This window comes from Meles meles, chromosome 3 (genome assembly GCF_922984935.1).
Source record: "Meles meles chromosome 3, mMelMel3.1 paternal haplotype, whole genome shotgun sequence".
In the NCBI taxonomy this organism is placed as follows: domain Eukaryota; kingdom Metazoa; phylum Chordata; class Mammalia; order Carnivora; family Mustelidae; genus Meles; species Meles meles.
This window is the reverse complement of record NC_060068.1, coordinates 47,957,555-48,100,618: the sequence shown is the minus strand read 5'-3', so window position 1 is coordinate 48,100,618 and position 143,064 is coordinate 47,957,555. Positions and strand designations below refer to the sequence as shown.

The 143,064-nt window shown below is 45.4% G+C and overlaps 4 protein-coding genes and 2 long non-coding RNA genes across 21 annotated transcripts in view; 2 read left to right on the top strand and 4 right to left on the bottom strand.

Moving 5' to 3' along the window:
* LOC123938026 overlaps positions 1–2,085 on the bottom strand; it is an 18,873-nt gene extending 16,788 nt beyond the window's left edge. The window contains exon 1 of the long non-coding RNA XR_006817654.1: positions 1,489–2,085. This is a non-coding gene — a long non-coding RNA (uncharacterized LOC123938026). The remainder of the gene's footprint in view (positions 1–1,488) is intronic.
* Positions 2,086–28,518: 26,433 nt separating this feature from the next.
* Positions 28,519–54,711, bottom strand: LOC123938027. Its single transcript, XR_006817655.1, has 3 exons — positions 54,583–54,711; positions 30,989–31,083; positions 28,519–28,573 (listed from the first exon to the last, which is right to left on the bottom strand). It is a non-coding gene; the product is annotated as an uncharacterized LOC123938027 (long non-coding RNA).
* Positions 54,712–54,857: 146 nt separating this feature from the next.
* Positions 54,858–86,754, top strand: FAM193B (family with sequence similarity 193 member B). 16 transcript variants are annotated; one of them, XM_045999213.1, is made up of 13 exons: positions 55,028–55,163; positions 55,781–56,243; positions 56,581–56,680; positions 61,253–61,313; positions 68,770–69,012; positions 69,830–70,058; positions 71,274–71,661; positions 74,956–75,157; positions 76,081–76,320; positions 82,371–83,391; positions 83,548–83,623; positions 84,428–84,525; positions 86,368–86,754. In XM_045999213.1, the coding sequence occupies exons 5-12, from the start codon at positions 68,899–68,901 to the stop codon at positions 84,522–84,524; spliced, it is 2,367 nt and encodes a 788-aa protein (XP_045855169.1). In that variant the 5' UTR covers positions 55,028–55,163; positions 55,781–56,243; positions 56,581–56,680; positions 61,253–61,313; positions 68,770–68,898; the 3' UTR covers position 84,525; positions 86,368–86,754. The 16 variants fall into 16 exon arrangements, 13 of the variants coding, with proteins under 13 accessions (XP_045855163.1, XP_045855162.1, XP_045855170.1 ...); XR_006817676.1 differs by lacking the exons at positions 55,781–56,243; positions 56,581–56,680; positions 61,253–61,313 and adding exons at positions 85,195–85,437; positions 85,977–86,214 and having other exon boundaries at positions 54,858–55,163; XM_045999211.1 differs by lacking the exon at positions 56,581–56,680.
* A 2,510-nt stretch (positions 86,755–89,264) lies between these two features.
* Positions 89,265–94,539, top strand: DDX41 (DEAD-box helicase 41). The gene is made up of 17 exons (XM_046001073.1): positions 89,265–89,406; positions 89,488–89,598; positions 89,874–90,033; positions 90,106–90,180; positions 90,298–90,358; positions 90,488–90,624; positions 90,908–90,980; positions 91,107–91,260; positions 91,338–91,474; positions 92,294–92,456; positions 92,639–92,770; positions 93,054–93,125; positions 93,251–93,347; positions 93,478–93,627; positions 93,713–93,784; positions 93,898–94,008; positions 94,186–94,539. The coding sequence occupies exons 1-17, from the start codon at positions 89,380–89,382 to the stop codon at positions 94,320–94,322; spliced, it is 1,869 nt and encodes a 622-aa protein (XP_045857029.1). The 5' UTR covers positions 89,265–89,379; the 3' UTR covers positions 94,323–94,539.
* A 32,510-nt stretch (positions 94,540–127,049) lies between these two features.
* TEX43 (testis expressed 43) lies at positions 127,050–129,769 on the bottom strand. Its single transcript, XM_046000561.1, has 3 exons — positions 129,450–129,769; positions 128,792–128,900; positions 127,050–127,355 (listed from the first exon to the last, which is right to left on the bottom strand). Exons 1-3 carry the CDS (start codon positions 129,533–129,535, stop codon positions 127,146–127,148), a joined length of 405 nt encoding a protein of 134 aa, XP_045856517.1. The 5' UTR covers positions 129,536–129,769; the 3' UTR covers positions 127,050–127,145.
* Positions 129,770–133,173: 3,404 nt separating this feature from the next.
* PHAX (phosphorylated adaptor for RNA export) overlaps positions 133,174–143,064 on the bottom strand; it is a 15,941-nt gene continuing 6,050 nt past the window's right edge. Inside the window, exons 4-5 of the mRNA XM_046001096.1 lie at positions 139,847–139,930; positions 133,174–134,295 (exon numbers count right to left, since the gene is read on the bottom strand). Coding sequence (XP_045857052.1) covers positions 134,026–134,295; positions 139,847–139,930 — 354 coding nt within the window. The 3' untranslated portion in view covers positions 133,174–134,025. The remainder of the gene's footprint in view (positions 134,296–139,846; positions 139,931–143,064) is intronic.

Sequence of the window (143,064 nt, the reverse complement as noted above, 5' to 3'; positions counted from 1 at the left end):
AACATGGACGGGACTGGAAGAGATTATGCTGAGGGAAATAAGTCAATCAGAGAAAGTCAAGTATCATATGTTCTCACTTATTTGTGGAGCATAACAAATAACATGGAGGACATGGGGAGATGGAGAGGAGAGGGAGTTGAGGGAAACTGGAAGGGGAGATGAACCATGAGAGACTATGGACTCTGAAAAACAACCAGAGGGTTTTGAAGGGGCGGGGGGGGGGGGGGAGGTTGAGGAACCAGGTGGTGAGTAATAGGGAGGGCACGTATTGCATGGAGCACTGGGTGTGATGCCAAAACAATGAACACTGTTATGCTGTAAATAAACAAACAAACAAAAAAAACCTTCTACTAGAAACCTTCTACTCTGTTTCAGTAAGTTTGACCTTTTTGTTTAACATTCCACATCTAAGTAATAGTCTGCAGGATTTGTCTTTCTCTGTCTGGCTTATTTCACTTAGCATGATCCATGTTGTAGCAAAAGACAGGATTTCTTTTTTTTTCTTTTTCTTTTTTTTTTTTTTACAGCTGAATAATATTCCATTACATATAGAGAGAATACATATAACACATTTTGTGGATCTATTCATCCACTGACAGACACTTAGGTTGTTTCCATACCTTGTCTATTGTGAATAATGCTGCAATGAACATGGGGGTGTAGATAGCACTTCCAGATAATGGTTCCATTTCCTTTAGATATATACCCAGATGTAGGAAAGCTGGATCATATGATAGTTCTATTTTTAATTTCTTGAAGAAACTCCATACTATTTTCCCATTAAAAAACTACAAGACTGGAGCGCCTGGGTGGCTCAGTGGGTTAAAGCCTCTGCTTTCGACTCAGGTCATGATCCCAGGGTCCTGGGATCGAGCCCTGCATCGGGCTCTCTGCTCAGCAGGGAGCCTGCTTCCTCCTCTCTCTCTCTGCCTGCTTCTCTGCCTACTTGTGATCTTTGCTTGTCAAATAAATAAATAAAATCTTAAAAAGAAAGAAAGAAAGAAACTACAAGACTGAGCTATAAGACCCCACTCTAGAAAAGTAGCAGGCCTCTCCATAGCGGATCATTATGTTCATATTTGTGAAGGACACTGAGAATAAGGCAAGGCAGGCCTTCACTCCCTGCAGCTCCCAAGCCTTCACCATCAATGCCGAGTCCTCCATTTCTCAAAGGAGGGCCTGTCTCCTCAGGCAAGAAAGCTCAATGAGGGCCATGCTCTTTGCAAACTACAGAATACTGTGTATTGGCAATCCTAGGATCTGAGACTTTCCAGCCCAAACTGATGCCATTTCCCTCACACCCTCTCCTCTGGCCTGGCCTATGGTGTATCCTAGACCCAGGATACCCCCAGATTTCCTCTCCTAGATGCAGGTACATGTGCTCACTGGAAGCTGAATTCCTCTAGAAACTTGTGGGCCATCAGTATTGCCCTCAGGGCGGCTTCACCATCACCTTCCTCCCCATTTCCCCAAGAGTACCAAATCTACCTTCACATCAAGTCCATCCACTTCATCCTCTATATTGGCAAGCTGGTGAGTGTGGCAGGCAAGAGGTCCACAATTTCAGGGGCTCACCATCTTGGTCCTTGGGGTAAGAAGTGTGCAGCAGGTGGTGTCTACTGAGGAGGGCTGGGGCTCCACAGGAATTAAGCATACAGAGATGAGGGTTAGAGGGAACCCCGAGGGGGAATCACTCTGACCTCAAATCATCCCTTCTTTCCCTGACACCCCTAGGGTAAAGACCAAGCTTCGTAATGTGAAACTCCGAGCTGTTCTGCATCTCAGTGCTCCCAGGCTCTCCGTTGTCACCTCCCACCAACACAGAACTTCTAGTAACAGCTTGTCTCAAACACCGAGTTATACCTCTGTTTCTCTGCACATGTTGCCCCAGCCCTTCTATCTTCTGAACACGGAACTCCATGCAGGCAAGGTCCTCATCTGGTGTTCAGCATCCGGAGCAGGGCCAGCTCCAAGTCAGTGAGTGCAAAGAACCATACTGCCAGTTCAGGCCCACACTGGGGCATTGAAGCTGGGTTTCTGGCAGGTTCATGGAGCCAGGGTCCCTCACCCCTACCTTCGGCTTCTCTGTTTCCCAGACTGTTCATTTGGACATGTAGTCCAACAACCAGTGCAGGCAGCAGCTGGTGGAGCCAGTGGGGTAGACAGAGCAGATCCAGAAGGAGCAGGAGTACTGGAGGGTGAGGGGTGTGGCTGCCCCAGTTGGGATGGGGAATGTGTAACCTCCCAGGGAGCGAGTCTTCCAGCTCTTGAAGGAGGAGGATGGGATTCAGTCCTAGCCAGGCACCTTTTCCATTCTCCCCTAGCACGGTGGCAAAAGGAGCACTTCTGGCAGACCAGCAAGAACACCAGTCAGTGGGTGCCATTGTGGTTCATTCTACAACCTGATCCTTGTGGCCACTGGGATCTGACAGATGCAACACCTCGAGAGCCTTGCTTAAAACCAAGAAGCTGGTGTAGACGGGCCGCAGAGACCTAGCATCCACTCACTACCCTTCTGTGAACTGATGGGGAGTGGGCCGGTCTGCTCTAGCTCTTTCCTTTTCCCACCACACCCAACCCCACCCAAGGGCTTCCTTGCTCCTTGCAGGGGGACTGAGGGTCTCTGAACTGGTTTCTCTGCCAGCACTGGGGAGAGGTTGGGTTTCCAGTTGGAGACACTTGGATGGAAGAAGCTGTGGGCTCCTTTGTGACTCCATGATACTAAGCAGGAAAAGGGTAAAGGTCCTCCCAATCCCTGTGTTAAACAGGATGGATGAACTGTCTCAAAATGGAGAAATAAGAGGAAAAATATATTGCTTTCTAACCTAAACGTTTACTGCCTCCCACTCTGCAATTAATTCTGGTGTTTTATGTGTCTAACCAGATATTAACATGAAGCTTTGCATGCATTGGTGGGTGACTGATCTCAGGACAGTTGGGGTAAAGGGATGTGCCCCAAGAAGCCTTGGCAACATGTGGAGAGCCCTTTCCAGAAAAGTCTCCTCTGAGCCCATCTCTTGGATAACCTGAGTGCTTGTCATGATCTTGCACCTGTCTCTGGGTTCCCTTCAGATTCATGTGCTCTTCCACTCCAGTCAGCCCAACACGTGGGTTCTTCCAGGAGAGCAGATGAGCATGTTGGTTTTCCTACTATTTTTCAGTCAATCTGGGTCTCTGTGATGTCTTTGGTTATTTTTTTCCAGGAGATGCTCACTTTCATAGGGTTCTAAATCAGTTTCCATTACATTTAACACGCCCTGTAACTCAATCTTCACATGTGCACATGGTGTCGATGACCAAGCGCCCATATCCCCATTGCTTCTGCCTGATCTTGCCCACATTTTATCAAGACTGTGCTGGTTGCCCTTTTGGAATATAGTCCTCTCATTAGAATTTGACGTTTTCTGTTATAAAGAAATTCACTGGTTGGTACTCTCAACAAAATCAAGTCCAAACTGTCAAGACCAAGGATGTCACTAAAGGGAGATTCCACATGAGGAGAGGGAAACATGACAGCCCCAGCTCTTGGCTCCTGAGACAGACTCACTTTCGGGATATTCTTGAGGGATGCTGCTCATTTGTGAATCTGGCTACAACGTCTCTGAATATTAATGGAACTTACCTGAAGGCTCAGGGAGAAGGGTAGAAACCATTGGAGAGTAAACTCTGATCAGAGAATGTGACCGTAGAGTCCATATCCCTCACCTGAAGCTGAGAGTGGGATGCTCTGCTCTCCACTGCAGGGGAAACACAGTGACCCGGACAGGCACATTCTTGCCCACAGAGCCTATTATCTGACACCAAATGAGGCAGGAGGTTGAACAAGACTTAGATTGAACAAGAGTGATGCATATTTCCAAGAAGGGCACGGGCCAGGGGCGACATGACAGGAGTCCCAGCCTAGTCTAGATCGTCAAAGAAGGTGGCTTCTTAGAACCAAGACTCTAAATAGGAGTTAGGCAAAAGATGACTGTTCTGGCCAGAGGATAGAGCACATAAGGATGCCCTGCAGTAAGATGATTTTTCAGAAGAAACTTTGCAGGCCAGAAGAAAGGTGGCATGATGTATTGAAAGTGTTGAAAGGGGGAAATCTGCAGCCAATAATACTCTCTCCAGCAAGGCTACCATTCAGAATAGGAGAAGAGATAAAGTGTCTCCCAGACAAACAAAAGTTAAAAGAATTCATGACCACTAAACTAGCCCTGTAAGAAATGTAAGGAGGACTCTGTGAGTGGAAAACAAAAACCATAAGTAAGAATAAGAAAAATGGATGACACAAAGTCAGTGAAAATAAGTATATTTGTAAAAATCAGTCAAGAGAAGCATAGAATGAAAGGATATAAAATATGATAATAAATATCTCAAACATGGAGATGAGAGGAGTTAAGAATGAGTTCAAAATTAAGTGACAGCTTAATGTAAACTGCTATATGCAAAAATTTTATATATAAACTCAATGGTAACCACAAATCAGAAAACAGTGATACAGAAAAAGTAAAGAGTAAGAAATCCAGTATATCACTAAAGAAAATCAGCAAACCATAAAAGAGAGAAAGAGAAGGATCAGAAAAAAACTACAAAACAACCACAAAGCAAATCACAAGATAGCAATTAATACATACATATCATCAATTACTTTGAATGTAAATGGACTAAATGCTCCAAACAAAAGACGTAAGTGACAGAATGGATAAAAAAACAAGACACGGGGCACCTGGGTGGCTCAGTGGGTTAAAGCCTCTGCCTTCAGCTCAGGTCATGATCCCAGTGTCCTGGGATCGAGCCCCGCATCGGGCTCTCTGCTTGGCAGGGAGCCTGCTTCCTCCTCTCTCTCTCTCTCTGCCTGCCTCTCTCCCTACTTGTGATCTCAATCTGTCAAATAAATAAATAAAATCTTTAAAATAAATAAAATAAAATTATAAAAAAAAAAAGAATATTTAAAAAAAAAACAAGACACTATACGCTCCCTGCAAAGACTCATTTAAGTCTTGAAAGACACCTGCAGATTGAAAGTGAGGGGATAGAGAAACATTTATAATGCTACTCTAGCTTTCTTTTGACACCCATTTGTAATACCTTTTTTTAAAGATTTTATTTATTTATTTGACAGAGAGAGATCACAAGTAGGGAGAGAGGCAGGCAGAGAGAGAGGGAGAGGGGGAGAGAGAGAGAGAGAGAGAGAGAGAGAGAGAAGCAGGTTCCCTGCACTCGGAGCAGAGAGCCCAATGCAGGACTTGATCCCAGGACCCTGAGATCATGATCTGAGCCGAAGGCAGCAGCTTAACCCACTGAGCCACCCAGGCACTCCCATTTGTGATACTTTTATCAGAAAAATAGAATTTAAAACAAAGTCTGAAAAAAATAAAATTAAAAAACAAATTCTGGGCTTACAGTCAAGATGGCGGAGAAGTAGCAGGCTGAGATTACATTAGGTAGCAGCAGATCAGCTAGATAGCTTATTTAAACATTGCAAACACCTACAAATCCCACAGGAGATCGAAGAGAAGAACAGCAATTCTAGAAACAAAATCAGCCACTTTCTGAAAGGTAGGACTGGCGGAGAAGTGAATCCAAAACGACGGGAAGATAGACCGCGGGGGGAGGGGCCGGCTCCTGGCAAGCGGTGGAGCAATGGAGCACAAAATCAGGACTTTTAAAAGTCTGTTCCACTGAGGGACATTGCTCCAGAGGCTAAACCGGAGTGAAGCCCATGCGGGGTCAGCGTGGCCCCAGGTCCTGCAGGGTCACAGAAGGATCGGGGGTGTCGGAGTGTCACAGAGCTCCCAGGTATTAGAATGGGGAAGCCGGCTACAGAGACAGAGCTGAGGACTGAGCTCTCAGCTCAGGGTTACCTTGAACTGGTCGCAGGCTGGTGAGCTCGGAGCGCGGCTGGAGGCTGGGGATACGAGACTGACTGGGCGCTGTTCTCTGGGGATGCACTGAGGAGTGGGGCCCTGGGCTATCAGCTCCTTCGGGCCGGAGACTAGGAGGCCACCATTTTCATTCCCGTCCTCCGGAACTCTACGGAAAGCGTTCAGGGAACAAAAAAGCTCCCGAAAGCGAACCTGAGCAGATTACTTAGTCTGGCCCCCCATAAGGGCGGTGCAATTCTGCCCCGGGCAAAGACACTTGAGAGTCACTACAACAGGCCCCTCCCCCAGAAGATCAACAAAAAATCCAGCCAGGACGAAGTTCATCTACCAAGGAAAGCAGGTTCAAACCTAGGACAGCAGCGGAATTCCAGAGGAGGAGAAAGCAAAGCACGGAACTCATGGCTTTCTCCCCATGATTCTTTAGTCTTGCGGTTAATTTAATTTTTTTTTCAAATTTTTTTCTTTCTTTTTTCTTCTCCTGCTAAATGTTTTTAAACTTTTACCCTTTTCCTTTCTAATGTTTTTTAACTAGTTTGTCTAATATATATATATATAAATTATAAATTTATATAAATATAAAAAAGAAAGAATATATATATATAAAGAAAAAAATATAAAAAATATAAAAAATATAAAAAAGAAAGAATATATATATATTCTTTCTTTTTTATATTTTTTTCTTTATTTGTTTTCTTTTTTAATTTTTTTCTTTTTTTTTTCTGAACCTCTTTTTATCCCCTTTCTCCCCCCCCCCCCCACGATTTGGGGTCTCTTCTGATTTGGTTAAAGCGCATTTTTCTGGGGTCTTTGTCACGCTTTTAGTATTTTACTTGCTCCTTCATATACTCTTATCTGGATAAAATGACAAGGTGGGAAAATTCACCACAAAAAAAAGAACAAGAGGTGGTACCAAAGGCTAGGGACCTAATCAATACAGATATTGGTAATATGTCAGATCTAGAGTTCAGAATGACAATTCTGAAGGTTCTAGCCGGGCTCGAAAAAGGCATGGAAGATATTAGAGAAACCCTCTCTGGAGATATAAAAGCCCTTTTCGGAGAAATAAAAGAACTAAAATCTAACCAAGTTGAAATCAAAAAAGCTATTAATGAGGTGCAATCAAAAATGGAGGCTCTCACTGCTAGGATAAATGAGGCAGAGGAAAGAATTAGTGATATAGAAGACCAAATGACAGAGAATAAAGAAGCTGAGCAAAAGAGGGACAAACAACTACTGGACCACGAGGGGAGAATTCGAGACATAAGTGACACCATAAGACGAAACAACATTAGAATAATTGGGATTCCAGAAGAAGAAGAAAGAGAGAGGGGAGCAGAAGGTCTATTGGAGAGAATTATTGGAGAGAATTTCCCTAATATGGCAAAGGGAACAAGCATCAAAATCCAGGAGGTGCAGAGAACCCCCCTCAAAATCAACAAGAATAGGTCCACACCCCGTCACCTAATAGTAAAATTTACAAGTCTTAGTGACAAAGAGAAAATCCTGAAAGCAGCCCGGGAAAAGAAGTCTGTAACATACAATTGTAAAAATATTAGATTGGTAGCAGATTTATCCACAGAGACCTGGCAGGCCAGAAAGAGCTGGCATGATATATTCAGAGCACTAAATGAGAAAAACATAGAGCCAAGAATACTATATCCAGCTAGGCTATCATTAAAAATAGAAGGAGAGATAAAAAGCTTCCAGGACAAGCAAAAACTGAAAGAATTTGCAAACACCAAACCAGCTCTACAGGAAATATTGAAAGGGGTCCTCTAAGCAAAGAGAGAGCCTAAAAGTAGTAGATCAGAGGTACAGAGACAATATACAGTAACAGTCACCTTACAGGCAATATAATGGCACTAAATTCATATCTCTCAATAGTTACCCTGAATGTTAATGGGCTAAATGCCCCAATCAAAAGACATAGGGTATCAGAATGGATAAAAAAACAAAACCCATCTATATGTTGCCTACAAGAAACTCATTTTAGACGCGAAGATACCTCCAGATTTAAAGTGAGGGGGTGGAAAACAATTTACCATGCTAATGGGCATCAGAAAAAAGCTGGGGTGGCAATCCTTATATCAGATCAATTAGATTTTAAGCCAAAGACTATAATAAGAGATGAGGAAGGACACTATATCATACTCAAAGGGTCTGTCCAAAAAGAAGATCTAACAATTTTAAATATCTATGCCCCTAACGTGGGAGCAGCCAACTATATCAACCAATTAATAACAAGATCAAAGAAACACATCAATAATAATACAATAATAGTAGGGGACTTTAACACTCCCCTCACTGAAATGGACAGATCATCCAAGCAAAAGATCAACAAGGAAATAAAGGCCTTAAATGACACACTGGACCAGATGGACATCACAGATATATTCAGAACATTTCATCCCAAAGCAACAGAATACACATTCTTCTCAAGTGCACATGGAACATTCTCCAGAATAGATCACATCCTGGGTCACAAATCAGGTCTCAACCGGTATCAAAAGATTAAGATCATTCCCTGCATATTTTCAGACCACAATGCTCTAAAGCTAGAACTCAATCACAAGAGGAAAGCTGGAAAGAACCCAAATACATGGAGACTAAACAGCATCCTTCTAAAGAATGAATGGGTCAACCAGGAAATTAAAGAAGAATTGAAAAAATTCATGGAAACAAATGAAAATGAAAACACAACGGTTCAAAATCTGTGGGACTCAACAAAGGCAGTCCTGAGAGGAAAATATATAGTGGTACAAGCCTTTCTCAAGAAACAAGAAAGGTCTCAAGTACACAACCTAACCCTACACGTAAAGGAGCTGGAGAAAGAACAAGAAAGAAACCCTAAACTCAGCAGGAGAAGAGAAATCATAAAGATCAGAGCAGAAATCAATGAAATAGAAACCAAAAAAACAATAGAACAAATCAACAAAACTAGGAGCTGGTTCTTTGAAAGAATTAATAAGATTGATAAACTCCTGGCCAGACTTATCCAAAAGAAAAGAGAAAGGACCCAAATAAATAAAATCATGAATGAAAGAGGAGGGATCACAACTAACACCAAAGAAATACAGACAATTATAAGAACATACTATGAGCAACTCTACGCCACCAAATTGGACAATCTGGAAGAAATGGATGAATTCCTCGAGACATATAAACTACCACAAGTGAACCAGGAAGAAATAGAAAACCTGAACAGGCCCATAACCAGTAAGGAGATTGAAACAGTCATCAAAAATCTCCAAACAAACAAAAGCCCAGGGCCAGAGGGCTTCCCAGGGGAATTCTACCAAACATTTAAAGAACTAATTCCTATTCTCCTGAAACTGTTCCAAAAAATAGAAATGGAAGGAAAACTTCCAAACTCATTTTATGAGGCCAGCATCACCTTGATCCCCAAACCAGACAAGGATCCCACCAAAAAAGAGAACTACAGACCAATATCCTTGATGAACACAGATGCAAAAATTCTCACCAAAATACTAGCCAATAGGATTCAACAGTACATTAAAAGGATTATTCACCACGACCAAGTGGGATTTATTCCAGGGCTGCAAGGTTGGTTCAACATCCGCAAATCAATCAATGTGATACAACACATTAATAAACGAAAGAACAAGAACCATATGATACTCTCCATAGATGCTGAAAAAGCATTTGACAAAGTACAGCATCCCTTCCTGATCAAAACTCTTCAAAGTGTAGGGATAGAGGGCATATACCTCAATATTATCAAAGCCGTCTATGAAAAACCCACCGCAAATATCTTTCTCAATGGAGAAAAACTGAAAGCTTTTCCGCTAAGGTCAGGAACACGGCAGGGATGTCCATTATCACCACTGCTATTCAACATAGTACTAGAAGTCCTAGCTTCAGCAATCAGACAACAAAAGGAAATTAAAGGCATCCAAATCGGCAAAGAAGAAGTCAAACTATCACTCTTCGCAGATATGATACTATATGTGGAAAACCCAAAAGACTCCACTCCAAAACTGCTAGAACTTGTACAGGAATTCAGTAAAGTGTCAGGATATAAAATCAATGCACAGAAATCAGTTGCACTTCTGTACACCAACAACAAGACAGAAGAAAGAGAAATTAAGGAGTCAATCCCATTTACAATTGCACCCAAAACTATACGATACCTAGGAATAAACCTAACCAAAGAGGCTAAGAATCTATATGCAGAAAACTATAAAGTACTTATGAAAGAAACTGAGGAAGACACAAAGAAATGGAAAAATGTTCCATGCTCCTGGATTGGAAGAAGAAATATTGTGAAAATGTCTATGCTACCTAAAGCAATCTATACATTTAATGCAATCCCTATCAAAATACCATCCATTTTTTTCAAAGAAATGGAACAAATAATCCTAAAATTTATATGGAACCAGAAAAGACCTCGAATAGCCAAAGGAATATTGAAAAAGACCCTCAACTCTATGGTCAACTAATCTTTGACAAAGCAGGAAAGAATGTCCAATGGAAAAAAGACAGCCTCTTCAATAAATGGTGCTGGGAAAATTGGACAGCCACATGCAGAAAAATGAAATTGGACCACTTCCTTACACCACACACGAAAATAGACTCAAAATGGATGAGGGACCTCAATGTGAGAAAGGAATCCATCAAAATCCTTGAGGAGAACGCAGGCAGCAACCTCTTTGACCTCAGCCGCAGCAACATCTTCCTAGGAACATCTCCAAAGGCAAGGGAAGCAAGGGCAAAAATGAACTGTTGGGATTTCATCAAGGTCAAAAGCTTTTGCACAGCAAAGGAAACAGTTAACAAAACCAAAAGACAACTGACAGAAAGGGAGAAGATATTTGCAAGCGACATATCAGATAAAGGGCTAGTGTCCAAAATCTATAAGGAACTTAGCAAACTCAACACCCAAAGAACAAACAATCCAATCAAGAAATGGGCAGAGGACATGAACAGACATTTCTGCAAAGAAGACATCCAGATGGCCAACAGACACATGAAAAAGTGCTCCACGTCACTCGGCATCAGGGAAATACAAATCAAAACCACAATGAGATATCACCTCACACCAGTCAGAATGGCTAAAATTAACAAGTCAGGAAATGACAGATGTGGGCGAGGATGCGGAGAAAGGGGAACCCTCCTACACTGTTGGTGGGAATGCAAGCTGTTGCAACCACTCTGGAAAACAGCATGGAGGTTCCTCAAAATGTTGAAAATAGAACTACCCTATGACCTAGCAATTGCACTACTGGGTATTTACCCTAAAGATACAAGTGTAGTGATCCAAAGGGGCACGTGCACCCGAATGTTTATAGCAGCAATGTCTACGATAGCCAAACTATGGAAAGAACCTAGATGTCCATCAACAGATGAATGGATAAAGAAGAGGTGGTATATATACACAATGGAATACTATGCAGCCATCAAAAGAAATGAAATCTTGCCATTTGCGACGACGTGGATGGAACTAGAGGGTATCATGCTTAGTGAAATAAGTCAATCAGAGAAAGACAACTATCATATGATCTCCCTGATATGAGGATGTAGAGATGCAACGTGGGGGGTTAGGGGGATAGGAGAAGAATAAATGAAAGGAGATGTGATTGGGAGGTAGACAAACCATAAGTGAATCTTAATCTCAGAAAACAAACTGAGGGTTGCTGGGGGGAGGGGGGCTGCGAGAGGGGGAGTGGGGTTATGGACACTGGGGAGGGTATATGCTATGGAGGGTGCTGTGAAGTGTGTAAACCTGGTGATTCACAGACCTGTACCCCTGGGGATAAAAATACATTATATGTTTATAAAAAAATAAGAAATAAATTAAAAAAAAACATTCTGCAAAAAGAGACAAAGACACTATATAATAATAAAGGGAACAATCAAACAAGAAAATATAACAATTGTAGATATATATGCACCCAACATGGGAGCAGCCAATTATGTTAATAAAAAACATAATGGAATTAGTCTTTAGTAATACAATAATAGTAGGGGACTTGGGGCACCTGGGTGGCTCAGTTGGTTAAGTGTCCAACTCCTGATTTCAGCTCAAGTCATAACCTTGGGTTTGTAGGATTAAACTCTGCATTGGCCTCCAGGCTCAGCAGGGAGTCTGCTTGAGATTCTCTCTCTCCCTCTATCCTTCCCTGCCCCACACTCTCTCTCTAAAATAAATAAATATATTTTTTAAATAGTAGGGGACTTTTAAAACCCCACTTATATCGATGGACAGATCATCCAAATAGAAAATTGACCAAAACAAAACAAAACAAAACAGTGGTTTTGAATGACACACTGGAACAGGTGGGTTTAACAGATATTTTCAGAACATTCCATCCAACAACAGCAGAATACACTTTTTTTTTCAAGTGCACGTGGAACATTCTCCACAATTAAGCCACAAAGCAAGCCTCAACAAATGCAAACAGATCGAAGTCATACTATGCATCTTTTCTGACCACAAAGCTATGAAACTAGAAATCAAGCACAAGAAAAAATCTGGAAAGACTACAGATATATGGAGGTTAAATAACATGCTACTATGGCATGTGAATGGGTCAGCCAAGAAATCAAAAAAGAAATTAAAAAGTACATGGAAACAAATAAAAATAAAAACGCAATGGTCCAAAACCTCTGGGATGCAGCAAAAGCAGTTCTTTTTTTTTTTTTTTGAAAGGTTTTATTTATCTATTCGACAGAGAGAGAGATCACAAGCAGGCAGAGAGGCAGTCAGGGAGAGAGGGGCAAGCAGGCTCCCTATTGAGCACAGATCCAAATGCAGGGCTTGATCCAGCACCCTGAGATCATGACCTGGAAGACAGAGACCCCCTGAGCCACCCAGGCATCCCAGCAAAAGCAGTTCTAAGAGGAAAGTTTTAGCAATACAGGCCTACCTCAAGAAGCCAGAAAAATGTAAAAAAAACAACCTAAACTTACACCTAAAGGAGCTAGAAAAAGAACAACAAATGAAACCTCAAACCAGCAGAAGGAATGAAATAATAAAGATTAGAGCAGAAATAAATGATATAGGAACTAAAAAACAATAGACCAATGAAAACAGGAGCTGTTTCACCCCAGATAGCCAGCATCCTGAATAAAACTCATATTCTTTTCCAATCAAAACTATCTCTTCTCAAGGAATCAACCCCATTTACAAATGCACCAAAATAAATAAGATACCTAGTGCTATGGTGAGTGTTGTGAAGTGTGTAAACCTGGTGATTCACAGACCTGTACCTCTGGGGCTAATAATACATTATATGTTAATTTAAAAAAATAAAGTCTTTTAAAAATGCGATAATAATAATAAGAAGAAGATACCTAGAAATAAACCTAACCAAAGAGATAAAAGATCTGCACTCTAAAATTTATAAGACACTGATGAAAGAAACTGAAGACAACACAAAGAAATGGAAAATCATGCCATGTTCATGGATTGGAAGAACAAATATTGTTAAAATGTCTATACTACCCAAAGCAATCTACACATTTAATACAATCTCTATCAAAATACCAACAGCACTTTTCACAAAACTAGAACAAAAAGTCCTAAAATTTGTATGGAACCGCAAAAGACCCTGAATAGCCAAAGTGATTTTGAGAAAGAAAAGCAAAGCTGGAGGCCTCACAATTCCAGACTTACAAAGCTGTAGTAATCAAAACAGTACGATATTGGCACATAGGCACATAGATCAATAGAACAAAATAGAAAACCCAGAAATGAACCCCCTATTATACAGTCAATTAATCTTTGACAAAGCAGGAAAAACCATGCAATGGGGAAAAGACAGTCTCTTCAACAAATGGGGTTGGGAAAAATGGTCAGCTAGAGGCCAAAGAATGAAACTGGACCACTTTCTTATACCATACCCCAAAATAAATTCCAAATGAATTAAAGACCTAAATGTGAGACCTGAAGCCATTAAAATCCTAGAAGAGAACACAGGTGATAATGTCTTTTGACATGAGCCATAGTAACATTTTTTTTAGATGTGTCTCCCAAGATATGGGGAATAAGAGCAAAAATAAACTATTGGGAATATATCAAAATAAAAGAAACAATCAACAATCAATAGACCACCAGGTGCCTGCCTTCTGAATTATAATTTTCTGTCTAGGACTTGCCTCTTCCCCAATGATTAACCCCAGAGAATCAACCTTTTCAAGGGAACTGTGTTCCCTACCCCTAGGGGTGAGACGTTATCCTGATACTTCAATAGGTCAACAAGTTACAAAACAGCAACAGAAGGGCACTGGGAAGCTGCACACACAGAGTCCCACTTGTGTCAGCCTCTGCATTCACCTCCACATGCGCCCTTCATAGGAAAATGCGCATGTCCCAGCTCTGGAGAGGAGAGCCAGTGAGGCGGAGGTGGGCCATTCTGATACCTGGCCAGTTTGACTCAGTTCTTGGTATTCTTCTCTCTGCCACAGCTACTTTTCTACAGATAAAGGAAAGACCCCATACAGGGAGGTAAGAGTCACAGATTTTAAAGAGGAGCCAATATGGATAGGAAATGTATTTGTTTCCTGTGACTGACGTAAGATCCCACAAACCTGGTAAATTAAACAACAGAAATTTATTCTCTCATGGTTCTGAAGGCCAGAAGTGCATTCCCTCCAAAGACTCTGGGAGACAATCCTTTCTTATCTTCCACCTTCTTGTGGCTCCCAATGTTCTTTGGCTGGTGGCTGTGTCACTCCAATCTTCATGAGGAAGGAGTGGGCCTCACCAGGCTGCCCTGCAGCTCTGCTACTAACTTTAATAGTAAAAGAAGTAAAGATTTCTGGCTCTGTTGGGTCTTCATTGCTTCCTGTCCACAACTGGCTGAAATCCTTGGATGGAACCTGCCTTTCTAAATTGCCCGCATCTCCCCTCCTCCCTTTTGTCTGTCTAGGACTTGCCTCTTCCCCAATGATTAGCCCCAGAAGACCACCCCTTTCAGGGGAACCAGCCCCCTTCATGGAAGTGAGACCTTATCCTGACACATTAATAGGGCATCAAGTCACAAATTACCACTATCCCCCGTTCCCCTTTTTGAATGTTTGTACTTTATTGGCATTTGAGTTTGCAAACACTATTTCAATCCATTCTGGTAGTCAAACAAAGAAGAAAACACATTCATCTATTCATCCAACAATATTTATTGCACATGTACTTTGTGCAAGCCAGTATTTCAAGCTCAAGAGATGGACACAGTGTGGTAGATTATATTCTTTGCTCATAATTATTTATTCCCTTCTTGAGCATGGCTTCCTAAGAATAGGAGAACACATTCATGATCCTTTTCTGTGGCTTAGCAGAGCCTCCCAACAGAGTAGTGGGAGTATACTTTGGCCTTGGCCCGTCAGTTTGGCCAGTAGGATGCAGGTGGTTGTGCTTTAAATGTGCCTGCATTGTTTGATTTCTCTCTTGTGTTTCTGTACTTCAGCCCAAATCCAGAAATGAGAGATGTTGAAGCAACTTACTATGTTTGGAGTACAATAGGTGCACACTAACTATTTGTTGAACTGATAGGAATGGGAATGAAATAGTAAAACCTACCCTCATGTATCTTCTATTTAGTTTTAACAATTTGGGTGTGGGGCGCCTGGGTGGCTCAGTTGGTTAAGCAACTGCCTTCGGCTCAGGTCATGATTGCCTGCTGCTCTGCCTACTTGTGATCTCTGTCTGTGCCAAATACATAAATAAAATATTTTTAAAATTAAAAAAAAGATTTAGTTGTGAAAATATTCTATTTCCGGGGCACCTGTGTGGCTCAGTGGGTTAAGCCTCTGCCTTCGGCTCAGATCATGACCTCAGGGTCCTGGGATCGAGCCCCACATCGGGGTCTCTGCTCAGCAGGGAGCCTGCTTCCCCCTCTTTCTCTGCCTGCTGCTCTGCCTACTTGTGATTTCTGTCTGTCAAATAAATAAATGAAATCTTTAAAAAAAAAAGAAAGAAAATATTCTATTTCCATGGTCTAGCACCTCAACTGCAGATTTAGAAGTATAATTAATTGTATTCTCCCCTGGTGGAGGAGAGAGGGTGATCCAAGCACATAATAGTATCTCAGTGAATTTCCTCCTTCTCCTCTCCTAGACTATCCCATACCCCAGTTTGGCCAAAACTCAGCAAACCTCTCAGCCTGGGTGACCTCTGAAACCTTCACAGAGATGGAGAACTCATCTGAATGGGGCATCTTTCCAACTTCATGGTTCTGGAACCTGCAGATTGCCTCCTGGGAGGTCTGATCTCTTAGCTCTATCCTGTCTCAGGAATGGAGCACTGGGGGCTGGATCACAAAGCAGCTGATCAGGGCTTTCCCCATGAGGCAGTGCCTGAATATTCTTTCCTATTGGGAGTTCCTCCTTCCCATATGCAACTTGGGGCTACTGAAGGCTTCTCATTCCTGCCTTCCTTCCTCTGCCACCTTCTCAGATCCAGAAGTTTCTAAACCAAGCTAACCCCTCCTTCCCACCCTCCCTCCTGTGGGATTCTGGGTACCACCATTCCAACCCTGGACAGACAATAGGGCAGAAGGACACTGTAGATTCAGAGCAAAGACCAACATCCCTTCAAGGCTGAGGTTAGCAATTTGGTTGATCCCTTCGCATAATCATTGGCCATTCCCTCTGAAAGCTCTTGGGTTCCAGCAAGCTCTTATGGGGGCTCTGGACTTACATCCTGCCCCTTGCCACTCACTGTGTGGAGCATCTTGACTCTTTTCCTGGAGGCATATGACAGGTCTGGCTGAAACATTACCCAGAGCAACAGTCATATGGGGATAGGGGGTGAGGGGAGGCTTTTCATCCTTGTCGTCCTTATCACAGCCTCAAGATCACTATGGTACCTTCTTCCCTATCCCAGCACAATCCAGCACCTGTCCCCTTCCACCCTGACCCAGCCACCCTCAGCTCTTCTCCCCCATCAACCTCTCCACCATGCTTCTGGATCCCCTGATCCACAGCAGACAAATCTCTGTATTCTCAGCCTCTGAAACGACAGCATGGATCTTCTCTAAGACCTCTCCTTCTCTGTGTCTTCTCAAGCGAACCTTCCCCAATCCCCCACAGCCCTGGATTCCCAGGCCTGGAGAAAGATGTGCATTCTCTCTGATCCCAGAGGTAAAAGGCTCTTTCCATTAAGACTTGTAGCACATGGTTCCACCATTTCCCACACTCCTACTATGGCCCTTTCCTGCCCCACCAACAATGGGCATACCCAGGGTCTGGACTCTGGGTACCCTGCTCTAGCCAGAGTCCCTCCTACAGCTGGGCTGTTAGCTGAATGTAGGTCCTATGCCTACCTTCTCTTGTCATCAGCCACGCAGGTAGCTGCACATACTCCCACTACCCATCCTCCAGGAGTCCCCAGATTCCACTCTGACCGGGGGTGAGATGGGAGTGTATGATTGGCCCAGGACAGAAAAAGGCAGAATTGTGTAGAAGCTGGACCTTTCCCCAGCCCATTCCCATGTCACACCCTGAAGAGCCTTGGCCCTACCCAGAGTAGGGTAGAGAAGGCTTAGATGTGATCAGGTGAGCTGCCCTGTGGGTGAGGTTCTCCTTCTTTCCCTATTACTGGATCTATCTGTCTTTCTAAGTGCCTCCAGTTTCAGCCACAGGGTCTGCTGTAAAGAAATAACTCCATCAGTTTAGGGGCGCCTGGGTGGCTCAGTTGGTTAAGGATCCAACTCTGGATTTCAGCTCAGGTCATGATCTCAGGGTTGTGAGATTTAGCCCCACGTTGAGCTGACATGGAACTGCTTAAGATTCTGTCTCTGCCCCTCTCCCCTATTCTCACACTCGTTCTCTCCCTCTCTTTCTAAGAAAGGAAGAAAAGAAAGAAAGAAAGAACGAACGAACGAACGAACGAACTCCAATTGGGTGCTTGATTACTAGTCTGAGGGTCAGCAATGAATTAAATATTTCTCCTTGCCCCATCCCTTGTTCCTGTAGGAAATCCTAGGGAAAGGACAAAGTACTTGGTGCTAAGGTGGCCTCTAATACTTCTTGGGAAAATGCAGATTATTTTCCCCCTCTTCTGAGGCTGATGTACAATTCTGCCCTCACTTTAACCTCTGGGGCACAGAAGAGAACTTAGAGTGCCATCAGCAACATAGCCTAATATGATGTCCCTCACTGATATCTACTCCTGACCAACAACAATTTGACATCCAACCACAGATGAAAGTGCCTTTATGGGAGCTGTGGGGTCCAGCACTATGCAAGGGACCCAAGAGAAGTCTCACACACCCACATGTCAAGTTATAGACCTCAGTCCCACCTGTGAGACTGCACTGGTCTATGAACCAGCTTTAGCCCCCATCAGCCATGGTCGAGGAGTCCCTGGAGATCACTGTCTTAGACAACCACTCTTATAGAAGAGAGCCTTTGTAAAAGACCAGGTTTCCAGAGAAGTTCCAGCACACAAAGTATATGCGTGTGTATATCCATGTGTGAGTGTGTGTGTGTTTGGACACATCAGAGAAGGTAAGAGGAACTTTGCTCATATTACCTGTCCCTAAGCTGCACATCTCAGTGCCAAGAAATCACCTCTCAGTCTGTGAATTCTCTAGTGGGGTAGGGAGAGGGCGCCAGGAACATGAGAGCATGTGAGTGAGCACTTGGCTTCCCTAGCTGTGCAGGACTCTGCCAAAGAGGCTCCTTTCTCTCTAACCCCATCCAGGGTACTGACTCTAGAGATGCATGACTGGGGCTGGGAGAGCAGCAAATAGGACTCCTGGAGGGCATGGAAAAAACACGGATTCTATTAACTGCATCATAAACTCTAATCAAAAGGCATATAGTGGACTTGTCCCCATGTCTACAGTGACAGCAGGTGAGCTTCCTCAGGACCCTCTGTGGGAAGAGAAGGAAGTGGCTGGGAATCAAATCCACCAGAGTTATCATTCAAAAGAAAATTCTCCTTCAGAAAACATCATCGACAGCCGCTACCAAAATGACCCTGAGCTACCCGGCAGCCATGGAAGCTTGAGATGTTGTCTATCTATATCCCCACTTCATTAACTATGAGCTCCACATGTTTGCATATGTGAGAGGTGCGTATGTTTGAGGCTAGCTGGAGAGCTATATCACCTTCATGAAAAACAGGACCCTGACCCTGGTCATTCTGCGGGTGAAAGCTGATCATCATCACCAATGTCACTCTGTTTGATGCTTTCAGTGGCTGCCCAGCCCTTGTTTCCAAATTCCTTCAGCTTATCAAGGATGTGCTCCAAGGTGCTGGAGAGGCCTGGGGCTGCCTAAGCCAGGGCAGGGCCTTACAAAACCATTGACAGAACCACGACCAGGACTCAGAGAAACAAGATGATCCTCATGGCAGGGCCAGAGGGCCACTCTGGATCAGTAGTAGGACTGCATGGGTGGGCCATACTTTCTATACCTACCCTCTTTTTTTTTTTTAAGATTTTACTTATTTATTTGACAGAGAGAGATCACAAGTAGGCAGAGAGGCAGGCAGAGAGAGAGGAGGAAGCAGGTTCCCTGCTGAGCAGAGAGCCCGATGTGGGGCTCCATCCCAGGACCCTGGGATCATAACCTGAGCCGAAGGCAGAGGCTTTAACCCACTGAGCCACGCAGGCACCCCTATACCTACCCTCTTGACGAGACTCTTCAAGTTAAACATACTTCACCTTTGGGAAGATAAAGGCATTAAATTGCCATTATGCTGTTAGCAGGAGCAAGACTTCACTCACTCTTCTTGTGGTCAGACTCCGTCCCTCCTTCCATTCCAAAGGTGTTTTCCACTGCATCTCCTGGGGTGAGATTTATGGCAATTTACCCACATTCCCTGGGTTGGTTGAAGTTTGGGATATGCTACTTGCCTGGCTTTAGTGATGCTGGGACAAAGACACTTCTGAAACTTGGATGGAAATTAACTTTCTTTTTTTATTGAATTAGGTTTGACATAAAACATTAGGTGGGTTTGAAGTGCACAACATGTTGATTTGATGCATTTACTTATTGCAATATGATTATCATTGTGGTAATAACTGGCACCTCTGTCACATAACGGTCATCTCTTTTTTGTGGTGGCAAAAACCAAGGTCTAGTCTCTTATCAATTTTGATTAATATAATACAATGTTATTGTCCATACATTGGGCATTGGATTTCCAGGACTTCTCCTGCCTACTGGTTGCAGATTTGGACCCTTAACCAAAGTCTCTCCTGTTTTCCCACATACCAGCCCATGGTAACCACTATTCTACTCTTGGTCTTTATGGTTTGGATCTTTTGGATTCCACATGTAGGCAATATCATACAGTGTTTGTCTTTCATGGTCTGACTTACATCACTTGGTGTAATGCCTCTAAGTTCCAACCATGTTGTCAAAGAATGCAGGATTTACTTCTGTCTCATGGCTGTCTCATTCCTATACACACACACACACACACACACACACACACACACACACCACAACTTCTTTGTCCATTTATTTGTTGATGGGCACTTGGGTTGTTCCCATGAGTCCTGGCTTATTGTGAATGGTAAAATAAACATGGGAGTGCATTAAAAAAAAAAAAGGCATAGAATGGCTGGATGGATTTAAGGGGGAAAAAAAACCCAGGGGCCTCTGGGTGGCTCAGTCAGCTAAGCGTCTGCCTTTGCCTCGAGTCATGATTTCAGGGTCCTGGTATCAAGCCCTTCAACAGGCTCCCTGCTCAGTGGGGATCCTGCTTCTCCCTCTGCCTGCCACTCCCCCTGATTGTGCTCTCTCTCTTTCTCTCTCTGTCAAATAAATTAAAAACAAACAAAAACAAAACAAGATCCAACTACATCCTGTCTACAAGAAATTCAGTTCAGCTTCAGGACATAAATAGGTTCAAGGTGAAGGAATAGTAAAAGACATTTCATACAAGTAGAAACCAAAAGAAAACAGGGTACTATATTTATACCAAACAAAATAGACTTAAGCCAAAAACTGTAACAAGAGACGAAGAATGTCATTATACAATGATAAAAGGATCAATTCCTCAGGAACATATAACAATTGCAAATATTTATGTACCCAAACATCAGAGCAGTTAAATATGTTCGGCAAATGTTAACTGCTCTGAAAGGAGAAATAGACAATATTTCTTTCAATAAAAGATAGCTCATTCAGACAGAAAAATCAATAAGGAAACACTAGACTCGAACTACTGAAGAAGTGTATGAATTTCTAGAAACATACAACTTACAAAGACTGAATTATGAAAAAAAAAATAAAAAGTCTGAACAGACCAATAATGAGTAAGGAGATTGGATCAGTAATTAAAAATTTCCAACAAAGAAAGCCCAGGACCAGAATTTTCCCTGGAGAAATCTACCAAACATTTAAAGAATAATTAATGCCAATACTTCTTGAATATCCAAAAAATTAAAGAAGAAGGAATACTCACTTCCAAATTCGTTTTAAGAGGTCAGCCTTACCCTGATACCAAAACCAAATAAGGACACTAAAGAAAAGAAAGCAACAGACCAATATCCCTGATGAATATAAATGCAAAATTCTTATTTTTTTTTTAGATTTTATTTATTTATTTGACAGAGATCACAAGTAGGCAGAGAGGCAGGCAGAGAGAGAGAGAGGGAAGCAGATTTGATTTCAAACTATACTACAAAGCTATTGTAACCAAAACAATATGGTACTGACACAGACACCTAGACCAATAGAACATAATTGAGAAATAAAACTTCACATTTATGGTCAACTAATATTTGACAAGAGCCCCAAGAATATTCAGTAGAAAAAATATAATCTCTTCAAGAAATGGTGTTGGGAAAACTGGATAATCACATGCAGAAGAGTAAAATTAGACCCTATATTACACCACTTGCAAGTTAACTCAAATGGATTAAAGACCAAAAAAAAAAAATGGATTAAAGACATAAACACAAGACCTAAAACTGTAAAACTCCGAGAAGAAAACATAGGGGGAAAGCTCCTTGACATTGGGCTTGGCAACAATTTTTCTGATATGCTTGGCAACAATTTTTCTGATATGACACCAAAAGCACAAGCAACAAAACCAAAACTCATAAGTGGAACTACAGCAAACTAACCTAAAAAGACGAATTCATTGAAACTGAGGAGACTGGTTGTTGCCAGGGACTGGTGGGTCAGGGTGGGAGAAATGAGGAGAGGTACGTCAAAGAGTACAAACTTTCAGTTATAATAAGAATAAGTCCAGCGGGGGCACCTGGGTGGCTCAGTGAGTTAAGCCTCTGCCTTTGACTCAGGTCATGACCTTGCGGTCCTGGTATTGTGCCCCGCATTGGACTCTCTGCTCAGTGGGGATCCTGCTTCCCCCTACTTTTGCCTGCTGCTCTGCCTGCTTGTGATCTCTCTCTGTCAAATTAATAAATAAAATCTCAAAAAAAAAAGTCCAGTGGGTCTAATGTACAGTATGGTGACTAGAGTTAACAGTATCTCATTATATACTACACAAGAAAAAAAATAATTAAGCCAGGCAATGATGACATTACAAATATTCAGGAAATCAAGGTGTAAGTTAAATGACTCTAAGAAGCCAAATAAACTTGAAAGAGTGGAATTTTTTTTTTATTTTTTTAAAAGATTTTATATATTTATTTGACAGAGAGAGATCACAAGTAGGCAGAGAGGCAGGCAGAGAGAGAGAGGAGGAAGCAGGCTCCCGCCGAGCAGAGAGCCTGATGCGGGGCTCGATCCCAGGACCCTGAGATCATGACCTGAGCCGAAGGCAAAGGTTTAACCCACTGAGCCACCCAGGTGCCCCAAGAGTGGAATATTTTTAAAATTTTAATTCTTGTATACTCTTTCTTAGCAAACTGGTATGTTCTGTCATTATGAAGGCATAAAACAAGTATGAGGAAAACATGGCATCCACAAAACAGGAATTCAACACAAAAGACAATTTAATACAAGAGAGGTAAAATAATTCTAAGTATGATAATGAAGGGAGTTCCAAGCAGAACAGCTGTGTAGCTGAGAGGACAATCATTGGCAGATGTTTTCAAAAGGACTTTTTTCCCCTAAAGTTTATGCATTCTGATGATTTGAAGAAATGAGAATTTTTATTTTGAATTATTGGTATCACCCTTAAATCCTTGAAAGTTACATGATCTTTTACATTATTTAACATCTCTATAGTGTTTATTAAATGTTTGCCACTGTTCTAAGCTTTTTTTTTTTTTAATTTACATGTATTGATTCATTAAACTCAACATTAGTCCTCAAAAAAAAAAAAAAAAAAAAGAAGCCAAATAAACTCTCTTTGTTCGGGTCTTCTAAAAAGCACAGTTTTATACCAGGAATCTTATATAAGGACTCTCAAAAGAAACCTGCAAGGAAGTGAAGGAGGCAGAGTAGGACAGGGGAAGAAGCTAAGAATATAAGTGGTTTTGGCTGAAGCCTAGGCTCCCTTTAATAACCCCTACCCCTGCCGAAGCTCGAGAGCATAACGACCACCACAGAATTGCCCTCCACCCCCACAAGCTTCAGTACCCCTATTTCAGTCTCACTGGCTGCTGGCCATGGTGAACAAGGTGAACTCAAGTTGGCCAAGAGCAGTTCTCCAGAAGTGATTCTGGAGAATTCTGAACAGGGGGCAGCCGTGAGCCCTTAGCAGCCAACATTCACTGGATTGCCAGGGACGGGATGTGCCAGGAAGGGGCATTGGGCAGGGCAGCAACACTGTCTACTCTACAGACAGATCGAGAGCCCTTCTACAGGATGGCCAGTCATTGACCCAGGTCACCGACCAGAATAAAAGGGAGATTTCTGTCCATTAAAACAGACTTAAGGAGAGGTGCCTGGGTGGCTCAGTCAGTTAAGCATCTGCCTTTGGCTGGGGTCATGATCTCATGGTCCTGGGGTAGAGCCCCACTCAGCAGAAAGTCCGCATCTCCCTCTCCCTCTGCCTCTGCCTCTACCCCACCACTTGTGCTCTCTTCCTCTCTTTCAAATAAATAAAATCTTAAAACACACACACACACACACACACACACGACTTAAAGAGTTATCATCGATCATCACATCCAAATGTTGGGGCCTCCATGCAAAATAATAGTAAAGAAACATTTAAAAAATCCATCTGTCAACTGACATTACACCAAGAAAGCAATGTTAATTTAAGTGTGATAATGGCATTATGGTTATAAAAGAAAGATTCTTATTTTTTTAAAGATGTATGTACAAAGTATTAAAAGATGAAATGGCAAAATGTCTGCAATTGCCTTAAGACAGAAAGAAAAAGTGACAAATAAAATATGGCACAATCTTGGTAATTATTCAATCTAAAAAATGAGTATAGAGGCACCTGGGGGGCTCAGTCAGTTAAACATCTGCCTTCAGCTCAGGTCGTGATCTCAGGGTCCTGGGATTGAGCCCCTCCTTAGGTTCTGTGCTAAGTGGGGAGTCTGCTTGAGGATTCTCTCTCTACCTCCCCCTCTGCCCCTCCCCCTGCTCACACACACATTCTCTCTAAAAATAAATAAATCTTTAAAATAAAATGAGTATATGTGAGTCCACTGTTAAATTTCTGTACTTGTTTATGTTTGCAGATTTTTATAATAATTTGTGTTTTATTTTTGTTTTTTTAGAGTAAGAGAGATAGAACACAAGCGGGGGTGCAAGGTGAGGGGCAGCGGGAGAGACAGAATCGCAAGTAGGCTCCATGATCACCTCAGAGCCTGTCCTGGGGCTTGATCCCATAACCCTGAATCATGACCTGAGCAGAAACCAAGAATTGGACACATAACTGACTGAGCACCCAGGCACCCACCATAATAATTTAAAAGTAATGAATGAGGGGCACCTGGGTGGCTCAGTCGGTTGAGCATCTGCCTTCAGCTCAGGTAGTGATCTCGGGGTCCTGGATTGAGCCTCACATCAGTCCCCCTGCTCAGCAGGGAGTCTGCTTCTTCCTCTCCCTCTGCGATTTCTCTCACTCTTGCTCTCTCTCAAAGAAATAAAATCTTTTTATTTTCTTAAAGTAATAAATGGGTGGAAGAATCAGATCTGGTCAAACATAACTTTGACCCACCACCCACTCTTATCCAGTTCCAGGAAATGTCCTAGACAGTCTACTCCCTCTGTCTGTGATACTTGAGAAAAGTGGACAGCAGGCTGCAGTGAGCACTTGCACAGAAGAGACCACCAGCCTGGGCCTCCCAACTCTCCCTCTCCAGCCCTTCCCATGCCCCTGCTTGGTCTCCCTCCCCATCAGTCCAGAGTCTCTCACCAATGGAGGGTCAAGTCTCCGCACCATCTCTGGAGCCTCATCCCTTCCTTCCCTGCCCTACCTAAGGCTTCCTCAGGAGAACAGATGCCCATGAGTCAGTGGTCAAATCCTTCCCTGCAGAGGCTGCTGGGCAGAGCACCAGCTGCAGACACCAGCATGCCTGAGGGCTCAGCACCAGCATACCCTTATTTAACCTAACCTGTGCTTCCCTGACCTGCCACAGGCTCTGGGAGAGACAGGCAATTTACGCAAATGAGAAGATGCCTGCCCTCTACTGGCCACAGGCCTCCGGCTACCTCCCCTAACCTACACAGAAGGTAGGTGTGAGAACAGGAAGCAGGGCCAGGAGGACTTTGTTCTAGAGGACAAGGGCTACAGAGAGAAGGAGGAGGAGGAAGGAAGTGTCCTGTGGGGCTGGCAGATGGAGAAAGGCTTCCTGGTAGGGGCAGGAGCAGGATGGACTGACTGCAGAGGAGAGCAGAGACTATTTCTCTGCCTTCCTTCCTTCCAGTCTTTTGCTTATTCTTAAAACAGACCTACCGCTGATCAAGGGCTTGACTCTAACTTTTACAATGGGACACCCATGAGTAAGACTCTCATTTGGTAGGAGAGGAGGTTCCAGTGGACTGGGAGTGACATTAACGTAAACAGAACTATACCCAGGGGTCAGGGCCATATTGGGGGTAGGGGCGTGATAGGCACCCAGGGGAAACATAGTGATAACCCTCCACAGTAGAGTGGGTCCTGGAAGTCTCCCAGGCCCACAGCAGAAGCCAAGAGCCACAGCCCCAGAGCTGCCAGGGTAGCGGCAAGGAATATGGGGTGGGGGTGGGTAATGAGCCCAACAGTGAGGATTTCAAAGGGACAGCAGGACATAATTGTGGGGAGGTGGCAGCTGCAGCATGGGGACACTCCAATCTCAGCTAAGGCACTGTTTTAAAAAATTCAGCTGAGTAAATTGGAAGATCTAATCGGCTTTCTTCAACAATTCATGAATAGGGCAGCATCTCATCCAGCATATAGAAAGGAGCTCCAAGGAGCTCTACAAAGTGGAAGGCTCTTACAGGCAGAAAAGGAAAATGAGTGGATTGTTTTCAGGCAAGGTCACCTTCCTTTAGGATTAATGCACTAGTACTTCCCAATTAAGATGACATTCCTGAGAGGGACTGAAACTGCAATTGGGTTGGATATTAAGTCTTGGTTTGCTAAAGTGGAGCTTAGTGACTCGGTTGAGTCCAGCTGTCTGTTTTTAACAGCACCAAGAGGCTCAGGCGAGGGAGAGTGAGGGGTCAATAAGGGAGGGAGCCGGGTTTCTGTTAAGCCAGGGGAAAGCTGTGAAGTCTGCCATAAGCACAGCAGTATCCTGTAGGGAAAGGGGTGGGGGGGAACACTAGGAATAGTGGAGACAGAGGCCAGATAATCTGGAGAACTGGCTTTAAAGGCTGAGCTGGGGGGCGCCTGGGTGGCTCAGTGGGTTAAAGCCTCTGCCTTCGGCTCATGTCATGATCCCGGGGTCCTGGGATTGAGCCCCACATTGGGCTCTCTGCTCGGCAGGGAGCCTGCTTCCCCTTCTTTCTCTCTGCCTGCCTCTTTGCCTACTTGTTATCTCTCTCTGTGTCAAATAAAGAAATAAAATCTTTTTTAAAATAAGAAATAAAAAATAAAGGCTGAGCTGGAAACCAGCAAGGCTGAGAAAGCTGGGTGATGGTGACCTCAGGGAGTTACGAGCCTCCAGCAGCCTCATAAAGAGCTGTGGGCCCTTCCCCGTCATAATGCTCCGGAAAGAGAGAGGCCCAAACCACAGCCAAGTAGACACAGACCCTGGAAGGGCCACCCGCAGCAGCTGTAAGAGATGCCCAGTTACCATCCTAAGGACTCAGTTCTGATGGAGAGCTCTGTTTCCCCAAAGGGGTCCAACTTGGACAGGTTCCTGATATTATTTGATCTGAGAAAACGAGGCAGAGAGAAAAACCCAATGTTGATTTCAAAGGGGAGCAACAGTTTGCCGAGTGTTTTACACCCATTGCTCCTTTGTATGAAGTCATATTTCTGCCTTCCTACAAGATAACTATTTGCTACCACATTATGGAGATGACTGGACTGTCTCCAAATTCAGAAGCAATGTTTGGCATGGCTTGATTTAAAATATGAACTATATAACACATTTAGAATTTGGTTTTAAAGGCATTGGAGCATTTCATGTATTTTTACTGTCATAAACTAGCATATGTATGAGGCGGGGGAGAGTACCCATGTAAAGATTTTGAGCTAAATTCAGGACTTCACATGTATTCAATTTTGCCTTCATTTTGTAATAAGAAAGGGACTGGTAGCTCCAAATCTTCATTACTTCTTATGCATTTGCTTTTGGTAGTTCTTGTATCAAGAAGTACATATAAGAAATGACTCCTCATGACTTCCTATATGCCTCTTCCCCCAAATCCATGAAAAGCAGCATAAAAAATGAGAAACAGGTCCTTTACCTCTTTGGTTAGGTTTATTCCCAGGTATCTTATGGTTCTTGGTGCTATAGTAAATGGAATCGATTCTCTAATTTCCCTTTCTGCATTTTCATTGTTAGTGTATAAGAAAGCCACTGATTTCTGTACATTGACTTTGTATCCTGCCACGTTACTGAATTGTTGTATGAGTTCTAGTAGTTTGGGGGTGGAGTCTTTGGGGTCTTCCATATAAAGAATCATGTCATCTGCGAAGAGAGAGAGTTTGACTTCTTCCTTGCCAATTTGGATACCTTTTATTTCTCTTTGTTGTCTGATTGCCGTTGCTAGGACTTCTAATACTATGTTGAAGAAGAGTGGTGAGAGTGGGCATCCTTGTCGTGTTCCTGATCTCAACGGGAAGGCTGCAAGCTTTTTCCCACTGAGGATGATACTTGCTGTGGGTCTTTCATAGATAGATTTTATGAAGTTCAGGAATGTTCCCTCCATCCCTATACTTTGAAGCGTTTCATCAGGAACGGATGCTGGATTTTGTCAAATGCTTTTTCTGCATCAATTGAGAGGACCATGTGGTTCTTCTCTCTTCTCTTATTGATGTGTTCTATCACACTGATTGATTTGCGAATGTTGAACCAACCTTGCAACCCAGGGATGAATCCCACCTGGTCATGGTGGATAATCTTTTTAATGTGCTGCTGGATCCTGTTTGCTAGGATCTTGTTGAGAATCTTTGCATCCATATTCATCAGTGATATTGGTCTGAAATTCTCCTTTTTGGTAGGGTCTTTGCCTGGTTTGGGGATCAGGGTAATGCTGGCTTCATAAAAAGAGTCTGGAAGTTTTCCTTCTGCTTCAATTTTTTGGAACAGCTTCAGGAGAATTGGTGTTATTTGTTCTTTCAAAGTTTGGTAGAATTCCCCAGGGAATCCGTCAGGTCCTGGGCTCTTGTTTTTTGGGAGGTTTTTGATCACTGCTTCAATCTCGACAGTACAGACAAAAGGTTGATATCCAGGATCTATAAAGAACTTCTCAAACTCAACACACACAAAACAGATAATCATATCAAAAAATGGGCAGAAGATATGAACAGACACTTCTCCAATGAAGACATACAAATGGCTATCAGACACATGAAAAAATGTTCATCATCACTAGCCATCAGGGAGATTCAAATTAAAACAACATTGAGATACCACCTGACACCAGTTAGAATGGCCAAAATTAGCAAGACAGGAAACAACATGTGTTGGAGAGGATGTGGAGAAAGGGGAACCCTCTTACACTGTTGGTGGGAATGCAAGTTAGTGCAGCCACTTTGGAGAACAGTGTGGAGATTCCTAAAGAAATTAAGAATAGAGCTTCCCTATGACCCTGCAATTGCACTGCTGGGTATTTACCCCAAAGATACAGATGTAGTGAAAAGAAGGGCCATCTGTACCCCAATGTTTATTGCAGCATGGCTACGGTTGCCAAACTGTGGACAGAACCAAGATGCCCTTCAACGGACGAATGGATAAGGAAGATGTGGTCCATATACACGATGGAGTATTATGCCTCCATCAGAAAGGATGAATACCCAACTTTTGTAGCAACATGGACGGGACTGGAAGAGATTATGCTGAGCGAAATAAGTCAAGCAGAGAGAGTCAAGTATCATATGGTCTCACTTATTTGTGGAGCATAACAAATAACATGGAGGACATGGGGAGATGGAGAGGAGAGGGAGTTGAGGGAAACTGGAAGGGGAGATGAACCATGAGAGACTATGGACTCTGAAAAACAACCAGAGGGTTTTGAAGGGGAGAGGGGGTGGGAGGTTGAGGAACCAGGTGGTGGGTAATAGGGAGGGCACGTACTGCATGGAGCACCGGGTGTGATGCCAAAACAATGAACACTGTTATGCTGTAAATAAACAAATTAAAAAAAAAAAACAAAAGCGAAAAACAGCAACTCCCAGTCTTTGACAAAATGAAGGAAAACTTCTAACTCCGAACTGTAAAGTCAGTGAGAAAGACTGCCAAGGGCAGAGAACACCAGGCCATCCAGGCAGACCATCAAGGCAGGGCTGGTCTGGGGTCAACAAAACAAGCACATTTGGTACAGTAGAGTGGAAGGAGACACAGTGCTCAGAGAGGTAAGAGGCTGCATAGGGCACCTGGCAAACCACTACCTTGGCCAACACGGGGAGGGAGCAGAAAGGGATCTTTCTGCTCTTGATCAGCTCAGCAAAGGAGAGGTTAGCAGCCTTAGGCACAAGCACCTTCTAATTAGGAGTCCCCATGAGATAGTGCAAATACCCTGACTTCTCCCCAACACCATAAAAATAGCTAATCCGAGAAGAACTGGACCACAAAATGAATAGGCAAAGAATCTGTAGCGGAGAGAGGGGGCCGGGAGGAAGATCGAGGATAAATAAAGCAGCAAGTGAAGAACATCTCTCAAAAAGATTTTACGGTAAAGATAAGTATCATGAACAAAGATTTCCCCCCAAGAACTCACAGAGTATACTAAGTGTATCACTTCCATTATGCAAGATCCCAAAGCCGAAATATCAGTGCAGGGTGAAGAAATGATAGGAGAGCAAAACCAATGGAAACAAATTTTTCTAGCAGGGCTCAGGAAAAAGAGAAAGAGGAGAATTTGACTGTCATTGAAATAAAGGCTACAGGAAGAGATTGGGGAGGCACTGCAGATAACAAACAGGGACGGAAAGGAGAAGACTGAGAAAATTAAGAAAGATGAACTGAAAAAGATCGAATAAGAAAAAAAGATGTGACAAAAAGGGATCTACTAGACACATAGTTGGGATTCTGAAGAAGAGGAGCAAAGGGAAGAAGAGAGATGCTCAAAAATGATTTTAAAATAGCAGGTAGTCGAGCCCCGCATCGGGCTCTCTGCTCAGCGGGGAGCCTGCATTCCCTTTTTTAAAAAAATAAAATAAAATAAAATAGCGGGTAGTAGAAGCAACTCAGTGTCCATCAGCTAATGAATAGAAAAACAAAATGTGGTCTCTCCATACGAAAGAATATTATTCAGCCATAGGAAGGAATGAAATTCTGGGACATGCTGGGACATGGGTGAACCTTGAAAACAGTATGGCTAGGTGAAAGGAGAGAGACACAAATGTCACATGTTGTATGATCCCAATTCTGTGAGCTGTCCAGAATAGACAAATCCATAGAGGCGGAAGCAGGCTAGTAAACTGTCCTTGATTGGAAGAGGAAAGCAATGGAGAATGTCCCCTAATCGGTATGGGGTTGCCTTTCGGGGCAATGAAAATGTTCCGGAAGTAGATAATAGGAATGGTTGCACAATCTTGCAAATGTACTAAAAACCACTGAATTGTGTATTTTAAAAGGATAAATATACTAATAATAGGACGTGAATTTTGTCTTAGTTTTTAAAAAATGACTCAGATGAAAACAACAGAAAAATCAGGTAACCCTTACCAAACAGAAGAGAATTTGAGTCCACATTCAGAAGGGCACACTATACCACATCCCAGAAAGCAGCTCTCACACATCAGTCAGTGCTGAGACATTGCCTGCAAAGACACCGAATTTCAAAGATAAAGCAAGATTCTCGTGGCATCCAAGCCAAAAAGCATACAAAACTCAAGCCACCTGCAAGCGGTAGGTGAGGCTGCCTTCAGAAACTCCAAGCGACTTTCAATATCAGCAGATAGGGCAGCAATGTCTGCAGAGTCGTGGAGGGAAAAAAAAATGACCCAACGTCATGCCCAAATTTCCCACCAGTATCAAGGCAACAGAGAAATGTTTTCAAAGTTTCAAAAAACTCGTGAAGAAACTGCTAGCATCTCACTACTTGCATTGTCATCAGTGGCATCAGCATCAGCCTTGCCTGCGAGATGCCAGTCAGACTCACAGACCCTTTTTTTTTTAAAGATTTTATTTATTTATTTGACAGACAGAGATCACAAGTAGGCAGAGAGGCAGGCAGAGAGAGGAGGAAGCAGGCTCCCCGTTGCGCAGAGAGACCAATGCGGGGCTCGATCCCAGGACCCTGAGATCATGACCTGAGCCGAAGGCAGAGGCTTAACCCACTGAGCCACCCAGGCGCCCCAGACTTGCAGACTTTTGAGCCCCATCCCAGACCTGCTGAGCCAGAATCAGCAGTTTGACATGATCCCCAGGTGAATCTTACGAACATAAAAGCTGGAGAAGCATGGTCCTAGAAGATGATTTTCAGCCAAAGATGAGCAGAAAAACTAGCGATTACACCAGCAACAAAGTCAGTGGTGTTGCAGTGAATGCGTTTAAGTGTGCAATGGAGGCGAAGATAACTGCTACATTTGTGGCTCCAGAACATAAACTTAGAAATAATTAAAGAAACTGGCTTCAGAAGCGAGCACAAGTATGCTGACTTTCTCATCTTTCCCAGCAGATGTAAACAGATACTAATAAGAGTAAACAGATACTAATCTAAGCTAAGCTAACAGGTAACAGACATACACTTAGGGGAATAAAAAAAGGTGGCACACCAAAAACAGGCAGTTAAGTCACTGGTGGGATTCAAAATGCTGACGCCAAGATGCCCCCTCCTTCCCCAACCCTCCCCTGCCCCCCCCCCCCAACCGGAGCTGCCACACCCCTCCCTCTAGGCAGAAGATAGGAGGGCTCCTTCCTGGAGACTCCCACCCCCAACAAATGGCCCACATCATCACCCACTGTGACGCTCCCACTATGTTTTCTTAGTCCCCAGTTTTAATCACAAAAGGGAATCAGGAATTGCTAGACATCTGAGAAAAATGTCTAACACATTTAAACAAAAGAGAAAAAAACTAACCTGGAGGAAATAGACACTATGCAGGGAAAGAACATTTTATGCATGTGTTAAAACTCTTCAAATTGTGGGGCACCTGGGTGGCTCAGTGGGTTAAGCCGCTGCCTTCGGCTCAGGTCATGATCTCAGGGTCCTGGGATCGAGTCCCGCATGGGGCTCTCTGCTCAGCAGGGAGCCTGCTTCCCTCTCTCTCTGTCTCTCTGCCTGCCTCTCTGCCTACTTGTGATCTCTCTGTCAAATAAATAAATAAAATCTTTAAAAAAAAAAAAAACCTCTTCAAATTGTATATCCAATGAGTGAATACTACTGTATGTAAACTTTAAAATTAAGTAAGATTTTTAAAGCTATCATTGATATTTAAATATATATTTAAGATATATAAATATATTAATAATATATATCTTAAAGATATATATATATATATGTTATGTATTATTTCTAAAAAGAAAGAAACAAAGAAAGGGAAGAAGGATAGAAGGAAGGGCCAAGAGGGAGGGAAACACTGTTGGGAATTTTTATTTTATTTATTTGACACAGAGAGAGAGAGAGAGAGCAAGCACAAACAGAGGGGGTGAAAAGGGAGAGGGAGAAGGCTCCCCACTGACCAGGGAGTCCAATGTGGGGCTCAATCCCAGGATCCTGGGATCATGACCTGAGCCAAACACAGATGCTTAACCAACTGAGCTACCCAGTTTTCCTGAGGGAATTTAAAACCTGAAAGCATAGGGGCGCTTGGGTGGCTCAGTCCATTAAGTGTCTGACTCTTGGTTTTGGCTCAGATTGTTAGGGCCAATTTAATGTTAAAAGCTGTTTAACTATTAGGGCCTGCTTAGCCAGAGCAACTCCATATTGCCTAGGTAGCCCTATTGTCGTTTATATCCACAGACTTCATTCCAGGAATAAACGCCCCAGTAGTTCCTGGTATGGTTCCAGGTATCGATTCCAGGAGTAAATGCCTTAACAATAGAAGCCACGTACCTTGGGTCTGCGGTTATGCCCTATAAAACCAGCCTGTGAGATCGGGACAGGGTCGCTCTCTTCGGAGGCGGCCCTGGCCAGTCAGTCTGACTTCTAATGCTTGGCATAGAATAAAGCTTCACGTAACTTTCACTTTGTCTCAGTCTCGTTGCCCTGGACAGTCAGTCTAACTTCTAATGCTTGGCATAGAATAAGGCTTTGCATAACTTTCACTTTGTCTCACTCTCGTTCCTTTGATAATGGACCCCAACAAGATCATGATCTCAGGGTCCTGGGATTGAGCCCTACATTTGGCTTTGTGCTCACTGGGGAATCTGTTGGAAATTCTCTCCCTCTCCCTCTGCCCCTTCCCCCTCAAATAAATAAATCGTTAATAAATAAGTAAATAAAACCTGAAAGCATAAATGGAAAGATGTAATACATATATGTTAACTAAATTGAATTTAAATAAAAAATTTTTAAGAAGAAAAATGCCATGTAAAAGTTGCAAGATAATTTGAGAAAATCTCCCAGAAAGTAGAGCAAAGGAAAAGGGATAGGGAAAAAAAAGCAGGAAAAAGATGAGAAAAGTTAGAGCAACTCTCCTCAAACATCCAAATGAGAAAATGGAAGGGAGGAAATAATCAAGAATCACATCAAATAATAGTAATTGAAGGAATGTTGCCAGAACTGAAGATCTTGGAAGGTTGGAGGTTTGGAAGAGCCCTTCAAAAATCTACAGGTACACAACAGAGAAAGTTACTATGAGGTTTCAGAACACTGGGGACAAATGGAAAACTCTAAAACCCGAAGAGAGAGTGGAAAAAGCAAGTCACACACACAAAAAGATCAAGAGTCAGAATGGCTTTAAATTTATCAACAATCACAACGGAGATAAGAAGAAAAGAGAGTAATCATTTCAAAATATTGAAAGAAAATAATTTCCATCCTAGAAGTCCATATCCAAGATAAAGTATCCATCGAGTGGGAAGGTTGAATACAGATGTGTTCAGGTACGCAAGGTCTAAAAAATGACCTCCCAAATCCCTTTTCTTGAAAGGTTACTGAGAGATGTTCCTCACCAAAGCACAATATAAGCAAGAAAGAGGAACAAACAGGTCAATGGAACCAAAAGATCCAACACGGAGGGCAGTGAAGGAAAGAAACCCCAGGAGAATGCTGAAGGAGAATCCCTGGGTGCCCACCTTCACTGCATCATCTCGTAACCAGAAGACACATGCCAAACTGAGCCTGATCCTAATTTTCATCTGTACTTTGTTTATATAGAAAAATTTCCTGCTCTCCTCTCCATGCCCTGCTGTTCTGCATCAGCTGGGGATGCTTAGCCCACTGCATAGAAATACCTCTCTACCCATCCTATTGCTGCCAGATGTGCAGCACCTGTGAACTCTGTTAGCCCTGGGGGATATTCCGACTATGGTGAGACCATCCAGGCCTCACTCATGATCTTGCCCAGTGACTTCCTTGGAGGGGCCCTTGAAAACTCAAGGACAGCAAAGCCAAGGCTATGCCCCTGAACCTCTGCTCAGTTTATCTTCTGGAACTTCATCTGACAGTGACCATACTGCCTTTTCCTTGCACAGATGGGTTTAAGTTTGTTTCTGCGGTTTTCAAAACTATACAGTGTGTTATTTAGGAGTACGTTATTTATAGTAAGACTACAAAGAAAAGCAAAGAAGACTAATACTAATTAATAAGTGAGGCTAGTCGTTATCTGGGAGGACGTGGGGAACATGATATATCCCCAAGAACCTTACTTAAGGCTCTGGGACCAGCTTATTTCCCAACCTGAGTGATGGGTATGCAGCTATCCACATTATTTCTCTTCCAGCTGCAAATATTCATTTTATATACTCTTCTCTATGCATGATATGCTTCACAATAAAGTTTGAATTTTTATATACACATATGCGATATTCCTTGCATACTATTTTGCCCAAAAGTTATGATTCAAAAATAGGCACCTAGCAGGTTGTAATTGCTCAGCTTCTTTCATAAAGGGCTATTCTAGTACAAACAAGTATACAAAACAGACAGGGTTCTTAACTTTCAAATATAGGTGCCTGTCATTGTTGATGGAGAGACTGGAGACGCAAAAGGAATTAAGGCTTAAGTCTCTGGTTGTTACATTTATATTCCCCAGTGAAATGGCAGCAAGAAACTTTAGAACTTTATCAATTCCAATTTAGAACCTTATCAATTCCACCACAACATCTCCACTTGTGTATGCATCACCAGGCTAAAGAAGAAAAATTACATGATCATTTTAATAGGTGCAGAAAAGGATTTGACAAAATCTAACATCCATTCATAATAAGAAAAATATATAGAGGGAAACCTTCTCAGCTTGATAAAGTTTTACCAAAAAACCTACAGTTAACATCATTCTTAATGGTGAGAAACTCAAAGCTTTCCTGCTAAAATCAGAAACAAGGCAAAGATGTCCCCTCCCACCACTACTTTTCAACATTGTACTGAAATTCTCACTAATGCAATAAAAAAAGGAATTTTTTTCTTTTCTTTTTTTTTTTTAAAGGATTTTATTTATTTATTTGACAGAGAAAGACAGCAAGAGAGGGAATACAAGCAGGGAGAGCAGGAGAGGTTGAAGCAGGCTCCCTGCCAAGCAAGGAGCCTGATATGGAACTCAGTCCCAGGACTCTGAGATCATGACCAGGGCCAAAGGCAGACACTTAGCTGAGCCACCCAGGTGCCCCAAGAAAAGGAAATTAAAATATACAGACTGAAAAGGAAGAAATAAAACTTTGTTCAATCAAATGAACTTTGATAGAGACTATGTAGAAAATCCAAAAGAATAACACTTGGAACTAATGAATGATTGTGACAAGTCTGTAGGATAAAAGGTGGATATACAAAAGTCAATCATTTTCCTATATACCAGCAGTGAAAAGTGGAATTTGAAATTAAAAATATAACATAATTTACATTAACACCCCCCAAAATGAAATACTTAGGTATAAAACTAACAAAATATATACAGGATTTTTTCAAGATTTTATTTTTAAGTAATCTTTACACCCAACATGTAGCTCAAACTTACAACCCCAAGATCAAGAGTTGCATGCTCTATCGACTGAGCCAGCCAGGTACCCCAATATATACAAGATTTATATAAAGATATCTACAGGGGCACCTGGGTGGCTTAGTTGGTTAAGCGGCTGCCTTCAGCTCAGGTCATGGTCCCAGGGTCCTGGGATCGAGCCCACATTGGGCTCCCTGCTCAGAGGGGAGACTGCTTCTCCCTCTCCCTTTGCCTGCTATTCTGCCTGCTTGTGCTCTAACTCCCTGTCAAATAAATGAAATCTTAAAAAAAAAAAAGATATCTACACAACTTTAATGAAAAAATCAAAGAACTTAAATGGATAGATATTCCATGTTCTTGGGTAAGAAGACTCAAAATTGTCAAGATGTCTGTTCATCCCAAATTGATCTATCGATTCAATGCAATCCCAATCAAAATCTCAGCAAATTATTTGGTGGCTATCAACAAACTCATTCTAAAGTTTCTACGGAAGGGTAAAAGGGCTGGCCAGAATAGCCAACACAATATGAAGGAAAAGAACAAGTTTGGAAGATTGACACCACCCAACTTTCCTATAAAGCTACAGTCATCCAGGGAGGTATTGCTGAAGGAATAGACAAATACATCAATAGAACAGAATAGAGAGCCCAGAAATAGACCCACATAAATATCATCAACTGCTCTTTCACAAAGGAGCAAAGATAATACAATGGAGGAAAGATACTTTTTTCAACAAAGGGTGCTGGAAGAACTGGACATCCATAAGCCAAAAAAAAAAAAAGACTCTAACCCAGGCCTTACACCCTTCACAAAAATTAACTCAAAATGGATCACAGACCTAACGTAAAATGCAAAGCTATAAAAACTTTGTGAAGATAACAGGAGAAAATCTAGATGACCTTGGATATGGCAATGACTTATTAAAGATAATACCAGAGTTATGATCTTTGAAATAAATCATTGATAATAATTTAATTTTCATTAAAATTTAAAATTTCTGCTTTGCAAAAAACACTGTCAAGACAATGGAAAGACAGGGCACAGACTGGGAGAAAATATTTGTAAAAGACATAGTGATAAAGAACTGTTATCCAAAATATACAAAGAACTCTTAAAACTCAGCAATAAGAAAACTAACAATCCAGGGAACACCTGGGTGGCTCAGTTGGTTAAGCTCCTGCCTTCTGCTCAGGTCATGATCCCAGGGTACTGAGATCAAGTCCCACATCCGGCTCCTTGCTCAGTGGGAGTCTGCTTCTCCCTCTGCCTGCCATTCTCCCTGCTTGTTCTCTCTCTCTCTCTGATGAATAATCTTTTTTAAAAAAGAACTATTAAAAAAAAAAAGCTAACACTCCAATTAAAAAATGGGGGTGAAAGACATGAACAGACAACTCATCAAAGATATGCAAATGGTAAATACACATATAGAGAGATGTTCCACATCAAGTCATCAAAGAAATGCAAATTAAAATGACAATGAGATACCACCACACAACTATCAATGGCCAAAATCAAGAACATGAAAACACCAAATGTTTGTGAAGATGTGGAGCAAAAGGAGTTCTCATTCATTGCTGGTGAAACGCAAAATGGTACAGCTACTTTGGAAGACTGCTTGTCAGTTTCTTACAGAACTAAACATACTCTTACCATATGATCCAGCAATCATGCTCTTTGGTATTTACCCAAACAAGTAGAAAACTAGTGTCCAGGGACACCTGCCTGGTTCAGCTCAGGTCATGATCCCAGGGTCCTGGGATCAAGTTCCATGTCAGGCTCCATGCTCAGTGGGGACCCTGCTTCTCCCTCTGCCTGCTGCTCCCTTTGCTTGTGCACGTGAGCTCTCTTTCTCTGTGTCTCTCTGACAAATAAATACATAAAATCTTAAAAAAAAAACAACTTACATCCACACAAAAATAGGCACACTGATGTTTATAGCAGCTTGATTCAAAATTACAATACTTGGAAGCAACCAAGATGTCCTTTACTAGATAAATGGGTCAATAAATGGGTATATCCAGACTATGGAATGTAACTCAGTGCTTAAAAGAAATGAGCTCAAAACCATAGAAAGACATGGAAGAACCTTAAACGCATATTGCTAAGTGAAAGAAGCCAATCTGAAAAAGCTACATATTGTATCATTCCAATTATATGAAGCTCTGGAAATGGCAAAATTATGGAGACAGTAAAAAGATCAGTGGTTGTCAGGTATTGGGAGGGATGAAGGGATGAATAGGCAAAGCATGGAGGATACTTAGGGGAGTGAAACCGTTCTGTGTAATACTATAATGATGGATACATATCATTCTACATTTATCAAAATCCAGAGAAAGTACAATACCAAGAGTGAACCCTAATGTAAACTATAGACTTTGGGCAATAATGATGTGTCAGTGTAGGCTTATTCAGTATAACAAATGTACCACGTTGGTGTAGGATGTTGAAAGTGGGTGAGACTATGCATGTGTGGGGGTGAAAGTTTTATAGTAACTCTGTGCATTTTACACTCAATTTGCTATGACCCTACTCTCTAGTGCATTTTACACTCAATTTGCTATGACCCTACTCTCTAAAAATAAGGTTTTGTTTTTTTTTTTTAAAGAAAAACATTGGGGCAGCTGGGTGTCTCAGTCGGTTAAGCATCTGACTCTTGATTTCAGCTCAGGTCGTGGTCTCGGGGTAATAGGATTGAGCCCCACTTTGGGTTCTGAGTTCAGTATAGAGTCTACTTGGGATTTTCTCTCTCCCTCTGCCCCTCTCCTCTCTCTTTCTCTCTCTCTAAAATAAATAAATAACATCTTTTAAAAAAATGGCCAAAATGGTAAATTTTATGTTACATACATACATATATATATATATATATACTTATCACAATAAAAAAGTCCATTATTATATATTATTTAGTTAAAATTGTATACATATCATCTTTCATTTAAAACAAGCTATGGAAACAGTGGTAACTTACTTAACTCATAAAATCATTCAGGAAATTTAGAAAGTTTAATTCATGAGAAATATACATGAGAAATTCATGTATAAAACCTTGGTCTTATACAAACAAAATATTGTGATAACATTATTTTTATATGATAAACTACTTTTTAAAGACCCGGTTGTGCCAAAAAGCTATTTTAGCTTGGAATTAAAGCTTTTTCTTATCTTGCAACAAAGGTTATTCTGAATATAAATTTTTGAGTGTCTACACACACATCAAAAACTACAATTGATAATTTTTTCTTTCTTTGTTTTAGGTATTTTTTACTGTTTTGGGGGGTTAGATATTTCTAGTGTGCACATAACTTAGAATGTTCTGGGGGTTTGGGTTTTTTTAATAGCTAATCTTTAGAATTTCCCAAAAGAGAGAATCGAGGATAAAGAAACAAAAAGAGTGAGAAGCACTAGGCTTTAGACCAACATGAAATTGTCATTTTAAAAGCCTACTTACATTTCCTCTGCAAGGGGAGAGAAGAAAGTTTAGATGTAGAGAAACAAAAGAAACTTGGGGCATCTGAGTGGTTCAGTCATTTAAGTGTCTGACTCTTGGTTTCAGCTCAGGCAATGGTCCCAGGGTTGTGAGTCAGGGTCGTTGTCTCGGGACTGTGGGATGGAGCCCTATGTCGGGTTCCAATGCTTGGTGTGGAATCTCCTTGAATTTCATTCCCTTCCTCTCTGCCCCCGCACACACACACACACACTCTCTCTCTCTCTCTCTCTCTTCCTCTCAAAATAAATAAAAAAAAATCTTTTTAAAAAGAAAGAAAAACAAAAGGAACCACATTACTGCTGGTTTAGACAGTAACTTGGGGCTTGACTATTTTCTCAAGCCATACCGCTAGAAAGCGAGCCCTCATTAATCTCCGAGGTATGGAGATGGAGTGATGTGCTTCCTACATTAAATAAAACTATCTCTTTGATACACAAGAGGATCTTTTCATGAAGGTTTTTTTGCTTTTTATCCTAAGATATGAACAATCTTTGTTCTAAATCTTTTGTCCTACATGAACAATATTTTCAATGTCTAAATCTCTCCAAGTGGCCCTTGCAATTCCAACTGTCACTGGTGAAATCATACCACTTAGAAAACTAAGGGTACAAGTTCATCATTTAGGGTACTCATTAGGGTTCATCATAAGGGTACTCATCATTTAGAGTGAGAAAATACACAGGAAGGAAGTGTTTGACCTGGAATAGGCATAGTTTCAAATGAGAAAGAAGCTATGGAACTGAATGGTCCAGTGCTCGCTTCGGCAGCACATATACTGAATGGTCCAAAAGGATGTTGCATGTGTAACTCTATTTTTCTGGAACTTGGCCAAAGACCTATCAGTCATTACCTACCAAGGCCAGATGCAATCTTCTAAATCCAGGCAGACTAAACTGAACAAAATAGTTCTCAGTGACATAAGGACAAGGATCAAAGAAGAAATCCTTGCAAGGTTTTTAAATGATGACCTAAAGGACGCCACCCAGGCTTGGGTCATGATCCCAGGGTCCCACAGTAAGCTCCTTTCTCCCCCTGCCTGCAACTCCCTTGCTTGTACTCTCTCTCTGACAAATAAATAAAATCTTTAAATGACCTGGGGCGCCTGGGTGGCTCAGTGGGTTAGGCCGCTGCCTTCGGCTCAGGTCATGATCTCAGGGTCCTGGGATCGAGTCCCGCATCAGGCTCCCTGCTCAGCGGAGAGCCTGCTTCCCTTCCTCTCTCTCTGCCTGCCTCTCTTGTGATTTCTCTCTGCCAAATAAATAAAATCTTTAAAAAAAAATCTTTAAATGACCTAAGACAAAGCATGTCCAGAGGACCATAGGGCCAGCTAGAAAACAGATTTATCTGGTTTTCCCCTATCTTTCCCTATAGAATTTTCATCTTCAAGAAATAACAGGTGCAGGGGCCTGTGTGGCTCAGTCATTGAGCATCTGCCTTCAGCTCAGGATCAAGCCCTGCACTGGGCTCCCTGCTCAGCGGGAAGCCTGCTTCTTCCTCTCCCACTCCCCCTGCTTGTAGTCCCTCTCTTGCTGTGTCTCTCTCTGTCAAACAAATACGTAAAATCTTAATTAAAAAAAAGAAAGAAAGTACAGGTGTTGGTGAGAATGTGGAGAAAAGGGAACCCCTTGCACAGTGTTGGTGGGAAGGCAAGTTAGTGCAGCCAAAATGGAAAACAGCATGGATATTCCTCAAAAAATTAAAACTAGAACTACCATGTGATCCCGCAATTCTACTACTGGACATTTATCTGAAAAAAAATGTGAGCTGAAGGCAGAGGCTTAACCCACTGAGCTGCCCTGGCGCCCCACTCCAGCATTATTTACAATAGTTGAGACATGGAAACAACCTAAGTGTCTATCAATGGATGAATAAAAAAAGAAGATGTGGTATATTCATACAATGGAATATTATTCAGCCATAAAAAGAAAGAAATACTGCTATTTGTGACAATATGGATGGACCTAGAAGGCATTACACTAAGTAAAGAAAGTCAATGATTTGTACACCATATGATCTCACCTGTATGTGGAATTTAAGAAACAAAACAGAGCATCATAGGGGAAAGGGGAGAAAAAATAAACAAGATGAAACCAGAGAGGGAGCCAAACCATAAGGGACTTTTTTTTTTTTTAAGATTTTATTTATTAATTTTGACAGAGTAAGATCACAAGTAGGCAGAGAGGCAGGCAGAGAGAGTGAGAGGGAAGCAGGCTCCCTTCAGTGCAGAGAGCCCGACGCGGGACTCGATCCCAGGACCCTGAGATCATGACCTGAGCCGAAGGCAGCGGCTTAAACCACTGAGCCACCCAGGCGCCCCCCCATAAGGGACTTTTAATCATAGGAAACAAACTGAAGGTTGCTGGAGGGGAAGAGGTGGGTGGATAGGGTAACTGGGTGATGGACATTAAGGAGGGCATGTGATGTAACGAGCACTGGGTGTTATACAAGACTGCTGGATCACTGACCTCTACCTCTGAAACTAACAATACATTGTATGTTACTTAATTGAATTTAAATAAAAAATTAAAAAATAATAAATAAATGTGATCACATATAGAATGACAGAAATGAAATAACTCTCATTCAGTTGGTCTTTAAAAATCATTAGGCTATCATTGTTACTTTGGAATGTTCTGTAGGGGCGCCTGGGTGGCTCAGTTGTCAATCGTCTGTCTTCAGCTCAGGTCCTGATCCCAGGGTTCTGAGGTTGAGCCCCGCATCAGGCTCCCTACTCGGCAGGAAGCCTGCTTCTCCCTCTCCCACCCCTCCTGCTTCTGTTCCCTCTCTCGCTGTATCTCTCTCTGTCAAATAATTAAATAAAATCTTTTAAAAATAAAAAATAAAAATTAATTAAATTAAAAACCAAGAATATATGCTACCACAGGGACTGAAAACACAGACCACTCTTGAATGTAGCTCTTAACAATTTCAAAATATTATAGTATTTCTCTTGCAAAGAAGGCTGATGGGCTTGTGCTTGGAGGGGGACAGGCAGGGAAGGATGGCTGTGATTGTGACTGTATAACTGGGAGTTCTCTCAATTAACTTCCACGTAGAACACAGTGTTTATATTTATTAGAAGATAAGTAATACTGGGGCACCTGAGTGGCTCAGCGGGTTAAGCCTCTGCCTTCGGCTCAGGTCATGATCTCAGGGTCCTGGGATTGAGTCCTGAATCAGGCTCTCTGCTCAGCTGGGAGCCTGCTTCCCCCTCTCTCTCTGCCTAATCTCTCTCTCTCTCTGCCAATAAATAAATAAAATCTTTTTTAAAAAGAATATAAGTAACACAAACATACTGATTTGAAACACGTATGTGTATCATTAAAACTCATCAATAACCACAGCAATTGTTTAAAACTTGGATTATTAAAAGTTATTTTTAGGGGGGCTATATTATGTGACATCATTTAGAGTTGCCAGCATAGCAATGATAAAAGGCAGACTGACTTATAACTGATGTTTTATTTTTAAATTATCTGCAGACACACCCTTCATTGCCTACATTCTGGGTGGAAGCTTCCATTACCCATCCTTCGTCGGCCACCACATTCTTTAGAGAAGGAACAGCACATGCAAAGGCCCTGGGGTGGTGGCACGGAGAGCAAGGGGCCAAGTGGCTGGGACAATGCCAGCAAGGGGGGAGCTCAGAAGTCGAAGAGGATGAGGTAAGGCCTTATAAGACCACACTGATGATTTCAGTTTTCACTCTTGGTGATGTGCAGAGGTCTAGCTGAGGACTGACATGCCCTGGGTGTATCTGAGGAGCTGGGTGAACCAGAGGACTCACCCATGGGAGATAAGGGTATCACCCATATAAGGGAGGCCCAGAAAATGGGCAGTAGTTGCCAGATGAGGCAATGAGAACATGCTTCCTCCACAACCCAGGCTCTGTCAAAAGCCATCTTCGATGCAGAAATCCTCAGACTCGGAGGACAAAGCTAAAGCATAGGGCATTTCTACCCCAGGTGCTCTCTAAGAAAAGATTTCTGAAGGGAGGTTGTCACCCTTGTAACTATCTGCAAAGACTTATCTACAGAAAAGAATGTAGCCAGCTTAGTTTCCTCTCATCCCCCCAAGGGATGTCCCACCTCTGGGCTAGAAGATGAAGGTGGGCTTTGCAATGGAGAAAAACAAATGCAGCAAATTCAAGGCCACCAGGGTGGTCCAGTCCAACATCAGAGTCTCTGGAGGGTCTAATGGAGTAGAATGCTTTTCTCCTCAAGGAGATGACAAGGGTGAACCAGATCCTGCAACTTCCCACTGCTTTCTCCCTCCCATGGCCACTGATGGTATAAAAGTGGAAATGGTCTGAGTGATGGTGGCAGAGCCCCAGCTTCCTAAGGACACTCCAATCACACCAGAACAGACTTCCTCACCCCTGGTGGATTCTGGACACACAGTGGGGCTCGGGCAGCAACAGCAACCAGAGAAATCAGGGAGCTTCTGAAGATTCCTCAAGCTTTCCAGGGTCCTATCTTGTAAATATCTGCACCCAGGGCAACTGAGTTGTGGACCTACAATGCGAAGGAGGACATTCTTGGGATTGTGACTAGGACCCCAAGCCAATTAATAGAAACATTAAAAGACATGAAACTTTGTTTTTATGGGGAGGACCTAAGCTGCTCCTGTCAGCATGACAGTATCCACTTAGTAGATTAGCATAATGCCCCATAAATCAAGGTCGCCATGCACTAAGTTGCTGCCCAGAAACAGATATATCCTATGACAGCATGAGGTCAGGGTGAACTCTAGCCCCTAAAGTTCATTCATTCATTGTTGCTCACAGGCTTTCAAGGCTTACTTGCTACAATGACGTGCCTCCTTCTCCTGGCCCTTCCTTCTTCTCAAGCTGAACAGTTCAGCTTTAATACTTTGTTTGGAGTGGGAGACCTCTTCTCTTCTCCATCTTGGTAATCCAAGGATACATGAGACAGCAGCCCTATAGTGGCCAGCCTCCAAGGTGACCCTGAATGATTCTTCCTTACTGGTATTCATGGTCCTGCATAGTCCCTTATCACACTGAACAGCAAAGACCTGTGTAACCAACAGGATCCTGCAGAAATGAGAACACGTGATTTCCAGGGCTGTGTCATAAAGGCATTACACTTCTGCCTTATTCTCTCTTGGATCACTTACTTGGGGGAAGTCAGCCACCAAGTCAGGAGGACACTCCAGCAGCCCTGTGGAGAGCCCCACATGGTGAGGAATTGCCCCCTGCCAAGAGCCAGATGAGTGAGCCACCTTGAGAGATCCTCCAGCCCCATCAAAGCCTTCAGATGATGTGGCCCTGAGTGATACACTGTGACTGCACCTCATGCTAGATCCTGGGCCAGAACACCCAGCTGAGCTGCTCCAAATTCCTGACCCACAGAGAAATGATGGGAGATAATGCCTTTTATTTTAAGCCACGAAGCTTTGGTGTAATTTCTTACTAAAACAGATTAACTACTCTGGAGGAGCCACTTTTTACAGACCAACTTTTAACTGGTGGTGGTGTTGTTTTTAAAATTCTCTGCAGACACATCCCTTATTGCCTCCATCCTGGGCAGAAACTTCTGCCCACTGTGCGGCTGCATGGAAACTGCCCTGTATTAACTACTCTTCAAGAAGCCAATGTCAAGGGCATTGCGGATGTGAACAATGTAGGATCCCCACTCGCCGCAGACCTGGATCGCTGGGTGTGGGCTCCAAGCCCACTGGAGTTCACATCCCTTGGAGACTACTAGTCCTCTCATCTGCTGACTCCACTTTAAGCCAAGAAAAACAGTGGGACTAGGGAGTGTGAGAGTGGGCTGCCACCTGAAGACTGCCCATCCACACTCTGCCCTAATCAGAATGAGTCCGTACACTACCATATATTCTCAAGAATGTGCATGAGACCCCTTCTCATGTCCAGTTGATGGAGAACTCTTCCTATGACTTCAGTTTGACTATTTCAATAGGAAACCAGCAAGAGACTAAGTCAAGCACACAAACATGTGATGCCACTTTGGAAAAGGAAATTACTAAAACCCTGAGTTATGGAAAGCTTGGGTGCTCAGTCGGTTGTCTACCTTTGGCTCAGCTCATGATCCTGGAGCCCTGGGATCAAGCCCCACATTGGGCTCTCTGTTCAGCAGGGAGCCTGCTTCTCCCTCTCCCTCTGCCTGCCTCTCTGCTTACTTGTGCTCTGTCAAATAAATATATAAAATCTTTTTAAAATAAAACCCTATATATAGAGTTACAACACTAACATACCTATTAAAAAATTATAGGGCAGTGTATGCAGGGGGCTGGAGGGGCAAACTCAGAGTCATAGCATGTTGCAGTGGAGCTATTATTGGCCAACAGAATGGTGATGACCTCATTGGCATGATGACCTCATTGTTGCTTCCATAATAAATCACTGTATTAGCTGACTCCTGACAGGGCAGGCTGTATTAGTTATCACAGCATTTCAAGATGCCCTGGCCTTTAACTCTCTCTTGGTCAAGACCTTGTTAGGACCCTTTTGTTTACAAACACCCTACGGTATGTGCCAGGCTCTGTGTTGAAGGACAGCAGAATACGCCCACCCCCCAAATTTGCCTCTATGACATAAGGATTATTGAGCTAAAGCCACTTGAAAAATAGCAGGTACAAGAAAGGAACTTTGACCTTCCTTTACTTCCTGAAATCAGGAGATAAAAATCCCATGTGAAAGATGGTCTCTTTATCCCAGGAGGAGAGAAATGTTATAATCACCAGAAAGAGAGAGTGGAGGCCAAGAGAAATCTGTACGAATAGATTGCGTTAAAATAATTCTTATCTTGGGGCACCTGAGTGGCTGAGTGGGTTAAGCCTCTGCCTTTGGCTCAGGTCATGATCTCAGGGTCCTGGGATCGAGCTCCTCGTTGGGCTCTCTGCTCAGCGGGGAGCCTGCTTCCCTCCCTCTTTCTGCCTGCCTCTCTGCCTACTTGTGATTTCTGTCAAATAAATAAACTCTTTTAAAAAATTTTAAAAAATAATTCTTTAGTCTCCCCATATATTTATTTTTCCACAATTGACTCTCTTTGTTCAACCTAGTATATAAACACTTAGGCCTGGCCACTTCTCTGGGTCTCCATTTTCCTGTGGGGGCTCCCATGCACACACAAAAATCTCCATGCTTTTCTCCTATTAATCTGTCCTACGTCAATTTAGTTCTCTGGCCCAGCCGGAGACCTTAAGAGGATGGAGGTGAAGTTTTGCCTACCGACAGTGCTACGGTCTCTGTTTGTAGGTCACAATCCCATGGAACACTGCCTTTATCCCCATTCTCTACATAATAAAATTGAGACCCAGAGACATTGAGGGCTTTCCTGAGGTCACATAGCCAGTAAATGGCAAAATCTAAGTCTGTCTGAGTCCTACAACTTTCTGCTACAATGTGCACAGTAGTGAGTTGGGTGACTTCAAAGAAGAGATCCTTGGACTGGCCTTCCAATGATCAGTATAAGTTTATCAGACCCGGGAGAAGTAAAGGAGAGAATACAGTGCTGAGCACCTCAAGTTTGTAAAATGGGGTTGAAACCCAAGGCTCCAGGGAAGCAGGGGTGAGGGAAGAGGCTACTGTAGGCAAAGGCCAGCTCACAAAGGGCCCTAAATACCAGGCCTGGGGTCTTGGAACTTACCTGGGTGAGGGGAAGACTCCTGGGTTGCTCTCAGCTGGGGAGATACAGTCAGACTCAGTGTTTGAAACCTGGGGACAGCATGGAGGCTGATTTGGAACAGCAGTTCCCAGCATGGGTGTGGATCAGAATCATCCAGGCTGCTCATAAAACACACCTGGAACCCACACTCAAAGTGTGTGATTCAGCCAGGCTGGAGAGAGACCCAGGGATCTGCATTTTAACATTTTCCATGGGATTCCGATACGAGTCATCACTGAAGAAACACCAGTACAGTAATCCAGAGGGAAAGAAGCAGCAAGGAGACTAATTATGAGGTTGTCACCTGAGACAAATGATGAGTCCTGAACTCCCAACAGTGGTAAGGAAAATGGAAACAGCCTCACTGCTCTAGCAGGATAATGTTTTTATAATGTTACCCTTTGTTTTTCCTTTTTCTGGTAATCCATCCCCCAGCCCCTTCCAAATAGCTAGGCTCATTGCCCCTGGGGAGTGGGACGTGACAGGACAGAAAACAAGTCTTTCTGGTATAATGTATTGGGCTTGTTTCAATTAATACAGGAGTTGGGGGTAGGGGGAAGTTATAAAATGAATTGTAATTGGCCAGGAGCTGGTAACTGTGGAAGCTCCCCCTCCCCTGGCCTGTGCAAGGGATTTGTTATAGAATTCTGTTTACATTTTTTTTTTAAGATTTATTTGAAAGTTTTTAAGTATTGCTAGATTTGGTTTCATAAAGGTTTCCTTAGGGACAAGGAGAGACATCTCCGAGCTGAAAAGTTCTGAGAATCTTCATGAGCTAAAGGAGATAAGGAGGCTCTACCAGCAGGATACTTCAGTACCTTGGAGAAAGAAATACTCATCTGATCTGTATACCTGGGAAGAATACAGTGCATCCTCTCATCATCTGCTCAGTTCTACTCTTCTTCCTCTTCGGATCTGCCACATTCACAGCCCCACCAGGGCCTCCAGAGGGAGGGCCACCCAGTTGAGCACTGCCATGAATGGGGACAGGGGGCTGTCTACTGAGCTCAGGGGTTCAGTTGCCCACACTGGGTGACTGCTCCGCCCTGACGTTTGTCAGCAATAAGGCAATGCCCTGGCCTTCACCTGCCTCTCCTTTGCATCATTCTCCACTACTTTTAGAACCCTTGTCAGTAAGACAGGGCCAACTATTGGGGGATCCTCCAGAGACCCCAAAATGAGGGCTTCCAAGGTCTGGACAAAAGGGAGTGGAGAAGAGGAAGACGGAGGGGAGTGATGAGAGTTCACAGAGGCTGGGGTACAGGGCAGAAAACCCAGGACAGAGAGGAACCTTGTTCTGGGAATCAGCAACATCCGTCATGGAGATGTCTCTGAGGCACATCCAGCCAAAAAAAGGACCTTAGCTAAGCTGATCAAGATCCTCACAGGTAAGAGTGGCACACAGCCGGAGGAGAGCTGGGGTCTCTGGCAGACGTGCGAGTGAGAACAGCCGGTCTCAGCAGCAACCAGTGGGACCAATGACATCTCCACGAAAATCTATGTAGACAGATGACATCGAGAACTAGATTCTCCCAACACACACACACACACACACACACACACACACAAACACATAGAGTCATGTACACACTCACACCCAAGTACCAGATGAGGCTCCAGAGCCTTAAACACAAACTCCACAGAAGGAATAAAACCCTCAATTAGCTGAGATGAAGTTTCTACCACTCCAGCAGAATGGGAGTTCAAAATAGAAATTACGTTGAGTTATTAAAAAACTTTAATTACATTTCTTGCACAGGTGAATTCATGAACAGAGATTCCTCCTTGCTCCTTGCAAAATAGACATTTTGGAAGCAGAATCAGTAAGACTTGGAGGTCAGATGGATGATAGGGTGGTGAGGAAAAGGAAGTCTCTCCTCCCCTTGAGAGATTTGTTTCCCAAACACCCCAGGCTAATTCAGGTTCTCCAATACTGTCTGCAAAGTGTTCCCACCTTCCTCTGATAGTCTTCTCTCAGGGTCCTGTAACATAGGTTCAATCGTTCTTGCCTACTCAATTAATGATTAGGAACAATAACCAACTGCTCTAATAAAGCCACCTACTCAACTAGCCATTTCCTACTTACTACCTAGAAAGTGCAGTTAGAACTGCACCATGCACACTCTACTATAGGCACTCTGACAGTGAGGCCTGTAGGGCCTAGAAAAGGCCACAGCAACGCACTCCCCCCTCCCCCCCCCCCAGAACACCTCATCTGGACTTCCCTGTTTCATTCCTTCCTCTGTGCCAAGGCTCCACCACCCTTGCAGATGGTCCAAATCTCAACCCAGGATTCAAGACCTTTCACACTGGACCCGATCCCTCATCCTCTCCAACTTTTTTCCTTCTCCTCTAAGCCCCCTCTCCTTCTCAGGGGAAGCGGAGAGAGTCAGTCCCAGACCCTCCTGCCCAAAGGGAAAAACCCATTCTCAGGTTTAGCGGGAGGAGACCCTCCCTCAAAAAGTGCAAAGAAAGTCTTTAGTTAGGGGGTACCTAGGTGGCTCAGTCAGTTAAGCATCTGCCTTCAGCTCAGATCATGATCCCAGGGTCCTGGCATGGAACCGTGAATCAGGCTCCCTGCTCAACAGGGAGTCTGCTTCTCCCTCTCCTTCTGCCTCTCTCCCTCCCCTGGCCTGTGCTTGCTCTCTCCCTCTCTCAAGTAAATAAATAAATAATCTTTAAAATTAAAAAAAAAAATTTTTTTTTTTAAAGAAAGTCCTTAATCAGGCTGAGGTCCAACTCTAAGACTCATCATCTTTCCTCTGGTAGAACCACTTCTTCCCAGAAGTCGGCCAGGACGACAGTGGTGAGTTGGGTGGGACTCAGTAACTGCACTGGGACTGGCTGAAGCCCACATCTGTAGAAGGCCCAACATCACCCACGCAGATGGGAAACAATGCCAAAGATGGTGATCTAGTTTGCACCGCCCTTAGAATTTCTCCTGCCCTCCTCTACACTTAAGCAACTAGTTAGTTCTGCACCCACCACATTGGGTGGAAGGGCAACTAAGTCACAGGGTAGAACTGACAAACCACCCTGGATTTTGGGTTCCACACCCAAGCCCTTAACAGACCTGAGTGATGAGTCAGTGGCCTTCACACTTTTGACTGTATGCCCCCATAAAAGTAGTTTGGAAAAGTATACACTCTCGTGCACAAGACCAGCTAAATAAATTGTAGCACCCAGTCCAAAATGAAAAATGTAGGCCTCTTGCTCAAACCTCATGAAGAATGTCAAGGGGATTAAAGAGTTCACTTATCATGATGAGCACTGAGTAACGGACAGAACTGTGGAATCACTGTATTGTACACCAAAACTACTATAACGCTGTATGTTATCTATACTGGAACGAAAATAAAAATGTTAATAAAACTTAAAGAATTTCCAGAAGACAAAATCAGGACATTTGAGGCTCAGAGCCCTGAATGTGGTGCCCTGAGTGACTGCCCAGGCTGGGCATCCATGAAGCTGGCCCTGCCTTCATATATTTTTAAATTAGCACAGAAAAAAACATATATATAAATAAACAGTTGCAAAAGATATAATTTCAGTATATTGTATACTTGATTTAAAAATATTTTCAGGCGCCTGGGTGGCTCAGTGGGTTAAAGTCTCTGCCTTCGGCTCAGGTCATGATCTCAGGGTACTGTGATTGAGTACCCCATCAGGCTCTCTGCTCAGCAGGGAGCCCGCTTCCCCCCCCCCTTCTCTCTGCCTGCCTCTCTACCTACTCTGTCTGTCAAATAAATAAAAAAAAAATCTTTAAAAAAATTTTCTTCCAGTTCTTAGAGCAGCATAACAAACTTATTTAACGTATGAGAAATGTTTGTCATGTTGGCTCATCAACACTGAATGGATAGTCAAACTATGGTACTTCCACACCACGGACTACTACCCAGCAGTAAGAAAGAATGCGTATGGGTCCACCCTACAACATGCGTGAATCACAAAATAATTACGCTGAGGGAAAGAACTCAGGCAAAGCAGTCATACTACATGAAATGCAAAATATTCATAGAGACAGAAAGCAGATCAGTGGTTTCCTGGGGAGAGGGGATGGAGCGGAAGGATGGATTACAGTCAGGTGGAGCCATGTGGCTAACATCTCACCCACAGAAAGTGAGTGGAAATGATGGATAGTCATTTCTGAGTATTGCTCATAAAAACATCCCATGCAACCCTCACTCTATCTTTTTCCCCATCTTCTAGATGATTGGAGAGAACACAGATGAAAGGACATGTCACAAGAGAGGAGGGGACCAGACAACAACTTGCTCAGGCAGCCTACTGTACTTGTGTCTTCAGGGCTTGCTCGGACCCAAGCCACATACATCACTCCTCTTAACAACGGAGTGCTGCTGACCACCCCCGATTTTATGGCTGGGTAGATGGGATAACATGGTAGCTCGAGTCACATGATAACCTGGTATGCGATGGTCAGGCAACCAATTTCACCAGACCTCTGGAGCAAGCCAGGAGCATCTCAAAAGGAGAATAACTATTTGCCAAAGGAGGGTATAACTTTGTTCCAAAATCTGATGCCTAAGTATAAAGACCAAAGGTAGAACTACTTACTCTGCAAGCTGATCCAATAAGAAAACCTTCCCTCCTCATACGGTCCCCCATAAAGTTGACAGCTTTCAAGTGATGCAGTAATAGGTAAAAATAATTAAATACATCACATTTTACCATTCAAGTCTAAAGAAGCCCACCAAGTATGGTGCCTGCTTATTAGTGATAGCGAGTATAATGTATGGCAACCTGTCCTTCATTTTACGGGGAGGAGCTCAACATATCCCAGACCCCTGGATAGTGTAGATAGTGGAGAGACCGCTGCATATATTTGTTTTTTTTAAATTTATTTATTTGACAGAGAGAGAGAGAGAGAGCATGAGCAGGAGGGGCAAAGAGAGGGAGAGAGCATCCCAAGTGGAATCCACACTGAGCACAGAGCCTGATGCAGGGCTTGATCTCATGACCCTGAGATCACAGCCTGAGTTGAAACCAAGAGTTGAAACACTTAACTGACTATGCCCCACAGGCACCCCTGCAGACAGACCACTGTTTGTGAGATTTATCTGCCTTCTAGCACACACATCATGCTTACCAAGTCATCTAGGGCCTCTCCTACTTCTCAAGGTCCATCAGAATGATGTCATCAGTATCACAGTAGTGTAGCCTGGTAGACCAAGGAATGGTGATTTGGTCAAAACTTCCCACAAAGTAAGTGTGTTCAGAGAGTGACATACCCCTGAAGCAAGACAGTAAAGGTTTACTAGGAGGAATACAAACTCTTTCTAAAATTTGGTATAGAAGGAAAAGCATCTACTAGACCCATAGTCGTCGATTAGAGGCCAATAACTGCACCCATATGTTCCAGGAATGACCACTCTGAAAAAGTGCCCACCCCTGGGGTCCTTACCAGAATAAGTTTGCCAGAATGCTCTGTCATTCTTCAGGACCATCTATCTTCTCCATCAATAAAGAGAATGTGGCATACACACACACATGTATACGTATATATGTGAAAGAAATATATATAAAATACATCTGTATAAGAACATATATTACATACATAGTGTATATGTACAATATACATAAAGGAATATATTCATCCTTAAAAAAGAAGAAAATCCTGCCATTTCTAACAACATGGATGACTCTGGAAGACGCTCTGCAAAGTGAAATAAGCCTGTCACAAAAAGACAAATATTGCATGATCTCACTTATATGTGGAATATGTTAAAAAAAACAAAACAAAACTGAACTCATAGTAACAGAATAGTGGTGTGTATGTGTGAAACTGGGTGTGAAGAAAAAGAGGTTGGGTTTTGTTTAGGTTATTTCATTTTTTGGTTTTTGGTTTTTTTTGTGTGTGTGTTTTTTTTTTAAAGATTTTATTTATTTATTTGACAGAGAGAGATCACAAGTAGACAGAGAGGCAGGCAGAGAGAGAGGGAAGCAGGCTCCCTGCTGAGCAGAGAGCCTGATGCGGGACTCGATCCCATGACCCTGAGATCATGACCTGAGCCGAAGGCAACGGCTCAACCCACTGAGCCACCCAGGCGCCCCTGGTTTTTGTTGTTTTGTTTTTTTAAGTAGAATGGTGGTTGCCAATGGCTGTGGGAAAAGAGAATGAGGCGTTAATCAGTATGGAGTTTCAGTTTTGCGAGATGAAAAGAGTTCTGGAGAGGGGCGGCAGTAATGGTTGCACCCAATGAGAATGTACTTAATACCACTGAACTATATGCTTAAAAATGGTTAAGATCTTTAAGTTTTATGTTAGGCACATTTTAACACAATAAAAATAAATGGGAAAAAATACTATCTTCTATCCTGGCCAAACTAAGAAGTAATGTTCACGTAGTGGGAATCACTCTGAATCCTTTAAAACTTTGATGATGGCACTAATCCCTAGAAAGAGATGAAGTATTTTTCATTTACGTTCTTGCTAGTTAAGGAAAGCTCCAGGGCCATGTAGCCCTTCTTCTCAAAATAGCCCTTGTTCCCATTAATTAGGCTAATGTCATAATTCTGCCCTGTTGATATCAATAGCAACTGTACATATAACAGACATATAGTTTCAGGGTACCACTGGTCCTGGCATGAGAGATTGCGCTCAAAACTTTTTCTAAAATTTGTATCATGTGCATGCCTCCTATATTCAAAAAAAGAGGGGGGGATACTCATTTTAACAATTAAATACGTAATTATCACATTTTTTAAATGTTCCTTTGTGTACCACTCAAAATCCTTTCCTGTACATACAACTTATGCGGAAATACTGACCTAGTATTTGCCCCAGTCATCTCATCTTCATCACACTGGTTGTAACCGTGTATTTAACGGTCCACTTTCTCAACCAGACTGAGGCAGGAGCGGAGTCTGAGCTCTGCTGTCCCAAGCACAGAACGCTAGACTCCCCAGTCGACCATACGTTGCAAATAAAGACCTAGACCATTACTTCATCTCTTTCACCTCCGGCGATGCACGAGACCTTGAGTTCTGGCTGGCTGATGTTGAGCCCCCACTTCGCCTTCTGTAGCCTTGATTTTCTCCCCTGCAAAATGGGAATGACCGTACCTGCCTCGCTGGGTGACTGCAAGGAGTCGGATGGTGGGTGTGAAAGTACTCTAGAAATTCATTCATTCATTCATCCACTTAACAATTACTAAGCGCCCAGCGCCCGGCAGCATGGTTACCACAGCGACCACCCTTCCCCCGCGCAGGTCGTCCCGGGTTCTCACACGCAGAACTCAGGTGACCTTATTCAAAATGGCGCAGGCAGCCTCGGGGGCTAGTGCGGCGGCGCGAACGCCGCGCCCTATGACCTGCTGGCAGCAGCAGAGGGGGGAGCCGGGCGCCGCCATATTGGCTGTTGTCCTGCGAGGGGAGCGGCAGCGGCGGCAGCGGCGGCGGCGCGAGTGGAGCGAGGGAGCGGCGCGAGCAGCAGCATGACTCGGAGGCGGAGCAGGCCGAGCGGCGGCGCGGGCCGGCGCGAGCGGATGCGGGCCGCAGGGCAGCAGAAGCCCCAGGCTCCCGAGCCCCCGCCGCCGCCGAGCCTGGAAGCGGGAGCGGGTGCAGGGCCCTCGGAGGCTCCCGTGGAACCGGACCGCGACGACCCCAGGGAGGAGGACGAGCCTAAGTTGGCGCCCGGACCGCAGGTAGGAGCGAGCTAGGGGAGTCCGGCTGCTCCGGCACTTTCACCTCCCGGGAGCGGGGCCGGGGTGAGCGTGGGGATGGACCATCCTCCACTTGCTGGGACTGAGGCTCTCTCCCCTGAGGCGGGAGTGGAGGCTGGACCCTTCTCTCCAAGCAGAAGCGTAGTCCGTCCTGTCCTGTGACCAGGGCTGCCTGCCCTCTCCCGCCGCCTCCGGGCTGGAGCAGGGCCTTAAACCTTCTGGTCGTATATCCACACTGGGACTGGGCTCTGCTCCTGAGGCCACAGCTCAGCTCTCTGCCCTTCACCTCCCCCTGGGCCCACCTGCTCCCCCACCTAACCACAGACTGGGGCGCTGTGCCCTGGAAGGCTGCAGCCTCTTCCCTCTCCCCACCCCGGGAGCGGCCCCACCCTTTCCCCTCACTGCCTGCAGCCACTGCCCCCTGAGCAGCTGTGTGCCCCCAGCATATGTCTCCAGTGGCCTCCCGCTTCTCCCTGCCCAGCCGAGCAGTTGGAGCAGCCAGCCAGGCCGCCCAGAAGACAATTTGGTGGGGCTCCTGCGCTGAAGCATAAACTAGCAAAGCCTGCCCTTTCTTCCCTCTCTACCTCTGACCCCACAAGGTGGCCTACCCCAACCCTCGGATCCCCGGCTTTGGTGAATCCTGCTAAGAGTGAGCAGTAGCAGGACTCAGCAAAGCTTCCAGCTTGCCACCTGGAAGAAGGTCACTTTCTTTTGAGCAGAGGAGATAATGGGAGGTACCCTGCCAGTGTTCCTGAGAGCCCGGGGTGGCACGAGCCACAGTTGCTCTGGGAGGGTTGTGGCACCTGGGGCTGGGTGGCTCGCCCTAAGCTTGCTCTGACGAAAGAGTTTTGAGTTGGTCTTTTGGCTGAGCCTGCCAAGGAAGGCAGGCTCCTGCAGGAGTCTTGGAGGGTCGGATGCAGCGCCGGATGAGGATGAGGCGTGGCGGAAGATGCGTTTGGCTCTGCAGACACTGCATCGGGCAGCAGGGGACTCTGGGAGGCTGGTGCAGCCAGAAGGCATGGCTCTTGACAGCCTTCTAGTAGAATCTCTGGAATTGTGCATGTGAGTGGGGATGCCATTTGGGGAACCATTCCCAGAAAGCCTTCCCTGTCTTCCCAATTGCGTCAGGTGCCCCCTTTGTGCCCATAGCCCCCTGTGCCTCCTTTGGTAGCACTCCCTATTCTTCATGGAGACATTCTGTTGATGTATCTGTTCCCTGCACTGCACTGTGAACTCCACAGGGGCATGGACTATGTCATCTATCTCTTATCCTCCATGCCTAGCCCTGGGCCTTGCTGACACTGAGTAGAAATAACTAGGTGAATGAGAGAGAATCAATCTGTTGAGGACCTGTGCTTACTGTAACCCACTTTTGATGCTGGTATCCTTTGTGTTTCAGATCACAATAAGATTTTTAATTAATGAAAATGTCACCACTTACTGAGTGTCAGAAGGCCCACCTTCACCCCGAGCCCCTACCCTGGGAATCAGCTCCCCAGGTTGGACCCCACCCTTGCCTGGTCTAACTTTCAGCCCTGAACCTGCTTCCCCCTCTAGCTTTCCTCTTTCTCTTCTCTGGGCCACCCTGGGAATGCTATTATCCAAAAGGGGGGGGGAGCATTAAGATAGGGAGAGCCAGGGGAGCTGTTGTTTTTCTCTCGTTCTCACTCACCGGCAACACTTTAAGGTTCCCTTCCACTTAGCTAGGTTATAGTATTCATGGCCAGAATTTTGGATAATGGCTTAACTATTTAGTTTTTATTTAGGACACAGCTTTCCTAAGAACTCCACTGCTTGACCTGCCAGTTCATTAATTTATTAGTGCCAGATGCTTTATGTACCATACTTCTAATCTTCCCACCACCCCTGTTCTTTCCTCAGTATTTAATAGAGTTGTGATGAGTTAATTATTGGTTTAATTACTGGTCTGCTTTTGCTGCATAAACTCTGAGAGTGCAGGAACCACGTCAGTCACTCTTGTACCCCTATGCCTATGGTTAACAGATGTTTAATGAATGAACTGAAAGATATAAATACTGTTTCCCATTTTTCAGATGAAGAAACAGAAACTCAGAGCAAGAAAACATTTGCTCATACAACTCCCACTATAGGTCTCAGGTGCCTTCTGCTCCTCTAAAAAAGGATACTCTTTTGTGCACTGTGCGGGATTTAACAAGGCCTTTTTTTTTTTTTTTTAAATATACTATAGCCACAAAGAGGTGAAACAAACTGATGAACTCTCTTCTGATTGTACCCCACTTTTTTGCTGGGGAGGGGGTTTCTTAATCCAGAAGCAGGCTTTTGTGCCCTGGTGAAAAGCACCTGCTGAAAGGGTTGGGTCATTGTTCTGCCCACTAGCATGCCTTTGGTGAGGATCTCTGTCTCCCACGGCCACTTAAAATTCTCTGTGTACACAGAGTGGGCACGTAAGGTGAAACTCTGTATTGCATGCCAAACTGAAGCCAAAGACAGCAAATAGGACCACTTGTAGTCCACAGACAGGTTCTGAAGCCCCACATCACACATTGTTTTATTTTTATTTTAATTTAAGCCAATTTTTAAATAATCATAAGATTCCCACAAACTGGATTTGTGCCTTTTCTTAAAACTCTTAAAAATCTGGTGTTGCTGGGCCCACATTTCTGGAAGACAGTAATCTGCAGTCTCTGAATAGTGTCTGCCCCTAATATGAAGGACACATGATCTGTGCCAGGCCCTGGGTTAACTGGGAATGCAGAAGTGAATCAGATGTGGTCCCTGCCCACAAAGGGCTCGTGGTCCAGAGAACATGTATGCAGTAATTGAGAAGGCTGGAAGAGCCAGGATTCCTGAGTTCAGGTTTGAAGGCCACTCTGGTTCCATCCTGTCCCCTTTGCTCATTTGCATAACTTGTTCACATTTAAATACAGAACCTTAAGCTGGCCTATTTGGGATCCCAAAAGTCCTTCCGGTTGTTTGAGGTCACTAAACTATATTGATCTGTTTACTTAAACAATCCAAATCCTCATTTACTAAATAAGACTAAAATAGTTACTACCTTATTAACAAAGGGGAAAAAAAAAAAAAAAAGCTTACAAAGCAGCTGAATAAGGCAGTAGTGAGAAATAGTGTTTAGTATTCCAGACTTGGGGTGAACTCCCAAGCTCAGTCTCTAACTTTGTGACTCTGGGCATGTTTTTTCCTCTTCTAAGCCTCATCAGCAATGTCATAAGAGAACGGAGCAACCCACGTAGCACCAAGTACATCGAGGCTCCTGAGGCAAGAGCAGGAGTCAGAGATAGTGGGAACTGTGCCAGATGGCCATCCAAAGCCTGAGTGTTCTCACCTGCCAGTTCTGCTGTCTGTCTTTTGGCCTCTCTTGGACCACTCAGCCTGCAGTCCAGATGCATACTCAGTAAACCCTCAGGAGACTTGCCAGACTAAACCAGCAGTTGGAGCTGGTTGAGCTCATCTTGCCCTTCCCATCTCTCATCTGTCTATAGCACCTGCTGAGACCTGCCCAGCCCAGTTTAAAGAGAGTTTAGAGACTCTAGAGACCTGGTTCCCCACTGCTCAGAGTTAAACCTGCTCCCTCAAGAGACTAGAGGAGAGGATCAGTTAATATCTTTATTGAAACCATCTCATTGCGTTTAATCCACTCAGCAAGCATTATGACCTTTATTTTGGGCACACGGATGAGTAAGATAGTCCCTCTAACCAGGGACCTCTCTCTCAAAATTACTGCAAACCCAGTCTAGACACTTTCATTGCAAGTAGTAGGTAATGATATGGGCGGTGGGGGGTTGGGAAACCCTGCCACCTCTGGTTCTTCTCTATAAGCCAGTAGAGATTCTCTATGTAGAAATGCTAAAAGGCCTTTGAAGCTGAAGCTTACTTGCTAAGATTGTTTAATTTTTAAATTCCTTAAAAAGTTTTTATTTAAAAAAAATAGTTTTTATTTTTAATTTCCTTAAAATGTCCCAGATCTATAAACTTAATATCAGGTATTAAATAGCCTATTAATATCCTCACACCTTTATATCCCGAACCTAGAAATTTTGAGAGCAAAGGCTATGTTTTAATTTATTTGTGGGGTATTTATTGTGCATGGTCCTTATGTGCTCAATAAGTGACTGTTAAACCAAAGTATAATAAAAGAAGTAAAAGTAAGGTTTCTTCCACTTTGTTCTTACCAGCGTCTACTGCTGGGCCAGGCTGGCCATCATTCATTCATTTGGGCCCATTACACACACACCATACCCAGTCTCCCTCTCACCTGACATGGTGTTAATTTATTCTGCAAACACTAATGGACACCCGATCTGTGCCAGGCCCTGGGCTAGCTGGGGATGCAAAGGTGAATCAGTCCCTGCCCACGTGTATATTAACTATAGTTAGGCTAGAAGAGCATCACTTCCTCTGAGTGAATGTTCAAGTCTTAGATTCTAGTACATGGCATTTGGAAGAGTTTTAGCCTTCTTAGTTTGTTTTCTCGCATGTGTGACAGTGATGCCAGGTTCCCTTTAGGGCAGCAAGTACTGTATGTCAAGCACTTAGCACAACTGACAGTCATGATTATTACAGATACTTGATATGGGAGATGCACAGAAATAATAATCTAGAGAAGGCTTCTCAGAACTAATGTTTCAAGGTTGAGTAACAGTTCCTTTAGAATGGATGGTGGGAGAAAATATCTAAACAAAGAAAGACCCAGAGGCGAGAACTGCCCAACTCAGGCAGAGTAGCATGAGGTCAGGCTGGAGAGGTTAGCAAGGTTCTACAAAACCCCACCAAGAAGTTTGGGCTTTACCCTGCAGGCAGTGAAGGATCAGTGAAAGCTTCTAAATAAGAAAGTGAACATGATGTTCTTGGGTAAATTTGTTGAGAGCATGAGAGGAAGGCATCTCAGTGCAAGAAGCAGCTGTGATTGCTTGATTCTACCTCTCCCTCTCCCCAGCCTAGCTAATCATCAGATCCCCGGTGCTTTGCTGGACCCTGTCCCAGATCTACAGAATCAGAGTCTCTAGGTCTGGAGCCCAGGAATCTGTGGTTGCTAAACCTCCCAAAGTGATTCTATTGTGTGGCTGGGTCTGGGAAATGCTGAGTTGAGGGCGGCATGGGGAAGCTTTGCGGAAGCCTAGGATGTTTCTCAAAGAATGGGGCTTCCCAGAGAGGGGAGCTTTTCCATAAGCAGGAATAGAAACAGCCTTAGTTTTAAAAACAAAACAGACTTTCCCCAGTTTTCCATTTGTTGCCCCATAAAGATATTCTGCAACTGCTAATCTTCCTTTGTGTGTCCAAACACTTACCCATGCCCATTTGGTGCTGCCATCTCTGCTGAACAATTGGGATGCAGTAAGTCATGGGGCACAGGTCCTGCCCTTCAGTGTCTTAGTGTTCTGGAGAAGACAGATTTCAAAAGTTGGGATACATAGGTGATAAGCTTTATTCAAGAGATACGTAAGAAATGTTAGGACATTCCACAGCAAAGCACGGTTTATTCTGCCTATGGACTTAGGAGGAGGTAACACTCAAATTGTGCATGGAAGAGGCAGAGGGAAAAGCATGAGTGAAGGTGTAAGTGCTTTATGTATTTGAGGAGAGAAACAGATATTAGGGAAAGGAATGGTTAATGGTTCTTCCTGGCAGGATGTGCAGAGCAGAAAAGGGCTGAGGAGAGGAGGTCTTACATCTCAGGAAAGGCCCTGTGTTTGCACCCTTTGGTTCTGTCCCCATGGTTCCCCCCTCATCCTTCAACCTGTAGGTAGATGAACATGCTACAGTCCTAGACCATCTCCCTTTAGACCCTCCTCAAAGCTCTCAGCTCTCCAGCTCCCTTTGTGGTTCCCCCTCCATTCTGAAATGAATAGACCTCTTCATCTACTCTGAAAAGTGATAAAGGGAAACTGAGGCAAAAAGAAGGGCCCTAAAATACCGAAGGGTCTTACTAGGAAGTTGTAGCCAGAAATTGTGGATGGGAGGGTACAAAGGGGCCTTGAAGGTCACCTGTCTAGTCCTCTGTCCTGTGCTTCAAGTAATAACTTTGGATTGGGCAAGTCTCACTTAGTAAGTTTCCCTGTCATTTCTTCCAGGACAGAAGAGGAAAGAAACTAACGGGTATTGAGCACCTACTGTGTGCCAGGCCCAGGCCAGGTACTTTACATAATTTATTTCCTTCTGTCCTCACAACTTTGTGAAGTATGGTTTTATTCTCATTTCATAAATGAGGAAATTGAGGCTCAAAGAAATTGAGTAATAATCCAAGATCATACTGAAATGGCAGAACTGGGATTTGAACTCACAACAGTCTGTCTCCAAAGTTCATACTCTTCCACCCATAAGAAATCTGTACTGAGGTGACAGAGTAGGTAATACGGTTTGCCTGAAATTCTAGGTTAATAATAGTAGTTTACACCTTCCGGTGGCTGATTGCACCCAGGAAGCAGGTTCAACAGGTGAGCCAGCCTAAGGGGTTGGGGGGGAGGCCACTGGGGTCAGAGAGACTCGCTGCCCTATCCTTGATTGAGCTTGTACAACCAGAGAGGATTCTCCACAAAACAGCTGGTGTAAAACAGCTGTTCTTTCAGGAAGGAACTGAGCCAACAGCCTGAGTGGGAGTTTGGGTGAAAGCTCCAGGGCATTGTGGTACAGTTATATGACCTCCTTAAGAATTAACTTTAGCACTGATACCCTTTCATCAGTGACCCAGAGTGACAGCTAGGCTGTTAGCATAGCATACCCAGGAAAGGACTAGTTCAGCTGTGTCTTTAGAGTCTATCCTTTGTGTAGAGCAACTGCAGTGGAGCCAGGTGGGCTCTAAGCATTTATTCATTTATTCAGTCAATGTCTGCTGTGTGTCCAGTCCACGCCAAGCCTAGGTTCTTGGGCACACTTAAATGACCAGGATGTATTCCCTGCCCCCAAAGAGTTCTCATTCCTCCAGGGGTTTGAGGCAGACAGAATATGTCTGTGGCACAGTATAATAGATGCTATAGTAAAAGAATTATTTCTCCTTAGCGGTCCAGCAAAAACTGCATTAACCTTTGGCCAAGATCTTAGGGCATAAGTACAAATTTGCTTAGGAGTAGAACTGAGATACTGAGGCTTGCAGGGCAAGGTATATTGGAGGAGCAGTATGAATGGAACCTGAGATTGTCGGGTGTTGCACATGAAAGTGAAACATGCAGAGGTCAGCTGGGGCCAAGACATGAAACGCAGGGGCCAGAAGGTGTCATGGTAGTGAGCGTAACCAGAAAGGAGCCAGGAGATTAAAGAGAGACCAGGGTAGGAAAGAGGAGCTAAAGGAAGGAGATCCTCAAACTGGATAAGTATGTGAGAAGGCACATAATAAGCTTACATAAACTAGAGAAACCTAGTGTCCTGGTTGGATGGTTGTTTTAATTTGTATGTTACTTTGTTACATTAGTTTTAATTGGGTGTCATTGTAATTTGTTTTCCTGCCTGATTCTCCAAAACGAAGCATCTGGGAATTTGGGAGTATTGACAGCCCCATGCAAGAACCTGCCTGGTTTAAGCATGTGTTCTTAGGCAAGGATTCTGTATCATTTAATGTTTCCCCCCACCTAGCACAATATGAGAATGGGCTCTGAGCGTGTTCATGGAATGAAGGAAGGAATGGGTGAATGGAAAAGTAAGTGGCAATGACTGGGCTGATGAGCTTTGCTAGGTTAGGGATTAGTCATTTTTCTCTGCTTCTGGAAGGAAATTTGGCTGCTTCTGTTGTCCTCTGTCTGCCTTGGTGACAGGGAGGCTCTTGGAGTTGGGTGCCTTGAGAATAGAGTGCTCTAATGGGATCATTTCAGAATAGAACTTGGAAGCCATTGCAGGGCCACTGGTTAGATACAGCATACGTCTTGGGGGAATCCTCTACAAATGTACATAAACTCTTGGGGTTAAAAGGAATCCATGAGAGGAATGAGAGCAGGTTTAGTGCTGGATATTAGATCCACCTTCAGAGCAGACCTTGATAGCTGCCTGTTCTGGTGACCTGGATTATTCCCCAGCAGTTCCCAAATTGTGGACAGAAAGGTGAAATGGAAAATTTATTCATGCCCCAAAGAGCTATCCAGATGTGCCAGAAACGCTATCATTGTTCATAGTGACTGTTGCTAAATGTGCACCCGCCAGATGACAGGCACCTTTAGAGGCTTTACATTAGCAGTTCTCAAAGTGTTTGGCCCGTGCTCGCTTCGGCAGCACATATACTAAAATATCAAAGTGTTTGGCCCTTTTACACTCCTAAAAATTACTGAGGACCCAAAAGGGCTTTCTTTTGTTGGTTTTATCTATTGATATTTACCAAATTAAGTATTAAAACTGAGAAAGCTTAAAAATATTTTAATTAATTTTTTAAGAATAACAATATTAAGCCTATTATGTTAACATGAATTTTTTTAATGAAAAATACATTTTTCAAAAAAAATAGAAGAATGGTCTCATTTCCATTTTTGCAAATTTGTCTGGCTTAATAAAAAGAAGCTGATGCTCATATATGTTTCTGCATCCCATCTGTTGCAGTACATTGTTTTGAAGTATATTTTAAAAATCTAGCCCCAAATAGATAATGTAGTTGGAAATGGAAGGAGTATTTTAATAGTCTTTTCAGGTGATTGCTGATCTTTGCAATATGGAATCTGAGACCATATCAATGAAGTCTTTATACTCATTTACACTGAAATCTGTTGGTTTATCTAGCACTTTGAATGGATTTTTTTTTACCAGTGCGTTATTCTAAAACATCATGCTTTGCTCATTTGGAAAATAGGCTCACTGAGTTATGCGGCTCTACCAAATGTTTTTCCATTTCATTTTACAGTGTCAAAAGACTACATTTGTTAATATCACCATCATTTTTACCAGAAAAGTCTTTAAGTATTGGGAAGCTGTTAAGTTCATGATGATGGATACAAAATTCTAATATCCAAATTCCCAAAATTCTGATTTTTGCCTGAAAGCTTGAATTTTGTCATTGGCCACAAATAAAAAGTTTGTTTTCCTTGAAGTGACACGCTCATTTTGTTCATTTTTTTGAGAAAATGACTGGCAGTTTCCAATTCTGAATAACCCACTTGTCAGTCATTCTTTCAAGTAAAAATGATGTTTCGTGAGAAAAATTGGCTTCCTTTTCCTTTGATTTTAACTACTCTTTTCCAGGAAAATCTAGGCTATCACAGCATAATGTTTCTCGGACCAAGACAGAAAAGTTTGGGGCCTGGTCAAGAGAGGGAGCAGAGATAATGATTGTAATGACTGCACACGCCACCCCCGTGGGCTGGGAGTGGCCACAGTCTAGGGTTCACCTGGCTCCTTGACTGCCCTGGGGATGTGCATGCTAAAACATGGATCCCTTGTATGAGTAACCCCATACTCTAAGAGAATTGGTTTTGCCTGGAGTGAAGCAGAATTTAATGTTGGAGATTTTTTGAGCAGATCCCAAATCTAGAAAACCCCTAGAATCTTTCCTTGCTCTTCCCCCCATTTTTTACCTAGAACTAGATGTTTATCTGGAGAGGCTCTGAAATTTAAACTGCAATGAGAAGGAATAATTGCTGCCCAGGGCTATTGGGTTTAAGGATCAGTTCCTAGGCTTGGTGATGAAGAAAAATGGTTGGGTGTTTCATTCATTTGATAACTATTTATTGTTCATGTTCTTGTGTGGGAATACTGTGCCTGATGTAAAAAATGCAGCTTGAGAACAGCCAGTTGAAAGCCTGAGTTGACTTTGAGGCATAAGGGATCATGATTGCCAGGAATTTGAAAAATGGCAGGAGATTGCATTGAAAGGGAATTCTGAACCAAGAGCTTTTCTCTGCCAAAGGAAGAATTTGCAGAAACACTGGTAGTGCGGGCTGCATATAACGTCTCCAGTCTCAGGATTCTCACCATTCTGTGGCAGAAGAAAAGAAAATGTCAGAGAAAAAAGTCCCCAGGCCCCACCAGGCAGTGTATTCAGGGGCAGGCACCAAGGCTTAGGGTTAAAACAGCTTTGGGGGTAGCCCCAAGAATTGCCTGGCCCAGAAGAAAAAACTCAGGTATATCAAACTCAGGACCATGAGTAACTAGATTCCATTATAGCTTTTTATTAAGAACAGAATGGCCAGAGGGCCAAGGTAATAGATTGACTGTCTGTTGCATGGAATCCTTGGGCTAACCTTTGCGTCTCTAATGTCACTTAATTCTCTGGGCAACCTTATGCAGTGTGAGGTGGTATCATCCCTGCTTCAGTTAGGACCTAACTGTCAGTTCCGGTGTTTTTTCCTTTAACTGGAAAGACAGCTTGTCCTGTAAATTTACTTCCATTGATGGCTAACCTCATTTATTATGCGGACCAGTTTGGCTCTAGGAAGAGCCACATTATTTCCATGAATGAGGCCATCTTATTGTAATCCCCAAGGAATGTGATATTCCACGCTTGAGATTGGAACCATTCAGGTGAAGGTCCAGGGTAGGGAGATGGCCTTTCTCTGTGAGAAGCAAAAATTTCAAAATTTCAAGCAGTGTCTTGCTAAGCTGTATTGCCATAGCGATACTTAACAAATCTGATTTAGCCATTATGTGCCTAGCTGAGCCCAGGCCCCGTGCTGCAGTGAGAGATCCAGACAAGAATCAGACCTTATGCTTGCCCTCTAGGAGCGCAACCTAATAGAAGGGACAGGAAATGCAGGTAAAGAAATGAAGTAGAAGGCACAGATTCTGTCGGCAAGGCATAATGTGCTATGCAGATATGGGGAGGGGAGAGGAGTTACAAAAAGGGACTCTCTAGGAAGGCTTCGATGGGGTTAAAGCCCTGCCTAGCTCCTTACTGGTAAAGTTGGGAAGGAAGGAAGGGAGTTTGAAGCACAGGATCCCCTTCAGCATTTGGGGAACTTAAAGAGTGACTATGGGGTAGAGGACAGAGATTAAGTTGTCTAAGTCACCTTAAATTCATTCCACATGAAAGATGCTCACATTCTTATAAAATACTGTGACTGTATTTTCTATATTTTTCAAGCCTGGTCCTGAATTTAAATGTTTCCCATCACTCCCATCATATTCTTAGTTAGTATCCTATGTTGAGGCAGTGTATTAATGGGCCTGGCACTGGACTAGGTGCTTTGTCCATTCAATGTTCACAGCCAGCCCTACAAGTTAGAACTTAATCCCATTTTACAGATGAAGAGACAGAGACTAGAATTTACCCAACATCCTACAGCTGGTAAGTGGTGGAGGCCCAAGACAAGTGCCAAAGCCAGTTTTAATTCCCCTGCGTCCAGTGCCTCCCACAAGTACTTTGGCACTAGGTCCAGTCGCACTGATGACACATTTAACTTGTAAGAATTCTGTATATGCTTTTAAAAGAGGAAAAAAAAAAAACCACTTATTGAACATTGCCATATGTGTTTTACAGTTGTCATCTTGTTTGTGCCCAGACTATATATACTGTACATCATAGGCTATACAAAGAATTTCGGAATAATTTTACTCAGACAAGATTTTCCTCCTATGTAGTCACTTTAGAACCTAATACCCAAATGAAATGAAACTCTGTTGTAGTAAAACTACACATCCTGGTGTTTTCCTTAAGACTATGATCACCATTAGCACAGGGAAAGGGACTTGGGTGTTGGCCTCACCTCCTCCCTCTGGAGTTGCTATGGCATCTTACAGCTATGAAAACTTCCTGGGAACACTTCTCAAAAACGCCCCCTTTCCCTTGACTTCTCCAAGTACCGTCCTTCTCCATCAATCTCCCACCCTTCCATGAGATACCACCAGTGGGTTAGAAGCTATATCCTTTTATAGCTGCAGTTCAACAGCTGTCTTGTCCACTGAAATGTTCCCTTGACAGAAACCTTTTAGGCAGTGTCTCACATAGGTTCCACGTTTAAGATTTCTCTCTCTCTGTTACTCTTTTCCAACATCCTTGTTCTTCCCCAGATGTTTCATTATGCTCCTGGTACTACTATTTGGTTCATTTCTTTTCCTAGAAACCAGAGGCCAAGGTCAGTGTAATTGTAATATTACAGATTTAAGGATATCCTGATGCCAATTTATTGTGAGAAGGTGATTTTATTTGAGAAAGATGATGGCATTTATTTTCTTGGTAGGATGAGGATAATTCCCTTATTCCTTTGCTTAGGCCTCTGCAAACATCTGTTACCTAGTGGTGGGTAAGTTTGGAAGGTATATCAGTTAATATGACTATTGCATATAACAAACCACCCCAAAACTCAATGGCTTAAAACAGCACCATTTATTATTTCTCATGAGTCTCTGGGTTGACTGGGTGTTTCTGTCCATCAGGGCCAGCTTGGCTGATCTCAGCTGGGCTCACTCATGCACCTGATCCGCTGGCCAATCAGCAAGGAAGACTCAGATTTCTCCACACATCTCTCACATCACTCCAGCAGCTAGCCCGGTCATGTTCTCATGGCAGGCAGGGGTGCAAGAGTGAGCAAGCCCAGCCATGCAAAGAACCAAATAGAAATGCATACATACTTTTCAAGCTTATGCTGGGAGCAAATTTGCTAACATCGCATTGGCCAAAGAAAGTGATGTGACCAGCCCCAGTGTCAGAGAAAGAGGGTTCTACAAAGTTGCAGACTAGCCCTGGAAGCAGTGGTGTTGGTGGTATAGCGGGGAGCATAGGGGCTTTCCGAAGTTGCAGAATATAGGAAAGCCACTAATTGGGGTCATTAAATGTAATCAGTCTCCCAATCAGTACCCCTCAATATGACATAAAAACCTATAGACTTATATTTCTATGCCATTTGTCCTAGAAGGAAAGAAAGTCCAAATAATAATTACTGTGTATTGAGGCTATGCTTTGAGCATGCACGGGGCTAGGCACTTTCCCTTTCTCACATCAACTCTGCAAGATAGGTAGGAAGTTGGAGTTCAGAAAGTTAAATAACTTGCTCAAGATCACCCAGCTAATGTGTGCTCAGTCAGGCATTAGAATGCAGGTCAGTCTGACCCCCAAAGCCCAGGTTCTTTTCACCATGCCTCACTGCCTCTCAGAAGCACCAGGGTCTGCTCTACCCTCTCTCGGACTCAGTTTTATGTTGAATTAATGCTTTCTGATTAGCTCTGCAAACTCCTCCTCCAAAATGCTGCTGTGCTCCTAATGGAATTGTGCAGCTTTCAGGAAAGCCACACGTTCTCTCAAACTCAACATTAACTGAAAGGATCTTCCCAACCCCCAGGTGGGGATTAGTCTGTGGACTGCAAAGACAGCCCAAGATTTGTGGCCTCTCCCAGACATGCCAGAGAAGGAAGGGGACTGTCCTTTAACCTTCAAGATTTGGAGATAACAGGGCATTTGAGCATGAGCTTTGAAGTTAACTGGAGTTCAACTCCTAATTCAGCCACTCACTAGCTCTGTATCCTTGGGCAAGTTAATTAACTACTCAAAATGTGTTCTTTCATCTTTAAAGAAAAGAAAAAGGAATAACACCTAGTTTGCAGAGCTATTACAAGGACTAAAATTATGTATAGAAAGTGCCTAACCCAGTGCCTGAAACGTAATTGAAGTTATTAGTATGGTTAATATTATTTCTAAGTAGCGCCTTTCCCCTCCTGGGAAACCCTGTTTCTGTCTGTTGGACAGGTTCCCCCCACCTCCACCCAGTCTGTGCAGACTTGCTGCCTGCTATGTCATCGGGAACGCAAAGGCTGGGAAGAAGGCCCTTCCCAAAACGGACTGGTGTTGCAGGGTGAGAAGCTGCCCCCTGACTTCATGCCAAAGCTTGTCAAGAATCTCCTAGGCGAGATGCCTCTGTGGGTCTGCCAGAGTTGCCGAAAGAGCATGGAGGAAGATGAAAGGCAGACAGGTCGAGAGCATGCAGTGGCGGTAGGTAACGGTTGAGAAGGGGGTCCCTGAATGCAGGAGGGCACCCTGCCCAGAGAGATCAGGCTGTTGAGCTATTCCTTCTCTGCCCTCTCAGGTGGCTCTCTTCCAGCAGCCCCTGCATCCAGGCCCTGAGGGGCTGCTGGGCCGTTTCCAGACAGCAGTAGCAGCTTGGGTTCACAATTGGGGCAAGAACGGAGAGGCTGCAGGCAGCTCCCTTGGCCCTGAGGGGAGCTTTGGTGTGAGGGCCTGCTTGTAGGTACTGTCAATGCAGATTCTGCCCCTTCTGTGTCACCGTGCTGCCTTCAGCCCTGTGACAGCTTGAAAGCCAACCAGTATGACAAGGATGGCAAAGGTTGGTTTGAGGGTCCACCGTGTGCCTCAGTTAGAAAGCCTCTGAGATGCCCACGAGCCATCTAAGTGGCATCTCCTGAATCACAGCAGTCAGAATTTCCTTGTTTCTTCTTCCCCTGCAGTCCCTCTCTTACCCCCCAGGATAGTGTCAGCTTACGACTTTGGATTTAAAGACCCTTCCTCTCCTTGGCAGCTCTTAGGACTCCCTAAAGGCCCACAGTTGACAGGCGGTCTGTGTCTCTACCGTAGTCTCTCTCAGCACTATCCACACACTTCACTTTACTGGGAGCATCACTGCTCCTCCCCCGGCAAAGGCCTTGCCCTTGCATCTGGTGTTGTGGGTATTGTACTTTGGCCATGGCACAGGGCTTGGAGGAGGAGGTGCTCCTGAGTAAGTTAAGGCAGCAGAGGGTCGGCTCTGATATTTGCTGTTTTACCATGAGCCTTTTTCTTCCCCCTTCTCCAGATCTCCTTGTCACACACATCCTGCAAATCACAGTCTTGTGGGGGTGACTCTCATTCCTCTTCGTCCTCCTCTTCATCGTCCTCGTCCTCCTCCTCCTGCCATGGGAACTCAGGGGACTGGGATCCCAGCTCCTTCCTGTCAGCACATAAGCTCTCGGGCCTCTGGAACTCTCCGCACTCCAGTGGGGCCGTGCCGGGTAGCTCACTCGGGAGTCCTTCTACCATCCCTGGTGAGTCTCTGAGCTCGGGAGAGAGCCAGGCCACATAAATGTAGAGAGCTATGTTTTTCTAACCACTTTGTTAGACAAACCAGGTCAGTTATTAAAATAAGTAAAAGAGGATCTGTTCTGATGGAAGCAGGGGGTACCTAGCCCTTGGCTGTCTCCATGACACTCCTTTCCCCAGAACTCTGAAGTTGAAAAATATTGTTATTGGCTCTGATAGCTTTCCCTTCAGATTCAGGAGAGGACATGGAACACTGGCTGAACAGAAAGTGGAGTCTGGGAGTGTCCTTAGGGAGTTTGCATGTCAGCCACCTAACACCTGTCCCCTGCAGCAGCACAGAGGACCCGGGTGCTTTGTCTTCCTAGGCTTCCTTTTCTCACCTAAGGGACACGTATAAAAGCACGAGAAGTTGCTGGTGCAGACTGCCAGAATTATTAGCCAAGGTCATATCTACATAAGCCTTCTTTACACTCTGAGTTAACCTTTACATACCCAAAGAAAAAGTCTTGGGTTATTGAAGTACTATGTAAATATTCATTAGTGTCTATTTCTAAATTGAGGGATTGAGATGACTATAACACTCCATGTTAACTATATTGGAATTAAAATGCAAAAGAAGAATAACAAAATTGAGGACCTGAGTTCTCCAAAGGGGTGCTACTCCCAGAATTGTGGGAGTTGAGTAGAATTCCATTTATTTTGATCCATAAGCCAAAGAAGACTCAGCAAAGCCTTTTCATACTTCTCTGATATTGGGCCCCCCCAGAGTCTGGCATACTCTGGCTGCCTCAGTCCTCATGGCCCAGAGGCAGAGCTTTGGCCTGTGGCTCCACTGGCTTCTGTAGACCCTTTTCTGGGCCTGAGGAATGCTTACAAGCACGCAAGTCCTAGAGAGACCCCAGGAGACAGGACACATATCCCCTACTTGTTTCATAGCAGAGGTGTTGTGGCCTTCCATGGGGCGGGCATTCCTGGGTCCTTCTTTCAGATCTGGGCACCTCAAGCCTGTCAGCCAAGTTGCTCCCTGCAGGGAAGCCTCTCTAGCCCAAGGTACTGCTAGACTTTCCAAAAGTTCACATGGTCCACTGTGCTGAGAGGCTGTCTCCAGACAGGTACCCTCTGGTCACAGTAAGCAGGATGTTGTGACAGTGAGCCCTTGGGCTTTCCTTTCCAGGGTCTTGGCTCTCTCTCTGACCTCCTTCTTCCCCATCCATCCACAGGTGAGGTTTTCTCTATCTCGGAGCACCACCGGCACTCAGACCTCACTGCTCCACCTAACAGCCCCACCGGCCACCACCCCCAGCCAGCATCACTGATCCCATCTCACCCCGGATCCTTCGGCTCACCACCCCACCCACACCTGCTGCCTGCTACCCCGGCAGCGCCTTTCCCTGCCCAGGCTTCAGAATGCCCTGTTGCCGCTGCTGCCGCCCCCCACACCCCAGGGGCATGTCAGACCCCCCACCTGCCCTCCACCAGCATGCCGCTCCTGAAGATGCCTCCACCATTCTCGGGGTGCAGCCACCCCTGTAGCGGGCACTGCAGCGGGCACTGCAGCGGGCCTCTCCTCCCACCTCCCAGCTCTCAGCAGCTCCCTAGCACTCACAGGTAAGTGAGTGGCACGAAGGGCATACTCGCCGCCAATTTCAGCCTTGAGTTGAGAAACTTTACAAAGCTACCTTTGGGGTAGAAATTAAGGGTAGATTCTAGGGACATTGGGGTGGCTTAGTCAGCTGAGCATCCAACTCTTGGTTTCTGCTTGGGTCATGATGTCGGGGTCTGGGATGGAGCCCCACATTGGGCTCCGTGCTCATCACAGAATCTGCTTGAGATTCTCTCTCTCCTTCTCCCCTCTACCACCACCCCACCCCCGCCTCCACCGTGCTCTCTCTAGGATAGAGAAGTAAATCTTAGAAAATAAATAAAGAGTAGACTCTATGTCTTTTATATAGTTTTTACAATCAGAAGTAGGTGTTTATTTTTTTTTTTTAAACTCGGAGGGGTGCCTGGGTGGCTCAGTCATTAAGCATCTACCTTCAGCTTGGGTCATGATCCCAAGGTCCTGGGATCAAGCCCTGCATCAGGCTTCCTGCTCAGCGGGGAAACCTGCTTCTCCCCATTCCACTCCCCCTGCTTGTGTTCCCTCTCTTGCTGTGTCTCTCTGTGTCAAATAATAAATAAAATCTTTTAAAGAATAAAAACTTGGAAAAATTCAGAGATGTCTAATGAAGAAAAAATTGCTTCACAACCTACTAGTAAACTTTTTTTTTTAAGGTTTATTTATTTATTTCGAGAGAGAGAGCACATGTGCATGAGCAGGGTGAGGGGCAGAGGGAGAGAAAGAAATCCATAGGCAAACTCCCCGGTGAGCTCAGAGCCCAACAAAGGGCTCAATTTCATAACCCTGAGCTCATGACCTGAGCTGAAATCAAGAGCCATGTGCCAAGCGCCACCCATGTGCCGCTAATGATCAACTTCTTTTTTTTCTTTTTTTAAGAGTTTATTTATTTGACAGAGAGAGATCACAAGTAGGCAGAGAGGCAGGCAGAGAGTGAGAGGGAAGCAGGCTCCCCACTGAGCAGAGAGCCTGATGCGGGTCTCGATCCCAGGACCCTGAGATCATGACCCAAGCCGAAGGCAGAAGCCCCAACCCACTGGGCCACCCAGGTGCCCCAGTTTCTAATAATGCAGTATATTTTCCTTCTGATGTCTCTGTATATAAATTAGGTCCATGTTTATACATTGTCGTGTACTTATTTTTTAACATTATAGATCATTTCCCCAGTTAAGATTCTTCAAAAAAACTTTCAATTGACCACAAAATGTCTTACTGTATACCTCTAGCATAATTTATCATTCCCCTATTTCTGGACATTGGGGCATTTCTGGTTTTTGTTTTTAAGATTTCATTTATTCATTTGACAGAGAGCGTGAGCACAAGGACACTGAGTGGCAGGCAGAGGGAGAAGGAGGCTCCCCACTGAGCAGGGTACCCCGACATGACACAGGGCTCAATCCCAGGCCCCTGGGGATCATGACCTGAGTCAAAGGCAGGCGCTTAACCGCTGAGCCACCCAAGCACCCCCCAGGCATTTCTAGTTTTTAGCCACTAAAAACAAGGCTATAATAAACATCCTTGCACCCAAATCTGTATTTGAATTTGGAAGTACGGGCTTAAGGATTCCATGAAGTAACTCTGAGTACTGAGGAAGATTATAGTAATGTAGATGTGGAAGATAAAATTCTTTGGAGAAGATAAGTGTATTTTTTATATCATAAATCAGATCTGTGTTTATACGCAATTATTTTCTTACTCTAAAATCCCACCACCCAGTACCACCAGTGCTGGCAGTTTTCCTGCAGGTCTTTCCCACACGGTGGTGTGTCCATAAAGTATGCAGCTTTTTGTTGTCCTGTTTACTCAGCTTTCCTTGTTTGGTTCCTCTGTGGTCTTCTTGGCCTCAGCTGAAGGCTGGAGAATATTCTCCATAGTATACTTCACTGTTTTCCAGTTGCTGATGATTTAAGTCACCAGTATTTTAACATTGTAAATAATCTCTCTAAAGATGGCTTTGCTTAAAGCTTTTTCCTCTTTTGGGTTTTTTTTCTCCTTGGAATAGTTCCCTCAGAAAGAAGTTCTCAGTTTAAAGGATGTCAAAATGTCTTTTTTGAGGATTCTTAATACACATTGAAAAATTGCTTTCCAAAGGGCTCTCCAAATTGATGTAACCACCAATCCTGGGGTGCTAGTTTCTTCATGTTTTCAGCAGCACTGGGTGCTTTGATTTTGCTAATGTGGGTGAGAAATGGTTAGTTTGGATTCAGCTTCTCTGAGTACCACTGATAATGGTTTCTGCCCCTCATTTTCTACTTCTTGCTCAATAGACTGCCCTGAGAGCCAAGCCTCCTCACTGCTCCTCATCCTGCCATTTCTCCTAGCTCCCACCACTTGTCCCCAGCCCCAGGGCACTCCAGCTTCTAATGTCCAGCCGAGGGCTTTTGCTCTTCCGGCTCCAGTTAATGGGACTTTGTGGGCCCAAGTCTTTTCTTACCCTGAAAAAATGGGCTGTATTACATGATGCCCCCAGTGCATCCTAAAGTCCAGAGGCAAAGCAGTACAATGAGAGAGCATGAGCTTTGCAAGGCACAGGCTGAGTCCTATCCGCTCTTTGAGCAAAACTGTTAAGCACTCGGACTCTTAAGTTACTTCCACTGCAGGATTGGGGTAGCAACATCTATTTTGGAGGATTTGGGAGACGCTTAGAAATAATAATGCTAGTTAGAGTACCAGACCCAAACAGTAAAATCACTCTTAGAGTCTGGGCCACATGGGACATTTCCTTTCCTAACTTTAAGGCCCCACACAAAGGCAGCTCTACCCACTGGGGCAGTCTTGATCGAAGAACCTTAGAGGATGAAATCGACCTTGTCAGCCTCCTTCGGATGCTCCAGGATAGCCTTCAGCCCACTAATCTGTTTGGATACCTACTTACTGAGCACGTGCTGTGTACACTGTTGTTAGGCTGCACACTGGGACCCAAATATAGAAGTGGCATAGTTCCTGCCCTTAGGGAATGCAGTCTGCTCTGAGAGACAGCTAGGCAAACAGACCATCAGAGTAAGTGTGATGTACAGTAGCATAGAGAAGTATACCCGCCCACTGTGTGACCCTCCAAGAGGGCCACACAATGGATGCGGGCACAGGGCCTGAGAGACAGTGAGGGTGTTGGCTCTGTTACTGTGAGAGACACTGATAATGACCTGACTGCCTTGGCCTTTATGGGATGAGGCAGATGAAGGGTATTCGGAACAGCAGTGGTGGGGATGCTTCCCTAGGCTTCTGCTGCGGCCTGCTCCTTCCCTGCCCTCCCTTACCTGTGGGCTGTCTTTCTCCCCCATCAGCAGGGACCCTGGGTGCAAGGGACACAAGTTTACACACAGTGGTCTGGCCTGCCAGCTGCCCCAGCCCTGCGAAGCAGATGAGGGTCTGGGTGAGGAAGAGGACAGCAGCTCAGAGCGTAGCTCCTGCACCTCATCCTCCACTCACCAGAGAGATGGAAAGTTCTGTGACTGCTGCTACTGTGAGTTCTTCGGCCACAATGCGGTGAGTGAGCCTGCCCAGGCCAGAGAGGGCTGGGGGCCAGTCAAGGTGAGCCAAAGGAGCTGCTCTCCCCAGAGAGCCCCCCACCCCCCACCCCCCCACTCACGGGGATAATAACCACACTGGGACCCTCTGAGTCCTCGCAGCCTGTGTCCGCTCACTTGATCCTTACATTTGTGAGGTAGGGATTTTTAAACACCTTGCTACCTTTGCTTTTTTCATGGTTTCTCTTAAGATTGACTTTTTTTCCTTAGGCAAAAGGAAAGGAAGTGGCAGAGAGAAAGCTATGATTCTGATGAGCATGCATACGTGTGTAATCACAGAGAAGCGAACGCTTGTGCGTGATGAAGGCAGAATGGAAGCAAAGGCTCTCTGTCCCCCAAGCGTGAGAGCCAGCGAGGGACAGGCCGTGAGCCCAGATGGCACCAGGCAGGAGGCTCAGGGCAGAGTACATGCTGTTTCTGGACAGAGGGTGAAAGCAGCCCAGAAGTCTCCTAAAGTGAAGAGGAAAGGGCCGCCGGGTAGGGTAGAGCAGTTGAGGACGGAAGAAATGAAAGTAATTACATTGTTAGTCACCCTTAAGCTAAAAATAATTATTCTCATTTTAGAGATGACAAAATCGAGGCACACAAAGACTCAGTGACCTGCCCAAGGTCATACAGCTTCCAAGTGACAAAGCCCGGGCTCAAACCTGCTTTCCTGGCTCCCAAGTCAGTGTGCTCACAATGCTGTTACGTACCTCCCACTCCCTCCGCCCACCGCTGCCTCAGCTCTGGGCCTGGCGGAGGCTGAAGCCACTTGGCCTTTGCGGCTGTAGTAGAAAGAACAGTTGTCTCGCTTCTCGCCACATGTTCGGTGCCAGCGGGTGGGAGTGCTCCGGGCTTCCCAGGCCCAGGGTGTAACGTCAGCACCTCCCCCTCCCCCAGCCACCCGCTGCCCCGACGAGTCGGAATTATACAGAGATCCGAGAGAAGCTCCGCTCGAGGCTGACCAGGCGGAAAGAGGAGCTGCCCGTGAAGGGGGGCGCCCTGGGCGGGATCCCTGGGGAGCCCGCCGTGGACCACCGAGATGTGGATGAGCTGCTGGAATTCATCAACAGCACGGAGCCCAAAGCCCCCAACAGCGCCAGGGCCGCCAAGCGGGCCCGGCACAAGCTGAAAAAGAAGGTGGGTGTGGGGGGGGCCGCCTAGTTCTACTGCCTCTCCTCCCTGAGGAATCCCTCGCCCCAACCCCCCAAGACTTTGGGGGCATTAGTGATGCTGGCTGCCAGAAGCCTCGGCACAGCTCACTGCTCTGGGAAGGTCTGAATGCGTTTGGGAGGCATCAGGGTCAGGGAGCCTGGGGCCAGTGATTGGAGGAAAGATGAGTCCTGGCCTCAGAAGCTGCTTGCTGGATTCCTCAAAGCACAGGACTTGCTTCAGTCAGTCAGTCATTTATTCATTCAGCAATCACTTCTGCAAATACTGGGAGCCAAAGCATGACACAGTTAAGTTCCCAGCCTGGAGAAGCTCAGTCCAGTGGAGAGACTGACACAAAACTGGATGAGCACGTTATCATGTGGCAAGCCCTGGGATGAGGGAAGCCCCCATCCTGCTTGGGCACGCTGGAAATGGCTTACCAAGAGGCTGGCTTGAGAGCTGAGTTTCAGGGAGTGAGTTCTCTTTCATCAGGAGAGTCATTTCTGGCAGCAGGCATACAACATTCACAGCAGTTGGGGGTAGTCCAAGCTCAAATAGAGGAGAGGCAGGAGAGTTAGTAGAGGTGAGAAAGGGCCTCATAGGTCCCGCTGAAGAGTTCTGACTTGGTCCTGTCGCTGAGGGGGAGTCACTGCAGGGCTTTTATCAAAGGATGCGCTTGGTCAGATCTGTTTGCCACCATGACCATGTGGCAATGTGGAAGGTGGCCTAGAGGCATGACACTCCCAGAAGGGACACTGAGGCCCAGGGAAAGCTGATTGATGGTGGGTCTGGAGCAAGGGAAGCAGACATGACTGGCTTTGGTGATCTGATTATGGAACAGAGATGAAGTCAGAGATGTCTTCCAGGTGTATGCCTGGGTGACTGGCAGGATGGTGTGCCCTTCACTGAGCAAGGACAGGATTGGTATAAGACAGGGCATTCAGTTGGGGCACATTGACGCAGGGGTTCTCAGGAGACCTCCAAGTGGAGATGGAGGTGTGGGGCTGGGAGTTGTCAGCTTGGAGATGTAATTGAAGCCATGGGAGTGACCCAGCCCATGGGCTGAGGAGAGAATCCAGTAAGCTATTCCGGGCAGCCCTGCTCCCAGGCGAGCCCCGGGGCTTGGCAGCTCATCCCCTGCCACCTCGTTATCTCTTCATCTGCCTGCCCCAGCTGCGTCTGCACAGCGCCACACTTGGGAGCCCAGCAGCTGAAGAGTTGGGTGTGACAACCAGCTAGCTCCAGGTCCTGGGTGGTCAAACAGCCCTAGTGCTCTGGAAAGCAGCAGCAATTCTACATCTTTTTCCAGCCCAAAGGACAAACCAGGATCCTTTCCCTGCAGCCTGAAGTAGTGAGCCAAGGGGTCCCATCACTGCCTTCAGAAAATGGTCAGCACTTACTTTCTCCCATCCAGTGTTGCCTGACCAGAAGTGTCCGGTGGGCAATAGTAGTCTCTCCGCCTTCCCTGGCTTCTTGAGGCAGTAGTTCCCAGTTAGTTCCCAGCAAGCGGGCACACTTTGAAGTTCTCGGGTCTTGTGTGCTTTCCATAAATCTGTGTGCCCACACATCCCTACCCGTTTGCTGGTAAGGCCGGTGACACTCTTCTCTCCCCTCTTTTTCCTCCTGGCAACTTGCTTCCAAGCTCAGACCTCCTCAGGTAACTTCTTCCACAGTAGTGTACCTCACACGTGTTCTCTCACCTGCTGTTTATCACACTCCATGCACTCATTCGGAAACCTGATGCACAGCCTCTGTCTGTCTGGTCCAGTCTAGAGGCCAGAGTGCAACGTGGTACCAGGCAGTTGCAAGGTCATGCGATAGGCAGTCATGGTCATTATCCATTATGCATCAGCCTCCTGTCCAGTGTTCTCCTCTACCTCTCAGACTTAACCCAGTCTGGCTGTCCACCAAAAACACAGCTTCTCCTGGGAGCCGTCCAGTGGAGACTGCTCATTCTCTCCCACCTCAGGAGACCAAAAAAGCTGGTATCTTTCTGCTCCCTTACACCATTTCCAGACCATGACTATCTCTCATGTACTAACCCCTACTCTTTTGAAACTGACCCTGGCTCTGCCATCTGCAGTCTCCTGGCCACTCCTCTTCATCCACTGAAGGCTGTCACCTGCCCTTTCTCTTCTTCCCAAGCCATAGAGATCCCCTGACCATCATTCATTCGATGTCTTACCAATACTCTCATTTCCTTGCCCTGTTGCTCTTCTATTACACCCACTCGGAAAAATCGCAGCCCTGGGTTTGACCCCTCCCTGCCTCTTCCCCTTCCACACCTCTAGGAAAGTGCTGGATCATATCTGTCTGTGGCACCCAGGCCGTGTGGTCCCCTGCTTGCCTGCGTCCTCACAATGCCTAGCAGGCCTCTGGTCTACTTGGTCTTCATCACTTCTATTCACAGACCCTTTGTCAGACCTCCAGATTCTTCTCTAGCCTCCAGGCTTTACCCACCCCGCTTTTCTTTTTTGGTTAGATGAGCTCATTTCCTGGTTCAACAAGGAAAAAAGCCAGTGACCAGGCACTCCCTCAAACATCTTACCACTCCACTGGCAGACTTTCCTTCTTATCATGAGAGAAGAGTTACCCCTTCTGCTTAAGGCCATGCAGTCCTTTCCCACCACCTCAATCTAAGCTCAGCTTCCTGCCCTGGCTCCAGCCTCTCCCATCAGCATTTTACTTTGCCCACTACTCTCTTTTGTACCTTGAGCATACAGCCTCTCTCTGGCCATCATTTTATCTTTCCTCCCATCCCAACCAAATTTCTTGAAAACTGCTGTCTGCATTCACTGTCTTTCCTATCAGCTCATTCCAAACTGTTTTCCTCCTTCCCTGCCATAGAACCACCAGTGACATCTTTGTTGCTAAATCATACCCTCTTAACCCCATCTTCTCTGTCCACTAGGTAGTATCTCACATTTTGTATTGGTTTTCCTTTTCAAACATGTTCTCTTTGTCTCACCTGTCCTTGGCCAGTTGGCGGAAGGGAAGAACAGTGGGAATGCGTGTCCTCCAAATTTCTTACCTTCTCTGACCTCTCTTTTGTCTCCTTCATGGACTCCTCTTCCTTTCTTCTGACCCTCCCCTAAAGGCCTTCTCCCTGGCAAAGAAAGCCGTCTAGATAGTGTTTTTCCTGGTTCACTGTGTCTACGTATTTCTTCCCTGCACTTGACATTGACAACTGCTGCTACGAGGCACCTCCTCACAGATGTACTGGTACTCAGACTGAGCAAAACTCAGCTTGTTCTCTCTCTCCAAGGAGGCCTGCTCTTCCTTCTCCACTGTTGTCTAGTTGATGGCGCCACCAGCCTCCAAGTTGCCCAAACCAGAACCCGGGGTGCCATCCTGCGAGGAATGCGTCGTGGTAATCGAGAGCAGCGGGCCTTGGAATTGGACCTCAGTTTGAAACCTGGCTCTGCCACACTTGCTGGATGACCTTGGGCATATCACTTCACCTCTAAGCCTCAGTTTCTTCATCCACAACATGAGAATAATAGTAGAGCCTAACTCAGATGGTTGCGGGGATGAAACAGTGATGCACAGAAAGGCTCAACGGAGAGCATGGGTGATCAGGGAGGCGGCGGCGGCGCCAGTGGTCGTCAGTATTTGTGGCTGTTTTTTGTGGCTCATCCCATCTCCCCACCTGTCCTTGAGTCCTGGCCACACGACCTCCCAATAGGTCAAACCACCCACTTCTCCCCATCCTACCGCTGCTACTAAAAAAGCCTTCAGTGGCCAAACATTGCCCTCAGCGTCAAAGGCAGACTTGAATCTGACCTGCAGGGCTCTTCAGCCCCTGCTTAGCTTGCCAGGTTCATCTCTCAGTCTCTCCTCCCTGGCCTTCCCACCTACCACTCCCGACTACTCCTGAAAGAAACCTGGGCACCCGTTCTCCCTGTGAATGTTGGCATTCTCTAAAGATCATATATGCCCATTCCCCAGTCATTTGATGTTCCTGCTGCCTAAAAAGTGCGTCTTCACTCTAGGATGATCCCAGTCACTCTCCAGGGCCCAGTGAGCTCCTGTCTCCTCTGGGAAGCTCCTCTGATGGCCCAGTCTCAGTTCCCAGAGCATCTTGTCGTTTCTTCTCTGTAGCACTTAATTGCTGTCACTCCGAATTAAACAGCCTATTTACACGCCCATTTCCCCCAGCAAACTCAAGTCTGCAAACAGACTCCTCATGCACAGCTGAATCCCCCAGAGCCCAGCCCAGGCCTCATCATCACTGGTCAAGAAGTGATCGTCAAACAGGACTAAAAGACCTAGGAACTGCGGATCACACCTGGGTGTGCTGTCCCAACTCTGCCACTTTCTAGCCGTGTAACCTTGGGCCAGTTCCTTATTCGTGCCAAAGTCAGGTGTCCTCATCTGCAAATTGAGGATAATGGCACAACAAGGGCAGTTGTAAGGATTAAATGAGACAATGTGATGAAAGGATCCGGCTCATGGCACATTAACAGAAAGCATGTGTTCTGTGCTCTCCTCTCACTACCAAATCACACTTGGTTCCATGTCATTCCCTCTAATTGTTTTCAGACTTCTTTGTTTAGCAGCAGAACTCTTTTTTGCAATTTTGAAGTCCTCTATGGAACCTCCATTCCTAAGAGAAAAAGCTGTGCTGGTACAGGGGAGGAGCAATGTGAGGGGCCTTCCAGTCCTTCATCCATCCCTGTGGCCTCAGAGCTCTGCTCATGGCCTTAAACTCCATGGCACAAGGCCAGAAACACTGCTGCAGGCCCAGCTGCTTCCCCACTTGAGCACCACAGTGCCAAGTCACAGCCTCATCAGCACTCGGGGAAGGGGACACATGCCCTCTCAGGTGTCCTCCGGGCAACACTGAGCTATAGGTAGGCAGTTTTTCTCCCAAATACACCAAGGGGAATGGTAAGGTTCAGAGAGAATAAGTGATTTGTCCAAGGTCCCACAATGGTGGTATTGGTCTGTTGCAGAGCCCTACCGGGGCACAGGGTCACCCTCTTTTAAGTTGACTCCGAGATGGTGGCACACTCTCTTTTCTCTCCCCAGTTTCCTTTTCCTGTTCCTCCCCCTCCATTCCCAAATCAGCTAGAAATATGTGAAATGGTGGAAATCCTCCAACCCCTGGCCCAACACCACCACCTCCTTCCCATAGGCTTTTGACATCTGTCTCTCATCTCCCTCTAAAGGCCTCCTTGGTCTGCTGGTGTGTGGAGGTTGGGTAGAGGAATGGAGTGACTCAGAGTCCACAGACTTCACTGTCATTCTCCAGAACCGAGTCTGTTCACACTGACTGAGAGAGTCCAGCCTCCCAGTTCTCACCTGGGCAGAGGGGCTGCTTTTACTTGTGGGGCCCCATGTAGCTGTCCATTGTAGGCCATCAGGCACACTTTAGGACTGGCTGTGATTACTTGAGGCAGCTGAGTGGTAAGTGGTTTTTATACAGAATTTCTCCCTCTTCCATAGCACCCATACACACATTCCTGCTACCCAGAGTGTCTGACCTACCATGGTGGTCTCACCACCCCATCTTACTTCTTGAAAGGTCTCCCATAATGCCAGCTTTTTTTGCCCCTAATACCAGCAGAACTGGAGAGAATGACTGTAGCAGCCATCTCCCTCTCTTGCATCCCCACTTTGATCTTCACCCCAGAATTTTTTTCCACTTTTTGCAGATGAGTCCACTGAGACTCGGGAAATGAATGAACTGCTTAAGGTCAGACCTGGCAGGCAAGGTGCAATTAGCTGCATTCCTATCCCTTTGAGTCCTAGTGGTTTTAGGCCCTAGGACTGACACTGGGACTCTGATGAATAAGCTATGAAAACCTAGCCTCTAGGTCTGTCTCCATCCCCAGAACATGCACCAGTCTAATGAGACTGGTCTAATGAAATGCATTTCATCCTCAGTCCTGCAGAGTGGGGGAGCAGGCCCGGGTGGCCAAGGCCCTGCATCTAGCCAGTTAGCTGCAAAGCTGGACCCCAGGCTGATGTGTCAGGTGTCACACTGTGCCTAGCAGCTGCCAGGCCCTAGCTGAAACTGCTTCTTATATTGGCAGGAAAAGGAAAAGGCCCACTTGGCAGCAGAAGCTCTAAAGCAGGTGAATCGTAGTGTTTCTGGAAGCCAGGAGCCAAGGCCTGCCAGGGAGAGGCTCTTGGAGTGGCCTGACCGGGAACTGGATCGGGTCAACAGCTTCCTGAGCAGCCGTCTACAGGAGATCAAGAACACTGTCAAGGACTCTATCCGTGCCAGCTTCAGTGTGTGTGAGCTCAATATGGACAGCAATGGATTCTCTAAGGAGGGGGCTGCTGAGCCAGAGCCCCAGAGCCTATCCCCCTCAAACCTCAATGGCTCCTCAGAGCAACGGCCTGATATTAACCTTGACCTATCCCCTTTGACTTTGGGGTCCTCTCAGAACCACACGTTACGAGTTCCAGGTGAGCCGGCCCCACCATGGACAGAAATGAGAGGCTCTCACCCACCATGGACAGAGGTGAGGGGGCCCCCTCCCGGTATCATCCCTGAGAATGGGCTAGTGAGGAGACTGAACGCCGTGCCCAACCTTTCCCGGGTGATCTGGGTCAAGACACCCAAGCCAGGCAACCCTAGCCCTGAGGAGCCAAGCCCAAAGGAGGTTCCCAGTTACAAGCAGGAGCTGCCCGAGCCTGTGGCCTCAAGTGGGAAGCCTCGGAAGGGCAAGAGACAGGGCAGTCAGGCCAAGAAGAATGAGGCAAGCCCAGCCCCCCGGTCCCTAGCCAGCCTAGAGGCTCCCAGTGCCAAGGGCCAGACCCCTGGCTCCAAGCAGCCAGGCAAGGCCCCGGAGCCTCCCAAAGTGGGCAGCTGTGCCGAGACTGGAGAGGGGAGCCGGGGAAGCCAGCCGGGACCAGGTTGGGCTGGCAGCCCCAAAGCCGACGAGAAGGGCAGCTCCTGGCAAAACTGGCCAGGTGAGGCCAAAGCACGGCCTCTGGAGCAGGAGTCTGTGCAGCCCCCAGGCCCAGCAAGGCCACAGAGCTTGCCACAGGGCAAGGGCCGCAGCCGCCGGAGCCGCAACAAGCAGGAGAAGACGGCCGCCTCCTTGGGTGAGTGCACCAGGAACTGAGTGGTTGACCCCTCCCCCCCACCCAGCCAGGCCACAGGGTGGAGGGTAGTCCTCTCGTGTGGGCAGAGCTGCCCTGAGAGCATGACCCCAGAGGCCTGGCCGTGGGCACTGAGCCCTCCTGGCTGTGTCTTCCTAGACGATGTGTTCCTGCCCAAGGACATGGATGGGGTGGAGATGGATGAGACTGACCGGGAGGTGGAGTACTTCAAGAGGTAGGTGTGGGGATGCCTTCTCGCCCACCCTCACCCTGACACCCTCAGAGAGAGAGAGCTTTGCCAGGCTCGCTCCCACCAGTCTATCTGCTGGAGCCCAGGTGGCCACACGGCAGGAAAAGGCATCTGGGAAGGTGTAAGGGACAGAGAGGAGGAGGCATTTCAGGCCCCAAGAACCAGGACTTTCTCCAGTTTTATTCACTTTGTATATTCATTTGCATTTTCTCTCCTCTGCCTGGGCTGAGTTCTGGGCTGGAGGCAAATCAGATGCAGTCTAGATGGAGAGAGAGAGCCTAAACACACAGTCCACCTGTAAGTGCTGTTGGAAGAGTAAGGACGTGGGGGTGTAGACCAAGCTGAGATCTAGGGGTGGGCAGTGCTCCCAGAAGAGACGGGAACCAGGCTGAGACCGGAGAAGTAAGAATGAGTGGGCCAGGTCAAGCAGGGCCTGTGTGACAGCAGAGTTAGTAGGTACAGAGGTTTGAGGCTGAAAGCAACACCCAGTACTGAGGGGAGCAGGAGGCAGTCCAGTGTAGCCAGAGCAACATACAGCGTGAGGGGCTACCCTGTATCCCGAGGCAGTGTCACTGTCTTCATACACTCTTCGTGGGCTCGCGGCACCCTGTCCAGAAGGTCAGCAAAGCTCTCGTAACCTGCTAGGCCGCAATACCCTGGAGCCAGAGGGGTTGTACAGAGCTGACTTGGTTCCTTTAGTGACCAAGACACATGGGACTAGAAATGGGGTCCAGCAAGGAGAGGGGGATCCTCTGATTGTGCTTTCCTGGTGTCTATTAAACCTAACAGGTTCTGTTTGGATTCTGCAAAGCAAACTCGTCAGAAGGTTGCTGTGAACTGGACCAACTTCAGCCTCAAGAAAACCACTCCCAGCACAGCTCAGTGAGGTATGGAGGACCCCCAAGTGTTGCATATACTTCTCTCTGCAAGTTCTGTCACCTTGTGCCCCACCACACCATTTCATGCTCAGGAGTACACAGAGTTGGGCTAGTGGCTTGCCAGCCCTGGCCCCTGCAGTGACACAGTGACACCTATGTGCTCTGAAGACACAGGCCCCATCTCTTTTCCTGTGGCGCCTCACGCCTAGGCCTCTGTCCTTTCATAGCCCCCTCCTGGGCCAGACCCTCCTTAGAGCCCTCCTGCCTGTGTTCCCGAAAGGCCGTTCCTGCACTACCATCCCTGGGCTGTCTCCACCAGGCCTCCACTTCCTCACCATCTGCCTCTCAAGTGCCAAGGCAGCCTTAATCCCCAGATGACTGCCCCCACTCCTGACATTATTAGCCTCAGGGTTAAATCTCACTTGGCCGGCCTGGTAGGCTGCCATTTAGGGTGCTTTCCAGCTAAAGCCATGCAGGAAGAGGCCAGCCCAAGAGGACCAGGGAGAGGGCAAATGAGATAGACCAAGGCTTCAGTGAGGTCATTTAGGCAGGGAGGAGTTGCCAAGTGCTCTCCCAACCAGGGTAAGCCCCATGAAGAAATTAATAGCTACGCTGCCTCCTGAAGAAGAGACCTGGCCCCAGCTGGGCTCGGGGCTCCTCTCCCAACCACCCACACAGGTCTTTTGCTGTGAAGTGCTGACATATCAGATGACGCTGTGGACTGAGAACAGAAGACCAAGAAGCCACGGGACTGAGCACCATAGTGCAGGAGAGAAGAGTGACTGGCCCGCAGGCCTTGGTGCCCAGTTTGCGGCCTAATGGCTGTGCAGTGCCCTATCTTAACCCTGTGCTCTGTCCCTGGGATCAGGCCTTTTCTGCCTGGTCACACAACTGCCTTTAAAGCAGAGGAAACTGGAGCAGGTGAGCTGAACTCAGGGGACCCCAGGAGGATGTCCTCACCTGTCCTCCTCCTCCTCTTGTCAGTGCCAGGGCAGCAGACTTCCTGGACGCTCAGCCGAGTCTCTTGTCCTCCTCTGGGTCAGGATTCCTCACCCTTGAGGCTGGGCTCCCTATGGCATCTCGGGCTGCCTGGAGACAGGACTGTCTTTAGACTCACCCCAGCCCCTCTCTCTGAAGGAGCTAGACTCCCTGGTCTTTTGCCAAACTGAAATGTCCACACCCTCAGGAGCTTCTGCTAGGGCGCACTCCTTTCCCTTTTGTCCACTTCCACAGGACCCAGGAGTTATGGGGCCCCCAGACACTTTCACTTGTTGCCTATTCTCAGAGAAAAAGGGGCACACCTCCACAGCCCAGTGCCCCTGTCAGCCAAGAAACCTCATTCAGCCATCTTCTCTCAGGGACTCCCTCTTTGGTTGATCTCTTCCCCAAGACAGGGGATGTTCCCTCCCTGCCCCACCCCACCGTAAGGGCTCTCCATTGACCTTTTCCACCCTCCTCAGAGCGGGATCGGGAGACCGGAGAGTGTGAAAAAGCAGTGCCGGCACGGATTCGGGACCTAGCCTGGGCTGTGTCCCCGGAGCATGAGGCAGGAGTCAGAGTGCATATGCTGCCTCTCCCCAGCCTGTCAGCAGGAGAGCAAAGGCCAGAGTCGGGGCTCTTACCCCACCCTGGATGGGATAGACGTGCTACTGGGGAGCTGTCCCCTGGCAGGGTCTCAACCTGCATCCTCTGCTGAAGGTAATCAGGGAAGTCGATTCAATATTTTCAGCCCAGGGAGCGAAAAATAGCAGGCAGCTCTTCCTACACAGGGGACCCATGGAAACCCAGAGCCAGCACAGGGAGACTAGGGCACAGGCTCACTCACAGTACGGTCATGCTCTGTTTTCTCAGCCCCGTACCGGGTCGAGCTGCTTCAGGGTGTCCTGAGACCCCCAACTGCCAGCTGAAGGTCTACAGTTTCTTACTCCACATCCTTACCCACCTGCCCAAGATCCTCCCTGCTCCTCACCGTCCTGGACCAACCAAAAGTTGAATGGATGCTGTGCCACGCTGGGGCCCCTCAAGACCTCCGCAGAGCCGCTTCCTGGTGCTACGCAGCCCCCTCACTCAGAGCCTGGGGGCTGGACTGGCCTGTGGGCCGGGGGCTGATGGTACTGCTGGCCCGACACTGCTCTCTTTGTGTTTGGTTTTGTTTTTGTTCTTGTTTTTCAATTATTTACTTTTGATACTGTGAAGATCTTTCCTGTCGAAAGATAAAGCAACATTTGGACACAGTCAGTGTGTTGTGGTTTGCTGGTCTGGGGCAGGGGTGAGGTGAGGAATGTACTCAAAAGCATGGGATCTGCCTTGGTCATTAGCCTCACTGAGCACATACTATGTGGCAGCAGTTTGGCTGTTTCCACTTAATTCTCACAACATGAGGAAATTAAAGCCAAGACAGGAAAGTGACTTTAGTGCATTCAGTCTGGCTGAGAAGTTAGAGCCGACGTCTTTATAACAGCAGCATCCATGCACTTTCTCCAGGTGGGAGGACCCTGGTGTGTGACCTGGAACAGCCCCTTCCCCATGCCCTGTTTCCCACTCTGCGAGATGGTGGGGTGAGACTCTGTGTCTGGGCAGCTGCTGTGAGAAGTGGTCTGGGAAAGGCCTCAAAGCCTTTTTTGTAGCCTGGGTTATTGACATGGTCAAGGGAAGTGGAGTAAATGGAGTTTCTGTAAATTGGATCAGACTTTCCAGTGGGAATGACACATACAGCCTGAGTACCTGAGAGTTGAGGATAATGAACCCTTCTGTAAAGTAAAGCAAACTACCTCATTCCTACCTCCCACCTCCTGTAGATCTGGTTTGAAAATTCAGATTTTAATAGGTTTGCTAAAAAAAAAAAAATGTGTCACACACACCTGTGTTCTACCTCCTTTTCCCTATTGTCATTTACTCAAGCTGACACTTAAGCTTGTGTGGGGGAGCAGTGGAGGCTGTGGCCACACAGTCACTAAGAGTGCTTTATAGAGTGTTGGCAAGCAGGATCGGAAACTATTCCCTCTCCCTTCCCCTCCTCCCAGGTTCATCCCCACCATGGGCAGTCAGTGCCAGCTTTCTCTTCTATAGAAGTTAAAAGGCATCGCCCACAGGCTCACAGTTCCTGGTCTCTGGCCCTTCCTAATCTCCAAGGAAGCCTGCATATGCCCCGGTGAAACCTGTCTCTGCATACGTATTATCTGTGTTCCTCTCTCCCTTCAACTCCTGTACCGGGCTCCTGCCCTGCAGTTGAACTGGCATAGCTACCTAAAATTCTGCTTCATCATTCAAAAATTGCCTGCTGATCAAGGAACTGCTTTACCTACAGAGAAATACCTGCGGATGGCGCTCAGAGCCTTCCGTGCCTGGTCCTTGCCTCCTGGCACCTCCTCCAGCCCCACCAGATTACTTCAGTCTCCCTGCAGGCCTGGCACCCACAGGTCTCCCAACTGTACTCACGTTTCCTTCTTCCCAAATTACCTTCCCTTCATCATATCCTGCTTATCCTTCACATTCCAGCTGAAAGGCCACTTTTACTAGGAGAATCATCTTGCCCTGCCTTGCAGTGCTTCCAAAAGTACTACTTTATCTTAGAATATTTCTCAACCTCAAGACCTGTTTTATTTTTGCTTCCTCAACTAATCCATAAACTCACAAGCCAGGTTTGTGTCTTGTTCAGCTTTTATCCGCTTCAGCACTTTGCACAATGCCCAGTATGTGCTTATAATAAATACATGAATGAAGGAAAAAATAGTACTGACACATCACTCCTCTTATTTAAGACTCCCCAGTGAGAGGCACCTGGGTGACTCAGCCCTCCGACTCTTGATTTCTGCTCAGTTCCTGATCTCAGCGTCCTGGGATCTAGTCCCAGGTCAGACTCCTTGCTCAGCATGGAGTTTGAGATTCTTCCCACCTCTCCTTCTGCCCCTCACCCTCGCACGCTCTGTCAAAATAAAATGTTTAAATATAAATGAAGTACCCCGTGAAGTTGAAGTTACTTTGACCGTCACGGCACCGTATACTCTGGGCCCACCCCGCCTCCCTATCCAGCTTTGGCGCGGGCTACCCCACCCCACAGCAGCCGGCCACGTGGTTTGTTCTTTGAGGAATCTGTACTGGCATATGGCCAAGCCTTCACTCCTACAGAATCCTCAGTCAGAAAGCTTCTCCTTCCTACACTCCCTTGTTCTGAGTCTACACCTCTGGAAGCTCGGATGCAGGCCTCCTGGAAGACTTCTCTGGTTCGGCAGGCAGTGAGTTACTCTAAGCTCTATTACAGCATTTACAATAAAAATCGCTCCTAAGGTATGTACAGACCCCTCAGCGAAACACTTGTCACCAGCATTTTATTTATCCCTCACCACTCGGAACATACGTGTTGTCTCACATAGACGAGGACGCCAGTCAGAGCTGCAGCGTCAAGTTGATTCATTTTTCCGTAAGCCACACCCCGTCCCCGCGCCTGGGATGGAGGCCCCGGCGGGGTCCCAGTTGGCCGCGTCCCGGATAGTGCCGGATGACGTCAGACTCTGGGCGAGGTTCCGCGTCTGGCCAGCGGGACTCTCCGGGATCAGCCGTCTCCACTCGGGACTTTCCGCCAGACTTCGCGTTGTGAGCCTTCAGCGCATGCTCCAAGTCTTCCAGAGTCCCATAATGCAATGTCTGACGCTTTGCCCTCGCCCTTAGCAACAAATGCGCAGCCGCCCAAAGGACTTTGACGCCAGCGCGGCCTGACAGGTTCTCAGAGGAAAGTTTGTCCCTCTGCGCGACCCGGCATTCAGAGGTCGTTGCTAGGCGCTCAAGTTCCGCTTCACATCTGATTGGATTTCACTCAAAAGTTGAGGCGGGGTTTTACCGTGGCGCGCATGCGTGCAGCAAAGGATGGAGGACTCGGAACCCGAGCGGAAGGTAGGAGCGAGGCAGGGGTCCTCGCGGGTAGCGAGCGGCAATGAAAGCGGGGGACTGAGCCTGACTCCCGTGTATCTGTAGCGGGCTCGCAACGACGAGGCGACTGCCACAGGAAGCCGCTCCGAGACGGAGGATGAGGACGACGAAGACTATGTGCCTTACGTGCCTTTGCGACAGCGCCGACAACTTCTGGTGAGGGCCCGGGTTCGGAAGAGGAATGAGGGCGTGGGATCCGGGGACGAGGGGCGGTGGGGGGAGGTGGCCGCCAGTGGAGCGAGCTGCTAGTACCCGGGATCGTGGCCCTCCGGCGAACGAGGAACGGGCGACCTGATCTGAGGGACAGCGCAGCTCCACGTCGCAGGGTACAGGTTCCTCCCCCAAAAGCCAAGATCCTGACGCAGGCCCCTTGGGCCCAATGCGCCACTCTCTTTTGGGCTTGGTTCTGCGGGCCGCTGGTGGAACCTCAGCTCCAGAAGCTACTGCAACGAAGGCGCAAAGGAGCTGCGGAGGAGGAGCAGCAGGACAGCGGCAGCGAGCCCCGGGGAGATGAGGACGATATCCCGCTGGGCCCTCAGTCCAACGTCAGCCTCCTGGATCAGCACCAGCACCTCAAAGAGAAGGCTGAAGGTGGGCTGGAAAGCAACGGGGAGGTTCAGCTTAGTGCGGTGCTTGGTGTCTGACATCTGCTTCTTTCCTCAGCCCGCAAGGAGTCTGCCAAGGAGAAGCAGCTGAAAGAAGAGGAAAAGATCCTGGAGAGTGTGGCTGAGGGCCGAGGTATGGCTGTAGTCAGGGCAGGGTGGGTGGTGGACTGACAACCCCAGACATGTCGTACCTCGAGGGCCTGGTCTCTGGGAAGGAAGAGCCAGCCCTGAGCCACGTCTGTCTCCCCAGCCTTGATGTCAGTGAAGGAAATGGCCAAGGGAATCACATACGACGATCCAATCAAAACCAGGTATGTTTTTCAGTCTGGGGAAGGCAATCACTCACTTTTACTTGGAATGGTATAGGGCTGAGACTGGCAAGTGTACCCCAGAGCCAGCTGTGCCTGGGTCCTCTCTTGACCCCCACCACCCACTCACAGTTGGACTCCCCCCCGCTATGTCCTGAGCATGTCTGAAGAGCGGCATGAACGGGTTCGGAAGAAGTACCACATCCTGGTGGAAGGAGATGGTATCCCACCACCCATCAAGAGCTTCAAGGAAATGAAATTTCCTGCAGGTACCTGGGAACTTTGGTAGTCAGACAATTGTAGGGTTGTGTCCCAGCCCCCACTGTGCTCAGCATCTGCAGAGATGGGTCTAGCCAATGGAGATGGAAGGACTTGGGTTTGAACTTCAGTTGCTCCAATTATCGTGGAGGTCTTGGACAAGTCTTTCTTTTTCTCTCTCTTTCTCTGGGCCTCATTTGTAACTTGAAGGGGGCTAGTGCCGAGTTTACAGCTTTGGGGGCCTGATAAAGTATCTATGAGACACAGGGATGATGCTGAGGTTGTTTTCCGTAGCCATCCTGAGAGGCCTGAAGAAGAAGGGAATCCACCACCCAACACCCATTCAGATCCAGGGCATCCCCACCATGTGAGTGTGGACCTGGGAGCCGTGAAGGGGGCGGTGATGGGGAGCAGCAGTCACTCGGTGTCCATCTGGAGACTCATTCCCTACATTTTACTGAACCTGATCCTCAGGTCTCTCCTCTCCCAACAGACTATCTGGCCGGGACATGATAGGTATCGCCTTCACGGGTTCCGGCAAGACACTGGTGTTCACATTGCCTGTCATCATGTTCTGCCTGGAACAAGAAAAGAGATTACCTTTCTCCAAGCGTGAAGGGCCCTATGGACTCATCATCTGCCCCTCGGTAAGACAGACCAGGCTAGAGGGGCAGGGCAGAGACAGGACTGCCTTCTGGTGCCAACCTCTGCCCTGTGCCTACAGCGGGAGCTCGCCCGGCAGACCCATGGCATCCTGGAGTATTACTGCCGCCTACTGCAGGAGGACAGCTCCCCGCTCCTGCGCTGCGCTCTCTGCATCGGGGGCATGTCTGTTAAAGAGCAGATGGAAACCATCCGACAGTGAGCACAGGCACTCCCACCCTGTGGGCCTCCCCAGAGCCACTCAGCAAGCTAAAGGGCCCTTTGCTTTAGCTACCCCTGCAGACCCTTACAGAAGCCTCCTTGTCCTCAAGGAGTGCCTCGTCTAACGGAGAGATCAGTTGGGGTGGGACAGAGGGATGTGGTAAGGTACTGTGGGAGCACAGCAGATGGAATGGGGGCATCTGGGAGGTCAGGGGGTCAGATCAGAAGACACAGAGGTGGGGGATCCAAGATGTCCAGGAAGGTCAGGATCCTTCAGTGTGGTCCAGCATGGAGGCTGAGACACTAGGGCAGGGCCAGATCTGTGGCCTTTCCACATGGTGCAGTCCCCAGCAGACAGTGCTATTTGACCTGGGCCAGGCTCTGACGTTATGGACAGGCCACACCCAGTCCCTTCTTTCAAGGCATTCCTGGTGTCAGGGAAGAGTCAGATACAGAAAGGATTAATTTAGCATTCCAGGAAGGTGAGCCCATCAACGCCTACAAAGGAACGTGCAGGAGCACATAGTGCAGTCTGGCTGGAGCTTCAGGACCGCTGTCTTCTAGAGAGGGAAGGGTACGTCAGGTAGGGTTGATTCATGACTGGGGAGGAGCTCTGGAGCACAGCAGTAGTCAAGAAGACTGCAGCCTCATGCAGAAGAGACATGTTTTACAAATAGGACAGGGTGCTGGAAGTGATGAGGGGACAGGGGAGGAGAGACAGGAAAGAGGCCAGAGAGCAGAATGAGCAGACTGCCAGCCCATAGGTGCTGGGATGGGCAGGTAGCCCTGACCTCAGGGTCTTCTCTTGATCCCCAGCGGTGTGCACATGATGGTAGCCACCCCTGGGCGCCTCATGGATTTGCTGCAGAAGAAGATGGTCAGTCTAGACATCTGCCGCTACCTGGCTCTGGACGAGGCTGACCGCATGATTGACATGGGTTTTGAGGGTGACATCCGCACCATCTTCTCCTACTTCAAGGTGCCCGTCCCTTCCTGGCTAGGGCATTCCTGCCACCCTCCCCAGCACACCCCATTCAACTGTGGCAGGCCCTGAGGCCTAGCATTGCCCACCCACTGGCCCTGCTTTGGGGCATGATATCCCAGCTACTTGGTCTTCCCAGGCCTCAGCATGCCCTCAGTCCCAGCCCTCCTCTTCCTCAGGGCCAGCGACAGACCCTGCTCTTCAGTGCCACCATGCCTAAGAAGATTCAGAACTTTGCCAAGAGTGCCCTGGTAAAGCCGGTCACAATCAACGTGGGGCGCGCTGGGGCTGCTAGCCTGGATGTCATCCAGGTGGGCAGGCACTCCTGGTGAACAGGGTTTCACTTAGGAGGGTTGGATGTGGCCTGGCCACGTGGAAGCTCTTGGAGTAGGGTTGAGGGGCCACCTTGTGGGCACTCGGGGTTTCATTCAAATCTCCAGCCCTTAGCAAGAAACATTCTTCGTGCGGCCAGTGCTTTATAGCAAGAGGCTTCTGGTTTCCTCCCAGCTAGGACTGGGGCCCCAGGCTCTGTGGCAGGGCCATGGCTCATGAGCCCATTTGTAGGCCCACCTGACCTGGCCCTTGTGATGGCAGGAGGTGGAATATGTCAAGGAGGAGGCCAAGATGGTATACCTGCTCGAATGCCTACAGAAAACACCCCCACCCGTAAGTGTAGCCCTCCAGGCTAGCCCAGGACCCCTGGCATGAGAGGGAGGGGGCAGTGGGGGCAACATGCTGGAGAAGGTCGGTTGGGGTCAGCTCCTGGAACTGAAGTTGGCCTTCCCGGACAGGTGCTCATCTTTGCGGAGAAGAAGGCTGATGTGGATGCCATCCATGAGTACCTGCTGCTCAAGGGGGTCGAGGCAGTGGCCATCCATGGGGGCAAAGGTCAGGGGTAGTGCCCGCGTAGGCAGGGATTCTGCCACCGTTCTCCTAACCCCTTTCCCCCTGCCTAGTCGGCCCACCACTACTCCCCAGACTCCTGTCCGTCTAACATCTCCTGCCTAACCCTCCCCAGACCAGGAGGAACGGACCAAGGCTATCGAGGCATTCCGGGAAGGCAAGAAGGATGTTCTGGTGGCCACCGACGTAGCCTCCAAGGGCCTGGACTTCCCTGCCATCCAGCATGTCATAAATTATGACATGCCTGAGGAGATCGAAAACTACGGTGGGGAGCTTGGTGGGGGTCAGGGAGGTGGGCCGGCCCCCAGCCCCACAGGCAGTAGGCCAGAGGCTCTGTTCCCTCTCCACAGTGCACCGTATTGGCCGCACCGGGCGCTCCGGGAACACAGGCATTGCCACCACTTTCATCAACAAGGCCTGTGGTAAGGCTGCCCCCTCAGGATCACCTCAGCAGTCCCCGGGGTCCTCTGCTGTGGCCGCCCAGGTCCCGGCTGCGGGGCCTAGGGTTGGGCCTGACAGTTCCCTGTCCCCCCAGACGAGTCAGTGCTGATGGACCTGAAAGCTCTGCTGCTGGAGGCGAAGCAGAAGGTGCCCCCTGTGCTGCAGGTGCTGCACTGCGGGGATGAGTCCATGCTGGACATTGGAGGTGACTGCAAGCGGGGAACATGGGCCGGTGGGGGCGGGGGGAGCATAACAGGAGCGCCACAGAACATGTCCAGGTGGCGCATCAGAGGGCTTGGGGGCGGGATCTAATGGGAAGCCAAGGTCTGGGCTGTGGAGCCTGGACCTGCAAGCATGCTGACTCTCACCCCCGTGTTCCCAGGAGAGCGTGGCTGTGCCTTCTGTGGGGGCCTGGGCCATCGAATCACTGACTGCCCCAAACTCGAGGCTATGCAGACCAAGCAGGTCAGCAACATCGGCCGCAAGGACTACCTGGCCCACAGCTCCATGGACTTCTGAGCCTTCTGCTGTCCCTTGTCTCCGAGAGACCTCAGTCTCCAGCCACCATCTGTACACACCAGCCCCCTGGACAAAAAGCCAGCATCTTCCGCCCAGCTGGCCTGGGCTGGGCCAGGCTGGGCCTGGCTGCCTGCGCCCTGTGTACCCCAGAATTACTATTTTTGTTCCCCTTTACCCCTGCTGTCATTAAAGCACAAGCCTCTCTTGTCTCAGCCCAGCCCTGCCTCTGTGTTTCCTTCCCTGATCCCTGCTTCCTGGACAGGCCCTATGCTCTGACCGCTGCAGCCCCTGTGAGGCAGGGAATTGGCAGCGAGACACACTCAGAGCAGGAGAAACCTGCATGCCCACCTCAGGCCGCATTCCCTTGGGCGCCCCCTGCTGAGAAAAAAGGCCTAATGCACACTGCTGCTCTCATTCTGCCACCCAGGAACTTTACTCTGCGGGGGCAGCAAGGAGCCAGGTGGGCCTATCTTGAAGCCCTGTATGGCCCCAACAAGCAGCTAGCGAGAAAGCACTCCCATCCCGGCCCCAGCGCGTGGCCCAAATCGCTGCCCAGTGCCGGCCAATTCTCATGAGCTTTCTGCCCAAATCGATGTCAGTTTGGGCAGTAAGCTCCTGAGAATTGGCTGGAAATCCCCGGCAAACTCGCTTCTGGCAGTGGGGACCTTCAGGGGAGCCGCCTGGGACCAGCCCGGAGTCCTGCGTGGTGTCGCCCAAAGCCTGTGAGAAAGCGTTCAACACCGGGTGCACGCGCAGCCCAGGTTGCCTCTGAATGCCTGCCCTCTACTCAGCCCCCTGGGGAGCCCGCCTCAGCACCAGCAGGTGGGACCTGCCATGCCCCTAGGCCCGAACCCTAACCCAGGATTGGGTTCATAGGCTTCCATCTCCCAAGGTCTGGTCCTCAAGCCCTCCAGATTGGGGACCTCTGAGCCATACCACAAGACACCGCCTGCCACCCAGGAGGAAACCGTGCCCTTTGGAGCTGCACAAAACCCTCAGATTGGAGGAAACAAGCATGCCCCCTGGAGGACACCCCCTCCCTCGACACCCCACCAGGCCACCAACGTGGAGCCTGAATCTTGGCCTGAGCCCCTCCCTCAGCTCTGGCCCTGGAAAGCTCCGCTCTGCTGTGGCCCTCAGGGGAGTCGGGTGGGTCCCGCCTGAGTTCCCAGATGGTCTCAACACGCACGTAGTGAGAAAGCGCTCTAAACAGCAGGAGTGAGCACACCCTGAATCACACACAACACCGGCCAATTCTCACAAGCTTTTTACCCAAATCAATATCGATTTGGGGAGAATCCTCCTGAGAATTGGCTGGAAGTCCCCAGCAAACTTGCTTCCGGCTGTGTGGGCCCTCAGGGAATCCGCCTGGGCCTGGCCAGAGGTCCTGCATGGTCGCGCCTGAACCCTTCGAGAAAGCGCTCTAAAAGCCAGCAGTAGGGTGGCCAAACTCTCCCTCTACTCAGCCTCTTGGGGTTTCACTCTCAGCGCTGGCAGATCTGGCCTGCCATGACCTTAGGCCCTATCCTGAACCCTAGGTTGAGTTTTCAGGCTTCCGTCCCCAGGGACCTGTCCCCCAAGTCCTCCAGATTTGGAGCCCTGCAGCCACACCCCGGAGTCCTCTTGCCACCCAGATGGAAACGGTGCCATTTAGAGCTGTGCAGAACCCTTCAGAGCTGGAGAAACCTTCATGCCCCCCTAAGGACACCCCCACCTTCTGCAGCCCCCTGGCTACAAACCCGCAGCCTGACCTGCCGCCTGACCCCGCCCTCAACTCAGCTGCCCAGGGAAGCCGCCTCAGCACTGGCAGATCGGGCCTGCCATGCTCTTAGCTCACCTCAAGGACCCCAGTCAGCTCTAGGCAGACCTGGAACTCCCATCTGCCACAAAGCTCTGGGATCCCCTCTTCTTCCAAAATTACGCTGGCCCAAGTCTTTCATGAGAAAGAGAAAAGGCTACCTCCTGAATGCTTAACATCTCCTTTCCTCTTCTGTCCTATTTCTCTCCACTTACCTTTGCACCTGGGCAAACTATAAGGAACATTGAATGGAACATGTACAAGCTCTGAGATCTGAATCTTCATGGCAGCTTTCGGAGAGCTCCTTATGCAACAAGAAACTAGCGTATCCTACCACGGTGTGTTTGAAAATGATCATCGACAGAATAGAAGAGTGAAAATCACACCTCGCTCTTCATGAAGCAGAACAGGGTCTTCTTTCCTTCACTGACTTCAATTCCAATTCGTTTCCATGCAGTGGTAATTCCCTTGCTTCAGGGGTAGGATTTCGTGATTCCTCACCTGCATAGAATACCCAGAGCTCATCACAACAAGTGCCCTCCCTAATAGCCATCACCCACTGAACACTTCCCCCACACCCCAGCCCTCTAGCAACCCTCAGTTTGTGCTCTAAGGTAGAGTCTGTTCCTCATGGGTTTACCTTTCTCCCCTCACTCTGTTCATCTGTTTTCTTTCTGAAATTCCATAAGAATCAAGTCATAGGGTATTGGTCTTGTCCTACTGATTTTTGCTTAGCTTAATCCACTCTAGATCCATCCACATCCTTGCAGATGGTAAGATTTCCTTCTTTTTGAAGCTGGGTCCTATTCCACTGTGTGTAGATATAGATATAGATATAGATCTCCCATGTCTTCTTTCTCCATTCTCCAGTGAATGGACATTGGGACTCCCTCCCTCATTTCGCTATGGTTGATAATGCTGCTATAAACATCACAGTGCCTGTACCCCACTGAATGGACATTTTTGTGTCCTTTGGGGAAATACCTAGGAGTGCAATTGCTGGATTCTAGGGTTGGTCAGTTTTTAGCCTTTGGGGGACCCACCATACTCTTTTCCAGAGCGGCTGCAGCAGCCCGCACGCCCACTGACAGTGCAGGAGGGTTCCACTTACTGCCAGCAATTTCCTAAGGAGGAAACAGAAAACTTGTGGGATAACCTGACTCACCGAGCATCAGGCACGAAATTCACCCCGGGGTTCCTGACACCAAGCCTCTTGAAGCCACCAGCATGCCTCCTATCCAGGAGAATTCTCAGAGACTGTCCTTCTGACTTCACCGCCCAGGAAACTGGGTGTTCCCGGCCCGAGTTCCTGGATGGTGGCAGCACACACCTAGCCAGAAACCACTCTCAACAGCGGGTGCGAGTGTGGCCTGAATCGCTGCACAATGCCGGGCTTTCTGCCCAAATCAATATTGATTTGGGCAGAAAGCTCATGAGAGTTGGCCGGAAACACCCAGCAAACTCCTTTCTGGCTACATGGACCTTCAGGGCAGCCAGCAGGGCCTGGCCCAAGGTCCCAAGTGGTCACCGCCCAAACTCTGCGAGAAAGTTCTCTAAAAGCCAGGCGCACGCATGGCCAAAACCTCCTTCTACTCAGCCCCCTGGGGTGCCGGTCTCAGCACTGGCAGATCGGGTCTGACATGCCCCTAGTCCCTAACCTGAACCCTAGGTTAGGTTTTCAGGCTCCCATCCCAGGGGCCTATCCTCCAAACCCTCCAGATTGGGGACCCCTGAGCCATACCACAGGACTCTCCCTGCCACCTAGGAGGCAACTGTGCCATTGGGAGTTGCGTGAAACCTTCATACCCGGAGAAACCTGCATGCCCCCTCAGGCCACCCCAAACTACAGCGACTCCCTTGAACCACAAACCCAGAGCCTAACACTCAGGTTCACCCCCTCCCACATCACAGACCCCAGGGAACTTGTCTCCACAGGGGCCCTTAGGGGAGCCACGTGGGCCTGGCTCGTGGACCTCATGGCCGCAACATGCACCTAGCAAGAAAGCGCTCCCAACATCTGGCGGGTGCCGGGCCCAAATCACCGCCCAATGCCAGCCAATTCTCACGAGCTTTTGGCCCAAACTGATATTGATTTTGGCCAAAAGCTCATGAGAAGTGGCTGGAATCCCCTGGAGAACTCACTCCCAGCAGCGGGGGTCTGCGTGGGAGCCACCTGGGCCTGGCCCAGGGTTCCAGTTGGTCGCAGACCAAAGCCTGTGAGGGAACACTCTAAACGCTGGGTGCACGCATGGCCCGGATCTCCTCCAAACGCCTACCAAACCTCCCTCTCCTCAGACCCCCGGGGAGCCCACCAGCAGGTGAGGCCTCCATGCCCCTCGGCCCGAAACGCAACCCTGAGTTGGGTTCTCAGGCTTCCATCCTCAGAGTCCTGGCCCTGAAGACCCCAGATTGGGGGCCTCTGAGTCACATCCCAGGAGTCCACCTGACCCCAGGAGGAAACTCTGCCCTTTGGAGCTGCACAGAACCCTCAGAATGCAAGAAACTGCATGCCCCCCTGAGGCCACCACCAACATCAGCAGCCTCCCTGGCCACAAACCTGGGACCTGATGTCTCATCTGACCACAGCCCTCCATGAACCTCCCTGGCGATCCCACCTCCCTACCCACAGATCTTTCCTGGACTCCCAGATTCTCATGGGACTCTTCACGGGGCATCTTCTGGGAACAAAGCTCATGTCAGGGCCACAGAAACGAGACTCTGGGATGTCAATGGAGTCCCAAGACATAGGCCATCTCAGAGTTTGTCTGCAAAGACAGAGTTGGTAGGAAACCCAGATGCTGACATAGGGTAGAAGATGATGGAAAAAGCTAGGCTTGTTGTAGCCTAGGCCAGGCCCGTACCAGTGCCACAGAGAGGGCCCAGGAAGCCAGGTGCTCCATAGCATTGCTGAGGGCCCAATCAGACTCGTCCTGAAGCCCACACATGCCAGATCCTCCACTAACTCAGGAGAACCCTAAATGTGCTCATGGTCTTGGCCTGAACAAGACAACCATCAGTGTGGTATATAACCCACAAGATACACCCACAAGGCAGTGGGGACTGACTCAGCTAAACAGTACCTACACTGAATTCAACCACAGACAAACATGATGGGGAAGCTTGAAGCTGACAGAGAAATGGGGTCGGGGAGGGAATTCCTGAAGTCTTGACTTTTGGCCAATCTCACTATCATCTTTCTTTCCATTCAAGTACAGGGACCGGGGTCAGGCAGGAGAGATCCCAGTGTCTTCCCACTCTGCCACTGGAAAGAAGAGTCCTCTCCCCCTTCATCCATCATGTTGCTGATCTGGGGTGTGGGAATTACCACCCTTGGGCCAGATGGGACCTCACCCCATATTCTCACAATCAAGTGTATCTGGAACAGTGGTTATGGATGGTCTGTGGCTGCTTTCAAGCCACAATGCAAGAGTGCAGTCATTGTCAGAGACACCACGTGGACTGCAACACCTAACAGAAAATCTTTACAGAAGACATTACAGAAAAGTCTGTGCTGACCCCTGGTCTCAAAGATCCTAGGATTGTGTCCCTTCTTTGAGTAGAATGTAGTTCCTTCTGGGTCAAATCTAATTTCTTCACCCCCAGAGGCAAGGACTTCCATCCTTTTAGCCAGAACGCCATCTCCATCCTCCTCTATGGACATCTTGAATGGCACGTCTACAGGTCTGCCGCACAATGGGAATGCACTGTCATTTCCATGGTAGTGATGCTCAGAAACGGAGGTCTAAGTGTGAACTTTGAGGGTGAGCGTGTGTTTCCTCTTTGGTAGCCCCAGTGTGCAGGAAGGATACAATACAGCAGCATGCTTTCTGTCCCACAGGAAAGTCACTCAAGATCACTTCTCAGTGATCTCAGAAGGAAACCACCTTCATAGCACAAACTTCATCTGGGAGGACTCCCAAGTCCCTTGTCCTGGACACTAGGTTCCACTGAGGCACATGGAGGGACAGAGACTCCCCCTGCCCATCGGGATTTTGAAAGATGCCTGCTATTCCAGGACAAAAGGCCCCATAACCATTTATCCACCTGTCATCCAACCAGGCATCTGTAAGAGAGATTACTCCAAGCAGAAAGGACAGCTTGAAAGACAACAAATGACAGCCTTGTGTGACAAGTGCCACAACAGGGGACACTCAGGAGGACTGGGATGTGCAGGATTGGACAGACCAGGGGGCAGGGGGACCAGGAGGATGTCACAGCTCTGCCCTTGGGTGGCTACACGTATCAGTGTGACTCGGCATTGGCCAGACCGGAAATGATAGTGCAGGTGAAGGGAGGTGTCCCTAAACTCTCTTCCGCAAGGCAAAAGTTCAGTAATGAGATTTCTTTCAGTGCGATTTCATGTCACATGTGTCTGTGTTGATTGTGTACAACATGAGATACGTAGCTGGCCATGGCTTTCAAACCTGAGGTGCCGAGGGCAGAGCACACTTGATCTTTCTTTTGGCTGCTTTCAGAGGAGGATGACTTTTCCTGCCTTCATCTCTGACCCCAGGACAGGGAACGAAGGCAACACAGTCGAAATGTCAACACTTCGGAACGTCAACAGAAATCTGCAAACCCAAGTTCTCCCAGGAGCTAAAGGTTCAGAACCAGGGTGACAGAAAATGGAGGCCGACAGCAAGAAACCAAAGGAACACATCATGTGCTTGGGAACTGGCCCACTTCTCTACCAAGGCATACCTGACAGGAGGGAGTCCCACCTGTACCTGGTCCGTCTGTTTGTTGCCCTTGAGCAGAGCGGACGATGGGCTGAGTTGGGTTTTGGCTGTCGGGAGGAGATGGCCAGCTGCCACAGATGCTACCTGCCGAGTACCTTTAGGCCCAGCTCCTGGTCCTCAGCTAATGAAACAATCATTGTGTGTAGTGACCAGTTTCTGGGACAGGTCATGTACTCAATGCTTTGGTGACTATATCTTCTCCTATTGTATTCTTTTTTCTTTTTTCAGATTTTATTTATTTATTTGACAGACAGAGATCACAAGTAGGCAGAGAAGCAGGCCGGGGGGGGGGCGGGAAGCAGGCTCCCTGCTGAGCAGAGAGCCTGATGCAGGGCTCGATCTCAGGACCCTGAGATCATGACCTGAGCTTTAACGCAGAGGCGCCCCCCCCCCATTGTATTCTTTAAAAACACCTCAGGCAGGTAAGATTGACATACAAGAAGCTGTCCTATAGTTAATATATGTAACTTGACCCTGACCCTAACCCTAATATCTAGTTAAGAGATACTCGATGGTTTTTAGGAGCTAAGGAATTCAGGGATCAACCTTCTTCGGTCTTATTCTCCCTTGGATCCTGTAAATCGGAACGCATTCAGCCATGTGCTATCTGGAGAGTGGCCACACGGGGACAGCAGTGAGGAAACAGTGCCCTAAACCCCACTGCAAAACCCATCATTCTTCCTTCATCCTGTCAAATCTTGTTCAGTGTTTACAGATCAGGGTAGAGATGATGAAAGGTGTGACTTTGTTGAATTTTTAAAAAACTGAACTAATTCTTTCAACCTGTTAATAATAAGAGATGATTCCTAAAATCTCGGACTTGGAGAGCACGTGAAGTCCCAGGGGCCTGGGAAAGGGCTATGACTATGGAATCTGCTCAGGTCTACGTAGGAAACAAGGATGGCTTCTATTCCACTTCTTTTCAGGAAAAATTTGTGTCAGCTACCAGCACTGAATCCACACCAATAAAATAGTGCAAAATAGTGCAGGTCAGAGGAAAACAAAGGAGAATCAACAGCCTCCAGAAGCAGAGAAAGAGCGACACAGGGAACCAAGAAGACAGACCAGGAAGGCTCTGCTCAGGCCAATTTGCATTTCTGTAGATCCTCTGGAGCTAGAATGCCCCCAGTGCCCCCAGGGGTCGTGGGTGAGGCAGAGCGCACACCCTGATGCTGCCCTGTTGGATCCCATGAAAGCCTCCTGGTCCCTTCCTCCACGAGACACCCCTCACCTCCTGATGACTCCAGCCTGCTTTATGGAACTCCCATTCCCCTTCCTGACCCCATCGTTCACTTTTCCCATCACTGCCATTATACTACATTGCCATTATAGTACAGTGTACTCTACTATACACTATACTACTGCCATTATAGTACATTGAACTACTTACTATTCTGTCATTTAAATGTTTTTTGCATTGTTTGGTGGGAAACAATACCTTGCATCATCTACCCAGATGTAGAATCCCTTTTCTCATTGCCTGACTTCGCTGTGCCCTCACAGTGTCAGGGGGCGTGTCCTGGGCCAGGCCCTCTCTAAGCTGGCTCAGCTGTTGCAGTGAAGGCCTGAGCCAGGCAGTGCTATTTCTGTGCAAGCAGGGCAGCACAGCCAAAACCTTGGTTTGGGTTCACAGTTGCTCATCGTCCCTCAGCCACATCAGCTGGCCTGGGGGCACACCCTGAAGACACTGGCTAGTCCAGTGTTGCCCTGGGGAATCTCCACGGAACAGCCATTGTGTCCAATGGGGGAACTCCATAGGAGTAGGGCCCATGGGAGTCAGAACTCCTGAGATAGAATCCATCGTGGAGATGGCCCAGAACTTAAAAACATATAAAAACAGAGCTACCCTATGACCCAGCATTCGTACTCCTAGGTATTTACCCCAAAGATAAAGATTAAGTGAAAAGTAGTGGCACCTGCCCCCCCCATGTTCATAGCAGCATTATCCACTCTAGCCAAATTATGGGAAGAGCCCAGATGTCCACGGACAGATGAATGGATAAAGAAGATGTGGTTCATATCTACTACGGAATATTGTTCAGCCATCAGAGAGGATGAAGACTTACCATCACATCCACCTGGCTGGAACTGGTGGGCATTATGCTGAGCGAAGTAAGTCTGTCAGAGAAAGACAATCAGCACATGGGTTCACTCATATGTGAAATAGGAGAACCACCACAGAGGATCAGATGGTAAGGGAGGGAGAATTGAAAGGGAAGTCATCAGAGCGGGAGAAAGAAAACCAAGAGACTCTACATTACAGAAACAAACTGAGCACTGCTGGAGGGGAGACGGATGGGGGATGGGGTAACTGGGTGATGGGCATTAGGGAGGGCACGCGATGCAATGAGCACTGGGGGTAATACACACCTGATGTATTATTGAACACTACATCTGAAACTAATGATGTACTATAAGTTGGCTCCCTGACATTCAGTTAAACAAAAAGAACTCAAGCAAACACTCCTAAAAATCCATATGGAACCACCAAAGATACTGAACTGCCCACGCAATGTCGAGAAAGAAAAACAAAGCTGGAGGAGTCACAATTGCAGATTTCAAGTTATACTACCAAGCTGTAGTCATCCTAACAATGTGACACGGGCACAAGAATACACACGGCGACCCAGGGAACAGGAGAGAAGCTCAGATATAAACCCGCAATTGGCCAATCAGTCCTCCACAAAGCAGGCAAGAATATTGAAAAGGAAAAGGACAGTCTCTACAACAAACGGTGCTGGGAAAACTGGACAGTTACCCACAGAAGAATGCAAGTTCTCTGCTTCCTTACACCATGGAGACACATAAACTCAAACCAGTTTCAAGACCTCAGTGGAAGACCTGGAACCATAAAAATTCTGCAAGAGGGCACAGACAGTAACCTCCCGACATGGACCAAAACAACATTTTTCTTTCTTTCTTTCTCCTTTAATATTTTATTTATTTGGCAGACAGAGATCACAAGTAGGCAGAGAGGCAGGCACAGAGAGAGAGGGAGAAGCAGGCTCCCTGCCTAGCAGAGAGCTCGATACGGGACTCGATCCCAGGACCCTGGGAACATGACCTGAGCTGAAGGCAGAGGCTTTAACCCATTGAGCCACCCAGGCGCCCCAAAGCAACATTTTTCTAGACTGTCTCCTGAGACAAAGAAAATAAAAGCAAAAATAAACAACTGTGACTATATCAAAATAAAAAGTTTCCACACAGCTGAAGAACTAGGAAGAAAGAAGTAATAATAATAAAACATCCTACTAAAAGGGAGAAGATATTTGCAAATATCCTACCCAGTAAAGGGATAGTGTCCAAAATATGTGGAGTGGATACAACTCAACACCAAAAAGCAAACAATCCAATTAAAAAATAGTCCAGAGACCTGAACAGACAGGTCTCCAAAGAAGAAATACAGATGGCCGATGGTCCCATGAAAAGATGTTCACCATCACCCAAGCTCAGGAAAAGGCAAGTCAAAAGTATAATGAGATATTAGCACACACTGTAAGAATGGCTCCCATCGACAGCACAAAGAACAGCAGTTGCTAGAAGGGTGTGGGAAAAGGGGAACCCTCGTGCACTGTTGGTGGAAAAGCAACCTGCTGCAGCCACTCTGGAAAACAGTACGGAGGGTCCTCCTGATGTTACAAATAGAGCTACCCTAGGATCCAGCAACCACAGTACTGGGTATTTACCCAAACTATATGAAAACAATAACTCAAAATAATGTGTGCACATTCTTGCGGCATTATTTTCTTGCAGCATTATTTACAAGATCACAATATGGAAGAACCCAAGTGTTCTTTGATAAAGTGCTAAATGAGATGAGAGATGTGTACACACACACACACACACACACAGTGGAATATTACTCAGCCATAAAAAAGAATGAAATCTTGCTATTTGCAGCCACATGGATGGATCTAAAGAGGATTATCCTAAGTGAAATTGGTCAGTCAAAGAAAGACAATACCATGTGATGTCACTATTGTGTAGAATTGAAGAAACAAACGCATGTAAATAAAGGAGAAAAAAGAGACAAACCAAAATACAGATTCTTAACAACAAGAACAAACTGATGGTTACCAAAGGGGAGGTGGGTGGGGAGATGAGTGAAATAGATGAAGGGGACAGAGAGTACACTTTTCTTGATGAGCAGTGAGTGATATATAGAATTACTGACTCACGCTATTGTATACCTGAAACTAATATAACACTGTATGCTTACTCGACTGGCATTAAAATAAACAATAAAAAAGATTTTTCTTTCAGTAACCTATTTGAAAAAGCTTTGATACACAGTGTTCATATGCAGTACCTTGGAGTATTTTCTCATCAATATTTATTCATTCTATGCCTTGAATTAAAATTTCACTAAATGCTTATATTTTACTTGTTATTCCTAGCCCACAGGAGCCATGATCCCTTTTCATCCAGGATCAGCACCTATGCATTCAAGAGAGTGTAAGTAGAGAAAGATGCCATGTCATAATCCAGAAAACGATTACTGTTTCTGTTTTAGTACGAGATGGTCACAGAGTGTGGGACAGGTTTCAGAGCTGGTTTGTTCTCTATGCTGGGTCACTAATTCAGTGGTCATTACTTGGGTCCATTTGGCTACTAGATTTCCTGTGGAAGAGCTGGCTTCCAAGCACATCCATGGAAGACACAAAGGTGGGTGGGCTCTGTGCGGGATAGGAAGAGGGTCAAGTACAGACAAGGGTAATATCCCTCCCCTGCTCCAGGAACTGCCATGGGTGCGGGTATGGGAGACAGAAGCAATGGGAAGCCACCAAGCTCACCAGCTGAATGCTGGAGGCACAGGTCAAGGGATCTCATGACGTGGGGTGTGGAGGCTGCTCTGAGCTACCTCTGGGAGGGAGGGGGGATGAATAAGAAAGAGAAACTGCCTGCCCCTGGCCCATGCCACCTGCCCACCTCTCCTGGCACACATCAGTCTACACCACTGACACAGTCTGGGCTCAGGATGGGCTGGCTCGGGTCCCTCAGCACTCAGTGGGGCAGCTGGCTCTAGGGCTCAGGGACATGCAGAGGGCGGTGGCAGGGAAGGCTGGCCCTCTGAGGTCATCCGCTCTTTGAACAGACAGCCCTGCAGGACTGCTGAAAACCCACTGAGAGGGTTGAAAGACATGCCACGGATGAACTCAGGCATGGGGAAACACAAAACAACATTGGTTTTTAAGGTCACAGCTGTCAGCTGAGGAAGTGGGGGCAGCTTCCCTGAGGAGGACTGAGGGGAGGGCAGGCCAGGCTGAAGAGGAAGACGTGGATCTCCTGATTGGGGACCGGCAGCCTCCTGCCTCAGCAGAGTATCGTCCTCACCTCACAGGGGACCGATGGAAGTGTTCCATCAGGAGACCGACAGAGCTGCCTCTTGAGAAGGCCACCCTGGCATTGGTTTGCACAAGGCAGAGGATGAGTGCCAGATGGAGGGAGGGCAACATCCCCACGGGACCATGCGGCAAGAGCAGAGGCTCATGATCATGAAGATGATGAAAAATAGGAGGCGGCAGCACGGGAGCCCCTGGCATGAAAGTGCCACGGGCACAGTGCCCACAGCTACAGTGACTGGGCGCCTTCTGTGCCAGGCACGGTTCACTTCAATGGACTCCAGGTTAGTGCTGACCACAGCCCTAGGAAGTGTGCACCACCACCGCCCTCCTCTCCCCATGCTGCTGCTCGGAATCACAGTCACCAGATCCTGATCGGTTTTCAAGGACACCGAGCACTGGCTCCTACCACACACTGCCCCCTCCGGTGGCGGTCTGGTGTGACCCTCGTGCCTCGCCAGAGACTGCTGTCTACTGTCTCCACACAACTCAACAGACAGAAGGGTGTCCCTGAATTCCACAAGTTCTGATGAGACAGACCACAGGCCCCGCTTCCCCACCCATGGCCAACACCCAGTGGGTCACTCGGGACCTTGGCTATTGTCATGAAACTCATGACATGTCATGACATGTCATGAAAGTCAGATTCTTATCCCCCCATTTACCATACATCCTGGTGTATGACTTGGGGCCATGCCATGAACCCACATGGCACCTTTCTGTTAGAGAAGGCCACCCTGCACCTCCTGGAAAATGTTTCTAAGTAAGTACATGTCCATCAGGGCTACAGTGAGAACAGTGGTACACAGCTGGCATGGTAGTAATCAATAATTCTAACAAGGGTTGACCACCTGTCTCCGCCCCCTCGCCGCCAGTCTCACAAAACCTTCCTCTGTCCCCATTGAAGTCATGGTCTGCCCTCGGAAAATACCCCAGGACACTAACCTTTAAACTGAGTGCTCCCTTCACATTCTGCTTCAAATCTAGTCCAACCACAACAGTATGAAATTAGTAATCAGTCACAAGAAGAAAATGGGACAGTCACAAATATGTGGAAATTCAACAACATGCTAATAAACAACCAATAGTCAAATAAGAAATCCAAACAAAATTTATAAGTTCCTTGAGACAAATGAAAAGAGAACCTATGAAAAGTTATGGGATGCAGCTTTAGCGCAAAGTAGCTCTAAGGGGGAAGTTCATAGAAATTCAAGTCCTCATCAGTCCATCTGAAAGCTCTCCAATAACCAACCTAACATACATGGGAAAGCAGTGGAGAAGGAAACAAACAAACAAACCAACAAACAAAAAAACCAACCAAAACAAAATAAAACACCCCAAGCAAAGCCCCAAATCGGTAGATAGAAGGAAATAACAAAAAAGAAAGTGGAAAAAAATCCTATGGAGATTAGAAAGACAAACGAACAATGAAAACATGAGCTGCTTTTTTTGGAAAGTTAAATCAAACTGACAAATTTTTGGCTAGAAAATGAGAGGGCTCAAATATAATGAGGAAAGAAAGATAATTGATTCCTGTCTCACATCAAAATCCTAGAGGAGAACACAGACAACAACCTCTGCAATCTTGGGCACTGCAACTTCTTGCAAGACGTGTCTCTTAAGGCCAGAGAAACAAAAGTAAAAATGAACTACTGGGACTTCATCAAGGTAAAAAGCTTCTGCACAGCAAAGGAAACAATTAACAAAACTAAAAGGCAGCCTATAGAATGGCAGAAGATATTTGCAAATGACATGACAGATAAAGGTCTGGTATCCAAGATCTACAAAGAACTGCTCAAACTCAAAACCCAAGAAACAAAGAAACCACTCAAGAAATGGGCAGAAGACAGGAAGAGACACTTCTCCAAACAAGGCATACAAATGGCCAAGAGTCCATGAAAAAAAAAAATGCTCCATATCAATTGTGATCAGGGAATCCAAAACCACAATGAGCTACCACCTTCCAGCAGTTAGGATGCCTAAAATTAACAGGACAGGAAACAACAACTGTTGGTGAGAATGTGGAGAAAGGGGAACCCTCTTACAGTGTTGGTGGGAATGCAAGCTGGTGCAGTCACTCTGGAAAACAGCAAGGAGGTTCCTCAAAAAGTTAAAAGTAGAGCTGCCCTACAACCCAGAAATTGCACTCCTGGGTATTTACCCCAAAGATACAGATGCAGTGAAACAAAGGGGCACATGCTCCCCAATGTTCATGACAGCAATGTCCACAATAGCCAAACTGTGGAAGGAGCTGAGATGTCCTTCAACAGAGGAATGGATAAAGGAGATGTGGTACATACATACCATAGAATAATATTCAGCCATCAGAAGGGAGGAATGCCCACCATTTGCATTGACATGGATGGGACTGGAGGGGATTATGCTAAATGAAATCAATCAAACAGAGAATGACAATAATCATATGGTATCACTCATATGTGGAACACAAGGAATAGTGTGGAGGACCACAGGGGAAGGCAGGGAAAACTGAATGGGAAGAAATCAGATAGGGAGACAAACCATGAGAAACTCTTAATCATAGGAAACGAAATAGAGGAAAGGTAGGTTGGGGGGTGGGGTAGTTGGGCGATGGGTATTAAGGAGGGGACATGTGGTGATGAGGCTGGGTGTTATGTGCAACTAATGAATCATTGACCATTACAACAAAAATTATATCTTGGCTAACTGAATTTAAATTAAAAATGTGAAAAACTTAAAAAAAAAAAAAAAAGAGGGACGCCTGGGTGGCTCAGTGGGTTAAGCCTTTGCCTTCGGCTCAGGTCATGATCTCAGGGTCCTGGGATCGAGCCCCGCATCGGGCTCTCTGCTCAGCAGGGAGCCTGCTTCCCTTCCTCTGCCTGCCTCTCTGCCTACTTGTGATCTCTCTCTGTGTGTCAAATAAATAAATAAAATATTAAAAAAGAAAGAAAGAAAGAAAGAAACTTGAGCTATTACAAGGAATATCACAAAAATACAAAGGATCGTCACAGAGTACTATGAGCAAGTAGAGGCCAACACCTTGGACAACCTAGAAGTAATGGAAAAGTTCCTAACAACAACCTAGAATGAACCATGAAGGGAAAAAAAAAAAATCTGAACAGACTGATCACTACTAAAAAGATTGATTCGATAATCAAATCCTCCCAGGAAACAGATGCCCAAGACCAGACAGTTTCACTGAGGAGTTCAACCAGATGGTAGAAGAATTAATACCAACCTTTCCCAAACTGTTTTTAAAAAAGGAGAGAAGGGCATATGTCCAAACTCATTTCATGAATGCAGCAGTACCCTGCTACCAAAACAAGGATGCTACAAAAAAAGGAAAGGCCAATATCCCTCATGAACAGAGATGCAAAAAATCCTCAACAAATTATCAGCAACATCAATTCAACAATCCATCAGGAGAATCACACAGCATGAGCCAGTGGGATTTATTCCAGGGATGCAAGGATGATTCCACATCTGCACATCCACCAACAGCACACACCGCTTTAACAAAATAAAAGATAAAAATCCTAGGATTATTACAATAGATGAAGAAAGAACACTTGACAAGATTCAATATGCATTTATGATAAAGACTCTACACCATCTGGGTACTGAGGGAACATACCTCAACCAAATAAAGGTCCTATATGAAAAGCCCACAGCTGACGTTATGTTATACTCGAGGCTGAAATGCTGACAACTTTCCCACTACCAGCAAGAACAAGATAAACATGCCCACTCTTACCACTTTCATTCATCATCATATTGAAAGCCTTCGCTAAACCATTTAGACAAAAAACCAAAACAAAACCAAAAAAGGTATGAAATCTACATAGGAAAAGAAAATGGTCACTATTTGCAGATGACACGATACTATATGTGGAAATCACTAAGGAGTCCGCAAAAAATTGTTTTATTAACAAATAAACAAATTTGAATAAATCAGAATCAATAAATTCAGTATAGCTGCAGGATACAAAGTCAATGTACAGAGACATGTTGCATTTCTTTTTTTTAAAGAATGTATGTATTTGACACAGAGAGAGACAGAGAGAGAGAGAGCATAAGCAGGGGAACAGCAGAGAGTCAGGCATAGACGCCTTGTTAAGCAGGGATCCCAATGCCAGAATTATTCCCAGAACCCCAGGATCATGACCTGACCTGAAGGCAGACAGTTAATCGACTGAGGCATCCAAGTGCCCCAACTTGCATTTTTATCTAGTGATGACCAACTTCCACAAAGAGATTAGAAAGAAATGCCATTGACAATTATATCAAGCAAAAAAAAAAAAAAATCTAGGAATAAAAGTAACCAAGAATGAGGAAGTTCTGGTATACTGAACACATGGTGGAAAAGGAAGGGAACATATGTGCGCGTTGGTGGGTGATTGTATGGGTCAAAGATTTTGAAGATCACACAAATAAATGGAAGCATACGCCATGCTCATTAACTAGAGGAGTTAATATTGTTAACATGTCCACCGTACCCAAAGCAATCTGGAGAAAGGAGAAGACAGACAGACAGCCCAAGATGGCAGAGGAGTAGGACACCTTCATTTCATCTGGCAGAAGGAATTTAGCTAGAGAGCTATATCAAACCATTCTGAACACCTGCAAATTCAAGCATAGATCCAAGAAAAGAATAGCAGCAACTCTACAAACAGAAAAGCGACCTCTTTCCACAAGGTAGGAGGTAGAGAAAAGTGAGTCTAAGCTGATAGGCAGGAAGATAAACCCTGGGGGGAGGGAGCCTCTGTCATCCGGCTACTGCCAAGTGCTAGGGGCAGCAGAGCACAAAATTGGAATTTTTGGAAGTCTGCTCTGGTGAGGGATGTTGCTCTGGCGGCTGGGCAGCGGGTGGAACACTCAATGGGACCGTGTGGCCTCAGGATCCTTGGGGTCCCAGGAAGACCAGGAGTGCTTGAGGGCAGCAGAGCTCCCAGGTATCAGACCAGGGAAGCCGTCTGCAAAGAGTGAGCCCAGGAGTGGGCTTGAAGCTGGAGGTTGCCAGAAACTGTGATCCACGGCACAGTCTGGCCATTACTCTTTGAGAAGGAGCCCAAGAAGCAGCACAACTGGGGAGAGCCCCCTTCCTCCTCTAGGAGGAGTGGTGTCTGAGCATGCTACAGGAGTCTGCTGGGGTCCAAAATGACTCCAAACTGGGTCATATGCCAGAGACAGAAATGTTTGGTCACAGGTCCAGTAAGCACAGAGTGCAGACAGAGACCAGGGAGACACGAAGGATAGACTGCTTTCCTGTGAGGGGGCACTGAGGAGTGGGGCCCCAAGCTCTCAGCTCTGGGGCCAGAGATAAGGAGGCTGCCATGTTCATTCTCATCCCCAAAGACTGGGATCATTCCCTGCATATTTTCAGACCACAATGCTTTGAAAATGAAACTCAATCACAAGAGGAAAGGTGGAAAGAACTCAAATACATGGAGGCTAGAGAGCATCCTACTAAAGAATGTATGGGTCAACCAGTCAATTCAAGAAGAATTTTAAAAATTCATGGAAACACAGGAGAATGAAAACACGACCATTCAATATCAACAAAGACGGTCCTAGGAGGGGAGTATATAGCACTACAAGCCTTTCTCAAGAGCGAATAAAGGTCTCAAATACACAACCTAGCCCTAAACCTAAAGGAGTTGGAGAAAGAAGAGCATAGAACGCCTAAATCCAGCAGGAGAAGAGAAATAATAAAGATTAGAGCAGAAATCAATGAAGTAGAAACCAAAAGAACAGTAGAACAAATCAATGAATCTAGGAGATGCTTCTCTGAAAGAATTAATAAGATGATACACCCCTGGTCAGATTTCTCAAAAAGAACACAGAAAGGATCCAAATAAATAAAATCATGAATCAAGAAGGAGAGATCACACCTAACACCAAGGAAATACAAACAAGTATAAGAACATCGGATGCCAACTCTATGTCAACAAATCAAGCAGTCTTAAAAAAAATGGATGCATTCCCAGAAACATAAAAATGACCAAAACTGAACCAGAAAGAAAGTGAAACCTGAAAAGACTCATAATCAACAACAAAATTGAATCAGTCATCAAAAATCCTCCAGGAAATGAAAGCCCAGAACCAGATGGCTTCCCAGGGGAATTCTACCAAACATTTATTTTTTTTAAAGATTTTTATTCATTTATTTGACAGACAGAGATCACAAGTAGGCAGAGAGGCAGGCAGAGAGGCAGACAGAGAGAGAGGAAGGGAAGCAGATTCCTTGCTGAGCAGAGAGCCCACTGCGGGGCTTGATCTCAGGACCCTGAGTCATAACCTGAGCCGAAGGCAGAGGCTTTAACCCACTGAACCACCCAGGCGCCCCTCTACAAAACATTTAGTACCTCTTCTTCTGAAACGTTTCAAAAAAATAGAACTGGAAGGAAAACTTCCAATTCCTTTTGATAAGACCAGCATTACCTTGGTCTGAAAAACCAGACAAAGACCCCCAAAAGGAGAATTATGGACAATTATCCCTGAAAATATGGATGCAAAAATTCTCACCAACATACCAGCCAATAGGATCAAGCAGCCCATTAAAAGGATGATTCACCATGACCAAATCGAATTTATTCCTGGGCTGCAAGGGTGGATCAACAATCGGAAATCAATCAATGGAACTCACTACCTTAATAGAGGAAAGAACAAGAACCATAGGATCCTCTCAATAGATGCAGAAAAAGCATTCAACAAATTAATGCATCCCTTCTTGATCAAAACTCTTCACCGTGGGGGGATAGAGGGTACCTCCACATCTTAAAGGCCATGTATGGGGAAACCCACAGAGAATATCATTCTCAATGGGGAAAAACTGAGAGCTTTTCCCTTCAGGTCAGGAACATGACAGGGATGCCCATTCCCATCACTATGGTTCAACATAGTGCTACAATTCTTAGCCTCAGCCATCAGACAACAAAAAGAAATAAAAGGCATCCGAATCAGCAAAGAGGAAGTCAAACTTTCACCCTTTGTAGACAATAGGATACTTTCTGTGGAAAACCCAAAAGACTTCACCCCAAAATTGCTAGAACTCATTCAGGAATTCCATAAAGAGGCAGGATATAAAATCAATACACAGAAATCACTTGCCTTTGTCTGCAGCAACAATGCGATGGAAGAAAGAGAAATTAAGGAGTCCATCCCATGTATGATCGCACCTCAAACTGTAAGATACTTAGGATTCCATCTAATCAAAAAGGCAAAGGATCTGTTACTCAGAAAACCATACCATACGCATGAATAAGATGGAGGAAGACACAAAGAAATGGAAAAAACGTTCCATGGTCATGGATTGGAAGAACAAATATTGTGAAAATGTCTATGCTACCTGGAACAATCCACAAATTCAATGCAATCCTTATCAAAATACCATCCACATTTTTCACAGAACTGAAAGGAATAATCCCTAAATTTGTATGGAAGCAGAAGAGACCCTGAATAACCAAAAGGATGTTGAAAAAGAAAACCAACGCTAATGACAACATAATTGCAGGTATCAAGCTCTATTACAAAGCTGTAATATCAAGACAGTATGGTCCTGGCACAAAAACAGACACACAGATCAATGGAACAGAATAGAGAAACCAGAAATGGACCCTCAACTCTAGGGTCAACTAATCTTCCTCAAAGCAGGGAAGAATATCCAATTGGAAGAAAAAGTGTCTTCAATAAATGATGCTTCAAAAACACGGGACAGCCATATGCAGAAGAATGAAACTGGACCATTTCCTTATACCATATACAAAATATAGACTCCAGGTGGATGAAAGACCTCAATGTGAGATAGGAATTCATCCAGATCCTTGAGGAGAACAGAGGCAGCAACCTTTTTGACCTCAGCCACAACAACTTCTTGCTAGACACGTCTCCAAAGGCGAGGGAAACAAAAGCAAAAATGAACTATTGGGATTTCATCAAGATAACAAGCTTTTACACAACAAAGGAAACAGTCAACAAAACCAAAAGACAACAAAAAGAATGAGAGAAGATATTTTCAAATGACATATCAGATAAAGGGCTCGGATCCAAAAATCTAGAAAGAACTTACCAAACTCAACACCCATAGAACAAATATTCCAATCAAGAGAAAGGGCCAAAGACATGAACAGACACTTCTCCAATGAAGACATCCACATGGCCAACGGACACTTTAAAAAGTGCCTGCATATTAGGAAAATACAAATCAAATCCATAATGAGATACCACCTTACGCCAGTCAGAATGGCTAGAATGAACAAGTCAGGAAAAGACAGGTGTTGGTGAGGATGTGGAGAAAGGGGAATCCTTTTATACTGTTGGTGGGAATGCAGGCTGGTGAAGCCACCCTGGAAAACAGTGGACGTTCCTCAAGAAGTTGAAAACAGAGCTACCCTGCAATCCTGCAATTGCTCTGCTGGGTATTTACCCCAAAAACACAAATATAGTGATCTGAAGGTTTACCTGCACCCCAATGTCTATAGCAGTAATGCCCACAAGAGCCAAAGTACGCAAAGAGCCCAGACATCCATCAACAGATGAGTGAATCTGTATGGATATATTTACCATTGAATATTACGCAACCATCAAAGAAATGAGGTCTTGCCATTTGCAATGACATGGATGGAACTAGAGGGTATTATGCTAAGTGAAATAACTCAATCAGAGAAGGACAATTATCATATGATCTCACTGATATGTGGAATCTAAGAAATAAGACAGAGGATCATAGTGGAAGAGAAAAAAAAAAAAAAAAAAAAGGAAGGAAGATGAAACCAGAGATGGAGTCAAAGCAAAAGAGACACTTAATCTCAGGAAACAAACTGAGGGTTTCTGAAGGAGAGGAGGGTGAGGGAATGGGATGGCTGTGTGATGGGCATGGGGAGGGTATGTGCTGTGGTGAGTACTGTGTGGTGTGTAAAGCAGAAGGGTCTCCCCTGTACCCCTGAAACAAATAACACATTATATGATCATAATAAAAAAGAAGTGAAAGAAAAACATTTAGTATACAAATGTAAACCACGTAAAAATAAATAAATAATCTCACTGGAAAGAAAGAAAAGAAGGAAGGAAGAAAGCATGCAAGCAAACAAGTGACGAAGCCACCTAGAGTCACCACACTCCAATTTCAAGCTAGACTACAAAGCTATTGTCATCAAACAGTAGGGTACTGGCATAAGAACAGACACCCAGGACAATGGAACACAACAGAAAGCTCGGAAACTGATAAGTCACAGTACTTTTGGAAAAGTTTATTCATTCGTTTAATAAAGGTATACTTAATCTTAGCTCTGATAGAATTATTAACTCTGAATGGGAATTTATAATATTGATGTCCTGTTCCAATGTTTGCTACCAATAAATACATTTTTAAAACACGCTGTTTTGGGGCACCTGGGTGGCTCAGTGGGTTAAAGGCTGTGCCTTCGGCTCAGGTCATGGTCCCAGGATTAGGGGGATCCAGCCCCACATCGGGCTCTCTGCTCAGCAGGGAAACTGCGTCCCCCTGCCCCACCCCTTTGCCTGCCTCTCTGCCTACTTGTGATCTCTGTTTGTCAAATAAATGAATAAAATCTTTAAAAACAAATAAATAAAATAAAACATGCTGTTTTATATACATATATATTATAAAATAGGATGATTTAGAATCCACACTGTTAGGAAAAATTAAATTCACTTTAATAAACTTACCACAGAAAAGGAAATATAGATATCCATTTTCACAATTGAGAACATCACAAAAGAAGACAATCAGACACAATCTGGTGTCTGATGTAAGAATGGAATACTACTTACGTTGTTCTGCCCAAAGGTTCAACCTGCTGAAAGCTATAGATCCAGGTGCTCATTTACAAATACACAGTTTTCAGAGAAAAGTCCTACCAAAAAGTATGAAAACGTATCCAATGAAGTCCACACTGCATATATCCCAACAGGAAAAATATTTTCCCAACAAATAAACTGTAAGATCAGATGAAGGAAGGAAAGAAAGAAGGAAGGAAGGAAGGAAGGAAGAAGAGAACGGAAGAAGAGAAAGAAAGAAAGAGAAAGAAAAACATAGAAACCTCAGAAACTAACCCACACACGCATGGTCTTAACTTATGACACAGCAGGAAATATACAATGGGGAAAGGACTGTCTCCTCAGTGAACCGTACCGGGAAATCTGGACACTAAATGAGGAAGAATGTGACCGGATCACTTTCTTACACGGCACATACAAATTATGAATGGATGAATGACTTGAACATAAGAACTGAATCCATAAACTTACAAAAAAAAAAAAAAAAACACAGGTAGTAAGTTTCTCAATACTGGTTTTGGGGAAGAGACTTTTACATCAGACACCAAAAGCAAAGGCAACAAAAGCAAAACTAAACAAGTGGAAGGACATCAAACTGAAATTTCTGCATGACAAAAGAAACCACCAAACCCTTAAAGGCAACCTCCCCAAGGAGAAAAAATATCTGCACATCCTGTGTGTGTGGGGAGGCAAATATCCAAAAGACACAAAACACTCCTTCAAATCCAAACAAAAACTGAATTAAAACTGGGGAGAATATGTGAATAGGTACTTTCAAAGATGGCATACATGTGGCAAACAGACACAGAGAAAGTTGTTCAACATCACTAATTGTGGTCAGGGAAACAAGTCAAAACCACAATCAGCTATCAGCTCACAACTGTGGGAATGGCAGTCATCCCAGAGACAGACACCAGGTGTGGTCAAGGGTGTGTAGACAAGGGGAAAGGACTGTCTTTCCCCAGTGCACAAGGGTGCACTGTTGGTGGGAATGGGAATTGGAGCAGCCACTGTGACAAATGCTGTGGAGGTTCCAGAAAAAATTAATAGAACTACCACATGACCCCATAACTGCTCCACTGAGTATTTCTTTGGAGATCACAGAAACACTCCCTCCGAAGGAGAGATGCACTCCCAGGTTCACTGCAGCATTATTCACAACAACCAGACATGGAAACAGTGACCATGGGAGCATTATGCTAAGTAACTTAGACACAGAAAGACAAACACCAGAGGCTCTCATGGACATTTCACGTGGAAAAAAAAATACCAAATGCATAGATAATGAGAACAGATGGGTGGTTCCAGATTCAGGGATGGTGGGAGGAAATGGGTGAAGGTAGTCAAAGGTGCCATGTTTGAGTGGTAAAATCTACAAGTCATGGAATGTTCTGTGCAGCATGAAGACGAAACCTAACCCTGCAGGATGGGGTACAGGCTCCCCTGCTACTTGAAAGTACAGTGTTCCTAGGAAACCTTTCACAGCAGAAGTGGCATAAATGGAAAAAAGAAAAGCCATTCATTTCTATAGAAAAGTGAGTGAGCATGCTCAGACACCAGAAGTTCCTTCTCTCTGGCTCTTCTTAAGCCTCAGGACACGACATCCTAATGGATGCCCAAAATACATGGGGATAAAAGATGAGCAGATGCTCACAGACACAACTCAAAGCACTGGTGGCTGGACATGGAGAGCAGTGCCCAGGAAGGAGCGGTTGGGGTGCACGCCACCTCTGTAGTGGTTCACCACAAAACAGATTCTGAATGCAATGCCCACTTTTTGACTTTTTTCATAAGAGAGAAATCCTCTTCAGGTTTCTTCCTGCTACCGGAGCTGCGTAACAACATAGATCTTTCGAAAAAGTGAAGTGTCTTACCAGGAACTTTGAGAAAAGCGGGGAAGACTTGTACTTGAAAGTGGCTGAGGGGGTCGAAGTTTAGAGTTCTCCCAGACACAAACATCAGCAGGTCCACTGTGAAAGGCACCTTCCTCAGCAGGTGGAACATGGACTACCTCTTACCCCCAGAAACCTCATTCTTCACCTCTCTCGGGACAACCCACAAGAGCATGGACTTAGTTCAATTCCTCCTTTCACCCAGTGCCAATATCAAACCCATCGGCAAACCCTGTGAGCTCCATCTTCAATAGGGTACCCAGAATAGCACTAAGCCCTTCTTCCAAGACTGCCTGTCTTGTCCACACCGGAGCCCAACTCTTGCCTGACTTCCTGGAAAATCTTCATCACTGACCTCCCTTGCCCATCCTCAACGCTGTGTCATCTGTTCTCAACACTGTAGCCAGGATGGTCCAGTGAAACAGGGTCCCATGGGGTCACAGCCCTGCCATGGCTTTCTGTCACCCTACTGTCACCTCCCTGAGGTCATGTCCTAACCTGTCTCCTGTGGCCACAGGGCTTGCTGCTTCTGGATATACGTGGTATGCTCCTGCCCCAGGGCCTTTGCGTATGCTTTTCCTTCCATTTAGAAGACTCTTCATTGATATCACTCACATTCTTGAACTTGACTCAAGCTTCACCTTCCTAGTGAAGACCCACCTGGCTCCTATGTGAATCTATGTGAATAGCAAGCATCGCTGCCACCTCCCCTTCAGCACCCCAGCCCTGTCTCCTGCTTTCTATTTCCAGACCAGTTATCGCAGTCACCAAGCCATCTTGGCAAGGCAGAAATGGAGCCCTACTCAGATGGTTTCACCATGGACTCCTTTCAATTTCCTAGTCCAGAGCCCTGAGGGGAAAGGTGACCAGAGCTCTTGCACAACCAGGATGCCCAGGACAACGGGTCCCCTTCAGGTACCCTGAAGACCATCAGGAAACTGAGACATGAGAGGAATCCACTTGCACATGAAACCTGGAACCAGACACCTTCCTCAATTTCAGGTGTACACACACGCATTCTCCCCTTGCCTGATGTGCTCACCTGAGAAAGCTGAGCAGAGAAGCATCCCTGTCCAAATCCCCCTCTGGCCAAGGTCCTGGGAAACAGACATCTCTCCTCCCTGCACCAGCCACCTGTGATTGACATCCGGTATCCTGTGCTGGGGCAGAATGGTGCACCTGTCCCTCTTTGCTGGAACATCGTCACAAACCATCACACTTTTCAGGAAGGAACATGCAGCGGCAGCAGCAGAACAGAAGCAGGCTGCCCAGGATCAGTGTCAGTCTCACATGGCAGGCCCCACGTGGAACTAGAGCTTCAGGGAGACTGGTGTGCCGTGTGGCCTTGGAACCTCACGGCAGGAGCCGAGATTTCAGTTCCAAATGAAAACCAGCCTCTTCCACACAGCACAGCAAAGTGGAGGATTTCTCAGGGGTGCGACTCTGGAAGAAGTGCTTCTGCTGGCTGAATTCACAGGCACCAGGCAGAGGACACTTGGCACTGCCTCGTCCAAGGAAGCAAGGGGCACACTGGGCAAGAAGCCATAATGCTGTCTGTGGGCTGCTTCCCACCACGTCCCTTGCTGAGACGAGGGCTAGAGAACTCAACAGGAAGCAAGTTTCCTATCCCATCTGCAGCAGGAGGGCTGGCTGGGAAGCAGAGCCCTGTTGCTGGAGCAAGATGGCTTGTACGTCAAGAGTGAAGGCCCACCGCCACAGCCTCACAATGTCCCAGCTATCTGAGGACTCCCCTGCCAGGCTCACACCTGCTGACACGGTGACTCGTAAGACCCAGAGACTGCTTTCCACCCCAGCTCACAGGGAAGCCAGCTCCAGGCTCAGAAATGTGTTCATCGTTAGCTCTGGAATTCCCTGGGTTTGTCTACACTGGCCCACCCAGGTATCCCTTCCAGATCATTCTTCCAGTGTCCTAGGGTTTTGAGCCACCTTCAAACTGCCTTTCAAAAGGCAGAAACGGGTCCATTTTGGCAGACCAGCCTAGCGACTGTGTGTGCGGGAAATTCAGACCACATCCTCCCTGAACAGCAATGCTTCCAGGTCTAAGCTTCAAACCCTCACTCCCTGGACGTGGAGCACCATGTCGGCATGAACATTGCTCTTTCAAATCTCTTGTCTCCCATTCCTTCAAATCAGAAACAAAGGTCCAGTCTCCACTCTATTGGTGGAAGTAAGGAAAAGGATAGAATAAACACTACGTGTAGAGGAAAAAAGCAAGATGGCAGACATGTAGGAGATCTAAATATCATCCTAGGGGTGCCTGGGTGGCTCAGTGGGTTACAGCCTCTGCCTTCAGCTCAGGTCAGGATCCCAGGGTCCTGGGATCAAGCCCCACATCGAGCTCTCTGCTCAGCGGCGAGCCTGCTTCCCCCTCTCTCTCTGCCTGCCTCTCTGCCTACTTGTGATCTCTGTCTGTCAAATAAATAAATGAAATCTTTAAAAAAAAAATAAATATCATCCTATCCCAGGAGTTCTGCTAGATAGCTATCAAGACATTCTGAAAACCTACAATCTCAATAGGAGGCAGAAGAGAAGAAGAGTAGCAATTTTAGGAACAGAAAATTGACCACCACCATATAAAGTTTTCTCCATCATGTTTACCCTTATTTTTGAAAGGGGGTTCTCTGTGCCTCTTGCATTTTGTTGCTTGTTTCTTTCTCCAAATTAGGGATATTCTCTGCTATAATTTGTTCCAATATACCTTCTGCCCCTCTCTTTCTTTTTTTTCTTCTGGGAGCCCAATTATTCTAATCTTGTTTTGCCTTATGGTATCACTTATTTCTCAAATTCTCCCCTCATGGTCCAGTAATTGTTTGTGTCTCTTTTGCCCTGCTTATTTATTCTCCATCATTTGGTCTTCTATATCACTAATTCTCTCTTCTGCCTCATTTATCCTAGCAGTAAGACCTTCCATTTTTGTTTACACCTCATTAATAGCTTTTTTCATTTCAACTTGGTTAGATTTTAGTTCTTTAATTTCTCCAGAAAGGTTTTCTTTAATATCTCCCATGCTTTTTTTGAGCCCAGCTAGCCCCTTGAGAATTCTGAACTTTAGTTCTCACATATTACTAATGTCTGTATTGATTAGGTCCCTAGCCTTCAGTACTGCTCTTTTTCTTTTCCTTTTTTTTTTTTTTTTTTTGGTGGTAAGTTGTTCCGCCTTGTCATTTTCTTGCAGATAAGAATAGATGAATGGATGGGGCGCCTGGGTGGCTCAGTGGGTTGGGGCCTCTGCCTTCGGCTAGGGTCATGATCCCAGGGTCCTGGGATGGAGCCCCGCGTCGGGCTCTCTGCTTGGCATGGAAAATGCTTCCCTTCCTCTCTCTCTGCCTGCTTGTGATCTCTGTCTGTCAAATAAATAAATAAAATATTAAAAAAAAAGAATAGATGAATGGAAAATAAAATAGGTGAATGAAAGAAAAAAATACTGAAAAGGTAGCAACCATGCCAAAAACAATATACACTAACCAAATCAGAAGAGATCCAAAACTGGGGGGAGAAGAAATGGGGAAAAGGAATATATATAATATAATTATATATATATGTATAATATGTATATATAATATATAATAACACATATATTAGGCTATATATATAAAATATATAATATATATTATATATATATTAGGCTGGTGAATAGAACAGAGCCACACACTTGATTTTGGCTGTCTTTTGGTCTGTTAGAAGAAACTGCATCCCCAAATTTGAAAGACAAATAAATATATATATATATATTACAAAAATAAGGGTAACCACGATGAAGCGATGGAATATGACTATAAAGATGGAAATTAAAATATATTCTCTTTTTAAAAATATTTTATTTATTTATTTGACAGATGTAGATCACAAGTAGGCAGAGAGGCAAGCAGGGAGAGGGGGGAAAGCAGGCTCCCTGATGAGCAGAGAGCCTGATGCGGGGCTTGATCCCAGGACCCTGAGATCATGACCTGAGCCAAAGGCAGAGGCTTTAACCCACTGAACCACCCAGGCATCCTTTAAAATATATTCTAAAAAAGAAATTGATAAGATAAGTTGGTTGGAAAAAGAAAAATTAAAAAAGGAAAGAATGTGATCAGGCTGGAGACTAGAATAAAGCCATGTGCTAGATTTAGGGTATATTTTGATCTATTAGAAGAAATTGTATCCCAACATTTTAAAGTTAAAAAACCCTATATAGGGGCGCCTGGGTGGCTCATTAGGTTAAAGCCTCTGCCTTCGGCTCAAGTCATGATCTCAGGGTCCTGGGATCAAGCCCAGCATTGGGCTCTCTGCTCAGCAGGGAGCCTGCTTTCCCCCCTCTCTCTGCCTGCCTCTCTGTCTACTTGTGATCTCGCTCTCTGTCAAATAAATAAATAAAATCTTAAAAAAAAAAACCTATATGTATACAAAAAATAAGGTTAAATACAATGAAGGGATAGAATATGACTATAACAATGAAAGTTTTTAAAGATTTTTTAAAAAGATATTGATAAGATAAAATAGTTTAAAAAGGTTAAAGTAGGAAAGAGGAAAAATTTAAAAAATAGAATAAGAAAAAAATAAAATTAATAAAAAACTTTGAAAGACTAAAGGATCATGGGGGAAAAGCCATGAATTCTATATGTTGCCTTTCCCTATCTGTGGAGTTGCTGCAGTTCTCATTGATCAGTAAACTTGGTCTTGGCTAGATGTTCTTGCTGATCTTCTGGGAGAGGGGCCTGTTGCAGTGATTCTCAAATGTCTTTGCCCCAGGCAGAACTGCACTGCCCTTGCCAGGGGCCAGGCTAAGTAATCTGTGCAGTTATGGTCTCAGGAGCTTTTGTTCCCTGAAAGCTTTCTGTAGAGCTTTGGAGGACGGGAATCATCCTCCCTATCTCCGGCCCCCATTGGGTCCGAGAGCTCGGGGCCACGCTCCTCAGTGCGCCCTCAGAGAAAAGCGGTCAATCCTTCCCATCTCCCTCGCCTCTGGCCACACTCCGTGCTCTCCCAGCCTGTGACCAAGCGTTTCTATCACAGGCGCACAGCCCCGTTTGGAGTCTCCAAACCCAGCAGATGCCTGCCACACACTCCCGTGCCACTCCTCCTAGAAGAGGAAGGAGGGGGTCTCCACAGATCGGCCACTTGTGGGGAACCTGCTTGAAGAGCAGAGGCCCGACTGTGCCTGGGATCACGGTTTAAGATAAGCCTGAGCTGAGAACCGATTCCTTAGCTCCGTCTCTGGAGCCGGCTTCCCTGCTCTGATACCTGGGAGCTCTGCCACCCTCGGGCATTCCTGGTCTTTTTGTGACCCCACCAGTCCTGAGACCACACTGTCCCTGTGAGGGCTCTACCCGCCACCTAGCTTCCAGATGGGAAAGTGAACGAGAGGCGATCGAGATGTGGGGCTGCTTCAGGCCACACAGAAATGAGCAGTGTCAGAATTTGGCTCAGTTCAGCTGAACTATAAAGCCCATATCCTCTGAAGCTCTTCCCTGATGGTTTTTAATTTGTCTCTAGGAAACAGACATTTTCCTGTTTGAATGCATACTCCCTTGTTCTCTGTTTTTCTTTCAATTCTTTACAATATCATAAAATTCTGTGACTCTGCAAAGTGCTGGGTATTAACGGGGTTAGTCCACAGAGTTCAAGCTCCCCTTTGTTGATAAAATAGTTTGGGAATTTGTTAGCTACGGACGCACTGAAGAATTTTTCTCTCGAACTTCTACGATACCATAGTATCTCCAACAGACGAAGACCGTTTTCATTCATTAAATAAACTTTTTTTTTTTTTGAAAATTGTTTTTCTTGAGCAATGCAACAGAGACCTCTTCTGGTCAAGAAGCAGAAGTCTTAGGCAGAGAACCAACTTGGAGAAAGTTAGGGTGAAAAGAAGATAAAACATGAAACGGGTTTCCCTTAAGAGTTGACATTGACTTTGGGGCTCAAACTTTGACAAACAGAACAGAGAAAGGAATGATCCCACACATACAGAGCCCTGTGTACAGAAGTGGAAGGGCTCCTTCTTTTCTGATGATAAAATATATGCTTCCTGTAGATAATTTATTAAGGCACAAGATGTAAGAATCATTCATAACTCTACTGTCCAGAAATTATACTGTATAAACATTCTGATGCACTGGGTTTCTGCATTGTTTTCTGTTCTACATTTTTTTTTTTTTTTTTTTGGTCTACAAACTGCGTAAATCCTGGTTTTTCATTCAGTGTTTTACCACACCTATTTTTCCTTTTTTTTTTTTTTTTTTTTTTTTAAGTAGGCTCCACTGGGCATGGAGCCCAACATGGGGCTTGAACTCATGACTCTGATATCAAGACCTGAGGGGAGACCAAGTGTCAGATGCTTAACCAACTGAGCTACCCAGGTGCCCCTTTCCATATTCTTAAAAGAAGAAAAAGATGCATTGTGATAGCCAGAATTCCGTTGGTAAGTCATGTAAAAGCCAGAGGAGTTTCAATGAATACTTTTACATGGTTTCTGTATTGCCAGGGCCCCTGTTGATGCACTGAGAGGCACAGAGCACGGTGAGTGGATTGATTGCTGGCTACATTCCAGCTGCTGCACATCTTCTCTGCCACACTCCCCTTCTCTGCCACACCTGCTCTTGGTGGCCCCACAGGAAGCTGACTAGTAAAGGTCAAATATGATCACCAGTGTTCTCAGTATGTGAAAAACACATCAATTCACTTTTTTGACCTTGGATATCCCAGAGATTTCCAGGCCCATGATGTCATATTGGCAAAGCAAAGCTTAGATAACCGTCATGTCCCTGAAAGTGCTCTGCCTGATCAGAAATGCAGTATATTCAGCCATCCAGTCCCCAAGGCCAAGTGAACTATGGATTGTGTTCTTCCTTTCTTGTTTCTTGCCTTTTTTTTTTTAATTTATTTTACAGACAGAGATCACAAGTAGGCAGAGAGGCAGGCAGAGAGAGGGAGGGAAGCAGGCTCCCTGCTGAGCAGAGAGCCCTGATGTGGGGCTCCATTGCAGGACCCTGGGATCATGATCTGAGCTGAAGGCAGATGCTTAAGCAACTGAGCCACCCAGCTGTCCTTGTTTTTTATTCTTTATCCTATAGAAGCTTCTTGCCTTCTGCTTCCTCCTATAGTTCTCCTAGTAAAGACAATCCACTTAAATTGTTTAATAAACACTTTAAAAAAGAGAGTTAAAGTTTGTATCACCAAAAATGTTTGCATCATCTAAATTGTCTTAATAATTTTAAACTATATATATGTATATTTACTTATACTTCAGTGATTTTTTAAAAAAAACATTTTATTTGTTTATTTGACAGAGAGAGACACAGTGAGAGAGGGAATACAAGCAGGGGGAGTGGGAGAGGGAGAAGCAAGCTTCCCGTGGAGCAGGGAGCCTGATGTGGGGCTCCACCCCAGGACCCTGGGATCATGACCTGAGCCAAAGGCAGATGCTCAACAACTGAGCCACCCAGATGCCCCTACTTCAGTGATCTTTAAGTTGGTATCAGATGGACCTCTTTGTCTTTTTTGTAACAGTTTCCTTCATGCAGTAATCATGTATGAACACTTGGCTGGGTGAAGTGTAGCTTAGACCTACCATGATCTTTTTTTTTTGTTTTAATTTTATTTATTTGACAGACAGAGATCACAAGTAGGCAGAGAGGCAGGCAGAGAGAGAGGAGGAAGAAGGCTCCCCGTTGAGCAGAGAGCCCGATGCGGGGCTCGATCCCAGAACCCTGAGATCATGACCTGAGCCAAAGGCAGAGGCTTAACCCACTGAGACACCCAGGCTCCCCTACCATGATCTTTTTAAAAAAAAAATTGTGGTAAGGGGTGCCTGGCTGGCTCAGTTAGTAGAGCAGGTGACTCTTGATCTTAGGGTTGTGAGTTCAAGCCCCACATTGGGTGTAAGGATTACTCAAAAATAAAAAGAATCTTGAAGAAAATGTGGTAAAATAAACAGGACATAAAATTCACTTTAACTCTTTTTGAATGAATGTAAATTCAGTGGCAATAAGTACATTTACCTTGTCCAGCAATTGTCTGTCTCCATAACTTTATTATTTCAAACTGAAAATTCTGTACCCATTAAACAGCAGCTCTATTCCTCCCTCCTCTGCAGCCTTTGGTAACTACTATTCTTCTTTCCCTAGGAGTTTGATTATTCTAGGTATCTCATACAAGAGGAATTACACAATTTTTGTACTTTTGTGTGCGGCCTATTCATTTAGCATATTTTTAAGATTTCTCCACGTTGCAGCATGTATCAGAATTTCGTGACATTTTATGGCTGAAGAATAGTATTCCGTTGCCTGCATATACCACGTTTTATGTATTCATCTCTCAGGGGACACGTGAGTTGCTTCCACATTTTGGCTATTGCAAATAATGGTGTTAGGAACATTGGCACGCAAATATGTTTGAGTCCTTCCTTTCAAGTCTTTTTTTTTTTTAAGTTTTTTTAAAAGTAATCTCTACACCCAGAGTGGGGCTCGAACCCACAAAAACCCTGAGATCAAAACCTGGATACTTTCTGGAGCTGGAGCCAGCCTGGCGCACCCTCTCCCACTGACCCCTCCTGCCTTCAGTTCTTTTGGGCATATACCTAGAAGAGAAATTGCTGGATCATAAGGTAATTCTATGTTTAATGGCTTGAGAAAACCACTACACCCTCTTCCACGGTGGTGTACCATTTTGCATACGGTCATTTTTAGGTTAAATTATGCTCATCCATTCTTTGCTACAGGAAATTGATCCTTGGATACATTGAACCAATACAAAAAATACACTTCAGCTGAAATGTGTGGTGGATGTTGGAGGTGTCTCTGCCAAATACTTCAAGTTACCATGTGAAGAGTTGCCAGGATCCACAGCCTTGGTGGGGGGAGGTGTTGGTGAGGCAGGGCAGAAAGATGATGTTGGAAAAGGCAGAAAACCAGATCCTAGCCCCTCTTTCTCAGTGTGGCTCCTCTGACCCTGAGTTTTGGAGGTGATGAACAACAAAGGAGTGAGAAGAGAAAGAGCAGTACAGTGAGTGTAGATGGTTGGACGGGATCCATCAGTTAAACGGAGTGAAATTAATTTCAGTAAGAGTTTGCCTTGCTCCCCCCCTTCATCTCCAATGTTCTCAGAGCCTGTTTGCTTTCAGAAGCTCTTATAATGGATGAAGAGTACAATTGACTTTTATTTTAGCCTTTACAAAAGGTGAATCTGTAAGTGAAATACAATTGTGCAGCAGGCTTAAATTTGTGGGGAGAAAAAGAGATTGGGGTTGAAATACTCTGATACTTTTTTTTCCATCCTTAGACCAGTCTCCTCCTGAAGCCGTGGGAGATCACAGTGCTTTGGTATCTGGAGAGCGGGGAATGCAGAGGCATATCTGCAATTTTTATTTCTGGTGGGCCTTTCTTCAAGACAACTGCCCGATCTTCCCCATGGCAAAGCCTTTCGCTGTGATTCAAAAACAGAGAGTCTTCTAGAGGACCAGCGTGGATCCCACACACTTCTGCGTGCTAAGGGTGGAAAAAAAAAAAAATCCCACTTTAAATCATACCAAACAGCACTGGATTAGGGGAAGATGGAGATTTCCCAATAGTTTTTCCTAACTACCCCTGTTGAGAAGGAAGGTCTGGGGTGCCCAGGTGGCTCAGTCTGTTAAACACCCGACTGCTGGTTTTCAGCTCAGGTCATGGGCACAGGGTCTTGTGGTTCAGCCCTGTGATGAGCTCTCCACTTAACTCACACTGTGGAGTCTGCTTGTCCTTCTCCCTCCGCTGCATCCCCTGAGCACATGTGCTCTCTCTCTCTCTCTCAAATAAATAAATAGATAAATAAAATCTTTTAAAAAGGGCGCCTGGGTGGCTCAGTGGGGCGCCTGGGTGGCTCAGTGGGGCGCCTGGGTGGCTCAGTGGTTTAAGTCACTGCCTTCGGCTCAGGTCATGATCTCAGGGTCCTGGGATCGAGTCCCACATCGGGCTCTCTGCTCGGCAGGGAGCCTGCTTCCCTCTCACTCTCTCTGCCTGCCTCTCTGCCTGCTTGTGATCTCTCTCTGTCAAATAAATAAATAAAATCTTAAAAAAAAATCTTTAAAAAAAAAGAAAAGTCTAGTGGACAGAGCATTATAACATCCCTTTTTAATTTTTATTTATTCTTGTTTAGATTTTTGTTTATTGTTTATTTGAGAGAGAGAGCACAAGCAGGAGAGGGAAGGGGCAGAAAGAGAGGGAGAAAAAGGCAGCCCCATGCAGGACTCGATCCAAGGACCCTGGGATCATGACCTGAGCCAAAGGCAGATGCTTAACCCACTGAGCCACCCAGGTGCCCCTAAGTTAATTCTTAATTGCGAGTTGCCATTATGTGAGAAAGGCAGACAAAGAGTTCTGAAATCTTTGGGTATATCTTTTTTTGAGTTCGTCTTTGGGCTCAAATATTTGAATAGATGTTGCTATTTAACTCTTCCTTGCAAGTTTATGTGAAAATGCATCAAATAGTTTATAGTTTTTGTCAGACAATTGAATGGTGGTTACCAGGGCCTAGAGAGAGGGTGAAATGGGGAGACATAGGTCAAAGGGCACACACTTTCAGTTATAAGACCAAATTCTGAAGCTGTCATGTTCAACCTAGTAACTATAGTTAATAATACAGTATTGTATACTCAAAAGTTGCAGAGAGTAAATCTTAAGCTCATGGGAAGAAAAAATGAGTGAACACTGTGAGGGGATGAATGTGTTAACTATCTTGATCCTGGTAACTATTCTATAGTGTGTATGCTTATCAAAGTTATCACATTGTCCACTTCAAATACATACATTTATTATACCCAATAAAGCTGGAAAAAATAAATATAAATTTAAACATAGCTTTTGTATTGTTACATTTTATTCATAGATATATTAAACTATACTATTTAACTAAGAATTTTTCATTATGAACATGTATAGGAAAATACCTTCAGATTCACATTCCTGAATTTCATGCTTTCTTTCCAAGGCATAACATAACGTCTTGGGATCATCCCTTGCTTTAATGAAAACCGTGGCAAATGAACCGCATTATACCTGAAGATTAGGAAGGCAGGAAGAAAGGCTATCTGGTGAGTTCAATATAATTGTTTTAGCATTATTCGTGTGCTGTGTCTATGACGTTGGGTTCCCCCCTCCCCCAGCTGTAGGACAGAGGGCTATGGCATTGTTTGAGGGTCATCTGATAATGAACCCATCAAAACTCCAAGTATCACCAAGATCAAGAATCCGGCCTGGATATCTGCACCTTCACCTGCATGCTGACCTTTACAACTTGATGGCAGTGTTCATTTCAGCTGATACTAAGGAAGAATGCAGCACACCCTGATTTGGCCCAGACCCACCCATGGCCTAAAGAAGTCTCTGACCAGCCACTAACAGCTTCTGAATTTAGTACCTGCTTCATATTCAGGGCAGACTTGCTTTCCCTGCCCACCCATTGTTTCCCTCTGGAACATCAAGCTTTCTAGACAGATGCCAAGGGAAGCACAAAATGTTTGTCCTCATCTGTGTCACTCCCAGAGGGCAAACAAAACAAAACAGAACAACACAAAACCCCCAAACCCAGAACCCTTAAGTCCTCACTTATTAGAAGGCTTGTATGAACTCTCATCACAGCAACTGTTGGCAAGCTTAGGTAAGATAGGACAAGTGTCTTTCCCTGAAGCCATCACTGCCAGTAGGGACAGACTTCTCTTCTAGAACTTCACTGACTCGCTCCTCTAATTATGATGACATTGTTGCCACAGGCAGAACACTGTCTTGCTAACTTCATAGCAACCCAGAGCAGTTAGATTAAGAACCTAGGGCTTAGGGGCGCCAGGTGGGCTGTCAGTCAAGCATCTGCCTTCGGTTCAGGTCATGATCCTGGGGTTCTGGGATGGAGCCCCACATTGGGCTCCCTGCTTGGCGGGGAGACTTCTTCTCCCTCTCCCTCTGCCTGCTGCTCTCCCTGCTTGTGTATATGCTCATTCTCTGTCAAATAAATAATAAAATCTTTTTTTAAAAAAATGTAGAGCTTAGGGGCGCCTGGGTGGCTCAGTGGATTAAGCCGCTGCCTTCCGCTCGGGTCATGATCTCAGGGTCCTGGGATCGAGCCCCGCATCGGGCTCTCTGCTCCGCAGGGAGCCTGCTTCCTCCTCTCTCTCTGCCTGCCTCTCTGCCTACTTGTGATCTCTCTCTCTGTCAAATAAATAAATAAAATCTTTAAAAAAAAAAAAAAATGTAGAGCTTAAAGGGTGCCTGGCTGGCTCAGTTGAAAGAGCGCATGATTCTTGATCTTGGGGTCTGAGTTCAAGCCCCATGTGGGCTGTAGAGATTAAATAACTAAAAGTTAAAAGCATATATTTTCTTAAAATGTGGAGCTTAGAGCTACTTTTTGTGTATTTTTTTTTTCAGTACCCCATGACTAAAACATCATTCTTATCATGAACAATTAAGATGAGAATGTTTGCGGACATGTTACAAATTTGACATAAAGATGCTAGATAACATTTTGGACCATGCAATTATTCACAAAGTAGCCCTTCATATAAACATTCTGTACTTGTCCTTGGCTAATTGTCCTATTTATATACTGCACATGGTGGATATGTCTCATTTATGTTTCACCATCTATTGCTTAGACACACCTTTAAGAGTGGAAATCAAATATATTTAAACCTAAAACCAATCCAGCCCCTTCTATCCCCTAGGATTTGAGTTATAATGCTGAGTATTTGAGATTATAAAAACTCATTTTAATACAAGGAGTGTGTCTTTACAAGTGAGAATGACACATCGCCATGAGAGGTGGAGGGGTATTAGTGTTAATCCCACAGGCAGCAGGTACAAAGAAGTTAGGCCGAGCAGCAAATATTACTCCAAATGCAGTTTGGTGAGAGTGTTAACTGAATATGTTCCTAACAATGGTTTGAAGAGACATTTGTTTCCTTTTTTTTTTCTCTTTCTTTCTTAAAGTAATCTCTCTCCCAACGTGGGGCTTGAACTCATGGATCCGGGGAACAAGAGTCGCAGTGCTCTACCAAGTGAGCCAGCCAGGCGTCCCTGGATAGAGATTTCTAGATTTAGATGAGCAGAAAGGTTTACAGAAGAGTAATTTTAATAGATAAAAATGTAAAGAACCTTAAAAACTGAAGTGCTGGGGAGGACTCCAGGCTCTGGCCTGTGCCACATTAGGACCCTCACTCCTTTCAGACCAGGTTATCTTGCTTCTGGAGCATGTCTTGGAGCAGAAGACCATGAACTCCCAAACTCTGCAAAGTCTTGAGAGGACATACCACCTCCCCTAGCAGGATGTAGAGGTCCACCATCAGTCATATGAAACATTTTTAGGCAAAAAATACAGAAAAATGTTCAGAGATGTGGAGAAAATCCTTCAGGGGATTTGGCCATGGGCACACATCAACCAGCTCTATGGGGAGCTGATGGTGAGTGAGGACGAAGGCAGCCAGGTCACCCACAAGTGCTTTGAGTTGACTAAGGAGTGGATGGGTAGATCCTCAATGGAGGGAGTGGCCAAGAGGCCTTTTTTTTTTTTTTTAAAGATTTGATTTATTTATTTGACAGACAGAGATCATAAGTAGGTAGAGAGGCAGGAAGAGAGGAAGGGAAGCAGGCTCCCCATTGAGCCCCGATGTGGGGCTCGATCCTAGAACCCTGGGATCATGACCTGAGCTGAAGGCAGAGGCCTTAACCCACTAAGCCACCCAGGCACCCTCAAGATGCTATTTTAAAGAGGAAACATCCCAATGAGATTCTTTCTCATACAGCTACTCCTAGTCCTGGTGTGGCCTGGACGTTGAAGGCAGGATAATGGGGCAGCTAAAGCCATCAGCCAACAGCAGTATCCAGGTCTCCGTGCTTGTTTTTCCAGACTGCTCTCGGTGGAGCTCACGGGGCTCCAGGAGGTGTCTCTGCTCCCTACCCTGGCATTGCCACCTCAAGATACTGACCCTGAATTGGATCTCTTCTGTGAGGTTTAAGGCAATTCTTTCACTCATGATTAAGCCATCTGGGACATATCGAAAATCCCACGGAACATTTGGCATCGATCCCTGCAGGATATGCCTGCAAGAGGTGCTGCTCTGCAGAATTATTTTGATGGATGTTTGTTATTTAGATATTTTCAAAACTTGAGTACCTGTCAGTAGAAGTGCAGGATAAGCATCCAAGATATATTGATAATAAAACGTAATGGATTACTAAGAAGCAAAACAAAACACCTCAAGTGTTGGTTTCTATTTAACATTGGGAAGTAATCCTAATGTAATCCAGAAATCCATGGTTTCCAAGTGGTAAGGCAACAACCAACAACTACTGGTGAAAATGAACCAGGGGGCACTGGTGGCTAAGTCTGTTAAGCATCTGCCTTCGGCTCAGGTCATGATTCCAGGGTCCCGGGATCCAGCCCCATGCTGGGCTTCCTGCTGAGCAGGCAGTCCGCTTCTGCCTCTCCTTCTGCCCCTCCACTCCTGCTCTTTCACCCTTCAATAAATAGATAAAATCTTAAAAAGAAAAAGAACCAGGATGGACTATTTAGTGAAGATGAAGTAACTTCAGATGTTAACACCCTTCAAAAACCTTAACTTTGACTAGAAAATTTAATAGTTACACAAATGCATGGCATTTAAGGTGCCAGTAGGCAGCACCTGGGTGGCTCAGTCAGTTAAACATTTGCCTTCGGCTCAGGTCATGATCTCAGGGTCCTGAAATGCAGTCCCACTTCAAGTTCCCCGCTTAGTGGGGAGTCTGCTTCTCCTTCTCTCTCTGTGTCTCCCCCTCACCTGCACGCCCATTTGTGCTCTTACTCTCTCGATCAAATCAATAAAATCATAAAACAAACAAACAACAAAACACCAAAGCAGCAGTTACCTGAATGTTATCTTTCTCAATGTATTACACTTTTAAAATTACCTCTCGTGAATAACCTCGGAACAATATTCAGTCCTCTATTTAAAAAATACTTTCTTCCCTTGGTTATAGCAATTTCATGCAAGAATATCTGAGATTAAAAAAACAGTCACTTGAGGGGCACCTGGCTGGCTCAGTCAGAGGCGCATGAGACTCGTGATCTTGGGATCTTGAGTTTGAGCCCCAGGATGGGTATAAAGATAACTCAAATAAATAAATCTTAAAAAAAAAAAAGTCACTTGACGTGCATTAAGGACTGCCCAAAATCTAATTTTATTTTTGCATTCTTTACGAATAAAAAGCAACCAATAACCATTTTCCTCTTCTTTTCCACTTATATCCTTAGATCCAACTTCAATGACTACGTATTCCAGAAACTACAGAAAAACTTTAAGTACTCTTTGTAAAGAAGTTTATTTATAACTGCTTCCTACAGATTTTTGCTTAATTTACTTTATAAACCATAGTCAACCCTTAGAACACCTTAACTACCTTTATTTCCTTCAATAAAAATGAGTAATTCCACATTTTAGGCAGATGTAACATTTTCAATACCCAACTTCCTTAACATAAGGTAAAACAGTCAGAGGCAAGCAACCACTGTGAATTTTTTAAAATTTCCATAGTAATTACACAGGTATGGATCACATTCAGTATTTAGTGTATGATCGCATAATTAGAAAGAAGTGAAAAACAAAGAACTAATACTTCTTTTGAAAAGCTTCTGATTTAATTTACTTCTGGACAAATAAGTGGTTAAGAGCCATCAGTATAAACCTATTTTTAGTCTCTATCCTTAAAACTGCCTGTAAGTTCTTAGAACACAGAAAAACTAAATTTGAATGCATTTGTAACAGCTTAACAATGTATGTGCCTTATTAGGATCTTTTAATGGAATGTTTTGAAACGAATCATAATTCACTGCCTAACTCAGAAAAAGAAAACAAATTTTTGAATGGCATGTTACAATGACCAGACAAAAGTAATTATCAACTAGTAATAACTGACACATGCAACAGATTGAGAAATTAAATCCTCTGCTATATATACCTGTAAGTATTTTGTCAGACACGAGAAATCTTTCTATCAATAGCATTCATCTCCCCCCAGATTTAACTTTATTTTAAACAAGAGAACAGTTCTTTCTCTCCGGATTTTTATATGTATCAGTGCAAAGTAAAACAAAGCAACTTCAGTAGAAATGGCTTATTACAAGGTTATTCTAAAAAGGCTTATTCCTCCAAATGTACTAAAAGATGTCCAAATCGTGCGAATGATCAACCTCGATGGCTTCCTCTGCGTCCAGCTTTGTCTCTCCGTGGCCTTCCTGCGGCTCGTCGAGAGAGGCCAGAGCCTCGTTCGTATCACTTGCGAAAGTTTCTCGTGATGTATCGTCATCTTCTTGAAAATTTAGATTTTTAATAGCCTGTTTCATCTTTTTTCCCAACACTTGTGTTCTCCTCTTTCTGGCAGCCTTTTTATTTTCATACTCCTTTTGATTTTCAATGTAGAAAATGTCCTACAATAAAAGAACGACTTGAAGTAAAAACTGCTTTGTACTAAAGGCGGGCCCTTCCTTTACGTTTATTAGAAGGCAGGCCCTTCCTTTAAGTTATTTTCATTTCTCACAGAAAACAAGCAAATATTATTAGACTGATAGGACACAGAGTCCAAGAAAGCAGGGAAGCCCCCACTGCAACCAGAGGATGAAGCTTTAATTCACACTCAACACCTTGCCAGCTCTGGGGTGCAATATTAGTCAACCATCAGATACCATCTCTATAGCGACAGGTTTCCTAAATGAGAAGATACGGTAGAAAAAGCATGTTGTTCAGGATTTAAATAAAATATGATCTGTCCCAACCAAACAGAAGTCTTTGGAATAAGGGTTTACTAACTTTGAAATGGCATCATAACCACACGTGACTGCACATGCTAAGAAACCAAGCCAGGCCCGACGGGTGTGACTAAGTATGATCATGTAACCTACACAATGGAAAAAATCTATCCCTTAAAAAAATGTTACTGTAATTAGCATGGAGAATGTAAATCTGTCAAAAACTTATACCATGAAGCATAAAACTGATATAATCAGCATTGGGATGTATTCCAGGATGTTAGAAAAGGGACTTTGTAACAGAAAAATAGAGGAGTCTGTTAGTACAGGGCTTCTCCACCAGGGGATCTGAAACCTCAGCTTGCTCCCTGCTGAGCGCTCTGCTCTGTGCAGGGCAGGAGGGTGAGCAGCATGCAGGGCCTCTACCCAACAGCACAGACCTCCTCCATCCCCCAACTGAGACAATCAAACACATCTCCAGGTGTTGCCCAACATCCTCCAAGAGGCAAAATTGCCAGTGGATGAGAGCTGCCAAAGTGCAAAATACGTTTCATTCAACTACTACGTGGGAAAACATAAAAGGACATCTGGAAACTGACACAGACAGAGAAGTGTAGTTTCAGAGCCTACAAAAAGAAAAGTAGGCCAGGGATCTAAAGAGAAGGCCAAAAATGACTATGCTAAAACAGAGAAGGTTCAAAGATTTAAAAGAGAAGTTAGGATAGACAGGACACCCTACGACCTTCTGGGAAGAGACTATTAAAAGCTATAACTAAGTCACTCCCTATTATATTCTTCAAGTCCACAAATCACAAATCCTTTCTTGTTTATAAAAAGCACTATGGAGGATGGTGAAATAAAGGAAGCCCTCTCCTAATATTTGTGATCGTTTCAAGCAGCACAGAGAACTAGCAGAGGAAGGAGGAAGGAGCCCTGAAATTAAGGGAACAAGGGAAAGCTTCAGAAGTTGAATGCTTTGATGGAAAGAAGGAATAAAAGCATCTGCCAAGAAATGACAAGACTGGGGGTGGAGAAGGAGGGTACAGGTGTAAGAAGTGGAAGGACAAAAGAAAAAGTGACTTCAGATAGGTACCATTTACTGAATGAGCACATTTATATGCCAGATACTGTGCTAAGGATTCTTCGTTCTCAACAGAACCTTATGCAGTGCGTATTATCCCTCTCTTCAGATGAGGAAAGTGACAGTGCCCACTTTGGCAGCACACACACTAAAATCAGATGAGAAAAGGAAGGCACAAGATTGTGAAGGTATAAAGTGTAGGCTCATATATTAGTTTTCCAAATTCACATTCTTAAAACCCATTGTTTACATGGAAGTATGGTAATTCACAATTTTTTCAGACTCTACTTACCTGTCGAGGGAGAGATAAAAAGAAGCTGTGAGGGGAAGTATTTCCATTTCATGGGAAAGCACATCCAAGCGACTCAGAAAAAACAATTCTAAGTAGTACAATGCTTAGGAACACTAAGTAAAATTATAAAGTTTCCCTTTTGCCCCCAAATATATTACAAACGCCATTCCATAGGTTACGAATGTGACAGAAAAATGGGGCAACGGCCCACAGAAATGCTTTTGTAACCTGTTGTTAATGTTGTTACAACAAATGCAGACAACAGATAATCTGAGAGGAGTTCTTTTGTCCTCTCTTCCCTGTCTACCTGTATAGAATTAATTTTACAAGTTAAGAACCTAAATGCTACACTATTTGCAGAAGGAGACCAGTACAGCTGAGCTTTTTAAAAGTATAGTAAATTAAGTTTTAACTGCTCTTAATCTTTTTTTCTCTCACAAACTTTCTATTTTCCAAAACAAAACTTAAACAACTGAAAAACAAAACAAAATGGCATCACATACCAAAACGAAATCAAATTAAAAAACTGCAAACAAGCCCACTTACTCCAGTCAGGTCTGGCTTCTAATGATTAGCATTATAGTGATCACAACAGTAATTATAACATTACCATTCAGATGATCTGAAATCACCTATGATGAAATTCTATTCGCTTTAGGCTTTTCCCTCTAATAACAAAAGGACTCAACCCATGCACATGCAGAAAATTTGGAAAAACACAGAAATATCTTAAAAGCCAAAACACTTAAAATCCCCTGGAGCAGACCAAATCACTGGTAACTTTTTGGTGTTTTACCTATCAATTTAATTGTCTCATGCTTGTTACAAATTTGTATTCTGCCTTCTTAAAAAATTCGGTATTAGTTCATTTTTCTCTTTTTCTTAAAAATGCTTCACAAAAATAAAGGCTACAGCATAGTTATTTTAAAAATGTCCCTCTTGGTCAACACTCCTCTATTATTAGATATTTCAAATGTTTCTGCTTGTTGTTATAATGCAATGTTTCGGTAGCTTAACATAAGCTACTAACATTAAAATCTCCTTCCCCATTGCAAAGATGTAATTCAATGAAAACAACCAGTTTCAAGTCAGTATTATGCACAATCCCAGGGAGATCGCTTTTATCACTTTTCATGTGCATTCCATGGTAACATCTACTTTGATAGAACCTGGTACAGATTAAGTTCTATAAATATTTGGCCCAGTGCTGGGGACATGGTGAATAAATGCTATTTTTTTCTCTTCTAATTGTTGAAATTGTTAATCCAAAGTTTAGTTCCTACAAGTGAAGTTTTTCCAGATATCACTTTATTTAATCCTTTAAGATCTTCATTCAATAGGCAGGACAGTCCCCACTTTATAAAAGAGAAAATTAAGGCTGAGGGAGATTAAGTGATCTGCTCTACTAACTGGCAAAATTAGATTAAAACCCAGATTTTGAATATTAAAAAAATTCTTTTTATCACATTGTGCTAATTCTCTGACATTTTCCTGTCAAACCATGTTTAATGGTACTTAGAAGCATGTTTGTTCTCAGTATACACCTTCTGTCAGAGATTACACTGGGGGAGGAGGGAGAACATAAGCGATAAACTCTGTTCTACTACTCAATAGGTGTGCTCCTGAGGAAAATTACATCGTTACAAATTTATCAAGGTCATTGCTCCAATTAGGAAAAAAGGCAGTGATGGACAAAAGATTCAAATGTGCAATAACAGAAACATTTCCTGTAGGAATTTCAACAATAGATTTAAAAAAAATAACTGGAAGTGGACAGCCAGAAACTTGAGGGAAAAAAATCTAACATTGAGCTTACATAAAATAAACTCACAAGGAAAGGCAGCTCAAGAAGTGGCTTTCATTTATGTCTCATTAGCATTATAAATAATATACATGCCCTTGAGCCCAAGGGCATTCCTCCGACTTGTATTACCCACTGTTATGATAAAGAGACTACAAAGCTGCTCAAATACAGCATCTGCACTGCCTGAGTACCATCTCTTTCCTATGCAAGAAGCAAGTTCTCCATCTTGATCCTACCTGCTAAATGTAATCATGTTCCCTAATTAACAAATTAAAAGATAGGGGCACCTGGGTGGCTCAGTGGGTTAAAGCCTCTGCCTTGGGCTCACGATCCCAGGGTTCTGGCATCCTGGGATCCGGCTCTCTGCTCAGCAGGGAGCCTGCTTCCTCCTCTCTCTCTGCCTGCTTCTCTGCCTACCTGTGATCTCTGTCTGTCAAATAAATGAATAAAAAAAACTTAAAAAAAAAAAAACAAACCAAAAAACAAAATTAAAAGAAATCCTGAGGGGCGCCTGGGTGGCTCAGTTGTTAAGTGTCTGCCTTCAGTTCAGGTCATGATCCCAGTGTCCTGGGATTGAGCCCCACGTGGGGCTCCCTGCTTGGCGGGGAGCCTACTTTCCCTCTCCCACTCCCACTGCTCATGTTCCTGCTCTCACTGTCTCTCTCTCTGTCAAATAAATAAATAAAATCTTTAAAATAAAATAAAAGATAAATTCTGAGCTGTGAAAATCTCACATTGTAAAAGAACTCCCATATAGGACATTCAGTAATGCAAAAATGATTAATACTTAAGAGCCTAGATTCTAGGGGCGACTGGGTGGTTCAGTTTTTAAGTGTCTGCCTTCGGCTCAGGTCATGATCCCAAGGCCCTGGGATTGAGCCCAACATCAGGCTTCTCGCTTGGTGGGAAGCCTGCCTCACCCTCTCCTGCTTCCCCTACTTGTGTCCCCCCTCTCACTGCGTCTCTCTCTGTCAAATAAATAAAGTTAAAAATAAAATTTTTTTTTAATTAAAAAAGAAGGGCCGGATTTTGTGGGGCGGAGGAGGAGGCCTAGATTCTAGTTTATAAGAACTACTGGAGACAGAGGAATGAATGAAACAAATCCAATGACCAGAATGTGGTTATGTTCTATAAAAAACCACCTCAGACTCTTCTAAAGGTCACAAAAGAAAATGTGGAGTTAAAATGAGGAAAAAAGATACAGTGGAAATCTAGACAGGATCCTGGTTTGGAGGAGGGAAAAAAGGCAGACAATACATTCTTGGGACAATTTAGGAAATTGGAATATGATCAAGATGGTAGATGGTACTGTGAAACTATTCTTTCTCTTAGGTGAAGCTTGGTAGGAAACTGTCCTTATTATTGACAGATGCTTAGTGAAATAATTAGGGCTGAGTGTCACGATGTTCTCTACTTTTTACCAAATAGTACAGAAAAACAACTGTAAGATAAGAATCTCAAATTCTTGGGGGCACCTGGGTGGCTCAGTGGGTTAAAGCCTCTGCCTTCGGCTCAGGTCATGTTCCCAGAGTCCTGGGATCGAGCCCCACATCGGGCTCTCTGCTCCGCAGGGAGCCTGCTTCCTCCTCTCTCTCTGCCTGACTCTCTGCCTGCTTGTGATCTCCATCTGTCAAATAAATAAAATATTTAAAAAAAAAAAAAAAAAAGAATCTCAAATTCTTGAGATTAACCACCCCTAAATGTTAGTGTAGGAAATTCACACTATTATTCTCTCATCTATTCTGCATCTTTGAAATTTTTCATTAATAAAAAGTTGCAGAAGGGTAGAAAATATGTTCTAAAAAGACCAGTAATTATGTGCTCAAAGACCAGGAAAACGACACAAAAGAAATTGTGACCTTGGCTTGGACAGGGAAGAACAAGAGGAAGCAGAGTTTATAAAAGCACGTGTTTTACTTGAAATGAGACAATGACAGAACTGATCAATTTAAGGCAGACCAGGTGATAGGGATTAGGAGAATATGCAGCTAGAACCCAAGCAGAAGTAAAATTATGATAGATCTTAAAAGTCAAGGAAGGACACTATAATTTTTACCTTAATTTGTTCCTCGCTGATACTAGGAGTGTTTTTCAGGAGATTCAGGAAAACTCCACCTGGTGTTCTTCTTCGACTACCATTCTACGAAGAGAAAGAGAAAAATAATACTGTGTAGACTGTTCCTATGAATGGCTTAAAGCATCTTTTAAACAGAAAGGAACCTAAAGAAAGAAAAGGATCTACCCTGATCACCACAGTTTAACTGCAATGTCCTCCTCTCTTCTCCACACCTCCATGAGATCTATTTCTTTTATCACAGCACTTATCACTTGCTAACATACCTGAAGATGTATTTATTCTTTATACATTGTCTCCCTCCCACTCCCACCTACAGGGTAAGATTGCTCTGTCTACAACAGTGCCTAGTACACAGCAATAAATAATCGTACAAGAAAAATGTACGGCTCAGTCGTTTAAGCATCTGCCTTCAGGTCAGGTGATGATCTCAGGGTCCTGGGATTGAGCCCTACATCGAGCCCCCTGCTTAGCGGTGAGTCTGCTTCTTCCTCTCCCTTTGCCCCTCACCTCAAATCACTTTTTTTTTTTTAATTTGAGAGAGATAGAGAGCATAAGTAGGCAGAGCAGCAGGCAGAGGAGAGAAGGAGGCTCTCTGCTGAGCAGGGAGCCCGATGTGGGGCTCGATCCCAGGACCCCGGGATCATGACCTGAGCAGAAGGCAGCCGCTTAACTGACTGAACCACCCAGGTGCCCCCAAATAAAATCTTTAAAAAAGAATAAAAAAAAGAAAACTGTCCATTAAAAGAAAGTGAATTTGGACTTGCATCTTTCCAATAACCAGTAGATTTTCACTAGCTCACTCAATACAAACTTTTATTACTACAGTATTAAGATATTAATGAATCTAAACTTCGGGGTCAACTAAACAAAAATCCAACTACCTCAGCAGTGATAAACAAGGTGCCAGTACATTCATGATTATTGTAATTTGTTTTGTTGTCATGTTCTATTTTGACTTCTGAAATCTATATTCAAATGCTATTCCTTCAGCCAATGCTACATCCTCACCATGCAGTGAAAGCTGAATTAAATGAGATCTCCAGAACCATATGGAAAAAAGTACCACTGCCTGTGATCCGGCCCTGACCCGAGTAGTGCTCTTTCTGCCATTCTCAAGCAGTAAAGTGTTTCTTACTTCACATCTGTCAGAATGGCTAGTAACAAGACAAAAGGAAACAACAAACATTAGTGAGAATGTGGAGAAAAGGGAATTTTTGAGCACTGTTGGTGGGAATGTAAACTGGTACAGCTAGTATGGGAAACAGTGTGGAGGTTCTTCAAAAAATTCAAAATAGAAATACCGTATGATTCAGCAATTCCACTGCTGGGTATTCACCCAAAGAAAACAAAAACACTAATTTGAAAATCCATATGGACCCCTATGTTTACTACAGTATTATTTAAGACAGCCAAAATGGGGCGCCTAGGTGACTCAGTCATTAAGTGTCTAGCTTTGGCTCAGGTCATAATCCCAGGGTCCGGGATCAAGCCCAGCAATGGGCTCCCTGCTTAGCAGGAAGCCTGCTTCTCCCTCTCCCATTGCCCCCTGCCTGTATTCTGTCTCTTCCTGTCTCTATGTCAAATAAATAAATAAAATCTTAAAAAAATAATAAAATTTAAAAATAATAAAATAACCATAATATGAAAGCAACCTCGATGTCCAATGGTGAGTAAAGATGATATATAACTCTTATCTATATATATGATGAAATATCACTTCGCTATAAAAAAGTATGAAGTCTTGTCATTTACATCATGGATGGACATAGAGGATATAATGCTAAGTAAGTCAGAAAGAACAAGCCAGATTACTTCATTTATATGTGGAACCTAAAAACCAAAACAAACCTGTTTACCAAAAAACCATAAAAAGACTCAAAAATACAGAGAACTAGTGGTGGCCAGAGGGGTAGAGGGTGGGGGAATGGACAAAAGAGGTGAAGGGCATACCTTAACAGGTACAAACTTCCAGTGACACAATAAAGTCACAGGGTGGAAAGTACAGCATGGGGAATATAATCAGTAATACTGTAATAATAACTTTGGGGCACCTGGGTGGCTCACCTGATTAAGCATCTGCCTTAGTTCGGCTCAGGTCATGATCCTGGGGTCCTGGGATCGGGCTCGGGGTCCTAGAATTGGGCCCAGAGTCGGGCTTCCTGACCATGAGGGAGTCTGCTTCTCCCTCTGCCCCTCCCCATCACTCATGTTCACTCTCTCAATTAAATAAAATCTTAAAAAATATATTGTAATAACTTCATATAGAGACAGCTGATAACTATGCTCACATGGTGAGCATTTTGCAATGTCTGTAATTGTCAAATCACTATGTTGTACAGTTAAAATTATTTTTGTATGTCAACTATACTTCAGTTAAAATAACAAAAAACAAAACAGTAAAGTTTAAAGAAAATCAATTACTAAAGTGTTTCTCAAAAAAATAGAAAATAAAATAGTGTTTCTCAAGTTTTTGTTCACTGTTGCTTCCCCTACCCTGAGGAGCCTTTGCAGTTTTTCCTACCCACCCCACCATCTATGGAACTTTAATACTCACTGATACGCTGTACATCTACCTGTGTTTTATACATATATATATATGTGTTTTCAGGGTTTCTTTTTTTTGGCCCCAAGACCAATATTTAAGAATGCATGAATAAACGAACCCAAAGCAACATGTCTGTTCATCACTGCCAACTAAGGGCTGGGTACACCGTGGTATTTTATGTATATCATCTTGTCTCATCCTGTCCCCAATTTGCACCTGGGAGAAAGAAGCTCTGAGAAGTCAAGTAATTTAGCCACATCTCACACGTAGGAAGTTGCAGACCCAGAATTCAAAACAAGGTATCGTAAATTCTAAAACCTGTATTCTTAAAAATCTGAGTTTCCAAATTCCCTCCAGACTGTTTCCTTAAAATTTCAGCCCCTATTCTCAATGAATCCTATAAGAGATGTGTTGTTGACTGCACACTAACAGGATACAACTTACGTATGGTTTTTGTAAGGTAAGTAATAATTGCAAAAACTAACTACACATAATTTTTAAATTGAGTTTCTTAAAATTTGAGCCACACTGTAATATACTGATAAGAGATCCAACAATCAGAAACAAGTTTATTGGGGTGCCTGGGTAGCTCAGTGGGTTAAAGCCTCTGTCTTCGGCTCAGGTCATGATCCCAGGGTCCTGGGATCTAGCC

What these genes read in the sequence shown, in the direction of transcription:
- TEX43 (XM_046000561.1), bottom strand. Translation starts at nt 129,535, where the DNA reads ATGGCTTCAGGGAAAGACACTTGTCCTATCTTACCTAAGCTTGCCAAC. An exon ending in TCATACAAGCCTTCTAATAA is followed by an intron (nt 128,901 to 129,449) that starts GTGAGGACTTAA and finishes CCTAATCTTCAG; the next exon opens with GTATAATGCGGTTCATTTGC. An exon ending in TCAGGAATGTGAATCTGAAG is followed by an intron (nt 127,356 to 128,791) that starts GTATTTTCCTAT and finishes TTCCACCCTTAG; the next exon opens with CACGCAGAAGTGTGTGGGAT.
- DDX41 (XM_046001073.1), top strand. Translation starts at nt 89,380, where the DNA reads ATGGAGGACTCGGAACCCGAGCGGAAG. An exon ending in ACTCGGAACCCGAGCGGAAG is followed by an intron (nt 89,407 to 89,487) that starts GTAGGAGCGAGG and finishes GTGTATCTGTAG; the next exon opens with CGGGCTCGCAACGACGAGGC. An exon ending in TGAGGAGATCGAAAACTACG is followed by an intron (nt 93,628 to 93,712) that starts GTGGGGAGCTTG and finishes CCCTCTCCACAG; the next exon opens with TGCACCGTATTGGCCGCACC.
- FAM193B (XM_045999206.1), top strand. Translation starts at nt 54,954, where the DNA reads ATGACTCGGAGGCGGAGCAGGCCGAGCGGCGGCGCGGGCCGGCGCGAG. An exon ending in GGCACAAGCTGAAAAAGAAG is followed by an intron (nt 76,321 to 82,370) that starts GTGGGTGTGGGG and finishes TTATATTGGCAG; the next exon opens with GAAAAGGAAAAGGCCCACTT. An exon ending in GAAGACGGCCGCCTCCTTGG is followed by an intron (nt 83,392 to 83,547) that starts GTGAGTGCACCA and finishes GTGTCTTCCTAG; the next exon opens with ACGATGTGTTCCTGCCCAAG.